At 47.2% G+C, this 144,179-nt stretch overlaps 1 protein-coding gene and 1 long non-coding RNA gene across 2 annotated transcripts; both read right to left on the bottom strand.

The window, feature by feature from the left end:
* Positions 1–77,332: 77,332 nt before the first annotated feature.
* LOC144797969 (G2/M phase-specific E3 ubiquitin-protein ligase-like) lies at positions 77,333–101,871 on the bottom strand. Its single transcript, XM_078668776.1, has 7 exons — positions 101,813–101,871; positions 100,351–100,452; positions 99,951–100,264; positions 84,168–84,349; positions 83,042–83,214; positions 78,807–79,021; positions 77,333–77,936 (listed from the first exon to the last, which is right to left on the bottom strand). The coding sequence occupies exons 1-7, from the start codon at positions 101,869–101,871 to the stop codon at positions 77,731–77,733; spliced, it is 1,251 nt and encodes a 416-aa protein (XP_078524902.1). The 3' UTR covers positions 77,333–77,730.
* A 157-nt stretch (positions 101,872–102,028) lies between these two features.
* LOC144799289 (uncharacterized) lies at positions 102,029–128,780 on the bottom strand. The gene is made up of 4 exons (XR_013603784.1): positions 128,599–128,780; positions 107,780–107,986; positions 103,415–103,574; positions 102,029–102,210 (listed from the first exon to the last, which is right to left on the bottom strand). It is a non-coding gene; the product is annotated as an uncharacterized LOC144799289 (long non-coding RNA).
* Between the last annotated feature and the right edge of the window lie 15,399 nt (positions 128,781–144,179).

The raw sequence follows: 144,179 nt of genomic DNA, 5'->3' as shown, positions 1-144,179 counted from the left end.
TCAAGCTTTATTACAAATGTAACAAAAAGATGTTAATATTTCACTTCTGTTCTTGGATTTTCGTCACAATAAAATACACTGAACATAATCTTCACAAAAGTTATTTACAAAACTTTAAGCTATTCCATTATAAATTACAATAACTTTCATTTAAGTATTAATTATTGAAAAAAAATTAAAAGCCGTTGTTATTTGTAATATCAATACATGTAAGTCACGTAAATACAACACATATTGCATTACAAATGCTATAGGTGTCACATTTGCGAAAGTTATAACTATTGGCATTGTAAATGACAAAGCTATTGATTTCGCTATTTTCAAAAACAAAACATAAATAAAAAATGTGTTATTTAAAATACCAATAGCTCAAACTTTCCTAATGCGAGACCTATTGCATTGCAAATGCTTGTTTTTTTGTTGCCTCACTCACCGGGCAAGCTCCACTTATGCCAAGGAGCCGCCTGAGTTTCACGCTGCCTCTCCACGCCAGATGAAGTGGCTGTGGGGCGACTGATTAACATACTGAACTAAATCCAGCTGCTCGCCTCACCTCACGCACAACACCAATATACCCGGCATCACACTGGCTAAGAGGCATAAAGCAGGGGGTGCTGCCCAAGGGCACTGCTGCCAACGAACACCAGCTACAGAGTAGGCCACAACGCGTTGTCACTTAGTATGGACGTGAAGTGCAGGGCACAAGAAACAAGCAGAGAATTACTGCCTCCAAACCCAATAAACTCCACCCGTGTCCTGTACACAAGAGCTGTTGAATCACATGCGCAGCTGATAAACAGCCTCACACTATAACAGCTGCTCTGTCTTCGCTTTTATTTATCAGCACCCAGCTTTGACCGGAATGTACACTTACCTTACCTGGACCCTGTCCGTTTGGCGACTGGGGATGAGAGAATGAGACTCACTCGGTTGATAAATGCAGCCAGCCCCCATGTCGCGGCGCGGTGGGTGCCTGCCAACTCAGACTCTCAAAAGATAAATTAGTTTGCAATTCTTCACTAGGTGTGCTGCAGGCAGAGGTCAGATAGCTCACAATTTGTCCACTGCATGCTGCCAGCAGCGCATTAGGCTCATGCTGCTTCTCCTAATGGAGCACAGCTTCTACTACCGTGGTAGCACTTCACAGTCAGAGTGCAGAGGCCCCACGCATATGCGTGACAATGCATTTCAGTGCGGTAATGCGGATTATCACACTGAAATGTGCTAGTGTCACGCCTGATATGTGACACTTGGCAGGCAAGAGCCCCATGGAGCTCAAACGGAGCACTGTGTTTGCCTGCCCCAGCTAAGCCTAGCACTGCTCTAATGCTCTTTACTATTATAAACAGAATGAGAGCAGTGCTTGGATTGGCTGGAAAAGCGTAGAGCTTAGTTTCCACGGGCCTGGCATGCACATCATGACAACTAAGAAAAGCAGACTGCTGAAACTGGCATTCTATAACCATATAGATGTTATGTATTGTGAAAAATGAGAGTGGTCGCTTTTTTGGATACAAAAACTTCATTTGAAAGCTTTCACATATTGTTTCACAAACGTTATTTCTATGTTTTTGGTTCATAATTTCACTTGGGACACATTACACAACTGTAAATAACCGTTGATATCTAGTGTGAATATTGCCTTCACTGTATACTCATATCTAAATACAACTTTTGAAAAACGCAGTCTGTGTTTTTGGCAAGTTTGTTCTATTTGACATCTCACCTAAACCCTGCCTAATTTTCGCCTCCTCTCCATTCTATTATTGAGTATTTTCTCCACAGGAGCCATTGTTTTTCTTATAATACTTACCTACCCAGGCTCCGTTGTGAGTAGGGTTCCCTTGTTCTTTCGTTTACGATTACCTACAAGAGAGCAGTCAATAATTATAGCCAATGATGAGACTAAATGACATAATATAGCGTTCATTGCATTTAAGTTTTTGTTTCATTAGTGCCTGGTGTTATGAATAGGTTCGAGGCACTAACACAATCAAAAAACACAATTATCTTTCTTTTGTTGTAATTAAGATTGTGACCAGGTAGCACTGCTTTGTATTCGCCCATAGAGCCGTTTATCTGTTTATCAGTCGCAGATACTTCAAATAAGCCCCCCAAGTTTTTAACAAGTGGGCGATGATTGGGAAGGCCTGGTAGCCCAATGTGCTTTACGCGCCTGTGCATGTCTAGTTTTGTGTAAAACACAAAGGGACTGAGGTTAGCGATAACAAGCTGTAGAGTTTCTTGGCATCACAGCCAGCAGTGCCCGGACAGGAGGACCTCTGCACCTGGCAGCGTCAGCCGTCCTGTGAAGGGATGGGGGAAGCACCCGCTGAATACACACTGAAATACAGGTTTTAAGGTTACATCATCGTCTTGCTTTCGTTTTCGAGCAGCTGCTGGGCAGTGGGCACGTTCGAATGCCTTGATTTTATAGCCACTCCTTCCTGTAAGCCACTCTACTGAGGAGGCGCGTACATTTTCCCGCTTATTCCTGTGCTTCCCGGTTTCAAGACGGATGCAATGCGCGTACGCTCTCACCGATCTACTAAACCCAGGTGGAGTTAGTGCATCACTTCCGCGAGCTCTCTATCGTGTTAATTTTTGGAACTTTATATTGCGCCCTCGGAGCGGCCATGAGCACCAGAGCTTATCTGTTAGACACCCTGCAGGCCCTGACGCGCGATCAGCGGCACACCTTTACGGTGAAGCTGAAGTCTACGGAGTACCGAGGCTACGGCCCCGTGCGCCAGTCCGAGCTGGAGGAGGCCAACCTGCCCTGCGACGTGGTGGAGCTGCTGGTCGCCCACTACACGGAGAAGCACGCGCACTTTGTGGCCCTCCGCGTCCTGCGCAGCATGGATCTGAAGCAGCTGGAGAAGGAGCTGCGAGAAAAGGGTAAGAAAGCGCACGGGGGTGGAAGAGAGGAAGGGTTCCGGCTCTGTCATGAATGTCTCTGACGGGTGTCGCCTCTGCGTCGATCTTTGTAGCGGGGGCGCTGCTGGACAGGGTTGAGGTGGAGTGATAGAGGTGTGTGGGAGCATTAAATGAAACAGCACCGAGAGTGTCAGAGCAGGAATGAAGTTCATCAGCAGAGCTCTTTGCGGTCTGATGCAGAGACGTATTGCAGCATGGGCGAAGTGGGCAACCGCCCACGGCCCCCACCTATCAAGACCCCCTCCAAAGAAAACTTTCTCTTTACTAGCGCAGATCTATTTCCATATTTCAGCGCCTCTCTCTGCCTTCCTCTACCTCTTAGTCTCTCTCGCTTTGCTCAGTTGCAAGGATTTATGGGTGCCTGAAAAGGCATATTTTAACTGGTTATGTGGAGAAAATGGGTAGTAAAATTACGAATGAATTCCGCAAACTATGTCTTGCCTGGTGTAGTGTTGTGTGATCACGTGCAGTTGGGCCCTTATGGTCCTAGTCAGACTCCTTACAAAGTTACGTTTTCAGTTGGGAGGTATTTGGGGTGTGTCTGGATGTGGTCAATAAAGTCTATGACACAGTGTGTTCAGTTTAATGGTTGGATGCCACAGAATAAAGATGTGTATTAAGTACTGAGCTCTCTGTGTGGCATAGTGATTTGCATGCTCCAGGGCTGGGGTGGATGCACCAACTGGTGACGAGTAGGGGATACGTACCCCCGAAGGAACAAGACTGCTGTCCCTAAGAGTTTGCAGAGTTAAAGCAAACTGTTTGTTTGTACCTCGTGCACACCTAGAATCAAGCTACGGTTGGTGTATGTGGAGTCAAAGTGCTGCTCTGGCTCATACAAGGTCCTCGAAGAAGGTGAAGGCCTTACAGGGGAGCACAGTCAGAAAGCCCACCAGAAACCTACTAGTAAGGCCAAACGAAGAGATACTGTGTTGCAGGGATTCTGCTCAGACACAGAACTGTGCACCGAGACCCAGGACCTCAGTGAATTGTGGTGGACCAAAAAACTCACCTCAGTACCTAGAAACCCTAACCGACTAGCATTAGTGTCACATTAGCTCTTCGTCCTATAGCAAAGTAACCAATGATTAGACAACCCATAACATGCGACTTGGGTTACTCTCAGGAATGGTGGGAATCAAGAACACTCTTTCGTTTGTTATTCTCATACCAGTCCACAACATGGGTAAAAAGAGACACAGTAAAGTTTAAAATGTTTATTTTTAACGACTTGCTCTAAGATGCAGTATTTTTGCAAGCATAAGCAGGCAAATGAGTAAAAATAATACAAGCATCATTGTTACAATTCTATAAAACACAAAAGGGGAAATCATATTATAATGATGGTGGGAACAGGCCCCATAGTTCCTTGTATGCCACCCTCCCTAGCTCGGACCTATGTTTTATAAAATATAGGTCTCTTAGGCTTGTGTGGGGGACCCCATATCTCTAAGTTCAGCAGGAGAGTATCACATCAGGATCTGCAAAAGCTCTCTGTCTCTCTGGAAACGGAATTCTTCCAAGTGTATCAAATCATGTATGCAGTGCCATATTAAAGGCGCCAAAATTCCAGTTTACTGCAGCTGCATGTATGTTATGTCTAAGTGTGAGCTGATCAGCCCGAACAACAGCTAAACATTGTTATGATAACCTTGGAGGCTTCAGAACTCACTGTGCAGACTAATGTCGCAAGTAAGTCTAGGGATGTTGAAAAAAAGCCCTTCTCATGTGAAGATATTCACAAATTCTAAACTTGCAATACCAGCTACCTGCAGTGTCGTGTGCAAAAGAGCCAAAAAGGCAAAATGGCGTTTAACCCCTTCCATGCTCATGACGGAACGGTTCCGTCATGAGCTACGGTTGAGCTGTGCTCATGACGGAACCATTCCGTCATGACCACGCCCGTTTCTATTAGGGCCCAGCACCGGAGGGGGAAACGCGGTCGCACTGAAAAGGTTAAACGTCTAATAAGCTTATGATAACATAACAATGTGCGCAAGCAGAGGTCTGCCCTCACTACAACTGCACCACCAGGGCCGGACTGGGAACCAAAACCGGCCCTGGCAAAGTGCTCGGCCGGCCCCCCCTGGGGGGGGCCGAGCGCTTTGCCAGGGCCGCTTTTCGGCCGATTTTGTTACAGGGCCGATTTTGCAGCTATGCTGCAAAAACGGCTCTGTAACAAAAACGGACCCCAGGGCCCAAAACCAGCCCCCACCCTTGCGGCCGACCGGGGGATTGCCCGGTGCCCGCAACGGCCAGTCCGGGCCTGTGCACCACAGAGTAACACAGAGCCATTGTCCATTCAAACCAGAAACTGTAAAGGCAGCGACAACCAGGTATGAAGAAACGCTAAAGGCAACGACAGCCAGGTGTAAGAAAGCACTAAAGGCAGAGATGAACAGGCGCAAAGAAACATTAAAGGAAATGACAACCAGGTACGATGCACAAAGTTAAGAGCAGTGACGAACATGTGCAATAGACAAAGCCGTTGTTCACTGAAAAGAAAGAAGATGACGCCCTACTACATCAAACTAGGTGCGACGACCTTGAAGTAGTCACACAGCTGATGTAGGTCTGAGTGAGTAGCAACCGTTGTCAGGACAGCATATATTCTCAATGTCAGTAAGTCACAACACAAGTTATGATGCTGCTGTGTTCCTGAAGCCACCACTGCCATCAACACTGCCAAAAAGCAGAATATTGGCGCTAGTTGGACTTCATTGATCGAAACGTTTGATGACTTCATGGATGCTCTAGATGAAGTCGATGACAAAGAGACCATTGAATGCTTAAAGAACCTTGCAGGTGATGGAGTGAAAGAAGTACTAAAGAAAATATCACAAGCTGATGAAGTATCGTATCATCAAATCAAAGAAAAGTTTGAAACCAAGTTCAATCCAATACCGAATGTCTTCTATGAAAGGTACGTTTTCAACCTGGCAAGACAGCAAGCTGGTGAAACAATATATGAGTTTGTTGAAGAATTGACACCTTCATCAAACACCGCAACTTCAGTGAATTCATTGAAATAAGAAGCCATCTGTCTTCATGTTATCAATGGGTGCCTCACCGATTTGTTCAGATGATGCATGTTGAGAGAAGCACTCATTCTAGGAAAGGTCCTCATGGCTGTGAGAGCTGATGAATGTGCAGATCGACAGGCTGCTGATATGTAAGCTGGAACGACCCAACTTGAATCAGCGTTAATCATGAAGAGTAAAGCAGAAACACAAAGTGGAGGCCCAAAAGACGATGTCTCAGAAGACAAGCATTGGCATAGCCAATAGGTCATGCCTTTGGGACCTTATAAGTGTTTAGTTATCCAGAACAAATCCTTGGTGCAACAACATCAACTGTTGCATGGCTAAACACTTATAAGGTCCCAAAGGCGAGACCTATTGGCTATGCCAGTGCTTGTTTTAAATAATCTGCCTGCATAGCGCTATTTATTTGTATTTATTAGTTCAGAAAAGACCACTAAAGGATTTCAAGGTGGATGTGCCCCAACTTCTTGCCGTCACATCTCCTTACCTGAAATGTTAAAAGTACGTTTTGCAGCCGTTTGTTAATTTAGATACAGCTCACAATATCACAGACGGTATAACATTGCCCATGTTAAAAGCATAACACCTAAGAAGAGTGGAGCTACGATTTATAATCACGTTAATGTATGTATTATAAGGCACTGTAAAAGTGTTTCAGGATTAGTTAGGCCACAACAATTGTTGACAGCAAATAACATTAAAATTCCACCCTGAGATTCTAATTTTGAAGGCAGAACAAAAGCGGGTTGGAGGCACAAAGATTTCAACTGACCATGCGTAAAAAGGCACTCAAATGGATTCCTTTAAAAAAAAAAAATTTTTTTATTTATTGCAAGAAAAAGAGAAAACACAAGAAAGAAATAAATAAAATAAAAAAACAAAGAAAAATCATGTCTTGTTATACATATATCATTTCATAAGTATCTGGACATAAATTGACCATTAAAAAAAAAAGAAAACAAGCAGAGGATTACAATACAAAAATATCTAAATCATAACAGTGGTGGCAATGTGCAGGACTCACTAAGCAATTACATGTATATCAAATGAACGTTCCCCATATTTTTTCCCTCCCTTTCAATGCCTTAGGACCCATACACTTAGCCAATGAGAGCTCCATTGTATGTATTTCGTGAATAAGATTCCACCATTCCATAAGACTAGGAGGTTCCTTTGAGATCCAAGTTCGCGCTATAACCAACCTGGCGCAGGCAAAAACAATGGATATCAGGTCTTTATGGTTACTATTAGTATCTTGTATATCTAACAATACCAAATGTGCAGAGTGAGTTGGTGGTGTTATTTGCCTACTATTAAGAGCCGCTATTATTCCTTTCCAAAATGATGTAAGTTCAGGACACTGATAGAGCATATGTTCTATACCAGCAGCTTCCATGTTGCATTTTGGACATTTAGTACGCTCACTAGAAACATTTCCAGAGGTCCAGCTAGCAATTCTTTGAGGCGTATAGTAGATTTGAGTGACCGTCCTGTAAAATTGTAGCCTTAAATTTGAAAATTGGACCACTCGATTTATTTGTCTTAGCGACCCTGCAATCTGGTTGGAGTTGATATTGGTTCCTAATCTGTTGGTCCATTTGTCCGCCATTTTCGCGCAGTCGCCTGCTCGGCCACTATTTAAACAAGAATAGCTTTTGCTAATAAGTGATTTAGTATACCTAGCATAAATACATTTCAAAGTATCTGAATGTTCTATTCTCTCAATTTTGGCACTCAAATGGATTCCAATTACGTTTCCTAAACTGACAACTAAGGTGACAAAGTGCGTGTGCTCTTTGAAAATGGGCATGTTCCGATATACTACATAGATTATTGGGACTGTTGTGCCATTCTGAGGACCCAATCCCATACACAATGCATGGATAATGTAAAGAAACTATCACTCAATGCCAAATGTTAAAACATTCCAGAGAAAAGAAGAATAATCTTAGTCATAAATAAGAAAAGAAGAGGAATCTTAGTCATAAATTGAAAGGTGATATTATGTTCTTCCGGGAAACAAAGTTGGGAATGGAGAAGCAAACTGTTTGACAAAACAGTGGCTACATTATATAACCTGCTCACCATAACTCAGAGGGAAAAAAATGGTGCAATAACCGCTTTCTAATCCCTTCATACTTGAGGTAATAAAGTCTGGGAGACTCAAAAAGTATGCAGCTCATTACAAGGCTACTCAAACATTAGGTGAATTTGAACGTAATCATATCTATGCCCTGACTTCTGATGTCAGGGACTTGAGTGACACTGAATGAATAAATAGTGGATATTCCTAGTGATGCAGGTATCCTTCTTGTGGAAGATTTTAATATTCTTATGAATGAACAATGGGCAAATATTACTCCTGCGCATTCCGATCCTCTTAATCACACAAGAAAATGTACTGTGCAAATTATGTGCCCTGATAGATGTATTAAGGCTGACAATTCTTAGACGAGAATGCACTTTCTTTACCCCCTACATCCAAGTTATTCCAGAATCGATTACGTCATGGTCGATAGGACCACAACTGAAGTACTATACATTATATTCTGAGGGAGGCACAACCCATAGTAAAATGGAGGGATTTTTTTTATCAGATATCTTTATGCCAAACTTGGGGGACTGAAGCTCTTTGTGTGTGTGTGAACGTAAACTCGTGTCTCCCTAAGCTACTCCAAAACAAATTTAAGATAAACAAAATGGCTAGAAAGAACAAACAAAATTATACCAAATTAGGCACAGGGGAAAAAGAACTACAAACAAGTTAAGGATGTACATGCTCATTCCAAAAGAACACCCCTGTTAACGGCGGTTAGAAGAAAGAAATATGAAGATAATAAAATTCTCAGCAAGACTGTCAATCATCTATTTCACCATTTTGCAGACTCAGATAAGGTTCTTCAGATTGTCCGAAGTAGGATGACTTTATACAAAGGTATTTTGTTCCTTTTGTAGAGGCAATACTATTGTATTCATTTATAAAAAATCTCCAAACATAGTATGTGCAAAAAGAATGGAAAGACTTATCAGTGCGCCTTCAAATCCACACTTAATTTTTGCTCAGAATCACAATTGCTGGTCGTAGTATACCTACGAAGTACGGTGTGCACAGCAAATTGGTGATTGATAGGAATTTAGGTCAATTTTGTGCAACAAGGAAAAGCGCACTGTGCGAAAAGCTTATATTTAAAACGACTTATGCAAAGGGAAGTTGCAGATTTTTGTATATTAATAAGTGGTACACATATATACATTTTAAAACATCTGTAAAATATTAACTGTTCTTGCATGTGCCAAAATTATATTCCTACACCACACAGCGACACAGCCTGTCCTCATCAGTGACAAAGATGGACACAAAGCACTATAGGTGGCAACACGTAAGATCAGCACCCCAGAAGCAGGGAAAGTAGGGCCATGGGCCAAGCCCTGCAAGTCCATCCAGTGGCACTTACAGCTGACTTCCATTCTACCTCTCTCTCGCACCCTCTGCAGATGAAGCTGAATGCAACCTAGGACAGTGGCTTCAGACCCTGACCAAGCTCACCCTGGTGGTTGAAGAGCCTCCATATCTTGGTGAACAGGATGCCCATGCTGGAGGAGTGCGCTTGTCCATTGCACATATCCGATGCCTGGTTTGTCTGCCTCTGTAGCTGCGGTCACTGCCTCGGCATGCGCTGGACAGCCTGACACGGAGCGCCGTGCTCGGCTGGTCTGTGGCCGCAGCACAGACATGGCTCCTTTCTGCCCTGGGCCCTGCTCACAGCCCCCACTGCCCCATCCCTCACTAGCTGTGGCAAACTACCAAACCCGGCACACAAGACCCCAAATCTGAGGTCTCTGTGACGCAACCCCAAGACATATGAACCCGGAAGCGCTAGGCCACCTAAGGATAGACATAGAAAAAATAAATTTCATGGGTAGCGACAGTATTTTTGCACGATAACAGGTATGGTTAATTAAATATACGCTGATAATTACAGAAGCAGAAGCATCTTACCGCTTATAAAAATATTTTTTAAAAGTGGTATTAGTTGAACTGCGACTGTTGTGAAGTAAATATGCATTGTAGACCTCACTGCTTAAAGCATTACCATGAAAAAACAAGCGCTGAAACACAAAAACGGCCCAGTGGCCGCGAAAGTGAAAAAGTACTGGGCTAACACGTGGTATGGGTGGAGGGAGTGCGAGAGAACACACAGCGATTCTCTTGCGGGAGCGAGCAAACATATGTTGCCAAAGCTCACTCCCGCAAGGGAATCGCCAAACGTGCAAGCATTGCCATTGAAAGGAATGCAATGCATGCACGTTTTTGGATGAAAAGCCAAACCGATTTTTATAGGTCTTTGTCCTATGCAGTGCATGCGCACTGCGTAGGCGAGACCTAAAAAAGAAACCATGTTTCCTATGTGGATTCTCGTTTCCACATGAAGGTAAATCTTTCGCCATTGGGCAGAAATGTAAGGTTGTTGGAGGAACTACCATTTCAGAACGGTCTGCAAAGCAAAAAAGAAACTAAGTGCATCACGACGAGAAGAGAAAATGGGCGCCAAAAAGTTCCAGAAGCACTCTAGCCACACCCACAAGGCCAAACGGCAACATCAGTCGAGGCAAATAGGGACTGTTAGATCTGGGGGTCTCTAGTTGGCAGAGGTAGGTACCACTGTCCAAATAGGGACCCTTGCTTCTAGTCAGGACAAGGAGATAACTCTCTAAGATAACCCCTGCTCGCCCTCTAGGTAGCTTGGCCTGAGCAGTCTAGGCTAATCAGAGGCAATGCGTAAAGTATTTGTACCAACACTCACAGTAACACAGTGAAAACACCACAAACTGATTCCACAACAGTTTAGAAAAATAAAGGTATTTATTCTAAAACTACACAAGACCAAAACGATAAAAATCCAACATACACGGTTCAAGAATATGGTTTCAAAGAGTTCTTAAGGTTGCGTTAAAGTTCTTCAAGTTGCGGTAAAAACAAACCACAGTTGCGTGAAAAGTTCACAGTTGCGTCACGTTTACTCACAGTACCTTTAGTTGCAACAAAGTTCCAAAAGCAGAAGCTGGTGCGGTGGAAAACAAGCGATGCGTCGCTCCTGAGACCCTGGGGAGGCGATGCGACAGCCCCGCTGCAGCAGCGGGCGTGTTGCGACGAATCCGGTCTGTATGGGGAGGAAGGCCACTTGTATGGATTCCGGTGCGTAGGTTCCGTAGGAAGTCTGTTCTCGCAAAGGCACGATGCGACGATCTCGTAGGTGCTGCGACGATCTCCGGGGCGACGATGCGCGGTCCAGCGGTGATCCTTTCTCTCGCAGCTCCTCGATGCGATGATTCTGCGACGACACTCGCAGCGACGTGATGCGGTCCGCAAGCAAGCGGTGCGGCGTTCTCACCCAGCGACGACAGGCTCTGCGACGATACTCGCAGCGATGTTCGATTCTCCCGCACCGGTCTGGTGCGTCCCGCAAACGGAGGATGCGACGTCTCTGGCAGCGGCGTCAGGCGCTGCGACGATCTCGACCTCCGTAGCGGCGGGAAACTTCTCGCACTGTCGGGGATGCGCTCCGCAAGCGAGCGATGCGACACTTTTCAATTTCGAAAGTCTCTCAAGCTTTTGTCTCAAGCTTCCCAGCACAGGTCCAACCTCCAGAGGCCCCACAACTGGATCAAGCACTCTAGGAGGGACAGAACTCACTCAGCAGAGTTCAGGGAAGCTGGGGGTGAAGTCCTTTTGTTCCTGGGACTTCAAAACAGGGAGCCAGCTCTTCTCAGGCCCTTGGAGATTCCTTTCAAGACAGGGGACACAGCTCACAGCAAAGTCCTTCCCCTCTCCTTGGCAGCAAAGCAACAGCAGGTCAGTCCAGCAGAGCAACAGCAAGACAATCTTCCTTCTTCAGAGTCAGCTTTCTCCTTGGCAGAGGTTCCTTCTTGATTTCCAGGATGATCTAATTTTCTGTTGTCAGGGGTCCTGTACTTATACCCCTAAAGTCTTTGTTCTCTTGGTGCATGTGGGCCCTGTGCCCGGTCTGAACCAGTTCTGGGTGGATCCTGAGCACTTTGTTTTGGTGGCTGCATCTTTCCTTTCAGAGTGAGGGGCAGGGTCCTCAGCCGCCCAGCAGGGGGGTGGAGCCAGCATTGTGGAAGGCAGGCACAGCCCTATTCAGCCCAGGTGCTAACTCCTCCCACCACTCAAGTCATTCAGCCTAGTGCTGACTCATCCATCCTGCCGGGGAGTTCCCCAGCCCCTGTCACTCACAAACCAGACAGTCAATACACAAACAGGCCCAGGCACACAGAAGGTTCAGACAAGAGAACAGCAACTTTCTAAAAGTGCTGTTCTCAAACACAGGATTTAAAAACAACCTTTCCTAAAAGATGTGTTATTAAATTCTGAGTTCAGGGATACTAGATACTTATGTCCTATCTTGTTCCTATGGGAAGAAATGCTGTTAACCACTGTAGCCAGCGTCCCCCATGTTAATCTATGGAGCAAGATAGCCTTACAATAGTGAAAAACGAAAATGGCTGTAATTCACTACCAGAACATGTTACCTGCACCAGTACATGCTCTACCTTTTACATACACTGCACCCTGCCCAGGGGGGTACCTTGGGCCTTCCATAGGGGTGACTGATGTGCACAAAAAGGGAAGGGTTAGGCCTGGTCAGTGGGGACACTGACCAGGAGGACATGGCAGTTCTAAACTGCCCATAGGCACTGCAGTGGCAGGCCTGAGACACCATTTTAGAGCTACTCATGTAGGTGGCACAATCAGTGCTGCAGGCCCACTAGTAGCATTTGTCATCACCAGCCCTGGCACACCCAGTGCACTTTACTAGGGACTTCATGGTGATACAAATATGCCAAACATGTATATTCAATCAGAATAACAATTTACCCAGGGAGCACTTACACTCTGGCACTGGTCAGCAGTGGCAGAGTGTCCAAAGCATCTAAACCAGCAAAAACGAAATCCAGCACAGCATCAAAAATACAGGAGGTAGAGGCAAAAAGATAGGGGAAACCACGCCAAAGATGCCAGGTCTAACACGTGTCCCCTCCAGCTGAAAATGGGGAGAACTACCCACCCTCTTGGGAGTTCTCTTCACTAAGGCGGAAAAACCTGGACAGACCATCAGCGTTGGCGTGTTCCGTACCAGGGCGGTGTTCCACCGTAAAGTCCATTCCCTGTAGGGAGATGGACCACCTCAACAGCTTTGGGTTCTCACCCCTCATATGCATTAACCATCTGAGGGGCCTGTGGTCGGTCTGAACACGGAAGTGAGTCCCAAACAGGTAGGGCCTCAACTTTTTCAGAGCCCAGACCACAGCAAATGCTTCTCTCTCAATCGCACTCCACCTCTGTTCCCTGGGGAGTAGTCTCCTGCTAATGAAGGCTACCGGCTGGTCTCCTCCCTCCTCAGTGATCTGTGAGAGTACTGCTCCCACACCATGCTCTGAAGCGTCTGTCTGAACTATGAACTCACGAGAAAAGTCAGGTGCCTTGAGCACCGGCGCTGTGCACATAGCAGTTTTCAGGGTTTCAAAAGCAGTTTGGCAAGCGTCAGTCCAGTCAACTCTTTTGGGCAACTTCTTGGAAGTGAGTTCTGTCAAAGGGGCGACAATGGTGCCATAGCCCTTGACAAAACGCCTGTAATACCCGGTGAGTCCTAAAAAGGCTCTCACCTCTGTCTGGGTCTTGGGGGGCTCCCAAGCCAGAATGGTATCAATCTTGGCCTGTAGGGGCGCCACCTGGCCGCTCCCCACCTGGTGTCCCAAATACACCACAGATCCCTGCCCTATCTGGCACTTGCTGGCCTTGATAGTGAGGCCTGCCCTTTGCAGAGCCTTCAACACTTCGCAGAGGTGTTGCAGATGTTCCTCCCACGTGGAGCTGAACACAGCAATGTCATCCAGGTATGCGGCGCTGAATTCCTCCAGCCCGGTCAGTACCTGGTTAACCAGCCTCTGGAATGTGGCAGGGGCATTCTTCAACCCAAAGGGCATGACACGGAACTGGAAGTGCCCCTCTGGCGTTGAAAATGCAGACCTCTCTTTGGCCCCATCAGTTAAGGCAATCTGCCAGTACCCCGAAGTCAAATCAAATGTACTGAGGTAGCGGGCAGCTCCTAACCGATCCACGAGCTCATCAGCTCTGGGGATGGGGTGTGCGTCAGTCTTCGTGACCGCATTGAGCCCACGGTAGTCCACGCAAAACCGGAGTTCTGTGGGGCCACCGGGGGTAGCAGCTTTCTTGGGGACCAAGACCACTGGGCTAGCCCAGGGGCTGCTGGAGGGCTCAATCACCCCTAGCGCCAACATCTTGGAAACCTCTTCCTTGATGCTGGCCCTGACCTTGTCAGCTACCCTGTAAAATTTCTGTTTCACAGGCAGACTGTCTCCAGTGTCCACATCATGGACGCACCAGTTGGTGACTCCTGGGGTCAGGGAGAACAGGGAGGAGAACTGACCCAACACTTGGCGACAGTCACTCTGCTGTTCTGGGGTCAGGGTGGGCGAGAGGACCACACCATCCACTGACCCATCTTGCTCCTTAACTGCCAGGAGGTCAGGGAGAGGATCACTATCCTCTTCCATTCCTGCATCGGTAGCCAGGAGCATGGTTACTTCAGACCTCTTAAAGTGGGGTTTGAGGCGGTTCACGTGCAAGACTCTCAGGGGCTGCCTGGGAGTCTTCATGTCAACCAGGTAGGTTACCTCGCTCTTCCTTTCCACCACCTCATATGGCCCAGTCCACTTGTCTTGGAGCGCACAAGGCTCCACTGGTGCCATCACCCACACTTCCTGCCCAGGTTGAAATTCGACCAGAGTGGTATTCTGGTCATACCATCTCTTCATTTCTTCCTGGCTTGCTTCCAGGTTCGCCTGAGCGAGCTTCCTGAAGCGTTGTGTCTGGTTGCGGATGGCCAGCACATAGCTGAACACATCCTGGGGGGTTTTCCCACGGGACTTTTCCCAACCCTCCTTCACCAGTGAGAGAGGTCCTCTAACAGGGTGGCCATACAGGAGTTCGAAGGGACTGAACCCTAAGGACTTCTGAGGCACCTCCCTGTAGGCAAACAACAGGCATGGTAACAAGACGTCCCACTTACGTCTCATGGGCTCCGCTAGGCCCATAATCATACCTTTCAGGGTCCGGTTGAACCTTTCAACCAACCCATTTCCTTGCGGGTGGTAAGGAGTGGTGAACTTATAAGTTACCCCACACTCCTCCCACAGAGACTTCATATACCTAGAGATGAAGTTGGTACCCCGGTCGGAGACCACCTCTCTGGGGAACCCCACACGGGAAAAGATCCCCATCAATGCACGGCCCACCACGGGTGCTGTGATTGTCCGGAGAGGGACTGCTTCCGGGTACCGAGTGGCATGGTCCACCAAGACCAGGATGAACCTGTTGCCTAAGGCTGTCTTGGGATCCAGGGGCCCTACGATGTCTATGCCCACCCGCTCGAAAGGGGTGCTCACCACTGGGAAGGGCTGAAGGGGGGCCTTCAGCTTCATTCCAGTCTTACCACTGGCTTGACAGGTTTGGCAAGATCTGCAAAAGGAACCAACGTGCTTTCTCATCTGGGGCCAGTGAAAGTGGGTGACAAGCCGGTTTAGGGTCTTGTCTTGCCCCAGATGTCCTGCAAGAGGCACGTCATGAGCCAGACCCATTAGGAAGTTTCTGAAGCGCTCGGGTACCACCAGCACACGGGCTGCACCGGGCTCAGCAAACTTAGGCTCACTATACAACAAGTCATCTTCCCAGTAGATAAAGTGATCTCTGGCTGCTCCACCTGCTGCCTGGTCTACAGCCTGTTGCCGCAGACCCTCGAGGGAAGGGCATTCTTTCTGCGCCTGGCAGAATTCCTCCCTGGAGGGACCACCTTCTTGCTGCCAATGGGTCAGCTCAGGCAATTCTCCCAGTTCGGCTACCTGTTCCCCTGTAGGTTCCAGGGCATCCCCCTCAGATTCTGCTCCTTCCTGGACCGTGGGAACGGCTGGGGCTGGTTTCCCGCGCCCTCGGCCTCTTCCTCTCCTGGCAGGTCTCTGGGCCACTGTTTCAGGCTCCAGTTCTGCTGAATCACCCTTACTGGCTGCCATAGCACGCGTGGTCACACAGATCCACGCAGGCAGACCCAACATCTCCAAGTGAGTTCTGTGTTCTACATCCTTCCATGGAGAACTCTCCAGGTCGTTACCTAACAGACAGTCTACAGGCAAGGCATCACTGACAACTACCTCCAAAAGACCAGAGACTCCTCCCCATGCAAATGGAACTTTCGCCAGCTTGCAGAGGCGCACTGAACTGTCAGCTGCCACTACAGGGCGGAGTACACCAGGGATGATTTGCTCTTCAGACACCCACTGACACCTCACGGATGTCACGCTGGCTCCTGTGTCTCTCAAAGCCTCAACCTCCCTCCCATTGATGGTCACCTTCTGCCCATATTTCTTAGTGTTAGAGGGCAGTAAGGTTTCCTGGACCATCTCTTGGTCTCCTAGAGAGACAAGGGTCATAACCGCTAACTCCCCCCAATCACTAGAAACCAAATCCCCTCCCAAAGCTACACTAGCTAACGCTGGGGTGGGGGCACCAGTGGGTGCTTGCTTCTTCTTGGGACATTTTGGAGCTATGTGGCCCACCTCATTGCAGTGATAGCAGGTAGGTGGGCCCCTGTTGTCTTTATTGTCCCGCCTGCCCTTAGAGGGCCATGGCTGCTTAGGTTTGGGGGTTTGGGATTCCCTCCCCTGGGAACTATTTTGGGGCCCTTCTGAGAACTCCTTTTGGTTACCCTTGTCCCCCCCACTCTTCTGCTGGGGACCCTGCCCACCTTTGGCTGTGGTACCCACAATTCCTCTGTGGACCCTGGTACTGGTCCAGCGGTCCGCCTCCTTAGCAAGCTCAATGGGGTCTGTCAGCTTGCTGTCTAAAAGATGCTGGCGCAGCTCTGGAACACAAAGACTACTCAAGTGCTCCCAACTGATTAAATGCAACAACCCCTTAAAATCAGTTACTTTACTGCCCTTCATCCAACCTTCCAGTGCACGCGAGTACAAATTCACACACTCCATCCAAGTCTCAGACTCTTTCTTCTTGGAGTTCCTAAACTGCAGTCTGTACTGCTCTGGGGTAAGGCCATACCTGAGACATAAGGCCTCTTTCATATTGGGGTAGGTCATGGCACCTGCTAATTCTAAGGGCTCTAGAGCACTCCTCCCAGATGCCTCAAAATGTTTCCACAGGCCCGCCCCCCAATGCTGATCAGGCACACCATTCATCTTCAATGCAATTTCATACGAAGTGAACCAGGCATAAATATCCTCACCCCTATGGTAATTCTGTACCAGGTCCTTGGGAATATATACTTTACCCCCATGCACTGGCTGCGCGCTGCCACCATTAGAACTGGCATCCACCTCCTTGGCTTTAAGATCCAGTTCTCTCATGCTCAACTCATGAGCCAAAAGCAATTTCTTCTCTTCTAAGGCGCGGGCACTTTTGCTCTCCTCCGCCGCCTTTTCTCTCTCTTTATCCATTTCAAATTGCTTCATTTGCATTCTCATTTTCATGACTTCCAATTCATATTCTCTTACTCTCTGGTTTTCTTGTAACTCTTCTGGGGTGAGGCCCCTACCGGAGTGGTTGCTGCCAGCTCCTGAGCCTACTCTGCCCACTGGCAGATCTTTGATTTGAAAACCATTTTCTACATCCACATCATCTTCTCCCTCTTGTGCCTCCCAATGGGCCATCAAGATTTTCTGCAGCTCCTCCTTTCTGTAGGCGCTTTTTATGGGGCACTCAAACTCAAGGCAGAATTTCCTAAGTTGCTCAACTTTGTATGAATACAAATCTCCAATGGCAAACTCCATCTCTACTTCTGCCTCTTTACTGGGTGCCTTCCCATGCACAGACATGATGTGTTGAAGAGTTACTCAAAAATAGAAAAATCAAAACCAAAAACCAGTAGTATGCGGTGGCGTAGTGGTCTGCACTCACTAGTGATGTACACCAATTACTGTGGGTCAAGTACAAATACAAGTTCAAATCCCACCGCCTGACCACCAATGTTAGATCTGGGGGTCTCTAGTTGGCAGAGGTAGGTACCACTGTCCAAATAGGGACCCTTGCTTCTAGTCAGGACAAGGAGATAACTCTCTAAGATAACCCCTGCTCGCCCTCTAGGTAGCTTGGCCTGAGCAGTCTAGGCTAATCAGAGGCAATGCGTAAAGTATTTGTACCAACACTCACAGTAACACAGTGAAAACACCACAAACTGATTCCACAACAGTTTAGAAAAATAAAGGTATTTATTCTAAAACTACACAAGACCAAAACGATAAAAATCCAACATACACGGTTCAAGAATATGGTTTCAAAGAGTTCTTAAGGTTGCGTTAAAGTTCTTCAAGTTGCGGTAAAAACAAACCACAGTTGCGTGAAAAGTTCACAGTTGCGTCACGTTTACTCACAGTACCTTTAGTTGCAACAAAGTTCCAAAAGCAGAAGCTGGTGCGGTGGAAAACAAGCGATGCGTCGCTCCTGAGACCCTGGGGAGGCGATGCGACAGCCCCGCTGCAGCAGCGGGCGTGTTGCGACGAATCCGGTCTGTATGGGGAGGAAGGCCACTTGTATGGATTCCGGTGCGTAGGTTCCGTAGGAAGTCTGTTCTCGCAAAGGCACGATGCGACGATCTCGTAGGTGCTGCGACGATCTCCGGGGCGACGATGCGCGGTCCAGCGGTGATCCTTTCTCTCGCAGCTCCTCGATGCGATGATTCTGCGACGACACTCGCAGCGACGTGATGCGGTCCGCAAGCAAGCGGTGCGGCGTTCTCACCCAGCGACGACAGGCTCTGCGACGATACTCGCAGCGATGTTCGATTCTCCCGCACCGGTCTGGTGCGTCCCGCAAACGGAGGATGCGACGTCTCTGGCAGCGGCGTCAGGCGCTGCGACGATCTCGACCTCCGTAGCGGCGGGAAACTTCTCGCACTGTCGGGGATGCGCTCCGCAAGCGAGCGATGCGACACTTTTCAATTTCGAAAGTCTCTCAAGCTTTTGTCTCAAGCTTCCCAGCACAGGTCCAACCTCCAGAGGCCCCACAACTGGATCAAGCACTCTAGGAGGGACAGAACTCACTCAGCAGAGTTCAGGGAAGCTGGGGGTGAAGTCCTTTTGTTCCTGGGACTTCAAAACAGGGAGCCAGCTCTTCTCAGGCCCTTGGAGATTCCTTTCAAGACAGGGGACACAGCTCACAGCAAAGTCCTTCCCCTCTCCTTGGCAGCAAAGCAACAGCAGGTCAGTCCAGCAGAGCAACAGCAAGACAATCTTCCTTCTTCAGAGTCAGCTTTCTCCTTGGCAGAGGTTCCTTCTTGATTTCCAGGATGATCTAATTTTCTGTTGTCAGGGGTCCTGTACTTATACCCCTAAAGTCTTTGTTCTCTTGGTGCATGTGGGCCCTGTGCCCGGTCTGAACCAGTTCTGGGTGGATCCTGAGCACTTTGTTTTGGTGGCTGCATCTTTCCTTTCAGAGTGAGGGGCAGGGTCCTCAGCCGCCCAGCAGGGGGGTGGAGCCAGCATTGTGGAAGGCAGGCACAGCCCTATTCAGCCCAGGTGCTAACTCCTCCCACCACTCAAGTCATTCAGCCTAGTGCTGACTCATCCATCCTGCCGGGGAGTTCCCCAGCCCCTGTCACTCACAAACCAGACAGTCAATACACAAACAGGCCCAGGCACACAGAAGGTTCAGACAAGAGAACAGCAACTTTCTAAAAGTGCTGTTCTCAAACACAGGATTTAAAAACAACCTTTCCTAAAAGATGTGTTATTAAATTCTGAGTTCAGGGATACTAGATACTTATGTCCTATCTTGTTCCTATGGGAAGAAATGCTGTTAACCACTGTAGCCAGCGTCCCCCATGTTAATCTATGGAGCAAGATAGCCTTACAATAGTGAAAAACGAAAATGGCTGTAATTCACTACCAGAACATGTTACCTGCACCAGTACATGCTCTACCTTTTACATACACTGCACCCTGCCCAGGGGGGTACCTTGGGCCTTCCATAGGGGTGACTGATGTGCACAAAAAGGGAAGGGTTAGGCCTGGTCAGTGGGGACACTGACCAGGAGGACATGGCAGTTCTAAACTGCCCATAGGCACTGCAGTGGCAGGCCTGAGACACCATTTTAGAGCTACTCATGTAGGTGGCACAATCAGTGCTGCAGGCCCACTAGTAGCATTTGTCATCACCAGCCCTGGCACACCCAGTGCACTTTACTAGGGACTTCATGGTGATACAAATATGCCAAACATGTATATTCAATCAGAATAACAATTTACCCAGGGAGCACTTACACTCTGGCACTGGTCAGCAGTGGCAGAGTGTCCAAAGCATCTAAACCAGCAAAAACGAAATCCAGCACAGCATCAAAAATACAGGAGGTAGAGGCAAAAAGATAGGGGAAACCACGCCAAAGATGCCAGGTCTAACAGGGACTAAATGAAGTTGATCGTCATCAAATTCATCTTAGAAAGGCTCTTCAGTGTCATCATCGAGCGACAGTGAAGATGGATGTGCAATGATGATGTCAACCTCAGAAAGACATGCACATGTAGGAATGGCTGCTTGCAAAGAAGAACACAAGTCAATGAGAGATCGCCACGTGAAGCAACCAAACTTATTTGGCCATTGCCCCCAGATCACGCTAAAGGTAAATGGCTGCCTTATAACTTTCATTATAGACAGTGGTGTATCAATCAATATCATGCTGGCAGAATAATACAACAAACTGTCTCCAGTCCCATGTCTAACACCCTTGAAAACAAAAGTGTACACTTGGGCTGCTTCTGTGCCTTTGCAAAGTCAATGGTCATTTGTAGCGTCCATCTATAGTAAGAAAACGACAGTACAAGCACAGAGCGAGTGCATGTTTACTCAGTTTTAGCACTGCTGCTGACATGGGACTGTTCCATCAACTAGAACCTCAATGCACATTCTGAAATAGTGAGTCAATTCTAACCCTGGGCGTAGTGAGCGTAGTGGGGCTTCGCGAAGCTACGCAAAGTGGGCGAGAAACTACGCCCACCTGCGCACTTCGCGTAGCCCCACTACGCACCACCCGCCTCCCTCCCGCCCTCAGTAAATACCCCCTTCAATGTTTAAATAAGTTTAAAACCACTTACCTGGTCCGCGCGCGTCCCGGGGCTCCCTCGTCTCTTTCAGTGCCCGCGTCTTGAACCCTAATGCGCATGCGTGGCCGCCCGCGCATGCGCATTTCTAGCGAGAAATGCGCATGCGGCACGCATGCGCATTAGTGTTCAAGACGCGCACTGAAAAAGACGAGGGAGCCCCGGGACGCGCGCGGACCAGGTAAGTGGTTTTAAACTTATTTAAACATTGAAGGGGGTATTTACTGAGGGCGGGAGGGAGGCGGGTGGCGGGCCAGCTACGCTCGTCCACGGAGCATGCGTAGTGCCGGCTACTACGCCCGCACCGCAAAATGCGTAGCAGACGGCACTACGCATGCTCCGTGGACGGAGCGTAGCTGCCCGCCCACCCCTAGTCAATTCCCGTCATTGTTTCATGGACTCTGGAAACTCAAGACAATGAGGGTGCAACTTTACATTAATGAGGATATTCGCCCTGTTGCTCAGCAACACCTTCCAATTGCTTTTCATTAACAGGAAGCTGTTGAGAAAGAACTGGAAGCATTATTAAAGCATGACATAATCGAGCGTCCTATTGGTCCGACGCCATAGGTTTTGCCCATATTGGTAGTGCCAAAAATGGACAGTGGAGGTGCAGTGCGCATTTGTGTCAATATTCGCCAGGCCTTCAAAGCAATCAAGAGAGAAAGACCTCCAGGTCCACACATAGAGGACATGATTACACAGCTGAATGGCTCCAAAGTGTTCTCCCATCTTGATTTTAACAAAGGTTACCATCAACTTGAGCTGGAAGAGAACTGTAGGTACATTACTATATTTTCAACTCATGTTGGTTTGCTCAGATACAAAAGACTCAGGTTTGGTCTGTTGTCATCTGCAGAAATCTTTCGATATCTTTTGCTGAGTTATTTAACATGTCACACATGCTTTTAACTACAGTGATGATATATTAGTGTTTGAGGCCACACAAAAGGAACCTGACAAAGCTCTTAGACAAGTATACCATTTGCTCGGTGATTCAGGAAAAGGAGATTGACCTCTTTCAACTAGGGACCCTGTTCAATCCAGAGAACGATATTACTGTAAATTATCGCTCACTATCTGATCATGTAACCAGGAAACTTGATCATATGGCTCCGCTGAAAGTAATCAGGAAAAGAGGTAACCCTTCCGCACCCTGGTATACCGAAACACTGAAAGACCTGAAAAACGTCTGTAAAATGGCGGAAAGGCAATGGAGAAAAAATTACACAGAACAGAATAGACTACTCTGGAGGCTGACAATAACTAAGTACAGGAAGGAGATTGCCATAGCCAAAGCAGAACACTTTGCAGCCATTATCCTAAAAAGCTCTAATAAGTCACGCGACATCTTTAAGATAGTAAAAAATCTGTCCCACCCTGAGTGCGCCAATAGCAATATCAAACCCTCAGAGGAATTATGCGATGGTTTGGCCTCCTTCTTTCAAGAAAAAATTACCAAGCTAATAGAGAGTATGAAGGATGCCCCCACTTCCCTAGCACAGCACAAGAGTAGTATGGAGAACGGGAAGAAGAGAGAAGGAATGGATGGACACCTAATGTCGAAGGCTATTCTGGACAAATTCGAGACTCCCGTAGAACAAGAGTTTGCACAAATAGCCCTTAACATAACATCTGGATCCCCATTGGATCCTCTACCCCACAAAGTAGTAAAGGAGTTTGGGGCTGAATTCTTTCCTGTATTCCATCAATTATGCATTCAATCCCTCGGTACAGGTATTGTACCGAGAGAATGGAAACAGGCAGTTGTCACACCTCTGCTGAAAAAAATCGAATTTGGACCCCAGTTGCCACAAGAATTACCGACCCATCTCGCTCCTGCCGTATCCAATTAAGGTCATGGAATGGCTGGTCAGTAGGTCGTTGTCCCTCTTCCTGGAAACTAACAATATCCTTGAAGAGGAGCAATTTGGGTTTAGACCAGCCCATGGGACCGAGTCAGCTTTGCTGATGGTCCTAGACAACCTGCGAATGAGGGCGGACAGGGGAGAATCAGCAATTCTAATCTTGCTGGACCTGTCCGCCGCGTTCGACACGGTGAGTCACGACATCCTGCCGACTAGGCTGAAAACTTTTGGAGTAGAGGGAGCGGCGCTTGACTGGCTTCGCTCTTACTTGACCGATAGATGGCAGGCAGTGGCACTCCCTTCCCTCCATACCAGTCTGAGTTTGCTACATTTCCACATGGGGTCCCACAGGGGTCTGCGATCAGTCCGATCCCTTTTAATGTGGAGTGGTGTGGCTCACTGGTTAGAGGCAGCAGACCCGGAAGCAGAGGACGGCCCGGGACCAGGGTTCAATTCCTGACGCGGCAGGGTCGTGGACCAGGGTAAGCAGACTCGATAATTCTCGCCTCGGTGCCTACTCTAACCAGGGATCACACTCGGCAACTCAGGGCATTAGCTTGCCTCATCTCCACAACGGCCCCCCACATACGCCGGGGATGCCTGGTTTCACCTTGGAGATACCCAGTAGGGACCATCTCACAGGGAAAGCCAGGACGGATTCCTCAGCGGTCTACAGCGCAGAGATACTCCTTCGGGAGTCGATTCTAGCGCTTTAGAAACCCACAATTAATGTCTACATGCAACCCCTGATGGGCATCATCAAGGCTCACGGCATCAGCGTGATCAACTATGCGGATGACACGCAGCTGATGATTTCTCTTGATGGTGCCCATGCAGAATCACTTGAGACATTCCACACCTGCATGTTGGAAATGACAACTTGGCTAAAAAGTAATTCACTACAGTTCAACAGTGGCAAAACTGAGATAATGCATTGTAAAGTGGGAAGAATCGCCAGAAACCTGCCTGTTGACTTTTGGCCTCTAGATTCAGGTGAGCCACTGATACCAGTAAAAACAGTGTGGAATTTGGGGGTCAGCTTTAATGACAACCTGAGTCTGGAGACTAACGTCAACAAACAGGTGAGCAGCTGCTTCACTCTAATGCGGAGCCTTCGAAAGCTGCTGCCTTTACTTCCAGCACAGACCAGAGCTACCGTAGTCAGGAGCACTATTCTTAGCTGCCTGGATTACTGTAACGCTCTACTACTGGAATCTCCGGCATATTTGATCTCCAGACTCCAGAGCATCCAGGCGGCGGCAGCAAAAATGGCACTTTCTCGAGGACGACGATCCTCCACCACCATAGCACTGGCTGAGCTACACTGGCTGCCCGTGCATCAGAGGATCCTTTTCAAATCTCTTTGTACTGTCTTTAAGGCAGCACATGGGATGGGTCCTAAACCTCTACAAAACAAATTTAAATGGTATGAGCCCACACGGACCCTCCGCTCCTCATCCACTAATCTCATTAGCATTCCTAGGATCAGGAAAGCTACTCACGGTGGCAGAGCCTTTAGTATAGCGGCAGCCCATCTTTAGAACAGCCTCCCTATTGCAATAAGGAAAACAAGTGAACTGATGCCTTTCCGTAAAAAGGTAAAGACATGGCTCTTTCCCAAAGTCTAACTGCCCCAAGAGTAAATTGCTCACTTCCTCCATCCTGCCCCATGATGCTCATTTAGTTGCACTTTCATAGCGCCAGGATGCCCGTAGGGTTGCAGCGCGCTTTAGAAATGGCTTAAATAAATAAATAAATAAATAAGGTCTCAGGTTAAATGCACAAAAGTGTGAGTTCCACAAAACCAAACTCAAATACTTTGGGCATATTTTCTTTGAAATGGGAATGACTCCGGACCCTGAAAAAGTACAAGAATTGCCATCCACCTATCCCCCGCAAGAGGTAGTCATACTGTGAACTTTCTTAGCCAAGGGCAGATTTTGCCCAAATACATTTGTGGTTTTACCACAGTGAGTGCCTCATTAAGACAGTTGACAAAGAAGAATGTCTCCTTCCTTCCAATGGTCCTCTGAATGTGATGCCCCTCTCGCATAGAGAGGTAGGGGTTGAGATTGCAGGAGTATGATTACAATATTGTGCCTATACCAGGGAAGGATCAAAACCCTTCACATTACTTCTCACAAATGCTGTTACAGTGTCACAGTGCAACATCTAAACTGTCTGAAGCATATATCAATTTAATAGTAAGGTCTAGCACCCCTGCAGCCCTGTCCATTGAGCAAAACATTGCTATTGCCAAAGCAGGCAGAGACATGCTCACACTCAAGGATATCATTGCAACACAAGCATTGAGAAAGCATACTCGACCTCTCACAGATGATTTTGAATATCAAAAATTCAGAAATGTGCAGGAAGAACTTTGTCACTCAAGAAGGTATTATACTAATAGGTTTGAAGATTGTCATATCTGAGAGCTTGAGACAAAAAGTCTTTGAACTGGCACACAAAGAACATTGTGGCATTGTAGCCACCAAGAGAGCCCTGAGAGACAGAGTGTGGTTTCCTTGTCTTGAAGAACAACATGGGAAGAAACTGAAAGCATGGCACCTGTGTAAATACTTATGTCCGAGGACCACACATCATCTGCTAAATATTTCTGACCTTCCTAAATTAGCGTGGGAGAAACTCACTGTTGATTTCTTTGAACTCTTAAACAATGGCCATCATCTGATGGGCGTTATTGATGATTACTCACGTTTTGCCTTAGTGGAAGATTCATCATCGACCACCTGTGTCAAAGTCATTGAGAGGCTGGATGATATTTTTGCAGTGTGTGTTGTTCCCTCCATCTTCAATCTGGCAAAGCTCCACCCTTCAATAACAGAGAATTTAAGGACTTTCTCAGTCGTTTAAATGTCAAGGACAAGAAAATCAAGATTCTCTGGCCACTGCCAAATGGTGTTGAATAATTTATGGGCTCTCTGAAGAAAGTGGTTCAGAGCAGTGCGCTCTAAGGAATTGATCTCAAGTCAGCCTTATGTCCAGTCTTTCGTGCTTATTGGTCAACTCCCCATTCTACAACAGGTGAAAGCCCTGCCACCTTTGTGTTTGGGAGAGCAATTGGGACAAAGCTACCACAATGGCTCATAAGCCGAGTAATAGACACTGATGAGATTTGTCTTATAGATTCTTTGTGCAAAAGTAAGATGAAGGTCTATGCAGATAAGCGCTGATGCACTGGGGACACAGTTTTCAAGAACGGTGACCAAGTCCTAGTCAAACAAAAATGGAAATGTAAAATGGACACTCTGTTTGATGCTAGACTATTGAGAGTAGTGACAAGTAAAAGACCTATGTTGACTGCTCAACATCCTGTAAAGTCCATTACGAGAGACTCATGTAATTTGAAGCATCTTCCTCGATGTTCATCAGCTCCAGACATTACGAGTGAAACAAATCCACCTGAGTGCCCAGGTCAAGCATCTGAGTCTACATCTATGATGTCAGATGACATTGTAACACTTACACCTCATACGACTCAATCTGGAAGATTGGTGCAAGCACCTTGATGACTCATTGATAAACTCTAATGTATATATGTTGTCCGTATATCTATTTAATAAAGGGGAGATGTAGTGATGTGTGATCATGTGCAATAGGACTCTTGTGGTCCTAGGTGGACTCCTTACAAAGTTGTGTAATCAGTTGGGTGGTATTTTGGTGTATCTGGATGTGGTTAATAAAGTCTATGACGCAGTGTGTTAAGTTAACGGTTGCATGCTGAAGAATAAAGACATGTATTACAGAGCTCCGTGTGTGGCGTAGTCATTTGTGTGCTCCAGATCTGGGGTGGATACTACACCCAGGGCCCCCAAAAATTCTCAAGACAATCTGTTCCGATGCTTGGAGTGGTCTTGGGCGCAGTCATGAACTCAATGGCAGGGCCTGTCAGGGGCAAGCGCCTGCGTGCAAGATGGCTAGAATGATGGACCTGTAGCGCAAAGGCGCCCGGAGCAATATATGTATAAACACATCTACATTTAGAGATGCTAACAAGGTGCATCGGCGCACCTGTGTGTCCGCGACGTGACTTGAACAGCAGAGTGAGGTGCAGGTCAGAATGATGGGGCAGGGGGGCAAAGACAGAATGGTATGCTTATGGAATAATGGAGTGCCAAAGGTTATAGGTGACGTGCTGGCACAGCTCTGTGTTGTTACTGTACTTGTTTACTTTCCATTTTTGATATAGCGCCGCATAGCATTAGTGGATTTAACAAATTACAGCTATTTATAATGGAATAGTGACAGCGCTGCCGATCACCAGTGGAGGAATGAATCAAAGGGACGCTGTTACACAGAAGTGAGGTGCATTGTCTGCCGCGTGAGGGGTCTGATGCGGAAATGGGATGAGGCGCTACATTTCTGGATTTCGATGGTTTGCCTGGCTTTATGTAGGCAATATAAAACCACTGAAGTCTAAAGATCAAGGATAGGCCTCGCTTCTCAAACAGCTGGTAGCTGTGAGGTCCGGATTCAGGTGCACCGACAGAACTGTGATTGGATCTCATAGCAGGGGTGCTGCTGGGCAGATTTGTATTCTTTAGGAGGGCTGTGCCTGGGTCCCAATAATGGATTGTAAGGGGTCCTGCAGGGGAGGATTGAGGTACACTGGTAGAGCTGCATGCAGGCCTCAGTACTGGAGTAGATTGTTACAGGGGTGTCCTCGGCGAGCTGTGTGCGGATCCGTCCCACTAATGGAACAGAAGGGGTGCTGGCTGTCTGTGTGGGTCTCACCACTGGAACCGCAGGGGCGCTGCACATAAGGACTGGGGTGCTGTGGCAGAGCAGGGTGTGATATCTGGGGTGATTGGTGGTTCTTGCACACCAATGTCTGCACGGATGTATGGGCACATTCCTCTCTCTCCTGTGATCTGCTGGTTTCGTTTCTGGTATAGTTTCTTCGTTTTCAGTGAGTTATATTTTCTTTTCAGGCTCAGACCTGCCCGGAGCTCTGGCACTGTCATAGTTCTCACACACCAGGCAACAGACATGAAGAGTTGCAGGGCAAACACTACAGGCACGCTTGGGCACGGACAACAAACGTTAAACTGTGATATCCCAAAAGGCAACTCGCAAGTACGCACACAGGTACAACACACACATTGACACATCTGTATCCTCCATAAAAGTGCACAAAACGGTTAAACAGCACACTGCCAACAATGCAGCTGGGCACGCACACCAGGCCGATCCCACAAAACAACATATACACGGGGACAAATAATACGCATTCAGATGTGCACCGATATGCAAGTCCCTTTCACTAAATCATAACAAGTGCTGTTGCACCTTCAGTTCTATTCCTTGCGCTCTGTGCTTGGGAACAAACAGGGCTGCATGTGTTACCGTGTATTTAAGCTAGAGGGGGGCATAAGCAGGAGAGTTGTAGTGCTGATGCTAGTTCTAGGCGGCACCAAAGGCACATGTGATGGAAATATAAGGGTAGGTAGCCTCTCTTTCACTAGCCGTACAGGGCGAGCGGCCCCCCAACATCAACTTTGCCTTGCATAGAGACTGTACTATCACTGACATTTTAAAACAAACGAGCTGGAGTCTGTCAATCTGCCTAGAATCACAAGGTGCGCCAGGGAACATGAAGCTGGCAGTTGTGTCAGTAAGGCCAGGGATTACCTATAGCCCCTTCTCCCTTATCAAGTCCCAGTTAATGACATGAGAAGAGTTGTTTGGAAGTGGGGGTCGTACAAACCCCAGCCGTATTTATTAAACATAAAAATAAACAAAATTTCAATATAAACAAATTTTACATGAATTACGCAGAAAACTTTGCATTACATTGATTACAATTGATAAGTACAGATGTCGGATGGCTAACCTTGACATAACTCTAGTACAACGGTATTTCCTATCCGAATCTAACATATCATTCCATAATCATACAGCATTTACTTTTCTGTGTATCGTATTTGGGCCTATGGCAAGGTCACTAACAGGTGTCAGATCCTTATCATTTAACCACGCTCTCCAGCCGGAGGGCGCATGTGCAGAGGGCCTGTTTACCGTGAGGGTACTCCCCCCCCCCGGTTACCCCCGTACGCTCTATTATCTCCAAAAGGGGGCCCTTGCAGTTCTGCGCCGTTTACTGGCACCATTGTGCACGTGCGGGGTGGCCAACCAGCCTACAAAAAGCATGACTCCCCCCTCCCCCACACCCATCCAGCCAACAGGCTGTAACTGCCCCAGGAGTTCTAGGAGAGACAACTTGTCCCTACCCCTTGCGCGACACCATTCAAGAATGGCACCGCCCTCTAAGGACCTTAAAATTACTGCTCACCAATCATGACCTGTTGGACAGGCCCCACGAAGGGCTCGCTCCCTCCCCGCATGACAGGGCCCAGACATCGGCTCTCCGGGTGCTACCCGCAGAAGCAACCCGCAACCCGTCCCCCTCCGGGACGCCGGCTCCCGGAGATCTCTGTGCCACGGGCCCAGGCCCCCGTCAACCCCATTGCCCGGCCCAGCCGCCATCTTGGACACTGCACCACGCGGCCGCGTGGCCTCGGCTCGACCCCAACCCTGGGCCTGGCCGGGCCCAGACATCCCGGCACCACCATCCATCCAGGAGGTGAACGGACCACTTGGCAGGTTAATGGGAGAAAGAAGTGTCGATGGCTCTCCCCCGCCAGGTGCTGATCGCCCCCAGCCTCCCCGGGTGCTGGCTCCACCCCCCTGCTGGGTGTCTGGACTCCCTCATCCCGGACCTCCCGACCTCCCAGTGCGAGGGTCCGGACATCAAAGGGCGCCAGACCTATAACCGAGGCAGCCCCAGAGCAGGAAGGCAGTTGTATCCTGGAGTCGAGAGACACCGAGAAGAACTCATCCTTGACGGACTGCTGGCGCTGCCGCAGCCCTGCCTTGTGAACTATCGTCCTGCCTGCTGGCGCTGCCGCGGCCCTGCCTTGTGAACTATTGTCCTGCCTGCTGGCGCTGCCGCGGCCTTCTGCACCGTTCATCCTCGTGGGACCTGCTGGCGCTGCCGCGGCCCGTTGTAACAGTCATCCTCGTTGGGACCTGCTGGCGCTGCCGCGGCCCGTTGCCACCTACGTCCTCTTCGGGACCTGCTGGCGCAGCCGCGGTCTGACCCGTCCGAACGCCGAGCTCGAGGATTGTGAGCTACCACCGTTTCACCTCAGTACCTGTAGGTACCAAGACTGTCCCGCTACCCCCTTCCCCTAATAGAGACTAGAATTGAGAGGATCATCGTGTCCTGATCTCCTTGTATCGTACCACCTTACTCAAAGAATTGCCTATAAAAGGTGTTAAGCTGACCTTCGTGTGGTGTCCATCTGTGGGGGGGAAGTTACTTGTCTGTACGATCGCTGGAGACGGCCCTCACCGGAGGCCTCTCCCCTTGTGCTCGGCCGACCCTCCAGGTCCCCGTCTAACATGACCGTACCGCCATAGGCCAGCATAGTTGCCCGGCTATCTGGCCCCCCACCAAATTGCTAACTGGAAGGTCATCCCCTGCTTCTGAAACCCCCCAACCATTTCATTACCCACCTTAGACTAGTGGACACCGTCTTTTAAGAAGCACAGCTCCCCCCTGATACACCATGGGCGACCTAAACAACCTCTCTATCTTATTGTTGATCCTCCTCACTGAGTGATTCAACACCCTCACAGACTCTCCCCCCTCCATTGAAATCTGGGTACCATTTGTGACCATACTATGGTGCACACCTGGCATGTCTTAGCTAACCAACCCACCTCTGTGATTATAGCTTCCACTAGGCCCCCTCTACCCAGACTTTCCAGATCATTCTCTCCCAGGTATAAGATAATGATACTGGGAAGAGCTCCACCCTTATGTTATGTTATGTTATGTTATGTTATGTTATGCGTTTTTATTAGGCGCGCAGATGCTCCAGCCAAGGAGCGTCCTGGCGCCCGACAAGGCAGCTGCACAGCACAACGAAACAATAAGTCAGACAAATTTAAACTAAGGGAATAAAAAAGTTTTCACCGCACGGCGAAAGGAAAGCAGATCCCTAAGGGCACGAATCGCCGGGGGAAGGGAGTTCCAGAGCACCGCCGCACGAACTTGAAAGGAGCACCCGCCAGCTCTGCTTCGCTTGAAGCGCGGGACAACAGCCAGTTCTAAATCAGCAGATCTTAAAGCTCGGGCTGGAATGTAATGGGCCAAAAGTGTAGCCAGAATCATAGCTGGGGACCCCTTCAGAATCTTATAGGCGACACAGAGGACCTTGAACTGGACCCGCTGGGCCACCGGGAGCCAGTGCAATGAACGCAGAGTACTAGAGGTGGGGCACGATCTAGGTAATCCTACCACTGATCTTGCTGCGGCATTCTGGACCCGTTGCAAACGTCCGATCTCTGCCTGGTTCAGGCCTACCAAAAGGGAGCTCGCATAATCCAGCCTAGAGATGACAGTAGCTTGGATCATGAGCTGCCTAGTGGCTTACTCAACAGGTCCCTTAAGAAACCCCTGAACTGACTAAAGCGGAGACCCCCTTTCCAATGAAATGACACCCTAAAATCGGCCTGTTCTGCTCTGTGTTTGTAATTTCCTGAAAAAAAATGCATTCAAACGTCTCACATATGAATGGCCAATAATCCAAATGACGTGGTCCTTGTTCTTGTGGATGTGCCCGTCCTTGTATTGAGTGTACCTGCTGATGCATAAATGTAAGCTGAGATGGAACATGCATCAGTACTTGCGCAAAATGCCCCACTCCAGCACATAGCGCTTATAACAATTCAATCAATCAATCAGTACATTTGTAGAGCGCACTACTCACCCGTGAGGGTCTCAAGGCGCTGAAGGAAAAAAAAAAGGGGGGGAGGTGCTGCTACTGCTCGAATAACCAGGTCTTGAGGTGTTTCCTGAAGGTGAGATGGTCCTGGGTCAGTCGTAGGTGTGCGGGGAGGGAGTTCCATGTCTTCGCTGCTAGGTAGGAGAACGGGGGCGAGGCTGGAGGAACGGAGCCGGCGTGTGGGGGTGTGGGGGTGTGGAACGAGATGCGGTTGTTGAGGTATTCAGGGCCCATGTTGTGGAGCGCTTTGTGTGCGTGGGTGAGCAGCCTGAACGTGATCCTCTTGCTGACGGGGAGCCTGTGCAGGTTTCTCAGGTGGGCGGATATGTGGCTGTGGCGGGGGATGTCGAGGATGAGTCGTGCGGAGGCGTTCTGTATGCGCTGGAGGCGTTTCTGAAGTTTGGCTGTGGGCCCTGCATATAGGGCGTTCCCGTAGTCCAGTCGGCTGGTGACGAGGGCCTGGGTGACCGTCTTTCTGGTTTCGGTGGGGATCCACCGGAAGATCTTTCGGAGCATGCGCATGGTGTTGAAACACTAGGACGAGACTGCGTTGACTTGCTTGGTCATCGTGAGAGAGGAGTCAAGGATGAATCCCAGGTTGCGTGCGTGGTCAGTGGGTGTTGGTGCGGTGCCCAGCGACGTGGGCCACCAGGAGTCGTCCCAGGCAGAAGGGGATTGTTCGAGGATGAGGACCTCCGTCTTTTACGAGTTGAGCTTCAGGCGGCTGTGCCTCATCCATTCTGCGACCTCTTTCATTCCGTCCTTGAACTTGGTTTTGGCGGTGAGAGGGTCTTTGGTGAGGGAGAGTATAAGTTGGGTGTCGTCGGCGTAGGAGATGATGTTGATGTTGTGTTTGCGGGCGATGGTGGCGAGGGGGCTCATGTAGATATTGAAGAGAGTTGGGCTGAGTGAGGAGCCTTGGGGTACGCCGCAGATGATCTTAGTGGCCTCGGAGCTGAAGGGAGGGAGGCGGACTCTCTGGGTTCTGTCGGAGAGGAACGATGTGATCCAGTCGAGGGCCTTTCCTTGGATCCCAGTGTTGTAGAGGCGTGTTGTTAGGGTGCGGTGGCAGACGGTGTCGAAGGCTGCCAAGAGGTCCAGGAGGATGAGAGCGGCTGTCTCTCCGATGTCCATCAGGGTCCTGATGTCATCGGTGGCTGCGATGAGGGCGGTCTCGGTGCTGTGGTTGACTCGAACTCTGGACTGGGATGGGTCGAGCGAGCTGTTTTCTTCGAGGAATGCAGTCAGCTGTTTGTTGACGGTCTTCTCGATGACTTTGGCCGGGAAGGGGAGCAGAGAGATGGCGCAGAAGTTCTTGAGGTCTTTGGGGTCCGCTGTTGTTTTTTTCAGAAGAGCGTTGATTTCTGCGTGTTTCCAGCTTCCAGGGAAGGTGGCTGACGTGAAGGAGCTGTTAATGACGTTCCGGAGGTGGGGTGCGATGATGGTGTCGGCTTTGTTGAAGATGTGATGAGGGCATGGGTCAGAGGGGGAGCCGGAGTGGATGGTGTTCATGACGCAGGTGGTGTCTTCAGTGCTGATGTGGGTGCATGCGCTGAGGGTGGTGGTGGGGGTCGTTGGTTTGGTGGCTGGGGGCAGGGGGTTGGAGGACCACCTCCCAATCCTTCTAACATTGCTGCTGTGAAAACCTCTCGCTGTTGCTTCAGTGGCAGCCCCTATTCTGAAAGAATGAGTTCCAAAACACCTAGGATCCAAACCTGCCTTCTGTACTGCCATCTCCATGACTCTCTTAAACTGAAACCTGGTGAGCGGGGTACCATATGCATGAATTAACAACGCCCCTCCTTGTACTAATTCTCTGCTGTAGGAATGCCTCTAACTGAGTCACAGGGCAGCAAGGGTTACCATGTGCACGGTGCAGTACTACCCCTTTGCCACGGGCTTCTTGATCCGTCTTGGATTTCCTAATAGATATCAATAAGGCGTTGCCTTGCACCTTTGCATGTTCAAAGTGCAGACCCCTTGCACATCCTGTTTATTCTGAGCCACCAACTCCCCTATCCTAAAAGCCTCATAAAAAGCAAGTGAAAAAGCAGCTCTGAATATCAAAGCTTCCCCTGTAGTGCTGCATATGACGTCAAGAGCCGCCAGTAGAGATGTTAGCAGCTCTACCCCTATTGGACGTCTAGTGTCTGGTGCTGACCCCTGGAGGCGTTGCCACCCTTTCAAGGCTTTCCTAGCAATGAAACTGTTGGTGGGATCTCCCCTGCCCCTAGTTTGCGTGAAGAAAGAGATTGCTGCCACATGTCGCCTGGCTGCCTCCGCTGAGCGCCCCATCTCATTTAAAGCACCTAAGTAAAGCAGGAGTGCCCCTGTGTCATGCCATTTTTCTGCCCAATCTTTTCCCAAAAATGCACAATATGCCCAAAACGCCTCTTCATAAGCTTTCCTGGTCCTGGGAGCTAGGCTAGCTGCCACAAGGTTCTGTAGTTGGGGGCACCAATCTGCCAAAGTACTTCTGGGAAGGATGTTGGGGATGCTTCTGCAGAGGGTAGGTGTTCCCTGAAAACCTGCAACTTGAATCGAGAGAGTGCGTCAGCAGCATTATTCAAGACCCCCGACACATGTTGAGCTTTAAACTGCATGTTCAATTTCATACATAACAACACAATCTCCTTCAACAGGCGGAGGATAATTTTACACGTGCTGCCTGTTGGTTGAAGCATTCAACTACAGTCATATTGTCCAACCAGAACACCACTGATTGATTACGCAGACGTTCAGGCCAAACTGTTAATGCAACCCAGATGGGAAATAGTTCCAGTAAACCAATGTTGGCTGTCACACCATTCTCCACCCACCAGACTGGCCAATGTTGAGCCACCCGCTTATTACCGAGTGTGGCACCTAATCCCACACCACTGGCAGCGTCAGTCCATAAACCTAACTCCGCAGAAGTATTGGGTGGACCGGGCCACACTACCCTGCCGTTGAAGTCCTGCAGGAATTCCATCTATATCCGCATGTCCTGCCTAACCTCAGCCGACAGTCAGTGGTGGTGTTTTTCTTGGAGACCTGCCATGGCCTGTGCGATGGAGAGGGAAAAGGGTTGTGCCATTGGTATGACTCTCAGAGCAAAATTCAACTGTCCTACAGTCTGTTGTAGCTGATGCAAGGTCACCTTATCTTTTGCCAGACATTGCTGCAATGCTGTCCTGAATTTCTTAATCTTCTCAGCTGGTAACCGCAAACACCCTTGTACTGGGTTTAACTCGATGCCTAGGAATTCTATCATAGTTGTTGGACCTACTGTCTTTTCTGGTGACAGGGGAACCCCAAAAGCCCACATGAGCACGCAAAATTCCTGCAGTGCCCACGCACACTCCCGGGACCCCCGCTGACCCCAAGATTAGAAAATCATCCAGATAATGCATGACAAACTGATGCCCTGTCACCCGTCTAAAAACCCATTCCAAAAATGAACTGAATTTTTCAAAGTATGCACAGGAGACAGAACACCCCATGGGCATGCACATATCCATGTAGAATTTGTCTTAACATTTAAAACCCAGGAGGTGAAAATCCAATGGGTTAACCGGCAGCAAACGAAAAGCAGACTCAATATCAGATTTTGCCAGCAGAGCCCCGGGGCCGAAACCCCTTAGTATATCCACCGCCTGGTCAAAGCAAGCATATTTCACACTACAGATCTCCTCACTGATGGCGTCATTCAATTAATTGCCTTTGAGGGCCTATAGATTATGAATCAAACTGAACTCCCCTTCCTCTTTCTTGGGGACCACTCCCAACGGGGAGCAGACAAAATTTGGTACAGGGATGCAATCAAAAGGCCCAGCTATTCTGCCCAAACGCAATTCTTTTCCAATTTATGTTGCTGCCACACCTGGATTGGTCCTAACAGAAAGCTGATTTTTTCAATCCGGTGTCCCTACGTAGTCAAGTGCAGGTATTCTAAAATCAAACATTAAACATTCTCGCAATGTCCTAGCCGTGGAATGATAGGGGTACTTGTTCTACCAAGGGGTCATAGCAGTTACATTAATGGGTTAGTGTGCCATATGTTGTGTCCTCACTTCATTCCTATTTCTTCCTTCCTTTATATCCTGATTTCTTGAGGCATCTGGACTCTGGGTGAGATGGGTTAGCGCAGATAGAGCATGCATGCCTGAACTTGCACGTGCCTGGGGTCCTGGTGCATGTCCGCCGCTACCTGGACTTGGGGCAGGGCCCGTGGTTTGGGGTGGCCGAAAGGGCTGAAAGGATTGGAATGCCTGACCCCTGTTGAAGGACTGCGCTGGGTTAGCAGATTGCCCTGGCCCAAACTGATCCAACCATGAGATTGTCTCAACGCGGTCCAAGGAAAGGGATGGGTCAGATGCCCTAGCCTTCCTGAAGTTTCTATCATTCTCCTTCCACCCTATACCCCCATATTTGTCATGAGCAATAGTAATCCTCATCTGATAACATGCCATCTCTGCTTGTATGTTAGGAAAACGTTCAGCTGTCACTGCCATGAATACTGAGAAACCTCTAATCCAGTTATTAAAATTCTCTTCAATCCTAAATTTCAACATTTCACTATGCCATTCCCTAGGAAGCATCCAATCCTTCTGTTTTCTTGCTTCCTCCCTTTCTCTTTCATCCAGAAGCAAAGAGAACATGTTAACATAATTACCTGACCATATCATTTCTTTCACCTCTCGTGTTACATGCCTAGCCAGATACTCCCTCCCAGTGTGTGATTCACCCATGCCCAACAATAGCAATGTCACCTCCTTACCTACTGAAGCCGCTCCAGCTGGCCCTGTCAACTTCTCCTTCGACAGGCGGCTCACTGGCACTTCTTTGTTGACTTCAAGTGGGGGAACCCCACCGGTTGGTTTGGGAAGAGAAGGAGTACCCGGCCCTTCGCCTGGCGCACCCCCAGGTGTTGAAACAAACTGCGCCACCATCTTTTTTGCCTCAGCCACAGGGTCTTCCGATATTTCTTTTGCCCCAACTGATGTTGACAACATCCCCGCCCTCCCTCACCAAGGGAGAATTGCCACTAACTGTGAAACCAGTCCTGTGGAACCAGTTTGGAGCCCGCAGTAATGCCGTTTAGATCCCCACCCCCCATAGCCGCTGGATCTTGCACGCTGCTACCTGCCAGAACCACCCCTGTAGGGGCACCTGATGGAACCCCCCCAGAGGAACCCCCTATAGGAACCACCGGGACTGGGGCACCCGAAGGTCCCCCCCAGAGGAACCACACCCGATGGACCAGGCATTCCCCATCCCCCCCAAGATGGGGGACTGGCATGGGTGCTTTTGGTAAATTCATCCCTTTTAATATCCCTTTCTTGGGCCTAATCTGCCTGGGAAGTGGGGCTAATTCCCCCCTAGCCTTGGGGGGCACTATGGTTCGCTTAGGCCTCTCAACAGCCTCGCCCTGACCCTCAACCCTCTCTCTGAGATCTGCAAGGCTCTGCCCTATTTTATCAACTTTCTTCCATCTGCTATCCATAGTCACCATCTTGCGCATCATTGTCTCCATCATGTGTTCCATGCAGGAGCGCTTCTCGCCACGCTTTGCCTTACTGGCCATAGCTTCTAACCAACTTGCAGAGTTACTTATAAAATGCTGGTCATTAACACTGCGTACACAATGCTACCTGCATTAAGTATTTACTCTTCCACTGAGAGAAACCCCACCATATTTCCCAGTCCTGGTACCCTGTCCAGGCCCTTACCTTAGTACTGTTGGAGGTACACAAACCGGCCGTAAGCACCCACTCAACTGGAGCCGCGCCACACCAGCTAACTTGGGGGTTAAGCGAGTTATCTCAAGCCCGTGCGGCTCACAGAAGCGGTGGAGTGCAGGCCTGCCGGTGTCCTCTTGAGCGATGCCCTGGTGTTGCCCCGGTTACGCCAACATGGATGATTCTCTTTGTGCTTGGACTCTACAGGCGTGACAAGGAGAAGATTAGATCAAATGCAATCATACACAATTCAACAAACCCTCACTCCCCTGAGATCACAGCCCCTACTTGCGGTATTCGCTGCACTGCGATGTAAACCGCCCTCAAATGCACTTGTTAATTAACTAAAACCGGGGCCAATGCGGTTAGCACAATCACCGGGTTAATTATTACACATGTTTGCCCCCACATGCGGTGCTAGCTGAGTAAAAAAAGACCGCTATTCTAATGTGCTTGAAAGTGGTCAACAACTTGTCCCATACACAGGACTACTGCACCTGCCTCCCTTTCCGGGCCTGGTGACCGTGTTTTTGCACCTCAGTGCTTGAAACTTTAAGTATTAATAACCCAGGCTAACATGAATGCTGATGAGAACTGCCAGTCAAAGCACCAGCACATTGTGTTTAGAACCATGACTGTGCCCGGTATCAGACCCCCCACACGCAGTACCGTAATCACAGCTCTCACCCCCCCGCGATACCTTACAGAAACGCTGCACAAGCGCTCTGACCCAGCACACTGCTGATCGCGAAAAACAGCTGAAAGGGGTTTTGAGGAATTTCAGAAAAATGGCGCTCTGCCTAGAGTGTACGTTAAATTCTGTGAGGAGATAAGTTCTGGTGGGTGGCGCGTATAGGGCGAACGGAATAACCCTAAAACCGTTCCATGACAATCAAAGATTATCAAAAACTGTAAAACAGCAATGCTCTCGCAGCCACAAAAACAGTGTGAAACAGGAAAAAAGAAAAACAGTAACAATAAAAGATGAAAGAAAGCAGCGGATCTCTATGTTCAAGTTCTTTTTTCAAATGATGTTTTAATTGGATCCAAGCTCAGCCGACACGTGTTTCATCGCGTTAAAGTGGAGTCAACACGACTCTTCAGGGCTGATGAAAATAAATAAACATGTGTATAGTACATTTCAGTATGTCACATCTTGTACATAGATCCATGACAAGGACGTGCACGGAAGTGAAAGTGACGGATTATTACGTGCCTAGTGGCCGTATTCGTGATTTGTGAACCATGCGCAACCACACGCACATCCTGGTGACGATGGTGATAGTGCGTGGATAACGGCTATATCATCCTTATCTATATTGACCATTTGGTATACTTATTGATAGTACACATAGACTACTATAAAGTCCCATCAGTTGGTGTCTCATGCTCACGAAGAACCCGCGTCTGTGAGGGGTCAGGGTGTAGGAGTGTTCAACGCTCAATGCAATAGGCATGCCAGTGAGTATCTCATGCTATTTAATACAGTGGGTCCATGTGCCTAAGAAAAAGTTCATGCTATTCTCAGGCCCTACTAGTAGCAGTTATGGCATACCTAGTAAATCGCTTCAGGCATCCAAGGTTAGATGCGAGAATTGAGCGAGGTTGATGGCGTATCTACGTTTAAAAGAAAAAGAAAAAATATATACAAGAATATGTATATATAACAAGCGGGAGAAAAATAAGAGAGGGCAAGTGGTGCGTTTCGCAGGGTGCACTAAAGAAATATTGCAATAGCTTACCCTGTGGAGATATTGGCGGGTCTGCCAATATGTCTAATAGACCAAGACCCTGGTTCCGGGTTGGCAAGTGCGTGTCACACCGCTAAGGTGAAACGAAAACACAACATTGTTGCGCGTCTGATTTCAAAAGGAGACTGCACGAGAAGGGAAAAAAAGAGGCTGTGTAAAAACCTAAAGCAAAACCACCTATCTAGAAACTGACAGAGTGAGATATACGCAGTCCGAACCATAAAAAATCCGCATAGTACATACCTAAGCACGTGTACGTGTCTAGCCGTACCGGGAGGGGACCCGACTGCTGAGTTTACAGGGTGGACTCTTAGTATAGGAATCTTCGTGGGTAACTTTAGGCTGAGTATAAAAACACAAAGGCGGAGGTTATAGTGAGTGATGCCTTCGTGCAGTAACATATGTCTCAAACAAAAGCGCAAGTACGCAAGTCATTATCTCCTTACCTGACAGCCGGTATCCCTCCTCCGTAAGTTCCCGGTCGCCGTGTTCCAAGGACGGACACGTGACCGGAAACCGGAAGGCCTGAAATAGTATAGGCAGGTCGTTGCATAGACCACGCAGAAGAAATTACCACGTTGCGCCGTGACCGCCATCTTGGGTGTACAGATGTCGGTTGTCAGAAGCCTGACAGGCGAGCAAAAAACCAAACAGGTTAATGTAAAAAACCCGAAGACATTGTAGAAATTGGGGCATTATTTTTTTGTAGGGGTGTATCTTTCTGAGCAAAAAGGCTTAATATGGAAGCTCAAGCCGGATAGCTGATCAGAATGTCCTGAACACAAACCAGTACACACGCAAGAGTACTAGCGTGAGAAATATACGAATAATCACATGTATCCTTGTTGACTAAGTTAGAATAAGCGGCAAAAGGAATAGTAAATCTGCAATAGTGGGCTAAGTCGAGTCGCCGGTTTGGAAACCCGAGAATTCATGTCTCGTTCAGACTAAAAAAGGAAAAAATTATATTCAGTACTCCAGTGCCCTGGAGGATCTACTCCATGGTAGCAAACCACTTATAACTAGATAACAACCTAGACTAAAAAGGGGGAGTGAGTAATTCCGTGAAATGATAAAAAATTTTAAAATAAAAATTCTCCGTAAACGTGGTCATGATAAAGTGGTGACCCACGACTTGAGCACCCCTGAGTGAAATTAGAGTTCATACCGTGACTGGTGACATAACAATATTCATGGGTACAGTCACATCATTACGAATATAAAATAGTAGGATTACAAATTGTAATGGTTGATGAGGCTACAGTTTAGCATTACCTATTGAATTAATACAATTACTAAAACCTTCACATCGTGGTAATCAAGCACAAGAAAAAAGAGAAAACAAAATATAAACATTAGCTGGTCATATGGCCATATTCACAATGAGGTCGTTCATGCAGTTCTCATTTCAGTCAGACGATTCCATATCATTGTTACAGTTGTGTCTTCATATAGCAAATGTGCCAATCATGTGCAACATTTTGTAGAGACAGAGGGACAGATTAGTTCCCTAAAAAGAACTGAAGCTCTGGGTCATAGTTTAGCCCGTGTTCCACGCATTGCAAACGCATGATCCACGCGGCCTCCCTACGCCTCAAAGTCAGTTCTCTGTTGCCACCCCTAATATTTGGGGGGATGACGTCAATACCGAAGAAGCGTACCTTTACTTCATCCTCCAGTGGTTGACAAGCTGCCACATGCAGCGCAACCGGGTATTTGGGATCCCTTTTCTGGATAGCCCGCATGTGTTCCGCTAGCCTCTCTTTAAGGGGTCTGATAGTGCTGCCTACGTATATCAAGCTACATTGGCATTCAATGATATATACTACGTATCTGGTTAGGCAAGTGATATTGTGTCTAATTGAATATATGACCCCGTCGTGGCCTTTGAATGTCTTGGTACCATGTTTACCCCAAACACATAAAGAGCAGAAACCACATTTGAAGAAACCCAGGCTACGTGTAGTAAGCCAATCTAAGGCCAAAGTGTTGTGTGGGACGGTAGGGCTAAGCTTGTTCCTCAGTGTGCATCCCTTCTTGTACGTAATGGCTGGTCTATCCGGTAGCCACTCTCTTAGTGTTGTGTCTTCCGTTAACATTTTCCAATGTCTGTTGAAACTCTTGGAGATTGTTTGGTGTAATGCATTAAACTCAGTAATGAGTCTAATTTTTTGGGTAGAGGAATCATTATCGGTAACCTTCTTTAAACAATCTGGTCTCAAGGCGCGACGAACCCTTTTCTCTGCTGCATTTAGAGTCCGGAGGGGATAGCCTCTATTTAAAAATCTGTTTTTCATGTTGGTTAAACAATCGTCAAATTCTCTAGGCTCGCTGCAATTGCGTTTGGCTCTCAGGTACTCCCCATAAGGTATAGCCTGTATTTGGTGTGTAGGGTGAGAGCTGCAGGCATGGAGAACAGAGTTACAGGAGGTGGGTTTCCTGTATAGTCTGCTATGGAGTTTACTGTCTTTAATGTAAAATTCCAAATCTAGGAATTCCATCTTGTCTTTACTGCATTGCATGGTAAATTGTATACCCCATGTGTTATCATTGAGATATCTGAAGAAAGTGTTCAAAGAGTCTATTGTACCAGACCAAAGAAGAAAGCAATCGTCAATGTAACGTCCCCAAAACAAAATGGAGTCGATATATGCAGAACCTTTTGGGCCCCAAATGAGATCGGATTCAAGGGCCCCCATGAATAAATTGGCAAAGGAGGGGGAAAATTTCGAACCCATGGCTACCCCCTTTGTCTGTCTAAACTATTTGCGGTCAAAGATAAAGTAGTTGTTGTCAAGAATGATTTCCATCATCCGTAGTAACATCTTCGTGTGAGCCCACAACGAAGCTGAACGGTTGGAAAGTAATTTCTCCATTGCCTGCATCCCTAATTCAGGATTAATGCTGGTGTATAAGGACACCACATCCATTGTAACTATTAAGGTTTCAGGTTGCCAATCAATATCTGACATCATTCCTAAGATGTGTTTAGAATCCTGGATGTAGGATGGTAAGTTTTTCACTAACGGACCTATAAAAAGGTCCACATATTCCGCTATTCTCTCTGTAGGACCCCCAATGCCTGAGACAATAGGTCTACCAGGCGGGAACGGTAAGTTTTTGTGTATTTTCGGAAGAGTATACAGCCAAGGATAGGTAGGTCTAAAAACTTTCAGATACAAGTATTCGTCATCGTCCAAGAGGCCAGATTGTTTCCATTCAAGCAATAGTTGATTGATTTGAATAGTTAGAGGACCCATAGGGTTTTGAGAAAGTGGTTCATAGCAAGAAGTGTCACTCAGTTGTGTACAAATCTCATTATTGTAATCCGTGAGATTCATCACAACCACATTGCCCCCCTTGTCAGCCTCCCTAATGATAATGTTCGAGTTATCACTAAGAATAGAGAGTGCAAGACGTTCGCCTCTTGTTAAGTTGTCCTTATATTTGAATTTGTCATTTAAGTTCTTCATATTTAGTTTATCGATGTCCTCCAAAACACGTTTATGAAAGTTGTCTATAACATTACCCCCAGATAGAGTAGGGGTCCACCTGGATTTGTTTTTCAGGCCACTGGTCTGACCATAGTCTGTTTCGATATCTAGCTCCTCTAGAAGCCTCTCCATATCATACGGATTATCTTCTCTATCTGTTAAGGAAAGAAGCAGATGGGTTGCTTGAATATCTTTAATAGTCAACATTTCTTTGTCACAAACAGTAGGAGAGGGTCTAGAATCACCAGTAACCTTAGTTTTGCAGGAAAAATACTTTTTCAGTTTCAGTTTTCGTATAAACTTGAAAATGTCAATTTTGCTCGACAGACATCACCAGTACTGTATGGATTAAAGTTTAAACCTTTGCCAAGTAAAGAGACCATGTCAGGGGTCAAAGGAAAGGAAGAGAGGTTGATGACTTGAACCGTGTCCTCAGGGTCAACTAATTCCTTTGTGTGCCTGATCTGAGTTTTCTTCGATACTCCTCGTTTGAGGCTGCGCCTGCCCCTGTGGGTTTTGGGTCTGTGGCGCCCCTGGTTAGTGTTGATCTGTTGCCTTTTCTGATGCGTTCCATCTCTAAAAAAAAGGGCATATTAATGAGATCGGTGTTCTCTGTTCTTTCGTTCTCTGATTCTACAAGTGAGTTAAGTGAGGAAGTGCTCGAAGTTACTGAGCTGGCTGCAGTGGATCTACCCATTTGGGAGCCTTGTCTGGATTTGGGAATCAGTGAATCATATTTTTGGTCATAAGTATAAACCCTCCCATTTTTGTAGTCTGTCTCATCCCTTTTGATTTGTCGTGCCTTCCTGGTTTTGATGTCTGCCTGATGTTTAAGAAGAATTTCATCCAAAGTGGTGTAATTCTTGACAGTGGATTCCGGTTTATTAAGATCCTTGATCTCTTGTTCCAGGGTGGATATCTCTAATAAAAGTTTAGCAGACTTTCGTTCCGCACTCTCTATTAAAATATCCATTAAGTTCATAGAATTCTGGTTAAGAGACTCTTCCCACTTGACCATTAGGTCAATATCAAGATTGTCATATGTGGGAAAGGTCTGGGAACGTAAACCTCTGGGAATTTGTTTGATACGTCTGTAATACTTCAGGGTGGTTCCATCCCACCACCGAGAGTTTTCTTGTTTTTTTAGCCTTTCTAGTTTGAAAAACTTTTCCCTGAGACCCTCCACAGGTGCAGGGCCTGTAGTGGCAGAAGCCTGGTGTGTAGGCATTCCTTTAGCAAGGTTGTCGAAGAGGTCTGCTGCTACCTTATCCCTATCCATAATAGGGAAAATGAAGTGAACTACTGTAATGAAGGTAACGTGGAGGCAACCAATCTGAGTACAATACAGAAAAACAGCTGAAAGGGGTTTTGAGGAATTTCAGAAAAATGGCGCTCTGCCTAGAGTGTACGTTAAATTCTGTGAGGAGATAAGTTCTGGTGGGTGGCGCGTATAGGGCGAACGGAATAACCCTAAAACCGTTCCATGACAATCAAAGATTATCAAAAACTGTAAAACAGCAATGCTCTCGCAGCCACAAAAACAGTGTGAAACAGGAAAAAAGAAAAACAGTAACAATAAAAGATGAAAGAAAGCAGCGGATCTCTATGTTCAAGTTCTTTTTTCAAATGATGTTTTAATTGGATCCAAGCTCAGCCGACACGTGTTTCATCGCGTTAAAGTGGAGTCAACACGACTCTTCAGGGCTGATGAAAATAAATAAACATGTGTATAGTACATTTCAGTATGTCACATCTTGTACATAGATCCATGACAAGGACGTGCACGGAAGTGAAAGTGACGGATTATTACGTGCCTAGTGGCCGTATTCGTGATTTGTGAACCATGCGCAACCACACGCACATCCTGGTGACGATGGTGATAGTGCGTGGATAACGGCTATATCATCCTTATCTATATTGACCATTTGGTATACTTATTGATAGTACACATAGACTACTATAAAGTCCCATCAGTTGGTGTCTCATGCTCACGAAGAACCCGCGTCTGTGAGGGGTCAGGGTGTAGTGTTCAACGCTCAATGCAATAGGCATGCCAGTGAGTATCTCATGCTATTTAATACAGTGGGTCCATGTGCCTAAGAAAAAGTTCATGCTGATCGCGGGTTGGGCAGCGCTCGGCTCGCATTCGAAATCCCCCGCGTCGATCTCTCAATCCAGGCAGGAGTCTTCAGCCTGCAACAACAAAAAGGGAGAAAAAGAAGCCGCTGTGCTCACGTTGCCGCTACCTTCTTCCGTCCATCCCAATCAAAAGTCCGGTACAGTGCGGCCGACCGCGCCTCCCGCGTCGATCCCTCAGTTCAGGCGAAAAACCCTCAGCCTGCAACAACAAACAGGGGGGAAAAGAAGCTACTGTCCCCACGACACCGCTACCTTCTCCCGTTCGTCCAAGGTCCAGTAGAAGAAGGCCAACTGCGCAAACCTCCCATTCTTGCCGTGTCGGATCCGCTTGGAACCTATAAAACGATTACAGCCTCCTAGCGAGGCTGGTGCGGCAGTCTGGGCAGCGAGGAGTCAAAAGACAGACTCCCACGCTCCCCAGCCTTTTAAACTCCTACCCTGCCAGGCTGGTTCTAGCCGGCCTAGCGTTAGCCCGTCGCGGGACCCGGAAGTGATTCCATCACTTCCGGGTCACACCCAGGACCAAGGACCAATTATGTTTGAGGCGCGCCTGTCGCATAATGACCATGTGTGATAGGCTTGCCTCTGTGGTCGCAAGGGGGCCTGCATGCCCGCCATACTTTTGTCATGGCCGATGTCGGCCCCGCCTTTCTCAGTAACAAAGATACATGCAAAGAACAGTGATGTGCTGGTATATGTGAAACTCCAACACAGGTGTGAGAGTTTAAACTAGAGGACAAAGTGGGCGGGATCTGAGGGGAACAACGACGTGCCCATACCTTTTTAGTTTGACAAAAACAGATCCCCTACTTCATGTTGAAGACATCCGTCCTGGGACAGTAGATTTCAACATTTGGAGATGGCTTGCTGAAGTGGAGGGAGTCTGTGCTGTGAAGCTGAGGAAGGGGCATACAGCTGAACAAGTAACAAACCTTTTACCAGGGTATCAGCCACCTAAAAGAAATTTAAATGTGTGCATTTGGTTAATCTGCAACAGTAAAGGCTGCTTGGAAGCCACTTTTGGATATAATTGATGGAATAATTTGAAGATACATGATAACAAAGCTGTTTTCTTTTGAGAGGTATTGTAATGTGACCAATTGAATGAATGCTTTTAAAGTACAATTATGAAAAACATTTGCACTAAGTACAGTCTGCATATAACACTCAGATATATATATTTTGCAAACACTTTTTTTAAATCTTAAACCTAAATATTTTTGCAGACTTTGTGTCAGCCTAGCTTATCCTGTGTGTAATTCAAGTTTAAAATAATGATGTACATATTCACAGTGCTTTCTTTCTCAGACTTAGACTTCATGACACTAAAAACACACAAGTCACTATTCCCCACTGCACCAATCACAATTCAACTTTGTGGCTCTCTGGGTACAGACACAGATGTCTGCAGTGATCACAATAATCAATAGAGGTTTGTGCTGGGAGTTGCAGTGGGGTTCTTTTAGGCTTGGGCTGCTGGCTACAAGAGCTGAAGAAAGACGAATTGCAACACACAGCGAAAGTGGCTCAAAAGGTGGAAGTTTACTCAAAAGTATAGTAGGAAGAGGTACAGGGTGCAGTATGGTCAGCTTAAAACCTGAGTAAATAGATATGTGCTGCATATGATTTATGATTTTAAATAGTATTTTCCCTGCTCTGAGTCGGAACCCACTTGTGCATCACAAGCGAATTTTTGGTGGGTCGCTAAACTCCTGGTATATATGTGAGTAATATTTAAAATGATTAGCCCTGTTTGTGCACCGGTGTAAAAGTGGCCAACTATGTCCCTAAGTCTAGTTTTGAAACAAACACTTGCAATTATTTCCAAGCAAGACTCTGGGTGAGGCGAACCTTCCATTATTTGGTGCTTCTTTTTACTTCACAAAGCCATGTGCACACTAAACATAATCATACACAACCATACCACTTGTGTATGACTTTCACTCATAAATGTTAAAGTATGGATGTAGATTAATAGCCAGAGGTGCCAACTCTGAATCTGGGGAACAAGGTTCAAGTCACTGCATTAACTCAACATCCTTTGACTCTGGGCAAGCCCCTTAATCTTCTGTGCTTAAAATAAAGTGAATCTGACCAGTGCAGTGTAATCTGCTACCTGAGCATAGTGCTCCAATGCCCTTTGGCCATGTTTGTGCTGTACAAAACTGAAATAAATAAAAAATGTAGATATATTTCATGTGCATATTCCAAAAGGCACCACTGGGTCTTGTTTTAATACAAAAATGGATGTGAGGCCTTGCCTTATATTCTGCTGCAAAATGGGGTTTCTCAAATTTACTAAACTCACTGGCTTCAACACCAAGGTATTTCACTATCTTTGTGATGTAGTGAGTGGTGACACAGACCAGCATTTCACTCTGAAAAGTGCTCCAGCTCCAGAGCTGTTCCCCTGCTGCAACTTTTATTGGCAGAGCTAAATCATGGCCACTTTCCATATCGAAGGTTGTGGTTAAGCCTATGATGTTTACAACTATTGCTGTTATTACATGGAAAAAATAGCCACGCCTTGTGTCCATTACAGTCAGACGCATTGCAAAAGTTTGTTGCTCTAAAATTGGGTTGTGGTTTTAAAAACTTTGAGAAGCACTGATTTACAATATAAAAGATGGATTAATATGTCCTTTTTAATAGTTTGGCACTCAAAAGAGTTCTGGTTTATTTTACACTAACAAATTTGTTGATTTTTTTTTACCGACAGTGACTGAGTTTATTTTTAAGGGTGGGGAATATTTCTGGCTAAACCATTTGCTACTGGTTGTCTGCTCATTAGGTCAAGCCTAGGCAGCGCATGCGCTATCTCCACGAGACATGCTTTATCTTCTGTGGGCTTACATCACGCTCATGGGCATGCTATTTGCCAGTGTCATTGTCACTTTTCTATTCTGTCTTTCTATCTGTTCACAACATGTATTTGTCAAGCCTTTGGTAGTGTTTATCCCTCCGTGAGAGCAGCAGCCAAGTACAATCGCACTCTGCCAGTTCTTACTATCCCATGTGTTACCTGAACTATTTTTTTCTTTGTTTGCAAAGCAATTTATACAATCGCTCCTCTTTTCTTTTGAGATCGTGTTATTTTTCTTTGGAGGAAGTGCCTTTTAGAAATGTATTGTTTCAAGCAACCTTTTTAGTGTGTTTATCTCGGAACCGGGGCATGTTGGCACATTGTTTTGAGAATTATTTTCCCGATTTCTACAATTTACTAGTGTTTTTGTTTGAGGTTCTATCTGAAAAGTAGTGTGGATTTTGTTTCCTGTTTTTTACGTCGGTTTGAAGGTTTTGAATGTGCTTAACTGTAATGTGAAAGGTAATGTGGATTTTCATTCAATGTATCTATTTCCTCCGCGAAGGGTTTATGTACAGAGTGTGTGGTAAAATTGGTTTACTATTTAATTTAAATGCTCTACAGTGTAGTAGTGCTTTTTTTCTGTTTTTCGTTTGGCATTGTAATGATGAATTATGTAATTGGTATTTCATTATTTATGGGCGTTTGTGTGCGATGGAAGGTAGTCTTCAGTTGTATTTATATATTCACATTTAAAAAAATGTTTCACTGGTATCTAAATGCCAGCATGTTTCACCGGTTTATTTATTTGTTTAGATCTGAAAGGATTTATTGGGAACATAGCGTGTAGGCACATACATTATAGAACACAACAAATATATAGGTAATTAATTTTATCACAGTAAAAATAAAAAAAAATAAAAAACTTTGGTATTTTCTACAAGCAAACATTGTCCACCACATTATTTGCCTTCAATCAGATCGGCATATTTTAGAACGTGAGCTGTTAGAAATAGCGTTCCTAAACCACATCACAATAAAAATAATTAGAAGGAATTTCGCTTTACATTCCAACCTTTAGAAGTGATTTATGTTTAGATAATGTAATATTGATTTTATTAAGCTTTCATTCACAAAATGTCTAATTTATTTTTTTAGAATGTAAAAGTAAGCATGTCTTTTAGCATATTTTTAAAGTTAAGAAAAATACAAACCTAGGTAAAAACCAGCAGATGGGCTTTGATAGCGGCAACCCATGGCTTGTCAGTCTAAGAAATACGTGTTAGTCTCTGTGGGAAGCTTCCCTTCATGTTGTTTATGGTAAATCACTAGGGGCCAGATGTAGGAGCCCAAATACCGGTCGGTAACGGCCGATTTCGGCCGTTACCTACCGGTATTTAAAAATTGGCATGTAGGGGGCCCATTTTACCGATTCGGTAAATTTACCGAATCGGTAAATTTACCGAATCGGTAAAATACAGAATCGGTATTTTTACCGATTCGGTAACTTGCAGATGTAGGTGGGACTCTTCTGAGTCCCAAAGGCCTTTCAGATTCGGTATTTTACCACCCAATCCAATTGGGTGGTAAAATACCGAATCCAGGTGTGCATGCACATGTGTGCATGCACACCTATGCCACGTGACAGACAGACATGCCCTTAGGGCATGTCTGTGTGCCACATGGCACACATGCCTGTATTCGGGGTGCTAGAGGGTGTCAAAGTGACACCCCCTGCACCCTTGCTGGAATCGGTATTTACCGAATCGGTAAATACCGATTCTGTATTGTCCATTGATTCCTACGGGCTTCAAGGCCCATAGGAATCAATGGGCAATACAGAATCGGTATTTACCGATTCGGTAATTTTTACAGATTCGGTAATTCAATTACCGAATCTACTTAAATCTCCCTCCTTCATATTTACCGATTCATAAATACCGAATCGGTAAAATTCGGTATTTATGAATCGGTAAATACGATTTTCCTACATCTGGCCCTTAGGCCCTGATTAAGATTTCGACCGACGGGTTACTCCGTAAAAACAGTGACTTACATCACGTCCACCTTTCCGCCTTTCCTAAATCAGTCAGAAAGTTTTGAAAGTGCTTTACTGGCATCAGAAAGGCAGTGTGTTATTTTTATTTAATGTCTTTTTCATTCTCCAATAGGTTATCTATATGTAAAATGGAGCGGGTTGACAAATTGTTTTACTGGTTATTTTATGTGCGCTACAATGTAGCAGTCCTTTGTTTTCAGGTTGTCTTTCGGCGTTTCAATGATTTCTTAAATCATTTATATTGCATTGTTTCTGTGCGTTTCTATGTATTAAAAAGCCGGCGGTTTTATTATGTATTCACGTTTTAAAGTGCTTATCTGGTAGCAGCGTGGCTATCCTTTCCTTTTTTTAGGTCTCGGCCTGCGAAAGACTGCGCACATGCGCATTCGAGCTGGCGAGATTTAATGATAAAGGGTATTTTTCACTAGCGAGGTCAAGCCCCGCCCCTCTTTTCCATTGGCTGGCGTCACCGTTCATGCTAAACGGTGGCCAGCCATTGGAGAAGAGGTCCTAGTGACGTTCTTCTTTCTCTTTTAGTCCGTCCCTTTCAGACTGGGCTCCTTGACTTACTGGTGGCGTAAAAGGTTTCTTATCTTCTTTATGGGGCCATCTGTTTCGCCCCATAAAGAAGATAAGGAACCTTTTACCGCAACAGTAAGTCATGCCGAGCCCGTCTGAAAAGGACGGGGCTACAAGAGAAATTTCTTTTATTTTAGAATGATCGCGGCACCCGCGCATTACTTTTAAAATGTTATTAAATAAAGCGTGGGTGCCACGATTATACTAAAATGAAAGAAATAGAAAAGAAATCTATTTCTTTTATTTTGGTATAATCGCGGCACCCACGCTTTACTTGTAACATTTTAAAAATAAAGCGAGGGTGCAGCGATTATACCAAAATGAAAGAAATAGATGTTTTTTCTATTTCTTTAATTTTGGTATAATCGCGGAACCCGCGCTTTACTTTTAAAATGTTATTAAGTAAAGCACAGGTGCCACAATTATACTAAAATTAAAGAAATAGATGTTTTTTCTATTTCTGTCATTTTGGTATAATCGCGGCACCCACGCTTTACTTTTAAAATGTTACAAGTACAGCGAAGGTGCCGCAATTATACCAAAATGAAAGAAATAGAAAAAAGATCGATTTCTTTTATTTTGGTATAATCGTGGGTGCCGTGGGTGATGTGGGTACAGGACAGGCGGACGGGTGCTCTTAGGGCAGAAACAGGACTGCGAGTCAGAGGCTATAGAGAGCAGAGGGTGTTTAAAGAGCTCGCATAAATTCTGATGGAAGTTGTGAACAATGGCCTAATAAGCCAGAACAATTCAGCAGATTCCTGAATTTTTCATCCCTTGTGACCCATGCACAGCCTTTCAGAAGAAGAGTTCATTGCTGGAATCAAATGTTACAGTGGTCTCGTGAATGTGATTTTTGAAAATATTGGGTGATGAAACCTCTACTTGGTGCCATTCCCTGCAGCAACTTCAGCCCGTGTGGATGTGAAAGGAGTGTGACAGTGCATGCATGTCATGCGGGGCATGCTTGACAGCCACTATGTTCGAACCGAAGAGACTAACTAGAGCCAGTACTTGTGCTTTTTTTGGTGCTGGTCGTCGTTACATTGCAGCTAGGTTAGGGAAAAACTGCAGAAAATGCGGTCTGGCCAAAGTAGTCTATTCATAACTTCCAGCTGTATGCTGAATCTCCTTCATTCTCTGCTTTACTCTACAGCCAACAGCGACCTCTACTGGACTGTTTTGTTAGAAGATTTAAAATACTTCTCAATGTATTTGTCTGGACAAGAGGATTAATGTGTTGCGGTCGCTTCGTTTGACTCAGAGACATTTTCTAGCAAGCACCAGGGTAGGACGGCGATTTAGCTGTCAAAGCTGTGTTGGAAAAACAAGAGAGCACATAGGAGTACACATTTTTAAGAGGAGAAACTGAGAAGAAAAGATCAGGAGTGAGCTAGACGGCCAAAGGAGTAAGTAGCACACATATAAGGGAAAGGGGCGGGAAGAACAATAAAAATACCAATTTAAAAAACAACAACAAAGGAATCCAAAATATGTAGAGAAGAGAGTGAAAGGGTCAAAGTGATGAAAAATAAGAGAAATTGAAGAGCTAAAGAAAATTACACGGAAGAGGACACAGGTCTAAAAGGAACAGGTCCATCCCCACCAGGGAAAGGTGAACCCCATCATCGTCGAAGCAGCCTGTGGATTTGGCGTGTAACTCCCAATGTCTTATGAAGCCAAAACCCCGTTGGTCAGTGAATTTGCGCATAGCGTAGTTAACTCTCCTGCGCGCAACCTCCAATGCTAGCCCTGATCGTGCCCCATGCCAAACTTGGCGTGGTGCGATTTCCGACCACCATAGTTCACAGGGCCCTAAAATGTTGCTTATCTTGCACATGGTATCCTTCATGTCCCTCAGCAAAATTCTTTTGCCTAAAGCCGGTAAGTCGTTTCCTCCAAGATGAATAACTAGCACGTCTGGAGGAAGGGAGGTCCTATCCAATTCCCGCTGCAGGGTGCCCAACAACCCATTCCAACGCATGCTTGGGACTCCCAGCCAAGAGATTTCGGTGTTGCAAAACCCATGTTTCCATTTCCTGCTTTCGGCCCACTGTGCTCTTCTGGCGACACCCGAGTGGCCCATCACCCAGACTCTCTTTCCTGGTAAATAAAGAGATGTGTTTGTATCAAACTTGTTTATTAAACACAACAACACACAACACTGCGCTTCACTTAACACAATACTGCAAAATAAAATTGGGCAAATGTCACCAATAAACTTTACATTAACACACGGTGACAGTTCACCCACTGCGTGGTCGGCAGTCATGCCTGCGCCTCCCCTCTGTTTCATGGTCTAATGTATCTTTTGAAACAGTTGGATTGCCACCTCCCAACCTGCTTGATGCCTTCTGCTGGCAAGCCTTCAGTGAATGCAGTGGTGGCTGCGCCTATGCGGAAGGAATGCATACAAAATCTCTTACCAGGGGCATTTCCGCCTGACAGTGCCAGACATGCGTGCATCACATGCTCCACCTGGTATTTGGTGAGGGGGGTGCTATCTGCATGGATCAAAAGATAGCCCTCCACCGCTGGGCATGCTGCTAAGTAGGCAGTGAAAAGGTAAACTGGGCAATACTTGTCAGCTCCTAGGCTGTTCAACAAAAACACTTTGCCACCCCCCGCTGATCAGTCTTAGATTTTCGCAAGGTGATTTTGAGTGTTTCGCCAACCAGAGATACATGCTGCAGCCTCAGAGCCCACCCTGCCGTGTCATTCTTTGATCTAGCCACCAGCTCAGAGATACGGAAAGCACCGAAGAAAGCCATGCTAAACTTCGCTGCGAAGAGCGCAGCCTCAAAATCTTAGCAAGTTGCCTGCGGCAGCCAATTGATCATCCCCTGTAAAGTCTGAAAATCTATGGGTGATCTGCTGTCTGGAGCCTTAGGTTCGCTCCTGGCCCAACCTTTCAATGCTGCCCTGATCACAAATGCCTTAGTAGGATCGTCTTGCCCCCTAAGCTTGGCGTTGTGGCTGATGGCCGCAAGGTGGCTAGAAATCCAGGAGTGGCTCTTATTGTTATCCTTAGCCCACAGGATAAATGACTGCACTCTCGCTTCCAAAATAGCCCCGTAGTCCTCCCATGTTCCCATTATAGCACAAAACTTTGCAATGCATGTCCTGTATCTGCTGACGGTCTTAGGTGCTAAAGACAGTTCTCCAAGTCCCCTCATTCGCTTTACCACTTCAAGAGGTACCAGAGATGTGCTGCGAAAGGCGTTGCCACCTCTCTCGCTCTCAACAATGCTTCTCTGAAACGGCACCACTGAAAATGAGAGAGAGCGTCAACCGCAATGTTTTGAGTACCTTGAATGTGTCAGGCCCTGCATTCTATATTGTTGAAAAGACACACTCGCACCAACTCACGAAGGAGGCACAAAACCAGGGGGCAGTTGGCTGAATGGGATGTGATGGCTTGCACTACCGCCAAGTTATCTGACCATAAAAGGACCCTCTTGGCTGCCAGTGCTGCCGGCCATAAGTGAAAAGCGTCAACAATGGGGAATAATTCGAGAACTGTAATCTTAGCAGTGACCCTTTTCTTATGCCAGGAGTTGGGCCATCTCTCTGCACACCAGTCCCTGTCCAGGATGGCACCAAATCCCTGCCTGCCTGAGGCATCGGTGAAGAGAGCTACGTCAGGGCTGCTGGCCCAGGGGGCCCTCCAGATCACCGCCCCATTGAAGTTAGCCAAAAACTCGGCCCACATGGCCAGATCATGCTGCATTCCTTTACTCAGCTTCACCATGTGGTGTTTCTTGTTAACATTGGCGGTGGCTCTAGCGAGTCTTCTGGCGAACACCCTCCCTGCTGGGATGACTCTAGCTGCAAAGTTTAGTTTCCCTAGTATTCCCTGAATGCATTCCAGAGGAGCCCTGTCTGCGCCTGCTAGTGAATTAATCAGACTCGCCAGATCTCTCACTTTGTCAGCCGGAAGCCTGGACTCTCCTGCAATGGTGTCGATTTCAATGCCCAGGAAGGTTAGCACTTGTGCTGGTCCAACAGTTTTGCCTTGCCCAGGGCGAGGGGAACCCCCAGGTGTCTGGAAACTGTTACAAAGTCTGCCAAGCCTGTGAACATTGCTGTGTCCCATCTCTCCCGATGAACAGGAAGTCGTCTAAGTAATGAGTAACCCCTTCCACTCCATACGTGTCTTTGAGGGCCCATTGCAAGAAACAGCTGAACACTTCGAAGTATGCGCAGGACACAGCGCAGCCCATGGGCATGCACTTGTCATAATAGTACAGTCCGTCTAGCTTGAAGCCCAGTAGGTGAAAGCTGCTCGGGTGGACTGGCAGCAAGTGGAAAGCTGATTCAATGTCAGCCTTCGCCAGCCAGGCCCCTTTGCCCGCCCGCCTGACTAGGTCCAAGGCCACGTCCAACGTACAATATGACACAGAGCATGAACCCTCCTCCAAACCGTGATTAACAGAAGCCCCCTCTGGGTATGACAGGTGGTGTATTAATCTGAAAGCCCCCAGTGCTTTCTTGGGTACCACTCCCAGGGGCGAGACAATGAAATTACCCAAAGGGGGGAGTGGGAATGGACCCCCCACCCGACCCAATGATCTCTCCTTCTCTACTTTTGCACGAACTACCTCTGCCTGATCTCGGGCAGATCTCAAGTTATCCACTTCCCTGTTGTCACCAGGACCAACATATGGGATCCTGAAACCTTGGTGGAAACCAAACAACAGCAGGCGGCCATCATTCCCCAGTGGGTAGCGCCTGAGTAACGGGGTGATGTTGTCCAGTATATTGGGAGAAGTCCCTAAGGCTTCGTGGCTCGTGGCCGTAGTAGATGGAGCGAAAGGCAAGGATTCAAGAAAGGGAGAGCAGAAGCCCCCTCCCAAAGGTAGATCATGATCAGGGACGAGTAGCAGAGGGGGGGGACAAGGGTCAGATGCGAGGAGGAGGAATTAGCTGCGCTGCCCCCCTCTGCCAGCCATATTAGGGGTGTGTTTGGTTTGGCAGGAGACGGCAGGGTGAGGTCCCCCACAGGAGTGACATGCATAAAAGAATTTGCAAGTCTTACCCCAGAAGCAGGCCCTGTTGTTAAACAGGCAGCAGGTTCCTGGGGGAGGATCTCTTGGAGCCCCCTCTATGTCCACCCCATCTGCGGCCCCCTCGAAAGCTGTGTTTGCCCCTGTTCCCTGACTGAAAGGACCATCCCTGAGATTGCTGCCCTGCGTGGGAAGCGCCCTGAGACCCGCTAGACATGGGTGCCCGGCCCCCCATGTGCTCCATCCAGAGCTGAACCTCTTTTTGATCCCATCTCATATCAGGGCACTGTGACATCTTCCTCCTGTATTCCCTGTCATAGTTGATCTAACCATTACCTCCCCATTTCATGGCCTAATTATGAATAATTCTGGAGTACTGCACCAGCTCAGGGCCCTGCTCTGGAAATTTTTTCATCGTAACTGAGGCTAAGATGGAGAAGGCTTCAAGCCAGTTGGCAATATTCTTTTCCGGCCAGGGTTGATACTTCACCTTCTTCTCATCCTCCTTGGCACCAAACTTCCTGACGTCCATACCCTCCTGCCCTAGCATGAGCAAAGTAAAGATATCCAGGAACTCCCGCCTCCAGATGGCCTCTTTTGCAGCTTGCGGGACTTGCCAGGCCAAGGAGCAACGACCTGACAGGAGCGGGGCGGAGGTGACAGGAGGAACTACCGTGCTGGGATGGATGGGCACCAGGCTAACTGCCAGAGGTAACCCTGTGGTACTGGGTGCAACGGGCAAGACTGAGCCGGGGGCCAGGGGAGGGATGACCTGAGTAGGTGCTGCACTTGGCCCCCCCAAGCTGCTGGGAACCTGACTTATCGTTGCTGGTGCTACCCCACCCAGGCTGTCCTGTTGACCTGTGGACCAAACATTCGACGCTACAGGCACGGCGTTAGGGTTGACAGCAACAACGGGGGTCACCACTGACGGGCTGGAAGCAACTGCCCCTGCTTGGAAACGTACTATAAAAGAATTCAATGAGTCCAACATTTTAGCCATATCGTCCCTAGTCGCGTAATTACCTTGACCGGCAAGGCTATCCGACATGGTAGCCGGGGAGCAGCCATCGTGGCCACCTGCTCCCGTGGGACCGGCACGGATATGCTCCTGGGAGGTGGAACAGGTTCCTGAGGGAAATCCCTGACCGTGGGCTTGCGGATGCGCTTAGGTCTGGATGGGGCCACATCAGCGCTGGGCTGGCTGCCCGACGGGGGCAAGTCACCCACAACTCCAGAATCTTCTGTCTCGGGGGCATGCATGACGCTGTGTGCCCATGCCAGGCCTTTAAGCTTGGTCATCTCGAAAAAGTCTGCCCACTGTGCGTCTTGAGAGGTACCCGGCAGCGAGTCCTCCACCTGTGAAGGGTCCGGGAAAAGGGGGGAGCCCTGCCTGTCCATGCCCGCTTCCGCTGTCACACTGCACGGCAATCTGGGGATAAAAGCTGGGTCAGACAAGGAAGCGGTGTAACTTAAGGACCGGATAGCCATCCCCCAGCTCCCATGATGCTGCGTGCCCCCAATCCCCTCCATACTTACGTATCGTAAAGCTTGTATGTGCCAGAAAGAGAGAAATGAGCAATGATGCGGGCCATCCTCAGCGAGCGAGGATAAGGGTGGGCTGGGGGAGAAAATTGACACTATTAATGGGCGCAAAGCTTGAGACTTTCTTCGTGGCGTAACTCTGCCAGTTCAGATGACCCAAGCGGGCCAATTCCCCCCTTACTCCCCCTGTGACCCTGACCTTATACCTGTTGTAAAACCTTTAAGCTTTGTCTGACTGACAATGTCGGCCGTCCGTTCACGTTAGTGTCGCTGTGTCTCACACCTGTAAAATCAAAGAAAATTATTACATTGTTTCTTCTCTTATGCTGTGTCCTCCGTCTCCAGGCCTTTTTCCTTATGTCTGGGTGTCGTAAGCCCCCTGTCCTTATTCGCCCTGGCCCGTCCTCCCTAAATGGAAGGGACACCTCCTGTAAAGACACACATGTTAGCACATAAGATACTCAACAGCATGAAAGCATTGCACTTCATTTTTCCCGTGACCTAATTCAATGGGAGTGGGGGGGGAGCCGTTCTTCACCATGATGCTTAATAATTGCAGCTTTAAGTAACCCAAGCCGCAGCCCAATGCCCGCATGGCCAGCAGACCGTGAGCTCAGGTCCTCAAGAGCAGCTCGTGATTGTCGACCGCTACCGCTGCAGAATCTAATCTCCCCGGCCCTTAACACGTCCTAATGACAGAGTGTGCACACCCGAGCGGCCGGGGAGCGGACAGAACCATGGGAGAGGGCCTCCCAGCCTGAGCGCGTCTTGCGAGGTGTGCAAAGACCGGCTCGCCCTCCCGCATGGGGAACTGCGCGAGCCAGGCCTGCCACACGAGAAGGAAAGCAAACTCCAGGAAAGGAGCACAAGGACACCGCGCCACAAGCACCCCATCTGTAAGGGAAGCAGCAGAGAAAAACGCTTCACCCAAAGCGGGCACGGCTGCGATTCCGCGCGTGCCTGGCCCCCGCTGAACAGTAGAACGCATGTAGGTGGAGGATGGTGGGGCGGCCCCGCAGCAACCGAGGCGGCCCTGAACTACAAGCCGGCAATGCAACAAAAGTAACCAAAGTGAACAATAGACCACAAGCTAGTGGCATCAGGGACAAACGCACAACATAAATCCACGTGACACCAATGGTAGCAGCTGGCATTGAAAGTTAATAGCAGAAATGCAGAAGTAAAAGGGAAAGTAAACGGGGGCTAGGATTTAGATCCTCGTGCACAAGATGGCCGCTGACCAAAAGACTGTGTGCACCAAGGCCTTGTGCACGCAAGATAACCGAGTGCCCCCAAGTCAGCGCGTAAAGATGGCCGTTGTCCACTGGGGCCGAAAGTACCTTGGGCATGCCCTGTGCCAGGCCTCACGAGGCGGGCGCAAGAAAACGACTGGCCTTCCACCCCGCAAAAGATTCTCCCAGATTCCATGCTTTATGGCCTAATCAGACCCTCCAGCATTTTGCGATTTCGCGATTTGCCAAAAAAATCGCAAAATCCGCAGTTATGTAAAAATGCCGCGATTTTTACAAAACTGCCCGCGAAATTTGGAATATGTGATCCAGATGTATGGCACAGATATTTTAAATGTGAGGAAATATTTTGATTGTTAATCCGTAGATCTTCTTTCCATAATAGATTGTTTCCTTAGTAAAAATACATTTGCATGGCTATCAATCTTCTACACAAATGTTAAATGCGTCTTCTTCTTTTTTCCACCGAGCCTTCGAACAAACTAAAATGCATTACACAGTATATCTATGGGAAGCCGTTCATTTCAAAATTACAGATCCCCATATAAGACACCTCCTGAAATGCACGGAGTGCTGCAAAATAAATTTGAGACACACCAGAATGAATAGAACATATGTCTAAATAAAAACTAAACATGGCAGAGTGAATATACTACCTAGTGGACAACAGGAATAACACACACTCTGAATTGGATAAAAGGTATGTTGAGATGTATAGCAACTACACTGAAAGGAATATGACTGTTGCTGAAAAGAATACAACAAGAAATCAAGTGAATATAAACCTTATTGAAATGATATAGACTGGTGCTGAAATGAATATAACCCACATTGGAATGAATATGGCACATATTAAATTGAATTTGACACTCTTTAAAATGAATACAAGCCATGTTCAAATGAATATGACACATGTTCAAATGAATATAAGATAAGTTGAAATAAATATGAAGTGTCAAAATGAATATAACTAATACTGAACTGAATATGACACGTGTTCAAATGAATACAAGATACGTTGAAATAATTATGACTAGTGTCAAAATGAATAAAACTAACACTCAACTGAATATGACACATGTTCAAATGAATATAAGATAATTTGAAATAAATATGACTAGTGTCAAAATGAATATAACTAACACTGAACTGAACATGAGACGTGTTCAAATGAATACAAGATACGTTAAAATAATTATGACTAGTGTCAAAATGAATAAAACTTACACTGAACTGATTATGACACATGTTCAAATGAATATAAGATAAGTTGAAAAAAATATGACTAGTGTCAAAACGAATATAACTAACACTGAACTGAATATGACACGTGTTCAAATGAATACAAGATACGTTGAAATAATTATGACTAGTGTCAAAATGAATAAAACTAACACTGAACTGAATATGACATGTTCAAATGAATATAAGATAAGTTGAAATAAATATGACTAGTGTCAAAATGAATAAAACTAACACTGAACTGAATATGACACATGTTGATATAAATATGATTACAGTTGAAATGTATTTGGTGCACATTAAAATGAATATGGCCCACAATGAAATGAATATGAGAAGCTTTAAACTGAATACAACATCCATTGGAACCGATGAAACATGGCAGAATAAATATTCTACCTATTGGACAATGTGAACAACACACTTTGAATTGGATAAAAAATAAACCGAGATGTATAACAACTACGCTGAAAGGAATATGACTGTTGCTGAAAAGAATACAACAAGAACTCAAATGATATAGACTGGTGCTGAAATGAATGTAACCCACACTGGAACGAATATGGCACATATTAAATTGAATTCGACACTGAGCGCCCCCTAAGCGCGGCGGACTCGGGGCTGGCACTGACTGGCCTGGGTGCTAGCGGAGCACGGGAGGCTGTCATCGAGAGCGGCGGAGGTGGGCAGCAGCTCTGGGACGGAGACAACAGTGGAGGTGAGAGGTGGGGGTGGTGCCCCCGGACGGGACGTGCATAGACCCCGGGGGCGCGAAAATCGAGGCCTGGGATTCGGGACCTACCCCTGGAGAGAAGGTTGGCCCAAGGGATACCAGCGCCCCGGGGGCTGAGGAGGAGGTGCCAGGGGACCCCCCGAGGAGTGATAGCCGGTGGAGGACGGGAAGATGTATACGGCTGAGGCAGCGGGAGGAGGCACGGCCCACCTGCAGACTGGCGGCGTGGGTGGAAATTGAGGCCCGGGCTTCGGGGCCTGGACCTGGACGATTGCTTGAAAGCAGCGGGGGTGAATTGGAGACCAGCGCCTACTGGGGCCAGGGCTCGGAGGCTTGGGAAATTACTCCGCTGCCCCCACTGTCTAGGAGTCCACCACGGAGCAGCGAGGGAGCGCCATCGGGTTGGCAGGACCACATGGCAGTGCATAGAGGATTCCTGCAGCGACCATTGAGGTGTGAAAGTCCCCACCGGGACTCTGTGGTCCGCCCATGGTGCGAGGCCCGAGATAAGGGTCTGGTCGAGAGGGGGCCCCTCTCTGAGGATTTAGCCAGCTGGTGAACAGCAGGATCGGGGAAGGAACACAAAACCGAGTGCAACGACTGGAGGGGCGCAAGCGACTACCACCACTGAGGACTGGGCAGTGACTGGGACCCGGAACACAGAGGTCACTGCAGACCACGTGGACGGCATTCTCGGTCTGCAGCAGCGCAGGGTGGGTGCCCCTGTTGGAAGCGGCGGGCCCAGGTGACGGCGGTGGGCTCAGAGTGGCTGGAAGCTAACGCAGTAGTTGCGATCTTTCGTGGAGCAGGTCAGTGGTGCGCCTCAAGATGTCGGGTGGGTTGTGCAAGGGCGGCCGCACCATACCGGATATGTTAGCGAAGGGATATGCTAAGGGAGAGAAGAGCCCTGTGGGTCCGGCGGTGGTCAAGGACTCTACGGGGCGGGAGGATGGAGGAGCCCCAATTACTAAGACATTCCTGGAGTCCCTGTTTAACTCATGGCGGGATGACTTTCAGACTTTGAAACAAGAATACAGAGAGCTTCGCCGGGACTTGGACGACATGGGAGAGAGGGTGGCCGCAGTCGAAGGTGCTGATCAAACGCGGAGCGAGGAAGTTGAGCAGCTCCAGCAGGAAGTACTACGCCTGCAGGAGCAGCAACTGGAGTTACAGGCTCATGCGGAGGACCTCGAAAATCGTTCCCGGAGGAACAACATACGCGTCCGTGGGGTTCCATCCAAGGCGGAAGGGGCTGATATCACGTTGTTCCTACTGGGCCTCTTCAGAGACATTCTGGGGGAAAGTGAGGACTTTTTGATCCTCATTGATAGAGCTCATCGAGTGGGCTTAACACGCAAAGCGCCCGCTCCTCCCCCGGATATATTAGCATTTTTGCCTGACTTTCCATTAAAGGAGAGGATAATGCAAGCAGCTCGTCGAAAACAGCCTCTAAGTTATCAGGGACAGCAAGTAGCTCTCTATCAGGACCTATCCGCTATTACCCTGCAAAAGAGAAGAGCCTTTCAAAATCGCCACCGCGTTTCTGACTGATAAGGGGATCCCGTACTCATGGGGTCACCCCTTTCGCCTAGTTTTCAAGTGGAATGGTGTGCTGCAGCAGCTTAGGTCTTTGAAGGACACGTGCGCCCTGTTGGGGATAGATATGGCGGAGGACTCGGTAGGCAGCGAAGATGCAAGCGGGCCCTCACAGGGAAGGCCCTCCCGCTCCACAGGGGAGGGCTGGCAGCGAGTGCGACGCAGGCGGTCATCTAGGGCGTCACACAGGCCAGATCTGACAATGGTGGCGCAGGAGCAGGCGGCTGCCATCAAGGAAGTGTCCAGAGACACTACGTCACAAGACTAAGTCTCTTCCTCATGCTCGTGGGGGGGGGGGATTTTCTACATTTAGCTTCGTCATGAAGCGGGTCTGATTGGGGCTGGGTGGGGGACCGCTGGGGTTGCCAGTGCCACGTTTCCCTTTACTGCTTCCTTCCATGGGCCTGCCACGAGACTTGACGGGTCCAGGACTATTTTGACTGATGGGGAGTTGGAGGTTGGGGTTAGGGTGGGCACTGGGAGGGGGGTGCGGGAGCAGGGGTTATTTCTGGTTCTCTGGGGGGTACTGCTGGGTGGAGGGGGTTCCAGGTCCGAGTGTGGATGAAGATGAGTGCGAAGGTGTGATCCCTGGGAGAATGAGTTGGGGCATGGGAGGACACGGGGGTAGGGGTGCAGATGGGGGGGAGGGGATCGGTTCTTGAAAGGAGCGCTGGCTAAGGTTGCAGGGCTCGGAGGGTGGCAGCTTACTGATGCCGCCGACTGATTTGCGACTCCTTACCTTGAATGTCCGAGGGCTTAACAACCCTGTGAAGCGGAGAGCAATCTTGTCGCTTCTGGAAAACTCGTGTGCAGACCTATGCCTCCTACAAGAGACACATCTACTTTCCAAAGATTGCCACAGGTTAAAATCTCGCCATTTCCCGACGCAGTTTTTCTCCTCAGCCACCACCAAAACTGCGGGTGTCGCCATTTTAGTGTCCCATAGGTTTCGGGGCAAGGTCCTCCAGAAAAACGCTGAAATCAAGGGGAGATTGCTCTCCTATAGGTTTTCATTGGGAGATGCTACTTTCACTGCCTGATCTGTCTACGCGCCTAACGAGGGACAAGAGAAGTTTTTCCACAGGGTACTCAACGAGGTGGCCGCGTTCTCTGATAGGCACATCGTGGTTGGGGGCGACCTTAATGTGGTTTTTGATAACTTGCTGGATAGGTCAGGACAGCGCTCCACGCAGTCGGGCACTCTGTCTGAGGGAGGGCTGTGCAGGATGAGGGCGGTGGGGTTGACTGACTTATGGCAGACCTGGCACCCAGGGGACAGGGATTACACGTACTATTCTAATGCTCACAAAACATACGCACGACTGGATTATGTATTGACGTCCACCTCACTCACAGCGCTGGCGTCCCAGATAGACATAGGGGCAATGGCACTCTCTGATCATGCGCCGGTGACGGCTACGTTTGCATTCCCACCCCTTCCCCGCGCCCCGCGCTGCTGGCGATTGCGAGACACATTACTCCATAGGAGGGAGGTGGTAGACAAAATCAGGGGGGCCATCACAGAGTACCTAGCCCGCAACCAGCCCACTGACACCTCATTGGCCAAGCGTTGGGCGGCGCTCAAGGCAGGTCTACGGGGCGAGTTCATAGCGCTGTCTGAGGCGGAGAATGTGGAACGGGCGCGTAAACGAGAGGAGTTGACAGCACGCACACACAAACTCAAAGCGATGCATCAGCGCACTGGCGCGCCGAGAATTTGGTGACAGCTGCGCCTAGCGTGCCAGCAATTGGCAGCTCTCGATCAGGATCGAGCTGAATATGCGGCCCTGCAGGTGCGTCAGATGTATTACACAGGCGGGGACCGCTGCAGGCTCCTGCTGGGGCGTGCGCTACGAGAGTGGCAACAACGATGCATGGTGCAGGATATCCGTACGCAGGAGGGACGAAGGGTGACTGGAGACAGGGAGATCGCGGATGCCTTTAGCGATTTTTACTCCTCTTTATATGCTGGAGCCCGCCTGGACCCGGCGGACAGTGCAGCTTTCTTGCAATCTGTCACGTTGCCAACCCTGTCGGCAGACCAGGCGGAACTCCTCGAGAGGGCGATTCGCCCAGAGGAGGTGATATCTGCGATAGCGAGACTCAAACTGGCGAAGGCACCGGGCCCGAACGGGTACACAGCGATCTTTTATAAAACTTTTTGTCCCCAATTGGCGCCGCTACTAACTGCTCTCTTTAACTCGTTCTCAGACGCCGGTACCATTCCGAGCGACCTGCTGGACGCCACGATCTCGGTCATCCCCAAACCTGGGAAGGATCGCACAAATTGCGGGGCATATAGGCCCATATCCCTCCTAAATGTAGACCTTAAGCTCTATACCAGTATTTTGGCGGCACAGCTAGCGCCGCTTATGCAGGGGTTGGTCGACCCGGACCAGACAGGATTTATTCCTGAGCGGCAGACAGCCGACAATACCAAACGGGCGCTCCACTTGATTGAACGGGCTACGAGACTGCCCGGCGAATTCATGATGCTGGCGATCGACGCCAAGAAGGCGTTCGATCGGGTCCATTGGCCGTATTTGGAACAGGTGCTGCTGCGAGCAGGTCTGGGCCCCAAGTTCCGCACTTGGGTACTGAATTATTACACCTTCCCCACGGCCACGGTGCGGGTTAATGGATGCTCGTCGTCCCGTTTCCCCATAGAACGCGGGACTCGGTAGGGATGCCCCCTCTCCCCCTTGCTTTTTGCGTTATACATGGAACCGCTAGCGCAGGTCTTTCGGGAGGACACTAGAGTCAAGGGGATCAAAATGGGTGCATGCACACACAAGATCAGTTTGTATGCTGATGATGTACTCCTCTCTTTGGCTACACCGAGGGAATCCTTGCCGGCCAGTGTCGAGATTTTAAACGCGTTTGCAGACGCCTCCGGCTTCAAGGTCAATATGACGAAATCCCTAGCTCTGGACCTTTCCCTGGACCATCGAACCCGCTCCTCTCTCGAGGTGGGTTTCCCCTTTAGCTGGGCGACGGAGGCGGTCCCCTATTTGGGGATTCAACTGGCAGCGACTTTACAAGGTACGGTGCGTATTACCTATGCCAACCTCCGCCACACCATTCGCACTGAGTTGGGGCGCTGGCGGCATCTGCCGCTCTCCTGGGTGGGGCGGGTGGCGGCAGTGAAGATGACGATCCTGCCACAGGCCTTGTATATTTTCCGAGCCATACCACTTCGCCCCCCAGAGGGTTGGATCCGCCAAACCCAGTCAGAACTCGCACAGTTTATTTGGAACGGGAGGTGCCCCCGAATGAAGCTAAGGCTGGCGATGCTCCCTCCTGAGAAAGGGGGTTTGTGGCTGCCTGATTTGCTACTGTATTATCAAGAGACACAGCTGCGGACCCTGGTAGAGTGGAGTAGGTGGGAATCGGAGCGGCATTGGCTTTTTCAGGATCAGGCGGTGGCGGGACGACCGTTACAGGAAGTCCCGTTCCTGCGCAGCCGACATCGCCCCCCCAACCTTTATGCATCTTACATCACTAGAGTGCCTCTGGAGGTATGGGACCAGACTAGCGTCAGGCACAAATTGACAACCTTCCCGTCACCCATGACGCCTCAGCTGGAAAATCCGGACTTCGGGCCCGGCAGGGATATACGGGCATTTGCTCGGTGCCGTCCGGCAGGTTGTCGGTGCTTATTCCATATGTACTCTGCTGAGGGTGTGTCATCTTTTGAGCGCTTACATCAGGAGCAGGGTCTACCAGAGTCAGAGCGCCTACGATATCTTCAGGTGTGTCATTGGGTGCTTAGTCCCCAGGTTCGGGAGAGGGTCGACCGGAAGATTAGCCGGTACGAATATTGGCTCATTACGCGGACGACGGACAAGCGGCTCATTTCGGATCTTTATCGCATGCTCTTAGAGAGATACTCTCGGGTATATAACGTGGGGAGGGCACGCTGGGAGAGGGAACTGGGGAGGGCTCTGAGCAATAAGGATTGGGAAGATATTTATTATCGAGCTCGTCATTCTGCCTACCACATGGGACTAACGGATACTTTCACTAAAGTGGTGTCCTACTGGTACTACACGCCGGAACGGCTACACGAGATGGATCGTACCAGAGATGCATCCTGCTGGCGGGGCTGCGGCGAGATAGGCACACTGACTCACCATCTGTGGGACTGCACACACATACAGGGGTACTGGAAGTTGGTCCTTGATGAGATTGATATGATACCCACTTCGAAACAGAACTTCCGAGATATATTCTTCTGGGGCTCCCCAATGCTATCACTTTCCCTTTGAGAGCGAGAAGAGGCCGTCTGATCACAATTGCACTGGGCTCCGCCATCCAAAACATTTTGGCCCTTTGGCGCACATCGCAGGTCCCATCTTTTCAGGGATGGCTAGGCCGCTTTTGGTCAGTTTTGGGGATGGAAAAACTTTCCTTGGTCCAAGCAGGTGAAGGGGCCAGGTATGCGGAGCTATGGAAACCGTTCTTGTCTCTGTTGGCCACGGAATTCAGAGAAGTGACATGCCCCCTGTCGTCGCCTGATGTCTGATTTGTTGTTGGGAGAATGAGTGAGTGCTGGGTATGGAGTGTTGGACCTGGAACAGGGGAGGAGGGTGGGTAGGTCAAGGGGTAGTTGGGGTTCCGGGGGGTGGGGGGTGTTCCCTTATATGGCTCTCTCGCTTTTGACTCTGGAGCAGATGCTGCTGCGCTTTGTTCAGGGGTCTGGCTGGGTGTATACACCCTTTGGGACAATTCGATTCAATGTTACCACCCTGAATCTGAGTCCAATTGCTTACGTTGTATATGCTGCTTGTCTTTTGCATTGTCTGAGAGTCTTTTGTTCAATAAAAACATTTAATACTAAAATGACTGTGACACACATGAAATGAATGTTAAATACAGCAATGAATACAAGCCATGTTCAAATGAATATGACACATGTTCAAATGAATATAAGATAAATTGAAATAAATATGACTAGGGTCAAAATGAATATAACTAACACTGAACTTAATATGACATATGTTCACATGAATACAAGATACATTGAAATAATTATGACTAGTGTCAAAATGAATATAACTAACACTGACTGAATATGACACATGTTAATATAAATATGATTGCAGTTGAAATGAATTTGGTGCACATTAAAATGAATATGGCCCACACTGAAATGAATATGAGAAGCTTTAAACTGAATACAACATCCATTGGAATCGATATGGCACATATTAAATTAAATGTGACACTTTTTCAAATGATTGTGATGCATATGAAATGAATGCCAGACAATCAGCAATGGATACAAGCCATGTTCAAATGAATATGGCACATGCTTCAATAAATGTAAGATAAGTTGAAATAAATATGACTAGTGTCACAATGAACATGACCTACACTGAACTAAATATGACATATGGTCATATGAAGATGATTGCAGTTGAAATTAATTTGACACACCTTAAAATGAATATGGCCCACACGTAAATAAACATAAGAAGCTTTGAATTAAATACAACATCCGTTAAAATGAATATTGCACATTTTGAAATAATTCTGACACATGTTACAACATACATGACATATGTTGACACAAGTAACATATTCATTGGATTTGAATGTACATACGTTCAAAGGAATATGGCAACTGAGATATTAAGGACCTGATTACAAGTTTGGCAGTCTCGTAGCTCGTCGCCACACTGCGAGACTGCCAAACCTGTAGTCAGATCATCCGCTGGATTTCGAGTTAATACAGGTTGGGCGGTCCCACAGGAGTGCGTGTCCAAGGCACTTAGGTGTGCCTAAGACATGCACCGCTGTGAGACCAGTGCAGCACGGTCCTGCATGGGGAAAAATGCACAATGGACAGAATGCTGCACAATGTGAAACATTCACCCCAGTACAGAGATCTGGGCCTAAATCCATCGTGTGTTTGCTCCCCATGCCAATCCAGTTCAGACCCAGCCATATGCAAATCAGTCTTAACCCTGTTCTCCATGGGAACAGTCCAGCCCGAAACGCCAGCCACGTCTTCCCTTTACTGGAAACAAGCATCGTGGGGTATCACTTCTCATCAGCCAGGTTAGCTTGACTCCAGTGGCATGAAGAGCATGGGTGACAAATGCAAAGAGAACAATTGATGGACAGAATGATATACAATGTCAAACATTCACCCCAGTACAGAGATCTGGGCCTAAATCCATCGTTTTTTTGCTCCCCATGCCATTCCAGTTCAGACCCAGCCATATGCAAATCAGTCTTGACCATGTTCCCCATGGTACAGGAACAGGGTCAACACTGATTTGCATATGGCTGGGTCTAAACTGGGGTGGCATGGTGAGCAAAAGATTGATGGATTTAACCCAGATGTCTTGACTGGGGGTAAATGTATAGCGCCTTTCTCAGAAAAATGCCAGACTTGCGAAAGGATGCCAGGCAGTCTGAATCTGCTGCTCTTGCCTTTTGCGACCTGTTAGAGGGACCGTAGGAGTTTGGACCCCCTTCCTCTTGAAACCCAAGGACTGAAAGGTCTCCAAAGATCATGAGGCTGATTTCCTGGGCAGGTCCAGGAACCTAAAAAAGCTGAAAAGTGCGTTCCAATGAAGAATGCCAGTTGACCATTGGCAACTGGACAAAGATTGAACTTTGCTGTTTCCCTCTGCCAGACACCCTGAAGGGCAGAATTATCATTATTTCATGCCGCACAGTGCAGCAAGCCACCTTGCTGAGCTATGCTGCGTGAAAGAGAAAGGTCAGAATTGCACCTTATTTAACACGAAGTGGCGCATTCCTGTCTGTTGTTTGCGCTGGCGCACTATGTGCTGCCCAGCTCTAACGCAGACACCCTTGCACCGTGGTGCAAGGGTGCTTTCCTTACAGACAGGACTGTTTTTGTGCATGAAACCTTACTGCACTAAAACAATCCCCTGAGGCATTTTCCTCTTTCTATGTGTGCTGCAGAACATATAGAAAAAGGAACAAAAAAGGAGAAATAGAGGTATTTTTCCTCCTTACGCTTTACCCAGGGAGGCTTAGCATTTTGAGTAATTCCCAGGTCTGACAGTAATTTTGGAATGAGCCAAAATCCATGGGTGAATGCGTGGGAACACCCACCCTTCACCCATTAAATGCCTCCTTGGGGCAGTGTAACGCACCACAGCAATTTACTCTAGACTTATCAAGCCATGCAGGGCTACGTAAGGTGATCTTGCGTGACTTGATAAATCTGACTTAGTGGTTGTGTCGCAAAGGCGATGCAACTCATTGGTAAATCTGTCTCAGAGAGTCTAAAACTACTTCATCTGACATCCTATGGACATTATTAGTGTCCTCCTGTGGTTGTTCTGACACCACAAGAACTTTGGGACCTTTGCTCCACAGTTTAAAGAGACCAATGGCAAAAAGTATTTGATTGCCAGTTACCAGAGTCAGATTGAAATTCCTCAGAAAAACGATAACTTTTGATTTGGACATTATTTCAAACTTCCCTACTTCCTGTCCCTAGTGGGGCCAATCTGCTTGGTGTATACAACTTGGTGAGGCGGCACTGATGTCAAAATGTACAACTCTTTTATCTGATGAAATCCCACTCACTTTTGAAGCAATGCCCTCATGTGAGGGCCTTTGGTTGTCAATAATTGGTATATCTCTCTCGCTCTCTGTGGGTATAATGTTTTGTGCATCAGGTAGGATCAGGACGGAAAAGACTACTTTAGTATTCATAGTTCTGAATATTTCCCTTTTGCATTTAGACATTAACACAGTCACAATGAATCAGAAGTACTTCCATATTTCTTCCATTTCCCATATTACGTATGCAGTGAGTCTGTAGCTAGCATGGCTAGGTTCTTCAGTTTCCACTTGGTAGTCACCATCACCACATAGGCTAGCTATGCCAGTGATTGGAATGATGTTGTTCTGAATTTGGGGCACTGTAATTCTTGTATGGTCATAAGGTCATGGTTTTTACTGATGCCGGCATTGTAAGAAGGACCAGACTTTTATTCCATAGATGATTAAGCCAAAAGAGGACAAAGGGATAAGGGAATATAATCTTTTTCTTATGCTTCAATGAGAACAGAAACAGAAATTAGACCAAATTCTTCCCACATGTTCACATATAGAAAAAGAAAAATGCCTTTGTGATGTGTATTATTTGTAGAATATTGCACATAAACATTCCTGCCTGTAATGCAGGTACCCTGTTAGCTGATGCAAGGGTGCCTGCATTGTTGCTAAGCAGCAACAAGTGTGAAAGCGCTGGAAGACAGCTGAAGAGTGCCATATATGTGAAATATGGCCCTTCTGAGCTCTATCCCATTCACGTAATGCACCACAGAAACTTGCCTTGCTGCACTGCGTCACATGAATTCATACTAAATTTCCCCCTAGACCTGATGCTGCTGATCTTGTAGCACAGCTGTGTCTTCTCCTTTTCAACCCTGGATTGTGGGGTTTGATGATGTCTGGAAGGTGCACCCTTGCACCTAGATCCACGTTGGGCCCCATTACATTTTTGTTATCAATCTACTTGCAAGGGTACTGTTGCCAAGTCATTCTGTGCCCTGGGCACCCACCAACTTTTTGCTGTATGGTACTGGTGGTAACTGACTCTGACTGACCCTGGGATCTGCCTAACCAGGCCCAGGGCCAAGGCTACGCTGAAAGAGACACATTAGAATACAGTTAAAACACCTGCATACACTAGGGTACACAGTGGTATGATGGGGTACCCATGTGATTTGCATGACCCACACTATAAGCCGCTAGTATATAACAGGGCAGGGGATTTAAACTACCTAGAAGCCCACAGTATCCTGGGGCATGGCAGTTTGGATGCCAGCTGATTTTTCTGCACTTGAATATGTGCATTGCTGAAGCATGAGGGCAGTTTAAAAACAGCCCTAGGTGCCAGGACTGCTGTTAAAACGTAAATTGTGCCCAGACTCGACTTTTGGGTTTGAGGCACTTAAAAATGGTTTACCTACAATGTTTGGGCATATTAGGTACCCCCAGGGTCTCCCCTAGGTGTCCCAGGAGTGGGGGGTCCGGTATTTATAAGGTACGCCCTTATAAAATGTTTCATATGCCCTGTGTTAATTGAAATTTCACATTTCACTCCCCACATTGTGGGAAAGTGCTGCTCAAATTTTGACTTTAATGCTAGGAGCACTGTGGATGGAGAATCTGCAATATTTCTACAGATTCAGAACCCCTAAAGTCTCCCCTAGTTGCACATGGGGTGGGGTTCCTGTAGAAATTAGGGAAATACGTATATTCAATGTTTTTTGTAAGCCCTTGTGTTAGGAAACTGGCCCAGGTAATTTTCTCCATTGCAAATCCCCTGGCCCATAGATTAACATTGCAAGACGTTATTAAAGAATAACTCCTTATAGGAAGGGAATAAAACTACCATTCAAAGACTTCCCAGAATGGTATTAATAAATCCAACAATATAATATTGTTGAATTCCTCCTAAAATGTACATCCAAGAAGTTAGAAGACGTTCTTGTTTGTAGGTCCAAATTCAGCCTTCCAGTGGTCTGCCATGATTGGTCAGAGTTAAGTGGATTAGCCAGGCTGCCTTGAAGAGGTGATAAAGAGCCCCTGCGGTTAACCAGCTCTGCTGGCAGGTCAGTGTGCTGTTCCATAGGAATGCCAGGCCAGGGGGTGGAGTCATAAACTAAGTTCTTCAAAGAAGAGAGCAGAGACCATGGTCCTTTAAAGCTCTGAACGTACTACTTCAGGCAGATGGTAGGATTAAGGAAGGTATGAGATGCAGTGGGGAGAGTCTAAGTAAATTAGCCATCCTCGGGATGTGTTTAGCCAGCTCTTACCTCCTTGCTGGAAAATCAGCCATTATGGATTTGGAAGAATGATGCACTCTGGGACAAAATAATGCCACTCTACAGGATGTGGTCATAACTTTAAGGAGTTACCCTGCTCCCAATGGTCAGAAGTGACTTCCTGCCTGATCCAGAGAACTTGGAATAAGTATCTGAGAGGGGCAGAGCCTCTCAGATTTGCTGCTTGAAACTTACTGAAGCAAGAAGTTGCCTAGCTGAAAAAGATTGTTGTGCAAAGACTTCTAAGGCCTGACCTATGAGGACTGCACCATGTGAAACTACAGCCCTGTGGATTACCTTGCTGAAAAAGGACTAAAGAGTTGACTCCCTGAAGGCTACAGGTTAAAAGAGCTCATCTGGAACATCACCAACTAAATCTGCATCGTGGAGAAACACCAGTGGATGTGTAAGGGTTTTGTACCAGTGGATTGTGGGAGCTGAAGTCCTCAACTTTCAAGGACCATCTTGGAGCTTCCAGACTCTTGGAGTGAGTTTGAGACACTTTGGGACCCCTCAAGGAACTTCAGGAAGAAGTTCAAAAGTTTGGAGAACTTTGGAGCAACTTTGAAAAAAAGCTCCATAGAGGGACCGACTCAAACTGACCAGCCAGGCCGCCTGCCTTAAACCGCGAGACGGCCAAGCCAACCAGGTTCGTCCCGCTAAAAGCTCCATCGCACCAACTTGCAGAGATTGACCGGAACTAGAAGAAATATGAAGCCGGCAAACCCTCACCAGATCTGGCTACATGAGGAGCATCGAGAGACCCCACGAGAAAGTCCACTTGTAGAAAACGTGACCCGGAGCAACCGCGAACGGCAAGCCACCCAGGGCTCCATCGCAGTCAGCCTGGATTCCTAGGTTGACCCGCTGAAGCGATCTTGAAAAATGTTCTACGTCCGCTCCAGAGAAGTTGACCGGGACCTCATCTCAAGTCAATCTGGCGAACCCTCACTTTATCCAGACTAGCTGGGAGCTTTGAGGGACCTCGCGAGAAAAAGCTCCCTAAAAGTTTCTAACTCCGAAGGTAGAAACTGAAACCGGGACCTGGCGCAAGCTGTAGCCGCCCAGGGCTCCATCGTGGTCAGCCTGAAACTTTGACTTTGCCGCGATCTATCGTCAGCAGGTATCACAATATGATGCTATAAACTTCTAAGTGCTATATTTTATTAAATCTTTGAAAATTCATATCTCCGGTTCCCTACATTTAATTTTTGTGTTTTTGTGTCATTTTAAAGATACAAGTATTAACTATTTTAATAAATTGGTGTTGGATTTTTATTATGTGTTGTTTCGAAATTGTGTTTTAAATGCTTTACATACCTGTCTTTGAAGTTAAGCCTGTCTGCTCGCAGCCACGTTACCCAGGGTTGAGCATAGGAATAATTTTGTAAGACCTATGCTGAGTCCTACCATGTGTTAGCGGTCTTATTGCAACTGGCAGACCTACATTTTCCCTACCAATAATCCACTTTCCAACAGGCACACAGCCTACAGCTTAGCTGAAGGCAATTTATTTGTTAGGTTTTTCAGACAATTTCGAGGGGAGCCCTTAGGATAATCCTGTTCCTTTAGCATCCAGCACTGAATTTAACATGTAGTATCTTTGTGCCAGCTTCCATGGTGGTGTTGTTTGTATTATGTATGCTTAGGCTACCTCCTCCATTCAGTCCTGTGCCTTACAGAGCCTTGACCCCTTTGATGTGTCTACTTCCCGCCCTTCTTGCGTACTTTCATGTACCATTTCTCCTTAGATCCCATTCCAACCTGGATCTATTCCCTGCATATAGTCCTTTAGCTTCCCATGTGTACTCCTTCCTGGTGTTGTCGCCTCATCCCACCTCAACAGGGTTTGAACTGTAGTGTACTTCTCTTTCTGGCTTACTCTTAATATTGTGTAATTTCTTTCTTCTACTCCCCTGTACATATTTGGAGTATCCCATGCAATCAGTTGTATTCCTTTCCTTCTTCATACTTTGGTGGTGCCATTTTCTGCCCTGTATCTCCTTGTGCTTTGTTCTTACTTTGCTTTTTGTGACTGGACTCCTAGACACACTCATGCTTCCTACCTTTTTTTGCACAGTAATGCATTTTTCCTCACTTGGTCCCATTGAGATCTTACCTCCATATCTATCTCCCCCGTGCCACACTCCTCTTCCTGTACAATTTGTCTACCTGGTCCCTCTAACCATTGCAGTCTGTTTCTCACAAGAAGTTACTTACATTTGGTAATACCTTATCTGGTATAGACTCTACTTAGCTGAAGATTCCTAACCATAGAATATTACCTGGGAGTCAGACTAGATCCAGAAGATTTCAAGCAGTACCCTTGCACACTGGTAGGTGGCCTCATGGGGTTGCTTCTTGCCCAATACATAGCTGTTATTTGTGCAGAGCACTATCCCTCTTGAGATGGTCCATTTCTGCACAACCTTCCCTTTCTTAGCACCTTTGTACCCCACAAAGAGTTTATCGTCCACCTGGAAATCTTTTGTGCGATAAAGTTAGAAACAACAACTTTCTTTTTGGGTCCAGACAATGGAGTCACTCCTCCTCCTTTGAAGTGTGAGGCGGAGAAAAAAAGTTAGGCCGTGTGACGCTCTGGCCTAAATGAAAGGAGTCACAACTTTCGGGAGTAAGGAGGCATGTGTCCGGAGTACGAGATTGTCCAGATAAAAGATGGTGTAGGGAGAGTTTACATAGAGTGGCTGCAATTCGCTGACCATTCTGGCCGATGTAATGGGCACTAAAAAAGCAGTCTTGATGGTTCATCAATGGCCAGAGCCATTATGCAAAGGCTCAAAGTATGCACGCAATAAGACACAATGAAGCAAGCTGAATGGCCTGGGAGGAAATGTATGTTGCAAACCTTTGAGGAACCTAGCCACAAAAGGTGTCTTGAACAAAGAAGATTGTCTGCCAACCACAACATGGCTGAAATGGCCTGAAAGTAACTGTGCCAAGAGCAGGGCCCGGCAGGGCCAAGAATAGACCAAACAGGAGAACCTGAGAAAGGGGAGCACTTAGAGGACTAATGTTCCTAGATAAACACCATGCAACAAATTTATCCCAGTGGGCTGGCGTATACCCACTTGGTGGAGGTACGCCTGGCTGCCAGAATAACATCACATACTTTGTGAGGAAGTTTGAAAACTGTCAGCTGTTAAAGCTCAATCTTCAAACCTAAAGGTGAAGGGTGTGCAGGTTCGAGTGTAGGACCCTCCCGTTGCTGCAACAGAAGATTTTCTCGATGATGCAGCCTGATCAGGGGACCGATAATTCAAGTCCAGAAGCAGGTTCATAGAAAGCCGAAGGCCTGTGTCTTCAATGGAGTCCGTACTCCTCCAAGTACAGTGGCGGAGGCCTCGGCTGCTACCTGCTGTGTCCTCAGCCCAAATGTTGGAACCCCCTATCTGCATTTCAGCTCTCGGAAGAGAGAGCAGCATGTCATAGGAACTGACATGTGTGGCAGGGCTTTCTTTTCTGATGACGCATGCATGTTACTCAGTAGAGTGTGGACCTGCTCGGCTTACGATCTAGAAAAACTAATGCTTTGAATGGTGATAATACTCAACAGAGTGTGCAAGATGGTTATATTATTTTCCAGGCAGTTAGACTTTACGTAGACCAACAAACAGCAACGCAGCATATGAAACTTCCATTCAGCTGTTCAAAGAGCAACGTGTTAGAAGCAGCATTACAAGGTCATTCAACCCATGAAAGAGCATCTTAACCCCTTCGACGCTGATGACAAGCTGGCCTCGTCATGAGGTAGCCTCCTCGCACGCTCATGACGAGCCCAGCTCGTCACGTAACATGCGTTTTAAAAAAACTCAGCGTACGGGCGGAATTCCGCCCGCACGCATGCGGTTAAGAGGCATTTTTCGATACATTTCCTTACCGTTCATATATGCTTCTAACTGAGGCATTGTTTGTTCTGTGATACAGATACGTCAGACTTATAAACTTCCACAAACATTTCCAAAGAGAATTATTGATGAGAAAGTTGTAAACAGACCTACAAGTGCAAGCTTCAAATGTATTCAGTGGTACGATATGAATTGGCGTAAAATATTTAGGGACACTACTACTCACACACCAATATAATAATTGTAAAGCTGCTAATATTTTCCATTTAGGCTGTAGGTATGGTTTAAGCAAATTCATTACCAATAGTATGAAAGTGCAATAAAAAATATGTTTTTAGTTTTTCTAATGTTCTTTTTATTTGATAGTTTGAGTGCTGGGATTCTTATTATATATTTGCCATATTCTGATGAACAAGGTTTTCATGTGCAGATTGTCCATATTGTCTATTCTGTTAAAAAAACAGCAATAGTTGTGATGTTGACTGCTTTCAGGTTCCAGGTTGAGGCTCCACACATCTACAAAGACTCCTTTCAGATAAGAGCTTCTCTGAAAGCACTCTAGGACTCATAAAAGTCAGGATCAAGATGAACATAACTAATTGCAGAGAAGAGTGAGATACGCCTGCCTTTTTTCCTATTCTCTGAAGGTAGTGTAGGAACCAAGTTTCCCTTGGAGTTATGTGAATCTTTGTGGATGTGCCCTGCAATTTGGGGGTTCACAACACAGTGCAGTCAGTCCCTGCTGACCACTCGTGGTCCAAAAGACACACAATTGATGGGCGGAATGCAGAACAAATCAAAACAGTCACCCCCAGTCAGGGGATCTAGGTTAAATCCATCATCCCTTTGCTCACCATGCAACCCCAGTTTAGACCTGGCCATATGCAAATCAGTATTAACCCTGTGCCTCATGGGAACAGTCCATCCCGAACTCCCAAGCCAGGTCCTCCCTGGACCGGAAACAAGCATCCTAGGACCTGTATCGGGGTTACATGGGTCCAGTGCTCTCCATGCCACTGGAGTCAAGCTATCCTGACTGATGAGGGTTGAATGCCCGAAATCAGTCCTAGGATGCTTGTTTCCAGTCCAGGGAGCACCTGGCCTGGCAGTTTGGGCTGTACTCTTCCCATTGGGCGCAGGGTCAAGACTGATTTGCATATGGCTATGTCCAAACTGGAATGGCATGGTGAGCACAAAAAAAAGATGGAGTTAGGCTCAGAGCTCTGTACTGAGGTGAATGGATGACATTGTTCTGCATTCTGTCCATCAATTGTTCTTTATGCATCTGCCCACTTGTGGTGAGCTGAACCAATTTAACTCGGGTGGGAATTGTCACACGGGTCTGCTTGAGACAGTTCATAATGATAATCAGTACCTGACCCCTGTTACTGACACTAGAGAGCTCGAACCCAGAAGGATGGAAACACCTGGGAGAGGAGGACTAGGGCACAAGGCACAGTAGCTCAGTAAAGTAATTGTAGCTATAACCTGTTCTGTGAAGCATTACATTTTACATTTGTATAAAGTTATTTTTCATAAGCAAAGTAAAGCTATGGGTTAGATGATCAGTTACTGCTTTGAAGGCCAATAGATGACTTTCGAGTTTACATACCCTCACACTACCTCACTGAGAAGCCTGGAACTGCTTGCCATTGCTACAACTAAGAGTGGAGTGTTAAAGAGATTGTACATAGCCTAGTTTGCACAACCAAAGGTTCACTGTAGCCTTTTACATCAGAGGTAAATTACCACAGGCCTCAGGCCCAGTAGCCCCTGCTTGCCCAGTAGCCACCCAAACAGGGTCTAACACAAGACACACTAAAAACATGAAATCGAGAACTCCATCAATCTGAAGAACTTCTATTTATTGACAACCAATGTAGTTTTATTGGTGAAGATAGTTTAGAAAAAAACTTTATTAATCAAAGCAAAAACAAACATTGACAAAGTTTCAGGAAAAATATTTTTTTCAATAAATTTTCTAATTTGCCATGATGAAGACAGGAAGGGAAAGAAATGTGCTATTATCAAGGCACAGAGACCTGCCCTGTGGCTATGAGGTGATTTCACAGAAGTCCAATGCCCTTGCATTTCGTATGCTGCCACAAGACTCTCACCTTCCCCGAAAACAGCATGATCAATCCTTTGTATCCATAACTACTTTGTCATATATGTATACCTTATACCCCTCATTTCAATGTGATCATTAGGCTCGTCCAAATCCTGGAGAATTCAGTATCCCAAAGTTCATGTTTTTTTAAAATTCTTCATAGGATATTGAAAGGGGGAGGTGCAACACATTTCCACAGGTGTTTACCTCTGGAAACATAGACATTTCGACTTGGCCATCGCATGCATGCATAAAGTCTATTGATGGCTGAGGGTTAGAGCCAAGTGGTTGAACTGTGTTAGCGCCAGTCACAAAACACAGAATGTCCTTTAATTTGGCTTCACATGCAAGCTCTAAAAGAAAAAAGAAATATGAGTCAAACTAGTAAAATTGTGATTACTGCAACGATTGTGATTTTTTTTATTTCATCTGCTAAATGAATACTTCAGTAATGGTTGATATGTGAATAATAAAACCCCTGCTGATTTGCTGTGCTTCATTTAAAAAAAAACTCCTCAAATCAAGATGATCTGTTGTTAACAACAGATAACACTTTGAGATCTGGTGTGAGAATATGTTACCATTTCCACAATCCTGCTCGCCTCACTCTCCCTTTAATAGAAGTCTTCCCATTGTTCAACATGGAGTAAGCATAGGTATTCCATGCTGCTAGACCTGCATCTGACACTCTCTGAGTCTTCACACACACAAACCAATGTTTATATAAACAACTGCGACAAGCCAATAACCTTATCTTAAAGGCTTTGGGCTGGAGGTAGCTGCAATCTCCCCTGTGAAAAGGCTTTACTCTGTCAGAGACCCACACAGCAGACCCAACCATGCTCTATATTGATTTGTATTACTTTTCCTTGATGCAGTACATGAAGCATCATTCTAATGGGGTAGCTAACATTTTACTGCCAGGACACTACAATTAAGCTTGAACAACATTAATAATAGACATATTATACAAAATGAAGATTGAAATAAAGCAGGTATAGACTTTACAATTTTGGATGCATTATCCTTTTGTTCTTATTATAGATTTTACTCTGTACCAATAAAACGGGTTGGTCTGTTCCTCCTTAACTCTCTTTCTCTACAATATCTTTCGGAAGTCTTTGACACGCATGTTTGCCATAATAGGCTGGTTTAAATTATAGTTTCAACAGATGTGTCTCATCAATAGTTGAGCTGTAACATAATGAAAGAATTTCACTTGCCTTCACTATCTTGGAGGTAATCTCTCCAGTAACCAATGATATGTTCTTCCTGTAACCGGTGGTTACTGCCAGATGAACTGAATTGAATGTTAAACATTCCATTTATGATATCAGTGGTGATTGCGTGTTCCACCCAAATGAATGCCTCTTCAAAAAGTTGTTTATGAATTTCCATGGCCTGAAGTACTCCCAGAGTTTTTAACCCCTCCTTTAATCTGCAATAAAGAATACCTAATCATAAATAGTCAAACTATTGGTCAAATTATAATGTAAAAGTTATTATAAAATTAAGGTATGTCTATGACACATCTAAAAATCCTTCAGTGCCCTATGTTCGAGCTTCAGTCTAAATGGAAATATTTGAAGCTAGCTGTTGGAGACCACTGACAAAGGCAAATTCTCTTTCTCCTGTGGTCTTGTGATGATTTCCTAGCAGCAAAGTAGCACATGACCTGCAACTTTAAAAAAAAAAAAAGTAACCAAACCCAGCATGCACATTAGTAGAGGACAAACTGTTGATTTTCAGATCTTTTTGGCAGCAATTTTCGACTTCAAACTGTGGACCCTTTGGAGTGTGTGAATAGGACCTTAGAAACTGTGCTTGGACTTTTAGCAAGGCCTGGCCAACCCTGCATAATACATTGTTATTTTATGCATTAGATGAAAAGACCACCTGGTTTTCAGTCGTAAAATGTTGAATCATCTTATATTGATTCAGTATTTTTGAAGTGACGCCTACAATACACTCCTTCCAAATATCAAATAATTTGTATGTAGGCACAAACCCATTTTTGAAATTTTTATAGACTGTTTTAATGCCTGGCCTTCGTTCTGCTGACAAGTGATAGTTAGTCACCCTGTCTACTGCTGGAAGGAGGACAAGTAGAAAATACCTCAGATGCAGGCTGCCTATGTCCGACCCTGGTAAGATGGCGCCCTGTGGCTGAGTAATGTAGAGGGCTCTCTGAGGCAGTCTGCAGGGGAGAGCCTGTTGATCATTAAAGGCGCTTGGTGGATTGAGGGGACAGATATTTAGCATGGCTGGGATCAGCAGTGACCCGAATTGGCTGAGCAAAGATATTGTGATGAGGCAAGGCAGCATGGCACAGTGATTGCCCTGAATTAAATCTACAAATGTGTGCCTGCCTGATTCTCCCCTGTAAACAGAACGTACACATTTTAATGAGGATATCAGCTTCTGGTGCTGGAGCAAGAGTTTCCCCGTAAACACAAGTGCAGACTGGGGTCCGTTTTGTACACTGAACTCCCTGAGATTGCCGGACCGACAGGGGATAGCTAATCAGTGGAGAGTTAACACAGCGGTATTCGAATATAGAACCTCTTGCAAATAAGGAGCTTAAATTGCACAAGGCCCCTGGGCCAACTGCATTACAAGTGATTTCTTTAAGACACACCCACCGGTGTTGGTACCAGACTTCACAACCTTATTTAATAGTAACCCGCAAAATAGCAAACTTTCAATAACGAGTGAAGCCCTACTTACAGTAACACCTAAACCAAAGAAATCTCACCAGCTCTGCTTCCTACAGACCGACACCCTTGTTAAATCTTGATGTTAAATTTTGCTCTGGAATTCCAGCAGTAAAGCTGAATAGATCTGTTTCACAGCACAGTCAGGATTTGTCTAATTAAGAGACATATGATAACAGCTGGTGGAAAAGGTCAACATAAATAAGATCCTGGTCATATAGTGGCCTTGGACACGAGAAAGCTTTCGACTGGGTGGGCTGGGTCTTCCTCATGAGGACTATAGAGAGGTTTGATCACAGATTTATAGCATTGGTTTGGCTGAATTGCAATAATCCTATGTCCCAAATCCTAGTGAATTGCAGAAGAAAGAGAGGGTACCAATGGGTCGAGACAAGGAAGGGCTACCCACTCTCACTGCTTCTTTATGCTCCAAGCATAGAACCCTGTGAAGCACATTAGGGCCGACAAGGAGGTCGGAAGCATAACCTTTGGGCAGGAGATTCATAAAGCATTCTTGTTCGCTGATGATGTCCTCTAATCATTTACTGATCCCTCAAGATTTTCCCCTTGAATTCAACACCTTCTTACTCGCTTTGAGGGAGTATAAGGCCTCATTGTAAACACAGCAAAGTCAAGCATTTTCAGGCTTACAGTATCTTGGGGCAAGGTTGAGTAACTAGCACTAAACACCCAGTACCAATGGACAAATAAGGCAGGCACATACCTGGGTGTTATATTAACTCCTAAGATTGAGGACCTTTACAAAGCTAACTTTCCACCACTTCTTCAGGTTATATGAGAGGACTGTCGGAGGTGGTCCTCTCTGTACCTATCTTCATTGTGGAGGCTCAATTCCATTAAGATAAACTTAGTTCCTCTAGTTCTCTATCTTTTCGAGGCACATGCTATAATGGTCTACAGGAAACTGTTGGCATCCCTTAATCAGTTGAACAGTTGTTTTATTGGGCAGGCAGAGAGGGCTACACTCTCTGATAAACAGGCATAAATATACATGACTACCAAACCATGGGGGGCGACTTGCCCTACCCGGACTTGCCCTTATACCACAGAGTAGCCCAAATGAGTCCGATAGTAAAGTGGTTGCTCTGACAAACACAGATGCAGAGAAGCATTGGCCACATATGGAAAGGGTGGTGATAGGATGCTACATTTGGGACCTATTCCGGAAGTCAAAATCTGAATGCATACTTAAGCAACCCCCACAAAGGCAACTTTCATAGTCTAGACATGGTTATTAAGAAATCTGCATTGACATCATTCCCCTCTCCACCCACGCCATTGATTTGAATACATCATTTAAACCTGCAATAGATCCAGGTCCCATTATTAACCTGTAGGAGGAAGGAGCTGCCATACTATCTGTTAGGTTTCAGGGAAAATAGATACTTTTACTGTTGGAGCCTGCAATAGTAAATTTCTTGTAAATGTATAAGATGCACTCAATGATCTAATTGGTCTCTCCAACCCTGAACAAATAAGCAGCTTCCAGAGATTTAAAGATCTCCTTTCAGTTGAGATGTTTGTGCAGGAGGGCCTAGGGTTAGGTTCACCTTTCTAAATAATATGCTACTCACCTCGGTCCCAACTCATACTCTGCAAGAATTTTAAGATAACATTGAGGGCCTTAGTTAGATGGTACTGCACCGGTCTACGCAATGGTGCAATTCCCAAAAAATCTTGCACACGCTAGCAGGAAGGAAAGCTCATTATCAGGTGATATTTGATTGAGATCTTTATCCTACTCAGTTTGAAAAATAGGGCAACACTCTTTGTTGGCAGTTTGCGGATTATTATGAGGCTTTAAACACATATGGTGGTAAAGTACTCATGTCCCCCTTTTCTGGAAATCATTACAGAATTTAAAGTGATACTTGGATATACCAGATCTTGCTTTGTTGGGACTATGCTGTAACTTGTTAAAATATCAAACAATTGCTTATCAATTGAATATGTGGAATAGTTTGGGGTCAGATAAAACAAGGCGACGGATCGGAATGAAGTTGACCCTCCACCAGTGTTAATGTGATATCTCAGACTATTCGGACAACTGTGAGACTGTTCAATGTCCTGGTGGATACATTTAGAAACGTTTAGGAAATGTGTGGCCTGCTAATCAAGTTTTTATTCACAGGGCTGCCATTACTTTTCTATCCCATACACATGCAAGCCCTGAATCTGTTAAATTTTTAGAACTCCTTTTGGGATGCCAAGACTTGAATATGAGAAGTCGAATACCTCTGATGCTCTGCTTTGTATGCTGATGCCCATTGTGACTATGAAAAGAACGTAGTTGTTGCATAATTTTTTTTGTAATTTCTATTAGGGGAAGTTGGGGAGGTGGGAAGGCCTTTCTTTTTTTATTTCTTACTGTTTGTTTTCTTTATTTTGATTTGTGCTGCGTGGGCTGAACATATGGGATTGTTCGGATTCCTGTAATTTTGGTTAGCCTCCTATTTGTGCCCTCTGGAGGAAGGACTGCACAAGTTGTATTGTAAAATGCCAATAAAAAACTGAAACAAAGTAAATGTAAAATATATTTGAAACCCATGATGTGCTTGATTTCACAATCTGTGTTTGGGACATTTCTGACAGTGTGAATATGTATAATGCCATTAGGATGGACAGTGATTTATGGTAATTACTTTTTAAAAATGGACATGCATGTATTGCAAAGTCAAAATGATATTGTTTTATAATGCAAATACATATAAATATCACAGTACCTAACTAGTGAAGGAACAGTCCTCCCCACAATGTACCAATTGATGATATCTTCCAATAGTTCTTTTTTGTCATTCAGAGATTTTAATGGACGGAAGCAACCTGCCACACTTAGAATTGTGCTGTGTTTTTGAATCAATCCTTGAAGAGTTTCAAGAGACGAAGCATCCTCAATCTATGGAAAAATTAAGATTGTTATATTTTGATTAAATAGTAACAAAAAATATGGCCATCTGCTAAATAAACATATTTGTTCAGTAAGTTGAATGTTTACAAAAGTTTAACAGTCAATGGACTAAAACAGTATCAACTGCTACTGTAGTTAATGCTACTGTAGTTTTACACTAGCTACACTCTCTCGCTGAATGGAACACCAACTGGGAAAGAGTGCATGAGAATTACACAAAGATAACTAGCACAATGGCCTAATGTACCTGAATGTGTTTGGCAGTAGGTTTTCTTTTAGTTCAATTGCAAAATTCCACACTGAGTGTATTAATCCAGAATACAGATATATAGGTCCTCTCCTATATCACATTGTTTGCAGAAACATGGTCAGGAAGGCCCCTTCTATTATGTTATTAGTCAGTGTTGAAAACTGTAGCAATTCCAGGGAAGTCTCATGGGGCAACTGCAAGTGATAGATGGTATGACTCTAGTTATGTGCCTGAAACTTTGTCTTCTTGTAATGTGAAGACTCTGACATATCAAGAACATATCACATACTTTTCATTTGGTGGTATCACCAAGAAATATAGATCAACATCGGGTTAACAGTAGGACGTTCTTGATTGATCACTAATGCAAGAATGTGGATTTGTGTATGGCAGTTGAGAGAGTAGCAAATATGTAGAGATTGCTCTGGAAACTTTAAAAAAGTGTGGAGGACCGGGAATAGACATTCAGGATTGACCCAATTCCAAATAGATGAGTGTCATTTCTTTCCATATTCGTTTATAGTACATATGGCAATTATACATGAATCTAAGGTACATGAATAACTATTACCACAAAATTAAACGCACATGATTTGCATGATTTTGACTAATAGACCCACAACTATGTGAAAACAAAATAATAAAATTGATAAAGATTCATCAGCACAAATGTTTACTATCTATTGCTTACCTCTTGCAACATGTCTCGTGTATCCGGATCTACCACATCTACCAAACTGCAATTCGCATTTTTTGCATCAGAAACTAAACATTGATACAAAACAGGCGACACAAAATTTGGAGCAGTCCCCCCGTGAACTAGGGAAACGTCCAGGGCTTGCCCAGCATGGTAATAGTCATCATTTCGCATACCTTAAACAAGAAGAAATAAATTAAATGTATTGCGTTCTGCAAATCCATAAAACATTTATTATATATCTCTGAAACTAAATTTATTGCATAAAATCTAGAAAACATTATCCAAGAATCCACAGCCTGATTCACGAAGGTACACGTGCAGTAAAGTCAAGCATTCAGAGTTTCAGCATTTGGGGTGGAGCATTCACACACGGGGCTTAATCATTGTACTTGGGACATAGTCTCCGTACTCGGTGCAGAATCTCCACACTGCAGTTCAAGACACTCGACTCACAACAGTAACTTTATAAATCAGGACCCCAGTTCAAGACTCCGCACTCTTAACAGTAACTTTATAAATCAGGACCCTAATAAATTTTTGAGAGAACAAGAGTTTTAGACGGATGGCCTGATTACAAGTTTACCTGTTACTTTAGGCACCTGATAAATAATTTTACCATAGGGTACATTAAATATTGGTTGTGATAAATAACACTTAATACTAGTTTGTGGAGAATAGCATGCAGATCTTGGTATTTAAAACACCAAAATATGCATGATACAGTAAATACCCTGTTTTTCTCTCCCATTATCTTTCGACAGGTTTTGCATGCTAAAATTTTACGACGATTGAGTTATTTTTTATATCCAGTAATGATCAAATGCAAGATCCTGAAGAAAGACCGCTCCACCCGCCCCACTCGCCAGCATCCACAAAAGCTCCCTCTGCATGACAACCACTGACTCGGACGATGCCTCGCCCACATGGAACACATCCACTTCCAGACCAACCCCAAAATGACCCTCAGCGGAACCGTCACCTACAGACTGCCTGGCCCCATGTTCCATTCACCAATGTCATTGCTAACCCCATCACATCACACGCACTCGCCTCCACAGACTACATACTACTTGGAGAACTAAACTTCCACCTGAATAACCACCACAACCCCAACACCACCGCCCTCCTAGAGAACCTCAGCAACATAGGACTGCAGCAACTTATCTCTGCCCCCACTCACACAACAGGACACACACTTGACCCTGTTTTCGCAGGAGGAAATAGCATCTTCCTCTGTCACATCATGGAACTGCTCTGGGCTGACCACCATTGCATCCACTTCTCCTTTAGAAAACGCACCACACACAAGCACACACGTCGCCTCCCATGCACAATCTGGAACAAAATCTCAGAAGAACACATCACCAACGCCTTCACCTGCACTCCAGCCCTAACTACGAACAGATGCCAACACTGTGGCAAGCAACCTCCACCAATTGATCGTCAACTGGACCAACACACTCGCGGCACAACAAGAAAGCACTCCAAGAATCCAAGCATGCCTGCTGTCGACTGGAAAAGGCATGGAGAAACAGCAAAACTCCGGAAACACGCATCCCCTACAAAACAGCCACCACGGCATACCACCAACTCATCAAATCCACAAATAAGAATTTCCTCAAAGACAGAATACTCTCCAACACCCACAACTCCAAGGACCTCTTCTCCATCATACAGGAATTTGACAAACCCAACAGCGAAACAGACGCCCTTCACTCCCAAGACCTCTGCAAAAGACTCAGCTCCTTCTTTCATCTCAAGATCAAGACGTTCTATTACAACTTGGATGACCAAGACCTCTGCACTGCCTCAACCCCCACCCCAGCAATGTCACCCAACAGACCCCTGCCCGCCACACATCTTACACAGGACTGCCACAGCCATCGAATACGAGCTACGTTGAACCATCAACTGCTCCATTGTGACCGTCACATTCCCCGACAACTGGAAGCGCACCTAAGTCAACCCCCTCCAAATTAAATCCTCGCAGACCCGGGGGACCACAAGAACTTCAGGCCCATCTTGCTGCTTCCTTTCGCAGCCAAGGTCATCGGAAAGGCCATCAGCACCCAGCTAACATACTTCATTTAAGCCAACAACATCCTAGACATCTCCCATTCCGGATTCTGCAGCAACCACAGCACCAAGACCACCCTCCTCGCCGCCACAGATGATATCCGCGCACTCCTTGACCAAGGCCAAACAGAAGCCCTCATCCTCCTGGACCTATCAGCAGCCTTCGACTCTGTCTCCCACTGCACACTAACCACCAGACTCCACGACGCCAGCATCCAAGGAAAAGCCTTAGACTGGATCCGCTCATTCCTCATGGACAGAACACAGAGAATAAGACTTCTCTCTTTCCTATCACCACCAACAGAGACCAGATGCGGAGTACCTCAAGGATCCGGCCTCAGCCCCACCATGTTCAAAGTCTACATGGCGCCCCTCGCAGGCATCATCCGGAACCATGGGTTCAACATCGTCCCTCTACGCATTCGACACCCAACCCATTCTCTCCCTCACCAATGAACCCGACATCACCAGGCACAACTTCCAATAAGGGATGAAAGCTGGCAAAGTTAAATTCCTTGGAGGATGATTGTTGGGGACATGAATTATTAACCCAGATTAAGGGGCCGATTAGGATGGCGGACGGAAATGGGTACTGTCCGCCATGGTGGGGGAAATTTTACTCCCGGCAGCGCCGCGGAGAAACCGCGGTTGGGATTAGGATATTCATGTCACGAAACTCCGACCGCGGCGGACGGAACACAACCAACACCGTCCGCGGTGGACGGAACACAACCAAGTCCGTCCGCGGCGGACGGAGTCCAATGAACAACCACTGCCGCGGACGGAAATGACCGCGGAAAATAAAACATGTACCGCCATCCCTGAGAATACTCCGTGGCCGCAATTAGGATAAATCCGCCCGTACAACGGAACTCACAGCCATCCACGTCCGCGGCGGAAACAATGCAACGAGAACCACAGCATCAGGGCGGAAGGCCAACACGCACAACATCCCTAGCGCCTAACAAATGTATGAAAGTGCACCGCAAGTCCTAAGCAAACATACGAACATTGACAAGGCCCCCCCCCCCAGCACAAGCCACCATGACACGTCCCAATTATCCAATAATGCACACAAGTCAACACGCCCACCTACCACCTGACTGCCAACAACCATCGAGACACGACTATAAAAAGACACCCCCACACAACCACAATCCCTTGCACCACAGCATTGCTGCCAGCAAGAGGGCCATTCGAGACACTGCTAACTCACATAAAATCACATAGAAGACACCCACCCACCACCCTACCACACAAACACCCACCACACAAATCCTACACATCACACACCACACACCTGCACCTCCCAACTCACTCAACTCACACACTGAGCACCACACACCATGGCACCCAAAAAAAACCCCAAATTCACGGAGACAGAGTTGCGGGTAATGGTAGATGAAATTATCCGTGTGGAGCCCAACATCTTCGGGGCCCAAGTCCAGCAGACGACCGTGGCGCAAAAGAACCACATGTGGGACAGGATCGTCACTCGTGTGAATGCGTCGGGGACTGTGCCGAGGACCAAGCACGACATTCAGAGGCGGTGGCATGACCTTAAGACCAGGGTCAAGGGCATCCGAGCGAAAAACCACGCCAGAGCCAATCTTACTGGCGGTGGCACACCCCCGGAGCCCATACCCTACACCGATTGGGAGGAGAAGGTGCTGGTGATACTACACCCAGAGAGCCTAGACGGCCTTGACGAAGGAGAAGAGACTGGTGAGTACAAACCAAGCACCACGATCAGCACGACATGGTCAGGCTCACACAACTGAGAAGAAACATCCCCCACGCCCCAACCCATGCACGTCGGACACCAACACACTAACATGTCCATGGCTCCCAACAGGCCCCCATGTTCACGGGGAGGGTGGCGGTGGTGGTGGAGGGTGGGGTGTGTGAGAGGCCCAAACTACAACTCCCAACAGGCCCCCATGTGCACGGGGAGGGTGGCGGTGGTGGTGGAGGGTGGGGTGTGTGAGAGGCCCAAACTACAACTCCCAACAGGCCCCCATGTGCACGGGGAGGGTGGCGGTGGTGGTGGAGGGTGGGGTGTGTGAGAGGCCCAAACTACAACTCCCAACAGGCCCCCATGTGCACGGGGAGGGTGGCGGTGGTGGAGGGTGGGGTGTGTGAGAGGCCCAAACTACAACTCCCAACAGGCCCCCATGTGCACGGGGAGGGTGGCGGTGGTGGAGGGTGGGGTGTGTGAGAGGCCCAAACTACAACTCCCAACAGGCCCCCATGTGCACGGGGAGGGTGGCGGTGGTGGAGGGTGGGGTGTGTGAGAGGCCCAAACTACAACTCCCAACAGGCCCCCATGTGCACGGGGAGGGTGGCGGTGGTGGAGGGTGGGGTGTGTGAGAGGCCCAAACTACAACTCCCAACAGGCCCCCATGTGCACGGGGAGGGTGGCGGTGGTGGTGGAGGGTGGGGTGTGTGAGAGGCCCAAACTACAACTCCCAACAGGCCCCCATGTGCACGGGGAGGGTGGCGGTGGTGGAGGGTGGGGTGTGTGAGAGGCCCAAACTACAACTCCCAACAGGCCCCCATGTGCACGGGGAGGGTGGCGGTGGTGGTGGAGGGTGGGGTGTGTGCGACAGGAAACAGAAATGTCTACAAATCAATGTAACCATGTACTGTCCACATTACTGACCTGCTCGATCTTGTCCCTCAGGTGATCGTCAACTGACTGGGGAAAGCAGTACCCGGCCGCCAGCCTCGCCTCCCACACCTACAGGACTCTCTGCCGACGACGACACAGGCAGCTCCGGGGCGGAGGATGGAGCGGGACCAAGCACGCAGCCAGGGCCATCTGGCTCACAGGGACTCCCGGGACCGACCAACGTCGCATGTGTGACTCCCGCGGCACCCGTCTCTGTGATCTGCACAGTCCCCACCACCACCAGTACCACCAGTACCACCAGTACCACCACTACCACCACTACCACGAGCACCACGACTCCTGCCGGTGCCACCCAGCATGACCCAGCGCGCAACGCTGGTCCAACGGCCCCACACACAAGCAGGGTGAGTGGGCCACAAACACAGGCAACGGGACAACTGCCAATCAGGCGACCCACACACCGCCGGTCAGAGGAGGGACAGCTACCCGAGCCAGTGGCACAGTCCCTACAAGCTCTTGCCAGGTGCCAGGCCTCATACGACCGGTCCCAGGCAAACGCTGATCGTGTTCACGAGGACTCAGTGGACAACACCAACAGCCTGCGCGAGATCTCTGGCATCCTTGGCCAGATGTTGGTGATCATGGGCCAGCAGGCAACGATGTGGAGGGAATGGGTTGCCCGGAACAACCCCCCCCCTCCTCCACCATGTGTGTCAGCGCCACCGCCACCGTCACCTCCGCCTCCCCCGTCGCCTCCGCCTCCGCCTCCACCGCCGCCACCACCACCTGAGCCCCTGGCGACGGATGTGGCCCATCACCAACCTGCCCTCCCAGCTGCCTCTGTACCACCTCCGAGACGGAGGGGGCGTCCGAGGCAGGAAGTTGCTGAGAGCAGTGTTGGAGCGCCAGGCACACGCTCCAAGAGGGGACGACCTTGACAATGCCACTGCCTGTGCCAGACATTCACCCTGCAAACCATCCTGTCCCACATAGACAATCATTGCCACTGGTCTGCTGGACTAGCCTGACACCCCCCAATGTGGTGTCAGCACGGACATTTCATCTGCCATTACCTACAACTCCAACTCCCTCCCTCCCACTTACTTGTATATATTCACCAGCACAAAAGCACAACCTGTCAATAAATTGCATTTACTCACACAATGATGTTTTGCCTCCATGTTTATTCACATGATTGCCATCAGATACAGACGTAAACAGGTACAGGGATCATAGTCGCACATGATCATGGCGCTGCGGGAGTGACCTAGAGAAAACCAGACACAGCAAACACACGTCAGTAAAGAGATTCACACACATCACAACACAATGCACAGCAACATTACACAAACGACAACCATCACACAAGCATGGGATGGGAGCACACACATCATGGACACTCCTATGTCCAAAGACATGAAGACACACATGTGCAACCATCACAAACCACACCCAGCTGAATAACCCCATATCCACACAACACCAGATAACATACATGAGGCATTGTCAACCGCCACTAGAGGTAGATACTCACATTCAAGGGAAGTAGCGATCAATGAGCTGGCGCCTCTGGTCCACACCTTCCTCCTCACCACTATCCTCATCAGTCGACATGGGTGGGATGGGAGGCCGAGGAACTCCTTCGTCTTCAGGGTCCAACAGCAGTTCAATGTCATTGCGTACTGCCAGGTTGTGGAGCATGCAGCAGGCAATCACGATCTTGCATACTTTTCCTGGTGAGTAAGGCAGTGCCCCTCCGGTCTTATCGAGGCACCGAAACCTAGACTTCAGCAGTCCAAAGGTACGTTCGATGACTCTCCGTGTCCTTCCATGTGCCTCATTGTACCGCATTTCACCCGCCGTCCTCGGATTACGTAGGGGACTGAGGAGCCAGGGCCGGTTTGGGTAAGCCGAGTCGCCTATGTAGGGGGATGACAGAGACAAACATCAGAACAAGATATGGTGGGTACCCCATGCAACACAGAGATCACAAGAGTCCCCACTGCACACTCACCAACAAGCCACGCTTGACCGGGTGGCAGATTTGCCATGAGTCGTGGGACATTGCTGGTTCGCATGATGTGGGCGTCATGTGCGGATCCAGGAAATCTTGCACACACATGGGAGATGATGTTGCTCGCCAGGCACACCACCTGCACGTTCAGCGAATGAAAGTGTTTCCGATTCCTGAACACTTGTTCGCGTGCCCGTGGTGGAATGAGCGCGATGTGCGTGCCATCAATTGAGCCCACAACGTGAGGTATGTGGCCCAGTGCATAGAAACCAGCTTTGACAGCTGGCAACTCTTCCGGACGTGGGAAATGTATGTACTCATCCTTGTACAGCATCATAGCTGTTAACACATCCCGAAGAACCGTGCTGAACATTGCCTGTGACATACCCCCGGCACCTCCAACTGTATACTGAAATGTGCCAGTAGCGAAGAAATGTAGTACCGCCATGACCTTTGCAGTGGGTGTAAACGAGCCAGGATACGTTCTACGTGGCTGCAGATGAGGAGCCAATTGAGCCACAAGCTCCAGCAACCGACGTCGATCCAGCCTGAATTTCCGAATCACCTCCTCGTCTACCATATCCTCCAGCTGAGTGTATGGGCGATGCACATTTGGAGCCCTCCTGTGTGGGAGAGAGATGTAACTTAGGTCAACGTACAAACGACGCATACGTGTACAACTCCATCACATGTGTACCTTACTGACATAACTCCAGTCGTCACCCTAATGTATCGTAGACACATCACAGACACTCATGCAACTGCATGCACACAAACGATAAGTTTACACACGCCATGTCATCAAGCACAAATGCCACCACCAATGATGATGTGCATACGGTAATGACATGCATGGTGACAGAACGTATAAATCACATACACGGAATGCATGTGTACCACCACCACTGTAGTCACCTCGACACAACAATAAACCGACAACAGATGCATGAATTGGCCACACAGCCGTGATGTACTGTGTAGTTGTGAAGATGTAACAACGTCTGTAGGGTCAAACCCGACGTCAACACGTACGAATGCACATCTGTTGGCCATTGTGTGCCGACCGATGTCCATTGTATGGACACACATGCTATATTGTATGACATATGACCTTTCACAATCACGCTCACATCCCTCATGACGCAACTGCACACAACACATCACGGTGCAGCGTCTGACAAGATCACATATTTGGCGCCGCCATGGCGGTGCTCAACTTCCGCTACTTCCCAAAGGCAGAATGCGGCCTGCGTCCCTCTTCCCATTGGCTGCATGTGCAGGGACCGTGACGGGCACACATCGGCAACCGCACGTGCAAGCTTCAGGCACGGATGCTTCAGTTGCAACAATGTACTATCACTGGCGCCTCCATGGCGGGGCACGTACACAGCGGGGGAGGTGCAGGCCTATACACCCTGCAGATGTACTCAATGGACATGCCAGTTCATGACCCCCCTTACAGTCACCTTGCATCATCCACCGTACACCGGCCGGAGCGGCCGGCCCATGAACAACCGCCGTGCCCGGCCATGAACACAACCGCCATGGCCGTGCCCGGCCATGAACAACCGCCGTGCCCGGCCATGAACACAACCGCCATGGCCGTGCCCGGCCATGAACAACCGCCGTGCCCGGCCATGAACACAACCGCCATGGCCGTGCCCGGCCATGAACATCCGCCGTGCCCGGCCATGAACACAACCGCCATGGCCGTGCCCGGCCATGAACAACCGCCGGTCCCGGCCATGGCGGTTGTGTTCATGGCCGGGCACGGCGGATGTTCATGGGCCGGCCGCTCCGGCCGGTGTACGGTGGATGATGCAAGGTGACTGTAAGGGGGGTCATGAACTGGCATGTCCATTGAGTACATCTGCAGGGTGTATAGGCCTGCACCTCCCCCGCTGTGTACGTGCCCCGCCATGGAGGCGCCAGTGATAGTACATTGTTGCAACTGAAGCATCCGTGCCTGAAGCTTGCACGTGCGGTTGCCGATGTGTGCCCGTCACGGTCCCTGCACATGCAGCCAATGGGAAGAGGGACGCTGGCCGCATACGGCCAATCGCAAGTAGCGGAAGCTGTGCACCGCAACAACAGGGCCAGTCATTGGCCCATTTCACGATCACGCTCCCAGGGCTGACCAATTGCTGGCGACGTATGCCACTGACACGTGCTGAGGGCCCTATATATGTGTCTTGGCCAACATGAAACTTCCTACCCTGGGGACCAGTGCTGCCTGTGACCATCACCTCGACCTGCTGCTGCTGCTGAGCTGACCACCGACTGCTGCCTGTGACCATCACCTCGACCTGCTGCTGCTGCTGAGCTGACCACCGACTGCTGCTCTAGTGCCATACTCCGTGATCTTGCCATGTCGAGAGGCAAAGAGATCCGGTCTCGACCCTTCACCGCCGCGGAGCTTGATGTCCTCGTGGACGGTGTACTCCGCAACTATGGACGCCTCTACGGCGCACCGGGACGGGTGGTAAGTGCAGTGTGGGACATGTTGGTGTGCATGAGGGGGCCAAATGATCAGGCCTATTTATATCTTAGCTGTGTAGTGTGGGCTAGACATATGTTCCTGATTGTGCATGGCTGCTGACAGTAACGTCTTGCCCCTATGTGTGTGACAGGCCACCTGTCCACTGACTTAAACCCTTTTGTCTCCCATCATGGTAGGTCAAGCTGCACCTTCGCAAGGACCTGTGGAGGACCATAGCACGGGAAGTACGGGCATTGGGGGTGTGCAACAGACGACATACACACTGCCACAAACGCTGGGACGACATTTCCAGGCTGAGCAAGAATGTAGCGGAAGTAACACTGGGCCTGATTCCAAGGACGCCCCGTCTGGCCCGACGCTCCATGACCCCTCTCATGCACCGTATCATTGCAGTGACGCATCCTGAACTGGCCGAACGTCTGAGTGCCGATCAACAGCAAACTAGCGGTGAGCATACTGTCTGTGTAGGAAACTTGTGAGTGCTATGCATGTATTGGTGCACAGACACACCATTGAGTTCCGTGTTGCGTATGTATGCCTGTGATGGCATTTTGGTCCCATTGGGTGGTACTCATTTGACATCCAGGTCCGCCATGTTGACACGCCACTTGCTTAGTAGTTGAGTGTTAAAGCACATCCCCTAGTGGTCCATGTCCCCATGGCAGAAAATGTGAGGATGACTGGTAGGGGTGGGCCATGTGCAGGCTGAGGGCTCATGAACCTTTGTCTGCTATGTGATTTGGCTATCCTGTTCCTTCTGTACGTGAGTGTGCCCATGACTCACACATCTTTTCTGTGCATTTCAGCTTTGACAGAGGACACTCAGCCACAGACGGTGGAGAGTAGCCGAGGAAATGAGTCCGGCTCAGACTTCGCACACACGCAGACTGACACGGAGGAGGCCAGCGCCGGAGAGGGGGACAGGACCGTCCCTGAGGACTCGCATGTGGAGACACCATCGTCCTCCTCGTCGGACACTCTTGGTGAGCCTGCACTGTTGTCACAGACTGGGAGTGGGCACTCATCACCTTCTGTCGGAAGACAGCACACAGGGCCCACACTTCCGCCAACTGCACCATGTATTGTTCGTGGCCGAAGGAGTAGGGGGAGCAGAGTGGCGTTCGGTGCAGGCACCGCTGCCCCTGCCACGGTGAGCCAAAATGCACTGTGTGCTGAGGCCGTTGATCTGCTGCGACAGCTGTGTGTGGGTCAGACCAATATGACAAATGCTTTCCAGGATCATGATAGGAAGTTGGGGCAGGTGGTGGCATTCATGGAAGGGATGCATGGCGATCTTGCAGGTCTACACAGGACAGTGCAGTCATTGGCAAGCAGTGTGTCGTCTGCAATAGTACAGTCGAATGAACAGGGTGCTACTTCTGTTTCCCCATCTACACCGCTGGATGTCTCAGGGGGTAGTGATTATTCAGAGCAGGACTCAAATACAGGTTATTGCACTAGAAGCAGCGTCAGACAGCACGTCAGGGCACGCAGGGCACAGACCCCATCCCCTAGATCAGCTAAATCTGTTCACGTAGACGACGTCAGATGCACTGGAGTACACACACAGGATCCACAAGTGTTGTTGGGGGACATGCCTTCCGGAGCTACACAGGCATTCAACACGAAAGGTACTCCGAAGGCAAGGGATACTCACATGTCCATGGACTGTTCCTTGGACAAGGCCAGTCAGAAGACAAAGGCACCTACTGAGAGCAGGGAGACTCCCAAGAGCAGGCCCACAGCAGTGGATAGGAACACTCCCAAGGACAGTGAGAAGACTAAGGCACCTACTAAGAGCAGGGAGACTCCCAAGAGCAGGCCCACATCAGTGGATAGGAACACTCCCAAGGACAGTGAGAAGACTAAGGCACCTACTAAGAGCAGGGAGACTCCCAAGAGCAGGCCCACATCAGTGGATAGGAACACTCCCAAGGACAGTGAGAAGACTAAGGCACCTACTGAGAGCAGGGAGACCCCCAAGAGCAGGCCCACAGCAGTGGATAGGAACACTCCCAAGGACAGTGAGAAGACTAAGGCACCTACTGAGAGCAGGGAGACCCCCAAGAGCAGGCCCACAGCAGTGGATAGGAACACTCCCAAGGACAGTGAGAAGACTAAGGCACCTACTGAGAGCAGGGAGACCCCCAAGAGCAGGCCCACAGCAGTGGATAGGAACACTCCCAAGGACAGTGAGAAGACTAAGGCACCTACTAAGAGCAGGGAGACTCCCAAGAGCAGGCCCACAGCAGTGGATAGGAACACTCCCAAGGGCAGCGACACACACAGGGAGCAGGTGTCTGCTGGAGGCAGGTGCACCACAGACGACAAGTCTGCTGGCAGGAACAGGGCGGCGAGCAGGGCACAGGCTACATCCAGAGACAACACTCCACCTAAGGATAAGGCACATCCTACGGACAAGGCATCTAGCATGGACAATGGCGCAATCAAGGACAGGCATACTTCACCCCTGGCTGCACTGAGGCTGATGTTTTCTACTAAACGCCAAACTGATGTCTCCGCGGCGGAGTCCCCCCATACCTCCACTCCCATCCAGGCCAGTCAGAAGCAGAGGAGGGTGTCCCCTGTTGTTGCATCCCCCATTACACATCATTCCGAGTCCAGGCGGCAGGCACAGAGCAAACGACAAGCAGGCTCCAGCACGTCCCCCGAAACCAGATCCCCGGCAGCAGTTGCTCCACCTATACTGGGTGGTGATTCTTTGGAGTCCCCACCACTTGGCAGTCCTGTCCTGTCCAGGGTGCACTCACACCTCCCTAAGAAACGCAGACACACACCATTGACACCTGCAAACCCCGATTTGGCTCTAGGTGAGCTATCCCCAGCTCCCAGGCCCACCCTGCCTCCTGGCCCATACAGCCCTGTGGCTCATCATTTCAGTTGTCCCAGTGGCGCCGGTGCAGTTGACTCTCATGTATCAGATGGTGGCACAGTGTCAGTTGTGCCCTCTCCTGTTGCAGGTCCTGGCAGTGTATCTGGGTCTATGGCTCACGTGTCAGTTAGAAGATCTGTGGCTGTGTTGCACACTCCTGTTTCTGGTGCTGGCAGTCTGTCTGGGTCAGTGGCTCACGTGTCAGTGACTACATCTGTGGCTGTGTCTCACACTCCTGTTGCTGGTGCTGCCAGTGTGTCTGGGTCCGTGGCCCATGTGTGTGTCACTCGGGCTGTGGCTGTGTCTCACACTCCTGTTGCTGGTGCTGCCAGTGTGTCTGGGTCCGTGGCCCATGTGTGTGTCACTCGGGCTGTGGCTGTGTCTCACACTCCTGTTGCTGGTGCTGCCAGTGTGTCTGGGTCCGTGGCCCATGTGTGTGTCACTCGGGCTGTGGCTGTGTCTCACACTCCTGTTGCTGGTGCTGCCAGTGTGTCTGGGTCCGTGGCCCATGTGTGTGTCACTCGGGCTGTGGCTGTGTCTCACACTCCTGTTGCTGGTGCTGCCAGTGTGTCCGAGGCAGGTAGTTCACGCAGTCCCCCCTGATTCTGTGATGTGACGTGCTGTACACTTCACTCAAATGTTAATTCACATGGTGTGTCCATTGAGAACTGCGTGGCACTCTTGTGGTCCCTGTGACGGGTTGGTAGGGACACGTAGTTGTGCTGCCTCTGATGTACCTGCTCTGTAATGCACAATGCCCTGTTGATGCTCTGATACTGCATACTGGCCTCTCGTTACCTGCCTCTGATGTACCTGCTCTGTAATGCACAATGCCCTGTTGATGCTCTGATACTGGCCTCTCGTTACCTGCCTCTGATGTACCTGCTCTGTTGGCCACACTGCCCTGTTGCTGTTCTGATACTGCATTCTGCCCTCTCATGTGCTGCCAGTGATGTGACTGTTCTGTGCAATGGACTGTTGATGCACTTGGCCCCTCTCACGTGCTGCCTCTGATGGAGCTGTTCTGTGCAATGGACTGTTGATGCACTTGGCCCCTCTCACGTGCTGCCTCTGATGGAGCTGTTCTGTGCAATGGACTGTTGATGCACTTGGCCCCTCTCACGTGCTGCCTCTGATGGAGCTGTTCTGTGCAATGGACTGTTGATGCACTTGGCCCCTCTCACGTGCTGCCTCTGATGGAGCTGTTCTGTGCAATGGACTGTTGATGCACTTGGCCCCTCTCACGTGCTGCCTCTGATGGAGCTGTTCTGTGCAATGGACTGTTGATGCACTTAGCCCCTCTCACGTGCTGCCTCTGATGTACCTGCTCTGTTGGCCACACTGCCCTGTTGCTGTTCTGATACTGCATTCTGCCCTCTCATGTGCTGCCAGTGATGTGACTGTTCTGTGCAATGGACTGTTGATGCACTTGGCCCCTCTCACGTGCTGCCTCTGATGGAGCTGTTCTGTGCAATGGACTGTTGATGCACTTGGCCCCTCTCACGTGCTGCCTCTGATGTACCTGCTCTGTACTCTACAATGCCCTGTTGATGCTCTGATACTGCATACTGGCCTCTCGTTACCTGCCTATGATGTACCTGCTCTGTAATGCACAATGCCCTGTTGATGCTCTGATACTGCATACTGCCCTCTCGTTACCTGCCTCTGATGTACCTGCTCTGTAATGCACAATGCCCTGTTGATGCTCTGATACTGCATACTGCCCTCTCGTTACCTGCCTATGATGTACCTGCTCTGTACTCTACAATGCCCTGTTGATGCTCTGATACTGCATACTGGCCTCTCGTTACCTGCCTATGATGTACCTGCTCTGTAATGCACAATGCCCTGTTGATGCTCTGATACTGCATACTGCCCTCTCGTTACCTGCCTCTGATGTACCTGCTCTGTAATGCACAATGCCCTGTTGATGCTCTGATACTGCATACTGCCCTCTCGTTACCTGCCTATGATGTACCTGCTCTGTACTCTACAATGCCCTGTTGATGCTCTGATACTGCATGCTGCCCTCTCGTTACCTGCTATGTTGTACCTGCTCTGGTGCCCACTTTGCCCATGTTCACGCATACACTGTGATTTGACCCCTATTATTTGACAATAAAGGTAGTCTATCAAGTCTCGTGGTCTGTCGTTGTCATTCCTGCTTGCGTCCTGCTAATGTGTATTCGTATATGCTTCTCATCAGTGGTTTCGGTAACATGACACTCCCCCTCCCTACGTCACGTCCCTTGCTGGTATTCCCCTCCAGACAGCCAATGGTTTGTACCTTACCTGCGTCGTCGTCCATAGTAGGCCATGACTAGGACGTGGTGGATCGCGAAGAGCATCGGGAAAGCGTGTAGCGCCGGGTCCATGGTGGTGGTCAGCTTGCGGTGGGTATCTCGGCTGTGTCACCTATGTTCGCTGTGGGGATTCCGCCGTGTTAAGACAGGTTGTTTTTCCGCAGCGGTTTTATGTGTGTTTTCCGCCATCTTGATTTGGGGGACGGTCTTCGACGTCAGTGCGTACGGCGGAGCGTTTGGATGTGTTCCGTCCGCCGCGTGGTCGTGTGTAGTTGGCCGGCGGAGCGTGTTTTTCCGTCGCGGACGGAAATTTGACACGTTTTCCTATCCTGATATGGCGGACGGAGTATCCGCGGCAGGCGGACACGGAAAAGGCTTTTTCCGCCTACTCCAGGGCCGCGGTGGCTCTTCCGTCCGCCATCCTGATCGACCCCTAGATGTCTCCACCTCGTGCTTATATATGTAGTACCTGTTTAAAAGGTAAAACTCATTCCTGCCCAAAGAGATTCACAACAGGGTGTTTAACCAGGAATATAATATTACATACCATTTTTGGACCTTCCAGATGTTTCTTTCTTTTAGCTGCAACATATTCCGAACTTTACCATAAGTAAGGTGCTGTACCCAAAAAGTTCTGCTTTCTCAAACCTCCTAGAAGATATCTTGATGGGCTCCAGTGGAGGAAAGTGTCTATCCTGAGAACTTGTTTTTTAAGATCTGCATCTACAATGGACTGGAATTTCTATGCACAACAAAAACTCCTACCTTTATGACCCGACCAGTGTCTCAAGTCCCATGTATCAAACTAATTCACGCAGTGGGTTATTGCCTTTGATATATGGGCCTATGTTTCCAAATATGCAGGATGCATCTGTACAGTTTGGGTGATTAACTCATACACACTGCTGCACCAGAGCATCAACTAAGATTACCTAATGCAGAATCTCTAAAGTTAGCCATTATTTGAAGTACTTGTCAGAGGAATTTTCTCTCAATTGATAACAGTAACTACTGCAGGAAAACCTTAGCCCCTCATTTAATACAAAGCAAACATAAAATATATAATGGAGTACATGCTAGCAAGGTTGTTTTACAGGCTGCAAGGGATATATTCAGTGGGTGGAATTGAAATCAGTCTGCTCTTGCTGCATAAATGAATAGTATAGTTCAGTATTCCTTTCACTATTCCCCTTTTAGTAAAAATTCTTTGAGAATGCCTGATCAGTGGTATCAAACAAACTTTGAAGTCAGTAAGTAATATATTATAAACATTATTTCCACTTTAATTAATTATTCTTTCCCTCCTCTAGAATTTGCGCAGTTTAGAAAGGTTGGAATATAATAAATGTAAGGTACCTTGGGCATCACAACTGAGTGTCTTCCTGTTTTCGGGTCCCTCAAAGAGTTTGGTGTGCTGTAAATGATGCATTAACAATCGCAAAAATTCCCGTGTTGGGCCGCCAAAATCAACAGCTCCTTCAGAGTTACCGGAGGAATCAGTAAACATAACAGATATACGGTTGGTTGCTTTATAGGTTTTGCGAAGGAAGGCACGACGTGCTCCATCCCAAATGTTTCGACGATTTATGTTGAACTTGCATGTCTTTGCAGAGTCAATTTGTAAAGCAAGGTTTGATAGTAGATCCTTCAACGTTATATCATCGCTCTCACTGAAATACAGGAAATAAAGCTAAGCTATCAAATGTATTAGTTAAAAATTAAACTTCTAAATCCGAATTAAAACTTATAAAATTACCTTTCGTGCGCCTCATTTTGTTCAGCAATATCGATATTTGAGGTATCAAACTCTTCATCGTCAGGAATGTGCACATTATCAACCAACAGTTCAGTGTAACATCTAAAACAGTAAGAATATTGTCAACTATTACTATGTTAAAAAAACAATCAAAGTATCATCCTATGCCTTCCTGTTACAAGTCAACTTTATACATGACTTATAGGGCTACATGTATGAAAGTTAGAAATAGCCATTTCCTAATTGCGATTCCCTGTGAATCACAATTAGGAAATCGCTATTCATAATGTATGGACGTCTTTTGAGTTTAATTACTGATTTGTAGTGGGTTGAGGTAGGTCAGAATTTGCAACCCATTAGGAATCATAGCCATCACAGGGATGGTGGCCTGCTGGGGTCAGCAGACAACCATGTCTGTGATTGCATTTAAATAAGGAAACTATTGTTTTTTTCTAAATGCAGACCATTTTCCTTAAAGGAAACCATGATGAGTCTAAAAAAGAAATAAATTAAACTTGATAGTTTCAGTTTTTAAGAGCAGGCCAGTGGCCCCTTGAATATTTGTCAACCATTCTCAGAGGTGAAGTCGTCTCTTGGGGACCTCTTCCCATTTGTGAATGGGTTAGCAATTGGTGGTAAATTGATAATGTTTTTGCCACTGTATTTCAGTCGCAAAACATTGGTACATACCATTCCAATTTTGTGTTAGGAAGGGATGCCCTCCTCGTGCCCTTCCTAATACAGAATCACAGAACCCAAATTGAGATTCCATAAAAGCGTTTTTGCGGACGCAAATGGCCTGATGCTGTGAATAGGGACGTTTGCGACTACATGTACATGTTCCTAGGTTTGGATTACTAACGTTTTACCAAATTAAGCAACAATCATCACTAGAGAACTCATCATGTAACCAACCTGAATATGTTTAATGATTAATTATGCTTAATTGTGTAAGCCAATTACTTTAAACTTGTAGAAATCGCCAGTCTTGTTTTTGCCCTACACATTTATTTAGCATAGAAGTGCAGATTACAATTTCACCATCAATGCTTTTTAATAGACAGAAGATGGGTTAGTGGTAGCATATAGTTAAGATCCATACAATATGTAAAACAAGAACAAACTACTAGCGCCATGCCACACACCAAGGGTGTTATAGTTCGGAAGTACATGCCTGTGGTACTCCATATTGACTACTAGGCCCCTAGACATTTGGATTTACATCTTTTAAATTAAGAATGTTGTCATTCTGTCGGCATGCTAAGATGCCATGGCCACCATACTACATTATGCCACACAACTACTGCTTGGGATTGTACATTTTACATTGTTGTATTCCTGCATCATTTAAGTGACTGCTGACATACCATTACCTGCCTTGATATACTGACTATTTTTTCTTTAAAAGTATTTGACCACTTCAGATGCATTGTACATTAACTGCATGATCCAATAGCCTTACATCACGGGAAAGAGCTGGGAAAAAAGTTCTTCATGGTCCTGCATTACTGGGCTGGTCATGACAAAACTTGCAAGAGAATAGCTTTTTTATGATAGCCAAATACTTTCGAAATGATATAACAATATTGAAAAACCAAGTAAATCTCAAATTGAGTATCTGGGTTGAGAAAAGCAGTACCGATAATGGTCAGCAAATCCTTCGCTAATGAGAGTGGGAGAGGGCGATATCTGAAATGTATGTTCTTCTGTCGTGTTAGCAGAAATTGGATTTGCTGTAATGTTGCCGATTTTCAATGGATCTGAACTACTCAGGTATTCTGTTTCAGCAAAATTATTGCTTAAAGGTTCTTCACTTTCCAGCCACATCACCATGTCCATTTTTTCCTCTATGCCTTTATCCTATAAAAACATAAATGGCACATCACATGAATCTTGGTGAAGATATACAAGAAATGTTAGTAATCAAACAATTTACAAATAGCCAGTGTGTAGTAACCAGGCATGAACAACTCCTTCAGGGCAGCACCTCACAACCATTTCCATTGTTTACCGGCAGCTGACCATACACAAATCCTACTCATATAAGGTGGTTTAAACTGTCTACCAGATCATCCACAGCACAACTCTATAATTTTCAAATGTAAATTCCGACATTACATATGTAATAGAACACTCAGCTCAAGGCACTTTCCATTTACTGACCATCTTGTACTTACTGGAGACTTGAAAAAATGAGACCACTTCTTTTCTTCACACATAATATATGAAACATAGTCAAATGTAATTTAGGAAGGCAATAATAACCAGACTATTCTGAAACAGATCCCATCCTTTCATTTAAAGTAAAGCCAGCATACCTGCATTCCAAGTAGAATCTGACCCACTCACAAGATATTAGGCATGAACACAGGCAAATGTATTTCTCACTATTCTTTTCTGACCTCCCTGTAAGAGCAACTTCAGAATCAGCATAAGATGGTAAGAATACTTCTCTACAAAGCTCTTGCCATACAGGCTACTAACCTAACCCTTTTGTAGATTTCTGTATTTTACTAAATAACCATACTTGTGTCTATGCGCATTTGTATTTCATTCAACCCTAACTCCATGACTTTGGTCAAATTCCTCTCTGCATCTTATACACACACACACATAAATTAACTCAATCACACACTCTGTATAAGCAATCAATTGTTCACATTTGTTGGCAGTCTCTCCATATAGAGTAAGAGAGAACCGCATAGGATGGTGATCATAGCTATATGAATATAGTTAAATATTGGACTGTGCTGTTTAATGCCCAAATTAAAACAAAGTGGATCATATTGAATTATGTTATAAAGTAAAGTTGTATACTCCGTCCTAAATAAGTGATGTTCCTCTTTTTTGTTTACGGTAACAACATAGTACAGTATTTTACTTCCTGATTTAGATAGATATTGCTACGCTATAAAAATATTTTTCTAACTAACTGCACTAGAAAGAACATACAACATAACATTTTTTATGGGAATATGGAAATGCATTCACATTTATTAATAGATATGTTTCCTATACCTTTCAATAGAAACCATAGAGCATACTTTATGCAAGTATTACTTACAGACACCTGTGAATCAGGATGTTGAAGAATTTGCCTTGATGGTTGTAAATAGACTGATTTCTGTTTGAAGAGTTTTGAAATTATAAGACCTGACAGACTCTGTTTGTCCATTAGCAATGGCTGCACTAATTTGTTATGGCATGGCATCAGAAGTTTTATGCTATAAAACAAAAAGTGGAGTGTTAGTTTACCTACACATGAACATTAAAATTATACATTTAAACATATCTCAAAATATCAAAAATGCTAGATCTGTATTACTCAGAATATCATCCATGAAGGGAGAAGTAAACCTGTTCGTCAACAAGCTGACCAACTTTTAGCAATGCTGACAATCTGTTATACCTGTCAGCCTTTGAGTGGTCTTCCCCCATACATTTTGCTTCTTAACATCCACTTTTTAATGATTGTTTGTGTTGGACTTAGGACTCTGACCACTGCTAAAGTGTGCCTGTGCTTCTGCCATAAACCTGGTTTATCCACAATTGGTATATTTAATTTACTTGTAGGTGCATTATAAAATGGTATTCTATATACCCAGGGCCTGTACATTTAATGCTACTAGTGGGCCTATAGCACTGATTGTGCAACCCACTCAAGTAGCCTATGAGACCTGTCTTAGGCCTGCCACTGCAGGGCTTGTGTGTGCAGTTTACTGCCACTCTGACTTGGCATTTAAAATCCAAGCCTTAAATAACCCTTTTATTACAAATTTGTCACCCCTAAGATAGGCCCTAGGTAGCCCATAGACCTGTAACAAAACTCTGTCAGAATCACTGCCGTGAGGCTTCAAGGACTGTCACTGTTCTGGACTGCTGATCTTGAAAACCTGCTTTTTTGCTGTGCTGCCCTTCTGCCTGCTGCTCACTGGCCCTGCTGAGTGACAGCTGGACGCTGCCTTGCGATCAAAGTGTTCTCCAAGGGCTTATTTGATTTCCTCCTGTAAGAAATGGGGTGGCCACTTCTCCAGGGGGTAGCACGGAACCGAGCGGCAGGCCAAACTTCGGAGGACATGTGAAGCATCCACGCAGTACCCACATACGACTCACCAGGCACACCACAAAAGAGGCACGACACCAGCTTGAGTTGGAAAAATAACAAGTTCTCTATTGTCTCCAACCTGCAAGGGTAAACATAACATAGGCCGTAATCACAACAAGGCGCTAGCGAGCGCCAGGGTAGTATATACCCAGGGGGGATTATTTACAAGGTAATTGGGAACAAGGCTGAAACGGTAAATAAGTCCAACTTGTCCAGCTGAAATATAAAAAGGTTAGCACTTGGCATGTGACGTCAGCGACATCCATATGGGGGAAGAACACACTAGGCGTGGAAGCCCATTATACATAAAATCAAACATTAGGGGAGAGAACTCAGTAGGACCTGCATTGGCGTCTCCTGTTAAAAGAATATGAGTCACCCTGCATTAACATCCGGCAAGAACACCTGTAATAAAACAGCAAGGCTTGCTCATCAGCATGGGGTTTAACAAGGGGCCTGGAATAACACGTCAGGCCGGCATAGGGGCCCAGCAGGCCCAAACCTGTAAGAAAAGGCACAAGCACCTGCACGGTGGGCACGAAAGCATACAATCAACCATCAGGTATAAAACATCAGTATACCTTGGCTTCAGTAACATTAGCCACAGGACACCCAATCATGGGCAGGGGGCGCAGGCCTTAATCCTTGGTAGTAGGCTGTAATTGCAAAATACAACATCAAGCATAAACCCCCATCAGGCATTATAACTTCAGCATAACCCCTGTAAGGAAAAACATCATGGCATCCCAGCATCTAATAACAGGCGGGTATAACCTTAGGACCATTCGAACGCCTTCGTAAGAGCCACAGGTCATGCAGAACCCCAGCGCTGTAGCCTTAGGGAAAAGACCTGGGGGGCGGAACTCATTAGCCCCCAACCTGCAATAAAAACATCAGGCAGGACATTGGCATCAATAACATTAGCAACAGGGGGTACCCCTAAGATAGACCCGGCCCACATTTAACCTGGGGCATGAATCCTTAGCATGAGCAGGTAACTTTCAGTAGGCAACCATATGCACCCCTATTCTTCTAGGCTCCCTTAGACATTTCCTTCACCAGGCTTCTGTAATAACTGGGGACCTCAGGGCAACCCATACAGCAGGGACTCTTCGCTCATGCATAGCGTCAGTCTAAGAGGGGCGACTCTCTTATCACGGGGCTAGCTCTACTTAGGTAAATCAGGCCTCCAATTCTCACTGGGGGGGTGTGGCCCAGTCTAGGGGTCTCCTGTGCACAAACAGGGCCTACCGGGCCCAGTCCCGGTTTCCAAAAAACAAGGGGGGGCGAGCACCGATAGTGTGCCCCGTTGCCCTCTCCAGCCCCCCACACAGTCTGATTAAGCCCCCACTCACCGGGCTCCTCTCGATGGCTCCTGCGGGGCTCAGTAGGTGCGGCAGGCGTCTTCAAGGGCTCTGGCTTCCCCTCTGAAGAGGCTCTCCTCGGGCACAGACCGGCGGAGCACACTTGCTGCCGGCTTGGGCGCGCGGGGCTCTCCACTGCTCAGGAGAGCCCCGCCAACAGCAGCAGCCCCGCCGGTCTGTGCCCGAGGAGTGCCTCTTCAGAGGGGAAGAAAGAGCGCCTGAATATGCCTGCAGCACCTACTGAGCCCCGCAGGAGCCATCGAGAGGAGCCCCGTGAGATGCTTCACATGTCCTCCGAGGTTTGGCCTGCCGCTCGGTACCGTGCTACCCCCTGGAGAAGTGGCCACCCCATTTCTTACATTGGTGGCAGCGGTGGGATCGGCAACAATGAGGGGTAGACTCCCTTTTATTAATTATTTCAATTGCCGAAAGAGCGCCAAAACGCAGGGTAGGCTCCTGCAGCGCTATTCCCGGCCCTCAGCTCCTCTCCTCGGGCCACACAACTTCCAGGGCTCTGGGACTCAAAGGGCCAGCAGCACCTCAGGGCCACCACAGTCACAGGCCACAGCGCTCCAACATGTACCAGTTTCTCGGGGGAACAATCTTCCCCATACAGCACTTCACAGGCAGCCCCTCACAGCCCAGCGCTTCACAAGGGTAGTGCTGGGTAGGCACACATCGCAAGGGGGCGAACAGCTCCACAGCCAGCCCCAGGGGCACACTCCTCACCTCCTGGGGGGGGGGGTTCCAGACTACAGCACTCCTCCCCTTCTGGGCGCTTCTTTAGCGCAGCGCTGGTGTGGTTCAAGGTCCCACACAGTGTCAGGGACCTAGGGGGGGCCTCCTTCGTCAGGGGCCCGGGGGACAGCAGAGGGGGGGTTTGGGGGTGCAGGGCCCGCCCAGCTCACAGGCCCCAGTGGCGGTGACACCTCGCAGCAGGTCCCCTCACGTTCCTGTCCCAGCTCTGTGTGTCTCTGGTGGCGCGTCCCCTTCCTTATACCCTCCTTCCAGTCAGTGCCAGAACCTTCTAGAATGTTAGGGGCAAACTGGTCTAAACTGGCTCAAGGGAAGGGGTTGAGCACCCTGGGTGCCAGGCTTCCCTCCAAAAGCTAGGGGTGGCTGGGTAATATCTAGACCGCTGACCTACGGCAGTAAGGTGGCCAAACCCATGGCCATGGCATCCATTTTAAATACAGAACATTTCAGTCAGGTGCATTTCTAAAATGGGGGCTATTTCCTGCACACCATTTCGTGACATTACATTTTAAAACAGGGCGACTCTCACCTCTCATGGCCTATACAGTAATCGTTACCATGGGGAAGACATCCTAGACAAGGGGGTCAAAAGCAAAAATATTTTGGGGGAAACGGCCAAGTCCAACACCTCCTGTTGCTTATGACTCAGCGATATCAAAGTATATAAACTTGCTCCTGTGCCTGGTCCATTGCAAGTGGACCCAGATACTTGCTCCAGAGAAACAAACCATCCTTAGCTTGTATGAAGCTGAACCCAATGCATCGTACTTGTGACAGGAGTAGAAACGGCAGATCACATCAGAACCAATGCAACGCCTGTGCAAACTGATGTTCGGAACATCACACTAAAAAACAAAGCATCTTGTTGTACTCCTCCTTTTAAGAATATCACTCCATTAACTATTGTGATACGTGTAAAAAAACAATTTTTATTAATTGACACCTGCAGTTAGTTTCCTTGCCCTGTCTATCTGACTATTGACACTCATTATTTCTTACATTTGTATGTATTCATAAGTTATTTTCCACACACATAACCAAAAATGTCTTAATACATTGAAAGTATATGGCTTTGATTTACAAAATAGATTAAATGCAAGACTGTTACCTAATTAAGTGGAAATAGATAACAATTCCATATACAACTTGCTGATATTTTAAAAATAGTATTGCATATAAATATGCGAAATAAAAATTGTCTTACTCAATATTGTCAATTTTGGGGCTAAAAGCCACATGGAGTTAGTCCTGCACCTCATGGTAAGTCCATAATTTGTTAAATTCAAATGTTGTGATGATATGTCCACTCTCATAAAGAAATTGCTTTGTTCCTTGCTTCACAACAATCTCATCGTGAGGACCAGATAAAAGAATTACTTCCTTAGTGAATGTAGGAGGCCCACGAAAATGCCTGAAATGCAAAGTCATGTCCAGATGTTAATTATATATTTAGAAATTGAATATAATTCTACACTTTGTACTATGTCACATTTCAAGAACCAGATGATGTGAAGTACCAAGAAAAAACTCTCATTAGATCAGAAAAAAAAGAACATTTGATTGGCACAATGGTCCTGATAGATCAAAGCGTTCATAAAGCATAAAATAACAAGTTTAAGATCTTATTTTTAGAACTGTTACACCACCTCTAGCCCAATCAGGGTGCGTGTTTATTGAGTAAACCATTTTTAGGGAGTTCTTGGACTGTGCTCATCATTTCTTTCTCTCTCTATCTCTCTGTCTATCTATCTATCTATCGTGAGCATGGAATCTGGGCATTCCGAAACGCGTTGATCGTACTTTGCCTACTAGCCGCATGTTGAAGGAATAAAAAGTGTAAAAAGTAAGAGACACAAGAATTTGTCCAGTCTTTATCTCTCCGGTGCAAGGGATTTTGAATTGATATATATATATTATATATACACTATCTGTGTGTGTGTACATATACATATATGTATATATATATATATATATATTATATATACACTATCTGTGTGTGTGTACATATAAAATATATGTATGTATTAGTAAAAATAGGAAACCACAAATGCAAGTGTTTCTTTCAAATAAAGCAAAAAAATGCTGTACATTAACTATTGCATAGCACTCTATTGCATTTTTGGCAAATGTGCTCCTCTCCAGTAAGCTCTTTTGGTAAATCATCACTGACACAACAGGAAACTCTACATTTGGCAAGTGAGACATTCTGGGTCTGCGGAAGGAGAGCATCCACCACTCCAGTGGTTTGTAGGCCACACACCCAATTTAAAATGAAACTCATAGTGAAATTTATTAGAACAAAATTATTTTGGAGACAATGAAAGCAATGAAATAGTATATCATATGTAATCTAACCTACGAGTATATTTTGGCTGTTGCATCCTTTCACCATTCTGTCTTCCAAAGTTGCGTGTAAAGTGAAATATTGGCGATTGTGTCATAGAACTTTGCACACGTGTTTCTGACTGTTCTTGGGCTGACTTAGAAGATTCCATTGGGTTTGAAGAACACCTTCCTCTCGAAAAAACATGTCTTACTTCTTGGTCCACCTCTTGTGCTCTGTATCGTGTATTGTAGTTTGATCTAGATATGCTTAGACTGTTAGTATTGACATTACTACTTCCCGAAAAGGTTTGATCGGACCTAACATGGGTCTGAGGATTCCTTGGTACATCTAGAGTGTGGCTTATTGCCTCCAAAATTGATGGCTGAGCTAAAAGGCTATCAACAAGGTCACACACTACCTTTGACTCTGCAGCCATCTTTTTAGTTTGATCTGGAAAAAAGAACATATCAGTATGTAATAACACTGTAAAAAAAGTCATATCATCTGACAAATAGCAAGCTAGATAAGGTATGGAAATTACCCAACCCAAAAGGATTTTCCCTGCACGATTTTCACAAAGTAAAATACATTTGTGTAAGAGAAAAGTACAATTATTCTGAGGTTTCAACAAGTAGTCGGGGAAAAGTAATGGTATTGCCCTCCTTGATTCACCATTCAGAGGTGTGGCACTTCAAAAGATGCAGTTATACTGCACCCTTCATAGAACACCACATTCTCCAGAATTCCATGTGTAGTCGAAATGTATACATTTAATTCAAGAATTAAATTGTGGCCTCCATTTGTCAAAATATACTGCAGGGGCACCTTTAGGGAATCCCTTTTTTTCACATCTTGTTTCCTAGCAAAGCAATTCCGAATGGCTGTAAATAAACCTGAAATACATATTGAACCTCTGATGTCTGCTAATAATACTATTTAGAGAACTATGCTGTACTGCACATTTTAAATTACCAATCCACTTTTAATGTTATTTGAAAAAAAGTCTAAATAAGCGGTTGCTTCCATTTATTTTTTTCTGTTATATTATTGTGACTTAGACGCACTGCGTATTACTGGAACTGTAGGTAGTACACAATCAATTGCTTTGAAAAATAAGAAAGAGAGGCTACAATGTGAAGAATTGTAACTGCTGGCTTTTTAATTGGCTGTGTCATAGGTGTCATGGTTCAGAAATAGAGGATATTTACCCTCTCCGCCATATTCTTTAAATGTCATCAGCTTTTTTAATTGGTTTGGGCCTGGCCGAAAGAAAGAATTGCCATTGGTAATGATTTTGTTTACATTTGGTCTAAAATGTAATCTACACAGATTTAAATGTGCTTACATAATGATAAAGTAACATATCAGGTTAGCACCTATTACATTAAAGCCTGTAGTGGGGTTGCTTGGGAACTACCCAGAGTTTTATGACCCTTAAGTGTATGTACAATTAGCTGTTCCCTGATTTGCACCTATAACTTACCTATAAGACCCTAGTATATGGTACAAAGTGTAGCCAGGGCTAGTAAGATAAAATGTTACTAGTGGCCTACAGCACTTATTATGCCACCACTGCAGTGACAAAGTTAAAACACAGCTCCATCCAACCATGAACACTCAATATACCCCAGCCCCTTTGCCTCTGCACACCCCTGAACCCTAAAATGACCTTTTTTTAAATACCAAAAAATGTTAGTTATATTAAAAAGTACTTACCTGCATGGTAGGCTACTGCATAGCAAATCTACTTCATGGTAAAAGTTGTTTCCCATCGGGCAGGACACAATCCCGCCTCTTCGTTAAACACTCATGCCTTCACCCTAGCGCCCCCTGATGTTTTGGGTGGCACTGTTGGTTGTTTTATGCCATTCAGTATGTTTGGTGGGCACCTTTGCCTCTTTGACAGTTTGCCCCCACAACGTACTTTAGATCTCGCCTCAGACAGCAGATGCACTGTAGCTTTGGAGACATTTTGTTTCATTACCGGGGGAATAACGCTTGCCCATTGCTCATCATTGGTGGGCTTCATTGTCACTAATTCCCTTGCTTGTTTGATCAGTGAGTGCTGGCTTTACCTCCTCTTTGTGTGTTGGTCCCGACCCCGGAACAATGGCCCAAGCACTGCTTTCCTTGCCCAGTATCTTTCCACTGTTTGCCACTTTCAGAGGTAATCTTTTCCCTATTACTTGCACCCGCTTCCTCCCTCCCGCATTATTTCTTGACCGGCCCCACCCCCCCCCTGCATTGTTGCATGTCTGGTTTGCCCCTACCTCTGTTACTTGCCCCTCCACCCTCCCCTTAATTGTTTGCCCCATCTCGTCCCACTAGGAAAAAAAGCATCCAAGAATTTCATGAATGGTCTTCAAGGTCCTACAAAGATGCAGACTGCGCTGAGCTCCTGCTCTGCATGGTCTTTCTCACGCAGTGTTCCTGCGGGGTCAACACGCCCAACTTTAGCCTGGATCTTAGGTAATTAAATGTTTTTTTATGAAGACAGAGAATTATCCCATACTAAGAAATTGGATCTCTGTCCTTTGCGGTCAGCACTGGCTACGTCATAGCGTTCTTTTTGTTTTTTCCTAACGTTTAACATACAGCACAATATGACTAAAAGAAATTGACTAAGCCAATCGCTCTCCTATAGACTAAACCTATTGGCTTTGCCAATGCTTGTTTTGTGGGTTAACCGTCCAGAACACATCAGGAACAGTCTTTAGAGGAGCAGGTCTACTAGGTATGCTGATACAGATGGAAGCAATTTTTTTAAACAGGAAGTGGAAGATTGAAATGGTTTCCCATAACACAATAAAGCTCACCCAGCATGCAAGTGCATTTTCAGCCTTTAGCTAGGATCTGTGGCTACCAGCGATCTTTTTTTGATTAGTATGAGGATTAATATAGTTTACATAAACCTCTACACAGGAGTGCACAAGGTGGAACCTAAGGCTCAACACGCCATACAAGAGCAATGCTTTCAAACCAAACTTAATTATGCCAGGCTTTGTTTCAAAACAAAGTTCATCAGTGTTTTCTCTTATTTCAAAATCAATCCTGAAAGTAGTGGAAATTCCCCTCCACCATGATTCTAGCCCCAGGTCACTCTAAAACACATGCACTGGGTTGGGGTTTGCCAGAACCTATCAAAGTACACAGAGAGACATATGACTGAGACTTTCGCCATGCTCCGCATTTCTAGATTGGTAATACGGTCTTTTCAAAACGAGTGTCTGTGTTCAGGGAGTGGATGGCTGTTCATGACCGGGTACCACTGAAAGTTCCAGAGTTGAGACATACGACAGTGTGTGTTTGTGCCGGTAGCTGCGACTAAGTCATAAAATTGTTCATACCACTTCTGCATCCAGACCTTGGCCTCTGTGCATTTCATTTATTTGGGGAGACTGGACTGGAGCATAATTTTTAAACTAAGTCCCAGCATGGATGCCGCTGTAAATTACTGAATTGTGCGCTGAGGGGGCCCCCTGGAGCTCGGGTCCGGCACCTCCTATGGGCATCGGTGCATCTATTGTATTGTATTGTAATTGCATTTATATAGCGCTTACTATCCCTGACGAGGCATCAAAGCGCTTTTTCGGCGAGTAGCACGCTACCTCGGGACCCATAGAGGATTAGTGTTGAATTAGTATAGTGAAACATGCAAGTACATTTTAAGTGGTGGATAGGTTAGTCAGTTATTTGGATTTGGAATGATAGCAGGATAGTGGCGGAAAAAAGGTTTGTATTTATATAGCGCTTGTTACCCCTCATGGGGTGTTGAAGCACGCTACTCCGGAAGTCTATAAAGTATTAGTGGTGAATTAGTATGGTGAAATATGAATGTAATATCAGTGGTGAATATTAGTCAGTAATTTGGAGTGAGAAGGATAGCGGAGGGATAAAAGGGGAAGAAAGGTTTGCATTCATATAGCACTTGTTACACCTGATGGGGTGTTGAAGCACGCCACTCCGAAACCCATAAAGGATTAGGGGTGAATTAGGATAGTTGAATATGGAATTTGAGAAATGAACATGATAGTCTGTTAATTTTGGTTGAAAAGGATAGTGGATATCACAAACTGATTGACATATTATTTATTTGGAGAGAAGTATCACGGAGGTGTGCAGACACAAACAACCTATCTCTACTAAACAGGCAGCCACAGTGGCACCGGTACCCAAAAGTTGTCAGAACCCCTCTAAACACCTAATTTTGCTACATTTGACTACCAAACAAGCAGTCAAAATTGCAGTTATCTTGCAGTTAACAGGGACTTAATTTGAATGGAGGTGCAGTGGCACCGGGCCAAAAGCTGTAGGACCCTACCAAACCCAGATCACTGCTAAATTTTACTACTAGACAATACAGTCACAAAAGCATTAGTCTAGCAGGCAAGGGGGTCATGATTTGAATGGTGCAGTAGCACCAGAACCAAAAGCTCTATGGACCACACTAAACACCTAAAATTGCTATATTTTACTTATACTACTAAACAGCCAGCCACAAGTGCAGTTACCTTGCAGACAACAGGGTCATGATTTGAGTGGCTCAACAGATGCGGTAGCACCGGGTCCAAAAGTTAGCAGAACTCCTCTAAACACCTAATACTCCACATGTTACTACTATAAAGCAGGTACATTGCAGTTAAAATGGCCTTGATTTGAATGGTGCAGTAGGTGCAGTGGCACTGGGGACAAAAGCTCTAGGGACTCCACTAAACACAGAATACTGCTAAATATTACTACTAAACAGTCACAAGTGCATTATCTAGCAAGCACAATGGCCATGATTTCAATGATGCTGCAGGTACAGTGGCACAGGGGCCAAACATAGTCAGAACTCCCCTAAACACATAATATTGCTATTACATCAATTAATTCTATTTCACTCTTTCATTTTTCAAATTTGTGCAACTGCTTACCCCCACTATACAACATGTAAGAGCACAATATATTGCCTTTTGTACATAAACAAGGTATAACACTAACAGACTCTCTGTAACTTATATGTTTGTCAACTACCCAGCAAGCTAAACCATGCCAACTCCAATATGCACGAAAAAATACATGCCCTGAACCCTAAACTCCAGGAACCCTAGGATACACCAACCTAATGCTTAGTACATCTGGCCCTCGATATAAAAAATAAAAAAAACTTGCAGCAACTCTTTTGCAGTAACATGTTGTAGTAGATCATTCAGAACTCGAAACAATTCGACATTTATACACACTTTGATTTCCACAAGTGTATTTATTTTATTTTCAATTGGTTTGTACCTCCGAGCAGGGCATCTTTTTGCAAACAAGTCATACACCCAGTCTGTAATATTGCGAAGGGCCCTAGGCCCGCATGTTAGAGAGCAGCAATGATGGACGACACTACACAGTCCTGCCTACTTTCTACATTTGTTAAATATAATTTGCTGTGAGTTCCCTTTTTGTTATGATGAGTTGTTTGCTGAGCAGCCGATTGTTTCCTTTCCTAAAATGAACATACTTAGGTGTACATAGATCACTGCCCATGCATGGCTTTTAAAACCTCCATAATCCAGTGTACAAAATACAATCTTGTATTCCCTCAGCAAACACAGAAATCAAAATAAAAAACAGATATGACATTTATCTTAATTCTTAGAGGTCAGGAGTTATCGTGTTTAGGAAACAATTACGATGTTTATTCTTCTAATGGTTAAAACAAAAATACGTTATTCCAGTGTTTTTCGGTGTGTATAATATTATATTTAGTTGTAGAAAAATGTGAGCCATCGAGGTTTGGAGATGGGGGAATTATTATGACCAATAAAATTTGAAGCCTTCTGAGTTCAAGATGTTCTAGTGTGCGTGCTGTAATTATTATTAATTTTTAAATCCTCAGTTAAACGATATTTGTTGAGAAGAACATCTGAATGCTACCCTAGGTGAACTAGGTATGACTTGCCAGAACTAAAGCACAAATAAATCACAATGTTAGTGTTCACCCGCTATGCAAGCATAGTGTATAATAGGATTGAGTTTATATAATCGTACAGTACAAATAAGCACCGCTCGAGTCTGTGCATTTGGATTCCGCGTTTAAATCCCCGATTCCTAGAGGAGGATCTGCAAACTGTTCACACCTACAATAGACCCAATGAACTTGGAGCTGCTGCATTTTAAATATTCAGCTTCAGTGGCGTGAGTTGAGACCTACTGTATTGTACCTTTTATAAAGCACTTACTTCACTTGTATGGGGCGCTGAAGCGCCTGTTTACTTGGATACAATGCTACACCATAAGGGATGGGTGGTTAGAGTATTCTTTCTTTTGAGCTTATGTGGGAAACATGTTTGTAGTGCCTGAGAGGTCCTTTAAAATGTGTTTCACTTAACACTGTGATGGTGGAAAAACGTGTGAGAGATAAAACATGCACAGTGTACAATGACACGATCCTTATAGGAACTTTGAATGCACCTATGCGCACCATACATATCACATCCAGAAGCAAAGCAAGCACCTGGGCTCCGTTAATTAATCAGGCATAGATTAGTCTGAGGGATGAAGGGAGCTCTACGTGGACTATACATGAAACTGCATCACACCATCCTGCAGGGCAGTTGTCTCTAATGCACGTCAAGTAGTTCATCCAAGGGGTGCGCCTTACTGTAATCATTATCCAGCTAGTCATTAGAGCAGCCTAAGCTCCTCGTGACTCCAATCCATGCAAATGCCTTTGTGTACCACCCCATGGTGTATGCCTCTTCAGTAGAGTCACTGCTTGATGTGCAGTTACGCCTCCAATTTGCCGCCTCCAGGCATAGCTGTGTGGCACTCTCCTGGTCCAGGCCAGCCCGCGGCCCTGGCTCCAAATCAGCAGAGCGCAAGGGTTGCGGCCACCATCTTGCTGCAGTTGCCATGCTGATTCTTGAGCGCTGCGGTAGCAGCACGGCCCCCTTTCCAACAGCTGGCTAGCATCTGCATGGCCACTAACGTCGGTGGGCCCAGTCGGAGACAAATGCCTGCTCAAAAGAACATATTCACTCGTTCCCACACTTTTCAATACTTAGTAACCAGATTTTGGTCACTAAGTGTTGATGTATAGACTACCTATGTGGGGACAAATATGAGAGAGAAAAAACGTCAGAGAAAGCACATGAATAATCCCGAATCAAAATTGCTCGAAACCGGTCCAGCGTGCCCTTACTTAACTGAGATGCCAGAATCAATAGTTTTCCTGCTTGGTACGTGCGCAGAGTTTGTTAATTAAAGATCGAAGCCGCGCCATATTCCCCCTTGTAAAATACAATTGCACTCTCGTGCATCTCATTATTACACACTCTCTGCTCACCCTCGTTCCGCCCTGGGAAAGACTTGGGTGCATTTACACCGGTCTTCAGCACAGTTTGAGGCAAATCTGAGATGCTTGTCCATCCTTTCCGTCCACAGTCCTACCCACTGAGCTGATGCCCCCAGAATGGTACAACGGCTCTGCCTGTGACGGAGAGAAGCCTCTGGGCTCTCCCACGACACACGATTGTTGTAGCCCACACCAGAGGCGCAACTAGAGCCAAATTTCGGGGTGGGGGGGCTGAAGAATCATTTCGTGGGGGGCTGAACTTTTAATCAATAGGCAGAGTGGAGCAGAAGGGGCTCTTAGAAGGGGTGAAACAACAGCAAGGCGTCATTAACATGTAAATGGTCTTAAAGACCTGTGAAGTGCTCGGTGCGGCTGTGAGCGGGCCCGGGACGTGTCTCATCCCAGGCTGCCACACACTGGGGGGTAGGGGGGGCAGGGGGGTTGTGGGGAGAGGAAGCCCTTTCAGTCCAATGGGTGATGCGCACCTGCCCCAAGGTACTCCTTCTAGGGTGTCCAACTGGCATAGGTGCAAATTCAGGACAGGGAGTGTAAAAATTCATAGTCACATCAGGGCCACAGGACCCCCCGCCCCCGTGATGCCCCAAACCCGCAAATAACACACAGACACAAGTGTTAAGTTTGGGAAAATTTGCTGCAGGTTTATTACATACAACATATGTAATGATGGTGGGTTATCTTACGGGCGATCAAAGGGCAGGCCGCATTCTCGCCACCTGCCCACCTGTTGAGCCAATCAGCATAGTGGCGAACCACCCAACTGCTGCACAATTATTATAATTATACTACACACGCCCCTTGCAGGGCGTGACTAGGCAAACCCCCGGCTGCACAGGCCCACAACCGCCCGAAGGACTACTGGGGCGCCGACACGAGTTCCTGCACCTCCCATGAGGTTACAGGTTAGGCTCTGGCACCCCTATGTGCCCGATGAAGTACAGTGTTTGCACCTCTCTTCTTCCGGATCGCCCAGTAACTCCGCCTGCAACGAAAATAGGAACACATTAAAGCTCCCCCTGGAGCCCCCCTCAAGCAGACACTCTGGGTTCGAGGAAGGGCGGGGGAAAAGAGTGTCCCGACGCTGTCGCGCGACGTCTGGAGCGGCCAAGAGGCCTACACAAAGGTGCCCTGGGGTCATATACCCTCCGAGGCTCCTCCTCGCCGCCCCGGACGTGCGTCAGCGGCCTACCTCCTACTGGGCGATACCTGCCCAGGCGAGGAGTGGCTGGTCACAAGGTGGGCGGGGGCAGCCCTCTGTGACTAGGAGCCCGCCCTCCTGATGGCCACTGCGTGGCCTCGGGCAAGCGCATAGTCACATCAGGGCCACAGGACCCCCCGCCCCCGTGATGCCCCAAACCCGCAAATAACACACAGACACAAGTGTTAAGTTTGGGAAAATTTGCTGCAGGTTTATTACATACAACATATGTAATGATGGTGGGTTATCTTACGGGCGATCAAAGGGCAGGCCGCATTCTCGCCACCTGCCCGCCTGTTGAGCCAATCAGCATAGTGGCGAACCACCCAACTGCTGCACAATTATTATAATTATACTACACACGCCCCTTGCAGGGCGTGACTAGGCAAACCCCCGGCTGCACAGGCCCACAACCGCCCGAAGGACTACTGGGGCGGCGACACGAGTTCCTGCACCTCCCATGAGGTTACAGGTTAGGCTCTGGCACCCCTATGTGCCCGATGAAGTACAGTGTTTGCACCTCTCTTCTTCCGGATCGCCCAGTAACTCCGCCACAGCCCGTGCGGTGGTACCCGCTGCCGCACGGGCCCCCCACCACTGCTACTACTCATTACCTGCAACCTTTGCTCAAAAGTGCTTCTTTAAGGTCTAGGAGGAACAGGTCTAAGCCCACAACATGAGATGAACACCATCCTCCTCAAAGTAACCCTTGACCTTGTCCTGAATCATCTCGTGGTTGATGGAACCCAGGCCCCTCCGCTGAGTGAATCTTTTCACGGCCCCCCACCACTTTGCTTTATTGGGGAACCTGAAACTCTTGCTCTGCAGAGCATTTTGACTGTCCAAGGAACAAGGCAAAATGACAGGTGAGCGGTGGACCATTTCCACCTCGAGCAACCTGATCCAGACCTGAAAATTACATGCCTGAAGTAACCCAGGCCCCTCAGCCCCTAATCTGCAGATACTCCGGGTCTTTTTACTGCTTTGAAACCAAAGAGTAACCATACCCGGTTACCTGAAGTCATACTTCCAGGTGAATGACAAAGTGATGAGCAGGGGGCCCTACTACTGAAGGTGTTTCGAATTGAATAGGCGTTCCAGCACATGCCTTGCAACTCAACCACACCCTTCACAACAAGCGTCAGCAGGCTATACCCAGCAAGTACAAATCCTGCTATACGCCGTTCTCCGCATAACATGGAGAAAGTGTGCTTACACTGACGCTTGTGCAGCTATACCCAAAGAGCACAGGGGCATTGACGGGATAAATATATATTAACTATATACTTGGGCGATGACTTTGCATATGCCAAAGCAGGATTGAACAGGTATTAACAGCAGGCATCACCTGCCCGCTCGGGTTTAGTCTGGAAGCAGCTTAGGCTACTCTACCTGTAGTTAGCTTGTCTGTAGGATGACTTAAGACCACCACCCAGGGATTGCCGGGACAGAAACCAAGTACCCCCGTAGGATCCCGACGTGCAACATGACACGCCCGCTGACACCACAAGCCCCTGAAGCTAGTCAGCAAATACCCAAAGGGAATGAATCCCTCTACATCAATAGTGTATACTTTTCCAGGTGCTAGAGGTAATACCCCTGAAAAGAGCCCCAAGAGAAGAGGAGGACCTCCCCTGCTGATATCGCTCCCTGATCAGAACCATAGTAGAACCAGCGCATGACACTGAAGCCCACCACACACCTTCGCACGAAGCATCAGCAGACGACACCCAGTACTGTACAACTTCTGCTGAAATGCCTAGCACAAAATACAACTGTGAACTGTGTTTAGTGTACGCTTGAGCAACTATCCTCGAGCAAAGTACAGCGGGCTAATTAAATGCTCGGTGCAAAATAGTATAGCTTGAGTGATGGGCTCGCATTTAGGTACACAACCGATAACACATGCCCCCTGGAAGCCGGAGACCGCTTCGACCCTGACTGCTTAGACCCGGAGACTGCTTAGACCCTGCTGCAAACAAAATTGCTTGTCTAAAAAGTTGACTGACAACCCCCGCCAAGGGATGAGTAAGCTGAACCAAGGAGTTCCACCTCGTCTTACAATCTATCACAGGATTGCATAGGTACAGCTAGTAACACATGCCCCCTAGAAGGCAGGGGCCGCTTAGACCATGCCACTTTCCAGAATAGCCCATCTATAAAGGTTGCCTCACGACCCTCGCCAAAAGGGATAATAAGCTGGAACAGGAGCTCCCGATGTTGGCGAAAGGAACCTCCGGTCAACTCCTCACCATAGGAGGTGCACAAGGAATCTAAAGGTTACTCGGGTTCATCACGAAGCTGTTCAAACGCAAACCAGGGGAGAAGTGTTAAACTCATATCACATACAATTAGAGGAACTGTTACACCTCAGCCTGAGCCTGGACTGCCAATAACATTATCTGAAGGAGTAGGTCCCTAGAAGACTCACGATGTTAAATCGCTCAAGGAGTGAATAACTGCCGGTGAGCGAACCATAACTAATTCTCTTGGTGAGGCTGAAACACAGGCACGTTTACTGATGGTCACAAAAGCATATTACATTAAGGAGCGCTGGGCCTTGTATACCTAACGGCGACCTCAAGCACACTATGCAATGATGAATTACTAGAATACAGGTAAAAGATGAGGATACCATCCAGAAATATATTAACCACTTCTAAATAGACACTATGCTACCACAGAGAAGTACTTGCCGAAAGGCTATGACGACATTGACAAACCTATATGTCGTGAGATTGGAAGACTATTATCAATGGTATGCAAATGAGCCGGGCTAGTGCGCTCATTAGCTCGAGGGCGCGTTAAGAGGATCAAACAAATACTCTGAAACTGGATGGTATACAACATATACAGGGTACAGGATAGGTCATTGCGACTTACAGATAAGTTTAATAGAACTAGACGCAAGGCTCGAAGAAAGTATAGTTTCCAATGTGTCTGTCTATAATGAGCCACCTGCACCCTCAAACGCTGACAGGTAACTGTTCTGTTAAATAATCTGATGGTGCTGGAAAATATTCGATATTTATCCAGGATATTTGATCGTACGCATGTCATTAGCTACCCGAATGGTAGTAGAATAACATGGCCTGGAGGGAATACATTATGCCAGGACTCCCCCAGTGCCTCTGCTCCCATTAACAACGCGAGATGCCTGCCACAGTGACGGCTTCTACTTTGCCTTACATACATTAACCTATACTTCTCTGCGACTGGACTACTGCGGGTTAATACCCAGCCCACCGTCACATTAATTATAATAAGCAGAGCTTGGGTGCGCAACTAGCTCAAGATCCGCCCTTGCTATGTAACATTAGCTCTACTGTTGAACTCCCACCAGTATAGTTGTATAAACCTCCTACTAGTGTAGGTAGCGTACATTACACCATTAACCTTGTAATGCACCGTGTGCGAAATCCCTTACTGCTAGAACGCAATTATCACTTGGAATTGGTACACAAAAGTAATATGCACACTTCACTTTTCTCTTGTAACACGCTGCTTGCTACCTATTACGCAGTGATTGCACAGGTAACAAGAACGGTCTTTTAGTAGGGAGGACGATGGGCGCACTGTAAAGGTACCGGGCTAACACTCTCCGTAGGAGAATAGCTCCAGGAGGATGTACTTAAAACATCTGAAGCACTGAAAATTGTGCATAAATGGCATGGAGAAATAGTGTGAGCCCTCACAGGAGCAATACCATGGAAGTTCCTCTCTCTGTGGCTACCGATAACCGTAGTCCTCGAAGGGACTAACCCAGACGTGACCAACGCTGACTGGAGAAGTGAACGCTGCATCGAGCGATGCTTGACACGTCTGCAACCACAAGGGGGGCCGAATGACAAGCACTAACTTCCCGACTCGTAGAGCCAGCGGTGCACGAAGGACACCACCCAATGGTCCCCGTTCGGTGTTCCTGGGTGCCAACCGGAGCCCTGCCTGAACACTGTTAGACAGAACGCATCGACGCGCAGCTTGCCAGCAGGAATGCACTCCCCACACACCAAACAAAGTGCAAGGGGGGGGGACGGGAAAACATCTAGACACGCCGCTCACCCACCCTTGTAACAAAACCGTCCTCGCCCCCGCGATGCCCAATTCCGACCTCCCAGAGTCGGTGCATTGCTGAAGTGAGTAGTCTGACAGAGGGGCGCGGGCCACAAGTGACTAGACCCCAACGACAGCTGAACCGAGGAGGCCAGCCGGGGGGAAACCTCGCAGACCGTGCAATCGAAGGAACGAAACACTACCGCTGGCCACGTGCAACCTCCAACAGTGCGGTGCAGCCCCTTGTCGCACCCTAGACCTGGCACGAACTCAAACTAAGCGTGTTGAAAGACAATATCAACCAGTCCTCAGTTCGAATTGGAGGGTATAAAATATGACCGAAACCAAAACCCCAACCAATCCAAACCCGGTAGTGGATGAACAAGCAGATCAGTGGACCGCCATGTACCCAGTCATAGCCTCACAGCAGTGGAAAATCGATCTCGCACCAACAAAAGCCTGCTGCTTGCCATGTGCAGGGCGCCGGTCAGGGACGCTTAAATATGCAGGCTCCCCCCCACTACTCTGAAGTTGCGCCCATTGATTTTGAGGGAGCCGGCAGGCTGCAAGAGCCACCCAGGCATAGTGTGTGCATGAGAGCCAAAGGGGGGAGGTGCAACGCTAGGGGTGAGCTGGGGGGGGGGGGCTGCCTTTGAACGGATTAGGACTCACACGCGAGCACAAGAGGACAGCCCGAGGCCACCCAATGGCCCCACCCCCGGATGGCCAAACGGCTCGGCCACAGGAAACACCCCCATAGAACGAAGAACCCAAAACCGAGAAAGCTGTGTCAATAAAATCACGCAGCCCGTGCGAGACGCTGGGGAACCAGTGGGTCGAGGCCAGGGCGCGCCAGCCAGTGCAAAGGAACGTCAAAAACTCCCGGTGTGAATGCAAGCCAAAAAGTGGCCACCTGACGCCCATACCACCAGTGGCCCCTCCGCCGAGAGCAGCGCGAGAAGGCTCATGCGGATAGCAGGCCAAAGCGGAGTCTGTGAAACCGACAATTGCGCACAAAGGCATGCAAAAGCACCCGCACCAGTCCGCACTCCAGCAAAATCAAACAAAACAGTCCACAATGATGACCCCGAAAAACACACCCATGATGTCCATAAATTCCCGAAACAACGCGCAACAAACGTAGCCTTCCCAGCCCCCTGAGGCCAGCCATTCAACCATACAAACCGCGAAATTCCTGTGCACGGTCGCCAGGCCGAAAATCTCCAAGTCCTCCAGACGCCCCACCGCCAGCCAAAGCAGGAGACCGCGCACAACTGGCCCCACATCAAAGAAATCAAATCAATGCATGCGTCCTATACCAAAGTCAATCTTACTCCTAACCGCGGCTATCTGCAAGCAGTAAGTTATATATGATAGAAATCACTTATAAGAGATGTATATAATCGCATGCAAAATGGCAATTAAAGACAGTCCAGTGGAGTGCGGATAATCCCCCGCAAGATCTAAATTCTGAGGTAATAGCTCTTTCTGTAACTAAATTATTTATAGGGGGGGGCCCGTACTATCAGACTATTGATGAAATAACATTATAGAAAATTCAAGCAGCCTCTGGGCAACACGTTAAGTTACATGTCGGTGCCTGGGGCAACCCATGAGGGGCACAGCGGCTTACGTCACTCTGAAATACCAGACCCCCTAGCCCAGGATGGCAAACACAGGAAACCCTTCTTTACTGCTTTGAACCTCGTGTTTCGATCAGCGGACAGAGCCATTTCGGAAGTGTCGAACTGCATAATGAAAAGGAACATTTATTCTAACCATTGTAGAGACCTGACTAAATAAAATTGGACGTCTGAATCAGTGTGCACCGGAGTATCGCGGCACCCTGAGATCAGTCTAAAGACGGTCGCTTTTTGCATAATCTGGGAGGCAGCTAACTTAACATCTCAAGTATGAATCAAAGACACTATGGCGACTAGCCAAAGGAGGTCGCTTAAGAACATGAAAGCATGAAGGAGACGATTCCCGTGCGCACATTCCAATACTGCTAGCCCTACATCACCTCTGCACTAAAGAATAGGAATGCCGACCCTGAGGAGGAGAGGCTCATTCCCCACAGCCCTACCGACAGCCTCGAGCACCCGACTGATAATTTAGAGACCTGGCAGAACAGGGGAGAGACCCTTCGCGCTGACATGTATTATATACCTTTCTATGACAACCCTAGGCTCCGAGGACAGTTGCCCTGGCAGCTGCCCCACGTCTATCCACAGACAGTAGTGACGCCCTGCGCACACGGGAAGCTCACGAAGAAGCTTGACTACGGGCTAGTCACGTACGATGTAGGATTTCCACCGCTTGGTGGCGCAATACCGATGCTAACCACGAAGCTAGGAAATGAACCGATCTGCCCTTTACAAAAATATTTTCGCTCTCCACGGAAAGTTCACGACAAAATTCTGAATACTACCGCCGAGGGCATATTATGAGCGTGGAGGCCGAAATCAGTGCCAGGAAACGCTGTGTTAGGTGGAATCCCAAGCATGTCACTAACAACGTCCTAACTGGAGCCAAACACAAGCATCACAATATTGGGCCGACCACCGCGGCGGGATCTCGGAGCAGTGGTGGGGCAAAGAAAACCCCCACGAGGCCCCCCTTGCGGATACTGTCCGCCGCCCAATGAATTAAATTCAGCCCTACATCATTTCTGCCTGCTAATAATCTTTTAGTTCGGGCATCAACTGTGTAACATTAGACAGATCCCCCTAAATACAGCCTGAACAGTATGAACGTTATAATGAATGCTAAGCTGACGCAACTGTGTAACATAAGACAAATACCCCCAAATCCAGCATGAACAAGTATGACCTTCTATGAGTGCTAAGCGGACTCAACTGTGTAACATTCGACAAATCCCCCGGAATGATGTATGAATTTATCGGAGTGCTAAGCTGACTCAACTGTGTAACATTTAGACAAATCCCCTTAAATACCACCTTTTATCGAAAATCAACATTGGCCAGCACTATTCGCACACAGTGTGCACGGCGATACTCCGCGCGTGCAAGGATATCCAGTCTGAAATAGAAGCTACCGACCACCGTACTGAAGGCTTAGGTAGCCGCGGCCCTAGACGGAAACGGCCACCGGGCCCTAGAAGAAGTTGTATCGGCATACTAAACATTTACACCGCATACTAACTAACCCTAACTCAGGCCATGACCACCGGAGACGCACCACAGTCACAGATACTCGGCCCAGAGAAACGTCCCACACGCCTGCCCTCTAGGGCAGTAGGCCCGCCGCGAGGCACGTGGACGCCGCACCGGGGATGGGGGGGCAAGCGGGTGGGCCAGGGTAAGAATCATGGCTGGGCGCACCCCACCCTATGGTGATTGCCGAGCAAGCACGCTGCGAAACTCACATGGCACAATGCAGCTTGGACATCCTGGCGGCCCCCATTCCAGAACCTCAGGGCGGCCGCGCACCGGAAATTAGGGTGCAGGACAAGGGCGTCGAGAGGGAGCACTCACCGGCCTATTAGACGAACCCGGCGACCACGGGAAACATAACCCCGACGCCAGACCGAGCTCCAAACGACAACAAGCAGGGGGACAAAGAAAATGTGTGTCACCCCAAAAGAGTGTCCCGACGCTGTCGCGCGACGTCCGGAGCGGCCAAGAGGCCTACACAAAGGTGCCCTGGGGTCATATACCCTCCGAGGCTCCTCCTCGCCGCCCCGGACGTGCGTCAGCGGCCTACCTCCTACTGGGTGATACCTGCCCAGGCGAGGAGTGGCTGGTCACAAGGTGGGCGGGGGCAGCCCTCTGTGACTAGGAGCCCGCCCTCCTGATGGCCACTGCGTGGCCTCGGGCAAGCGCAGGACAAAGGGACAAAATTCAGGACAAAACTGCAGAACAAAAGGTAAGTTTTACAGACACGTCAGAGGTGGTCGCGCAATAGTATATAAGTAAGTAAATAGACAACCATCTAAGTACAAGTCAAAATAGGTTTATATAGGTTGAGACAATCGTGCACTTCACGATTTTCAGTATGCCCACAGCTTGCTACCTTAGACGATTCAAAACTCGCATATCGCTCCAGCAGGTATGTGACACCAGACAATGGTGCACCACACCTGAATATAAGTGAGGCTGCATTTATTGTTGATTGAAAACTACTGGATATACAAGGAACTTTGCAGTGCCAGCCCCCAGTAACAAAACTGCCACCACCCTTTCCAGCCTCCCAAAGAAACACCCGATGCCCGGTCCGGCCAGTCCTGCCTTGCTTCCACCCTTCAATGGTGCCCATCATCTTCACTTAGACCGTCTCTCATGTGTATTTAATTTCTCCTATAGTGTTACTCATCCCAATTATGTAGGGCAGGGTGGGGTGTTCGAGTGTGTTACATCACACACATTATATAGAGACAATGACTCATATTAACGTGAAAGTCAATGTATAGGAATTGTCACTTAAGGTAATGGGTGCTACAAGGTGTAATCATTCTTTTATCTATCATTCAGTATTTCAACATTCATTCTGTGCTTCCATCTGTGTGCCCATTTATATCCAAACATATTCAACCATTTGTAAAAATATCCACCATATATCCTTCCATCCACCCTTTCACTCATCCATCCCTTCATCCACCCTTTCACTCATCCATCCTTCATCTACCCACCCTTTCACCCCATCCATCTGTACAGTCATCCATCCACTCTTCCACCCATCCATCTATTCACTCATCCATTCAGCCATTTACCCTTTCACCCATCCAGCCATCCATTCACTTACTCATCCATCCACCCAGTCACTTATCCTTCCACCCATTCACCCTTCAAGTCATTCATCCTCCCTTTCTCTTTCCATTCCCCTTTCACTTATCCATCCATCAATCCATCCATCCACCCACCCATCCATCTACTCATCCATTCATTAATTCCATCCATTGATCCTATTACTCACCCGTCCTTTCACTCATCCATCCATCCGTTTTCTCATCCATGTACCCTTTCACTTCTTAACTCATCTATCCATCCTTTTTTCCATCTACCCCCTTTCACTCATCCATCCATTCACCCTTTCACTTATCAATTATATCCATTCATCCTTTCACTCATTCATCCACCCATTTACTCGCCCATCATCTAAGCTTTCACTCATCCATCCTTTCACACACCCATCCACCCTTTTACCCATCCATCTACCCTTCCACCCATACATCCATCGAGTAACCTTTTCTCTCATCAATAGTTCCACTCATTCATCCATCCATCCTTTCTTTTATTATCTATCCATTCACCCTTCCATTCATCCTTTCATTAATCCATCCAGCCATTCACACATTCATTCACTTATTTACTCACCTACCTTTTGACATTATGAGCTGAGCCGTTGTCTGCAGAGTTGCTGACAGAAGAGGCCCATCAAGAACTTCACCTCGCTGTAGTTCCTAAAGCAAGGGGTGAGGGAGGGTTCACTATGCCCCTGCACATAGGAAATCTGAAAACATAGCAGTGCCAGGATGTGAGGGGACTGTGACATGATGTTGTTTCCAGGGCTTTAAGTGGTGTAAAAAAATTGGGGGGTATCTTCAAAGGGGGTGTTCGATGTAATTAAGGGCATGGTTTAAAACACCTAGTCTAAAAATCAGCGCTTAGCATAGTGTTTCGCCCGACTGGTATTATGTTGCTGTTGTCATTGCATCCACATATATAATACAGCAAGTATCATTACACTAACAACAAGCCAGGACTATTGGCTTTGTCAATGGTTGTTTGTGGCTTAAAATAAAAAAGCAGCAACATGGCTTTGTTGAATATAATATTAAGAATACTTCAGTTCAAAAATGATGAGACAGTGAAAGAACGATAACCCTTTTTTTTAAACTTCTTTTACAGGCTTCCTTATATGAACTGTTAACGTTGCAGCATGGGCGGTTTACCTTTTATCACAGATTGCCCTGCTGTACACGGAGGCAGGAGGAGGCCACCAGATGCTGTCACACCCCAGACTGGCCCATTTACATTCTGTATGTGGCAATCAGCTACATACAGAATGACAGTGGGTGGTTGGAGCTGCTCTTGTGCTCCAGGAGGAGTGCAAGGCGGCCTCATCAGGGGGTGAGGCCTCTCACAGGGGAGCAGCGCTGCTCCCTGTGATGTCAAGAATTACGGACAAAAGGCGTCCGTAAAGAGGAAATTTACGGACGGTTGGTCACCCTAGTGCACGGGATGTGTGATCTGCAAGGTGCACTAAGCGCGCTTCACTTTGTGAGCACAGGCGATAGGATCACATTGTATTCCCTCGTGCCCATTGTTCATGATGCACAATGCACAGGCAGTGTGCGTTCAAGTCATTAACCCACAGGGTATTCCCTTGTGCCCTGGGAGCATGGTGGGCAAAGTGCACTCACCATGCGTACACACGTCATCATATCATTACACCAAAGATTACTCCCTCGTGTCCGGGGTGTATCTTGTGCAAGGTGCATTTCACCGTGTAAGCACAAGTAATTGTGTAACAGGATATTCCCTCGTGCCCGGTCCATAATCTGCAAGGTGTACGTCATTATCCGTGGACAAGTTACACCATAGGATAATCACTCGTGGCAAGAGGGTATCCCAAGTCACCGTCCGTGCACAGGTGACTACACCACAGACAATAGAGTAGCCAGTGTGACGTGGACCGAAGTGCCATAAAAGATTCAGGCCTCTGGCTGATGTTTGAATTAATAATCAAGTTTAAATTGGCTTGTCAGGCCTCTGGACTACGGTGCCACTGCACCAGCTGCACCAACATAAGCTACGCCTTTGACCGCAGGATATTTATTCCCTTTTGTCACACTGCACGTTCGGCAGCGTGCATTGCACCGTTCCTTTAGAGGTCATTATTACATCACAAGATTTCCCCTCATGCTCTGAGTGCAACGTGCACGTCACCAGGCCTCCTTAATACGTCACATGATATTTCCCCCGTGCCAGCCTGCCTGATCTGCTAGGTATACGCCCTCACCGTGAGGGCACACGTGACACACCGTTACATCACAGGGTATTCCTGCTATGTATGCCCTCCTCCCTCACTCACTTTACACTGCGGCCTCTGGGAAAGGGCTGCATCTCGTCTACGTACCGTGGCTTCCAGTCCTAATTTCTGTCCTTTTTTGCTGCAACACAGCACCGGGGCTGCAGGGCTCAGCTAGGCTGGGGCTGACAGGCTGTGTGCGTCTTTTGGGCACTGGCAGGCAGTTGATCAGTGCCACTGCCACCAAAGGCTTCTGCTTCTCTTAGCTGAGGCCTATGGCTGAAAGCTTCACCAAGGGAGCTCGTGCGTAGTACCAACGAAGAAGGCCTGAATAGAATTATGGGTTGGAGCGTGGGGGCAGGACCACCACATGCAGGGGCCTCATTGGTAGAGCTTTGACTCCAGGAGATTGACAGCCATGTGATCCAATGAGCGCAGCAGAAAAGGGTGCGACTGTACTGTGTTCTCCTTGCTTCTGCACGTGTTTTTCAATGTGCTCCTGTCCACAACCCCTCCTTTTGCGGAGCTTGCCTTGAACTCCTCTGTAATTGGCTGTTAGTGTCATGTGCTTTTCAGTGCATGTTATACACACAATTCACCGTATCCAATTCACTCACACTCTTATACAGTTCATGAAACCATGCTATGCATCTCAATGTGATTCGTTTCCTATTTCAGTGATTCCCATATTCATTTTGAGAGCAGAATTATTTGCTTCACTATTATTCACATCAATTTCAAAATTGGACATATTTAAACCAATCTGTAATGGTATTTTTTTTTATTTATTTGCAAAACAGTACACTTGCCTGCAGTAAATGACAGCACCTTAACACATCAAGCTGTATAACCCTTTTTTCCCACATCTTTTTCACACCCCAGGATAGCACCTCCAAAGCACAAAGGCATTAATCAAAGATGAGATGTGGCCGAGGTGGCACTATAGGTACTAATACATTCAGCGTTTTTGTCCAGCAATAAGTGTGTATAGACATTTCCTTCAAGCCTTCATTCCTCTTCCATTTTTCAAGATTGGCAACATTTTTAATCGGTTCCGATGCTATTGATTGGACCTGCCAAGTGGCGCACATCTCACATTAGAATAACGCATTTTCAGTAATGTCCCCGCATTATCGCAATGCCTGAGTTTGTCACCCAAAATTGTTACTCCTTGCAGAGCTTGCACAGCTGTTCAGATTAAGGTTTGCATGGAACCATGTTCCGAGGTGTCTTACCGCAGTACACAGTCCTCTCTCTTCCTCTGTTTAGAAAGAGCTTAAGGCTTTTCTATACAGCCAGTTTGAGTTGATGGGCGGCCATTATTCTATGTTTCACTGGAGAGACTGGTCCCTCCCCTCCAGTGGCAGTGAGTCAATTGGGGGCGCTGGGGCGTTGCCCCACTAGCCATATCGCCCTAAATTCATGCAAGCAAATCAAATTAAGCAATTCTGAATTCTCTCAACTCCTGGACCTCCACTCTCGCGCTGGTGGGTCTTGAGCGCGCGGCAATCGGCCTCTGAACGGGGTGGGGATGGGGCTGCAGCAGCACTCAATGCAGTCTGAGTAACAGTCAGACTGTCACTGACAGCGGCGCGTAGTGCGCATGTTCAGGTTTGAGCCCGTACATGCGCACTGTCAGCCACTACTATATCTTCAGTAGAAGAGTGAGGGAAGGGCGAACCCGAGAGGCTGTTGCAGGCCTAGTGGGCAGGCTGTATCCGTGCCCTAGCCAATCCTGGCGCTGCTAATGCAGTGTCTGGATTGGCTGAGAGTCAGACACCGGCCGCGCAGTCTAAAGTTGTTCCTGCTCTGGACCAGCCCAGACCTGTTCCTGCTCCAGAGTTCGGACCGGCCCATGAACTGGACGCAGAGGCAGCGCGGACCGGGATCGGGCTCAGGTAAGTTTTTTATTTTAACCCCCCTCCCCCACCCCCTGAGAATTGCGAGCTGCAACTGGAGTAAAAGGGATTTGTGCAAGCCAACAAGATAAAAGTGAAAAGCTCTTCTTCTGAATATGCCGTCAGAGGCTGTGTCTCGAGACTTCTACAGTCTTCCCTAGTCCCTACGAGTGAATGGACCTTTGTTTAAGTTCACAATTCAGTTTGTCCTTTAATCAGTGCATAATGTTTTGACATGGCATAGATATGCTCATTTATTGTTGTCACGTCTTTTGTAATTATACGTATGAAGTATGTCTTCCTCCATCTTACCTCTTGTGTTTAGAAGATCACTGTAAGCACGATCTGCGTTTCGCATCTGTTTAACCAGATGCCGGATATGCGGCATTGTCAAGAAGTAATTAGGTTATGTGCCACGCGCAATACAAACAATTAACCTGGAAAATATGATATTTTTGTGCACACTTTAATAATACTGGGACGTGCAGTAAAGACTGTGGATAGGCTCTGTATAGCCATTGAGGCTGAAGGTCTGACAATGTTGGCGATCTGCAGTGTGTGTATCTACCTTTTCATAAAGAACATTTCCGACGGTTGAATTAATGTGTAGTCTGTAATCCTGCTCGATGTGTGATATGTACATTAGCACGTGTTGCCATGTGGTGTGTCGTGCGTTACTTCAACGTGATACAATGTCGTATGGCGTCCTTTGATGCCACATGGGGCACCCTGGCATGCCGAGCTCTCACAGGATTTGTTGACATGTGCTCTGACGTCACGGGGTGTTTGTGGTTCACTGGAGTGCGGTTCTGTGCTTTGCCATGATGTCACGTGCCCGGTGTAACCTGTTGTACACGGGGTCCTCTCGCCTGGTGTACTGTGCTGTCCTGCTCTGGTTTAGGGCTCCATTGTAATGAGATGTCTTTTGAGATCCCGTTGTGGGTTGTCATTTGTATAAAGCAGACAACCAACTGGCACATAGCATGAGACAGATGTCATGTGTGGCTAGGTTCCTAGGCAATATGATTTAAGTAGGTGTAGCGATAGAGCATTTACTCATTTTTCAGGTGACGAGGGTTACAAAACAACCTATGCTTCTTCCCTTCCACTCTGTTAAATGAAAACATACGTCTTATGCCTGTACCTAGTGTCGGTACATGTACGCCTCAGATGACGTGTATAGTTTGTTGTTTTACATAGTGCCCTGTTTTGGGTATGGGTGTCTTACTGTGACCACCTTGTCGAATTAAAACCTGCCCCAAACACTTATCAGTGCTGCATGCCTAGGCAAAAGAGCACAGCTTCTGTGGGGAGATGGGAGGCTTTGGTTTATGGGCTGGACAGTGCTACAAAACGCCATCTCTTTCCCTGTCACAGTGTAAAAAGGAAAGCACACATCTACTCAGGTATCAGGCTGGCGTGCGTGGCTTTAGGCACTATGTGCATTGTTGGTGCAGTGGAAAGTGCTCAGTCTGCCTCCTTCATGGCAGCTCATACAGGCTTCATCGTCATCCATGTGTGCTGCTTGAGTGAACAGATTTCTTGTTATTTTACTAGAACGGTGTTTTGAGCTGGTGAGCAAGAGCCCCAAATCTGTCGGTAATGATCTTAAGTAGGGCTCTCCTGTCTCCCACCTGCTGCCTAGTCGGAATAACATGTGCAAACTCATTTTAACCCATTTACCGCTGCAGCGATTTTGCGGCAGTGCGGCACTTCCGCAAAATGGGCGGGGCCGCATTGGCCGACGGCAGCACTGGGGAGGTAGTGCTGCCGTCGGCCAATGGCCGACAGCAGCACGGAAGGGGTTAACACAGGGCTGTTGGTGGTGTTTGTAGGACATTCATGACTGCACACATCAGTAATGAAAGGAGAACATATTCCTGTCTGCATCATAAAACAGAATTAATGGCACTTTCTGCTACGTGCTTCACTGGTTTAAGTTCTCAAGTTAAAGGGCGGTTGCAGCAGAAGGAATTGTCACTGCTTCAACTGATAATCCTCCCTGTGCGCTATGAACAGGTCCACAAATTGTGTCATCCTGCAGCGTGTTGCTGCATAATTATGCCAGCATTGGCGGTTTCTTTAATCTTCTAGCCAATTCATCCACCCCTTCCTTACTGCATCCCTCTATTCGCGCCACAACCTCATCCATTGACCCATAGCCTACACATCCATTCATTCACCCATCAGCATATTTGCCCATTCATCCATCCATCTATCTCAAACACATTTATTCACTCCCCCACCCATCCACCCACATCACCAATTATCTATCCTTACATACATACATACCTGCATGCATGCATCCACCACCAATCCACCCATCCACAACTCTGATTTCTGAGCAATGAATGCATAAAACATTAAGGCTTTCACTTGGTGCACAATAAATCATTATGCCGTCTCCTGGTGTGCCGCCTCTTGTGTCATCGCCGATTGGGGCGCTACTCAGTAAATCCTAAAAAAAAGAATATATATATATATACACACACACACAATCCCTCCAGGGCAGCTTCACAGAAACGGGCATGGAGTATCCTGTGATTTTGCACACCAAAGAAAAAAGAGAAGTGAAGCACAACTTGATAAATCACTGGCTATATTGTGTCTCAAGGGTGGCAGAGCTTCAATCCTTACGTGTTTCAGCCATTAGTCATGGCCTTGCTCACAGGTGAGGAAAGTCTCATTGAATAAACTCGCACTGTTTAAATTACAATGATCACGTGACCTGGTGCAATCCTACAATTCCCAAAATGCAACCGGGTGTAGTTGCAAACTGTGGTAGATGTACAATAATGCTGTATAGCGTCTTGATGCCAAAGTCTGATTAAAATCATTGCGCAGTGCTTAGACTGTGACGTGATGTAGATCCTGCTGGATAGCATCTCAAATCACAGTTTAAAAGTCTGTGTGCACTGTAATGTTAAAAAAATTAAATGTGACATATACATTGTGCAGCGTTTACCTGTCATGTTTAAAGTCCTCATAATGTGCTGCCCATGGTATCACCATATCTTTGAACACAATGCCAGAGAGTCCAAGTTGGCAAGAGGAGACGTAACACCTCTTTTACTCCCTTTCGCACTGCCGTGCAAAAATACCTGGGAAATCCTTTTTTTCTGCACGTGGAACATATATGTATTTATCTATGCATATATGTAAATATAAATGTGTGTGTTTATTTTTTAATGGAGAACCACCTTTTTTCATTCCTTACCTCCCTTTCCCTATACCCACTTCCTACAACCAAAAATCATCCTCACCTCCCTTTACCTCTAACTACCTTTAAACCATAAAATCATCTTTACCTCCCTTTATCTCTATGTGCACATAAAAAATTATCTTATTTACAAAAATATTTACCTGCCTGATAAAGTACTGTGTGAAAAATGTAGACATACTTAACTGTGTGGCAAATAGATGCATGTAATGGATGCTTGGTAAAGGCTGGTTCCTGTGTGTTATATTAATTTTAGTTACTTTGTTTTAGTCCTTATCATATGCTTTCAGAATATGTAATATTATTTCAACATGTAATATTAATTTTAAAGTTGATCAACATAAGTTCAATGCAAACCATATTTATTTAAACAGGGGTCACATTAATTTAAACATAGCATAAGTTCATTTTGATATGTGGTTTATTCATTTCAAATGATGCTACATTTATCTCACATAGTTTCTTATTTATTTCAAAATATGCCATATTAATTTTAAGAAATGTCTTATTAATTTTGATATGGGCCATATTAATTTCACCAGGTGTCATATTCATTTCAAAGTGGTTCATATTCATCTTAACATGTGTCCGATTCCGTGCAATGAATGTCATATTTATTTCAATGGATGTCATATTCACCTTAACACTCGCTATGATAATTTTAACATGGGTCATATCCATTTCAACATAGGTCATATTCATTTTAGTACATGCAATATATATTTTGATGTGTATCAGGTTAATTTCCAAGCATAATATATTCATTTTGATAAGTTTCAATTTAATTTCAGCATTGGTCATACTTATTTTAAGACATGTTGAATATATTTAAATGGGCCTCATATTAATTTCAGTCCATGTCATAGTCATCTTAGCACGTGTCTTACTTCTTTCAATGGATGTCTCATTCATATTAACACATCCTATATTAATTCTAACATAAAACATATCCATTTCAACACGTATCATAATCATGTTAATGTGTATCATATTACTTTCAATGTAACTCGTATTCATTTTGATACATATCATGTTCATTTTAACGTTACTTGTATTCATTTTAAAACATGTCAAATTAATCTCAATGAAGCTCATATTCATTTCAACACATTTAGTATTCATTTTAACATATGGTATATTCCGTTTAATCAATGGTAAATTTATTTCAATGCATGCCGTATTCATATTAACGCTTGTCATATTAATTTTAAGATGCAACTTTTTTATTTTAGCACATATAATATTCACTTGAAAATGTGTCATATTAATTTCTATGCATGCCATATTCATTGTGACAAATGCCATGACAATTTCAGCGTTGGTCATTCTCATTTTAAGGCATGTCAGCTTCAATTCAATGGGGCTTATAATCAATTTAACACAAGCCATATTCATTTTAAATAATCTTCTTTTATTTCTGTATATCTCATATTCATTGCAATCTGGGTGACATTCATTTCACCACAATTCTCATTCATTGCAACATGTGTAATCCTTATTTCAGTTTATGTTATATTGTTTTCAATGTGCATTATATTCTTTTCAGGATATAATATATTAATTTCAGAAACTTACATTCATTTCAATCTTTCATATTCATTACAATGCATGCCGTATACCTCTTAGCATATGCAAGTCATTTCAAGGAATGTCCCATTCTGTCTGATGCACATTATATTTGTTTCAGTGATAGCTATAATATTTACAGTAAGGGCCATATTTATTTTAGTATAATTGATATATATTTCAGTACTGCCCTTATTCAGTTTGGAGTGTGTTTTATTCATATTAATCACTAAGTAGCATATTCAATCTGCCAGGTTTCATATTTATTTTCAATTCAGGTCAGATTCACTCTGCCAGGTATCATATTAATTTTGACACATATTAAATTCATTCTGGTGTGTGTCATTTTCATTTTGCAGCAGGCTATGGATTTCAGAAGGTGTCTTATATGGGGATCTGTAATTTTGACATGAACGGCTTCCCATATATATCGCCATCAAGTGGTTATTTAAAGAATTACGCTTCAGATCCTTCTGCAGAGAAACTCGAGTCTGTTAAGCCATGTTTGAAATAACATTTACAGCTATGGATTAGGAATGAAACCACAGCCACGGACTACATGAGCAAAGGCATATATACGTATACCCACATTTTAAAAATGCATGTTATCAAATTAAATAATAGGTGTTATTGCCCACATAACTGGCACTCATTTTGAAAACATGAGCAGGATGAAAAGCTGGTTTATCCTCAATGAGATATGAATCTTTGAACTTGACACTGCCTACAGATTTCTAGGGTCCGATTGCAATAAAAATTGGTCCTGGCTTCGCTCCTGCCAAGCGTAGCACCATTCATCTCTAGACACGTCCCTGCCCCATATTCTACATAACGTGAACTGTATTTAAAGACCACTTCAAATACATTAGGTAATGTCATGAGCAGGAGCAGCTACACAAGTGTTTACAACACATATTGGGCAGTTTTCAGTAACATGCACACTCCACAAAACACTTCAGAAATAGGCCATAATCCACTCACACTTCTGTGCATTTATAAATTAAAATCTGTTTACAACAAAATGACACACTGCGACGCCACAAACCATGTTGCTGTGCCAAGTTGCGTGATTTTAAAAGCACAGGAATGCATCACATATGCAACAATATGACGCATCCCTATACTTCCCCAGCGTTGGCGCACAATATGCTGCCAAAGCAGGCCCCCTTGCACCATGGTGCAAAGCTGCCAGTGCTGCGGGATCAGTCCATCCTAAAGCTACAAGCCTATTTCAAAGTGGAACACTCTGCTAAAAGAGTTTCCTTTGATTTCATGCTGAAAATGAATGATTATGAGTAAAATAAAGTGCCGCAATATGCCGCTAAATTTCCACATTTGTGCCGCTAAATTTCCATATTTGTGCCGCTAAATTCCCTAATCCATGCCGCAATATCCTGGGGGGTCTGCCTAATGCCGGAGTTGATGATAGAACCCAGGTACTAAGTCGGGTCTTCTTACCGAAGACGAACAAGTAGGCCACTGTACCAAGTTCCCGTCCGGCGAGGCGAGACGCCGTCGCCAGGCAACCACACCAGGCGCCCCTCCGAGTGCCCTGATTGCCCCGGTGGAGGAGAAAGAGAGTGGGGCTGGAGCTAAAGGGGGGCCAGAACGAACACGAGCAGAGTGGCCGGGAAACTCGGGCGCAGTGCAGATGCCTGCTTCGAGTCCCACGGACAGCCCGCCCCCCCTGGGCACCGAGGACATGCCCAAACAGCCGCCCAGCCGGGGAGCCCGGGCCCGCGTCTGCAAGTCGTCCCGCTAGCCGGACGACCGGAGTCTACTGGGGCGTGAGGGGCACCCTAGTGGAGGACAGGCCCCCCCGTGCCCGCATGCTGGGCATGCCCCGCCTCATCGCCCTACAAGGGTTCCGCATGACCAGCCGCCCCCACTACCCCGCTGGGACCCGTGGGCAGCGGGGAGGCCAGAGTTCGAGGGGGGGCACACCAGAGGAACTGAAACCCTTGCCCAAACTTGCGATAACCTCCCTCAGCGGCCTGCTGCTAAGCGGGCCGCAGGGCCCTGCTGCGACCCCCCCCTAGTGGGGGGAGCGAGCACGAGGGGGGCGACACAATATCAAACATTCACCCATGAAGCTAGTCCCCCCTCCTCGTGGCCCGCGCTAAGCAGGCCGCCAGACCCTGCTGCGACCCCCCTAGGGGGGGAGCGAGCATGAGACGGGGGTAGGCGAATGAGACTCACCGCAGGACGCTGCTGTAGAGAGGCTCTCGGGCACAACCAAACATCTCGGGAGAAGCGGCCAAAGAGACCGCAAAAAGGGGGGAGGAAGCCTTTATACTTTCGCCCTCCCCTCCCCGGCCGGCAGTGACACGCCCCCCGGAAGGGGTGGCGACCCTGGGCTGGCATGTGTGCCATCTTGGGGGCACTAAGGGGCCGCCCTCTTATGAGGGTCCCCTGCGGGGACGAGTCGGTCCACCCACAAGAATTACATACAGCAATGGCAAGTTTAAAAGGTGTGGGTGAAAAAATAAACTATATTAAGTGATTGGTGTTTGTTAAAAAAGTGTCGCACTCGCTAAGGTGCTATACGTGTTAGAGGGGGATTCCCTCTGCTTTACTGTACATATAACATAAAGACACAAACAGACGTACAAGATAGAGTCAATGAGAATGGTATTCTTTTAACACAACATGTTGCCGGCTTCTAAGGTGCGTGAACGACCTAGAGCGGCAGGTAGAACGTGGCCATGAGGGTTTACATGGCGGTGTGATTTATAGCGTTTTTAAAAACGGAGTGGCGGTGGTGGGCTAAACAGCGAAGCGAGCATAGCGTGAGGTGCAGGTAAGTATTGTACATTTTCCTCACACTTGTTAATTGCTGTTAAAGCCTCCTGGGTCACCTGGCAGGGGGAGAAGACCCTAGGTATTGTAAAAAGGCATAGGATAGAGCTGAGCCTGTGGGGAGAAAGATACTGCTGCTTACCTAGATCGTAGTGGTGAATCAGCATGGTTACTCACGGAATTGCCGATCTGCGTGCTCCTGCAACCTATCGTCCTGCTCCGGTGTCCCGAGTGAAGGATTGAGCTCCTAGGTCGGGTTTGAGTAGCCCGTATCATTCACAGCACCTGGGGTAGGAGTGAAAGCAGTGGGTGTGGTCGCGCAGAACGCGTCAAGTCATCTACCGTACTGCGCATGTGTGCGCAATCAGTGCTAGTTTGAGCGCATGCGCGGAATGGGAACTCTGTACTGGACAGCGCTTGCGCAGTGAGTGCTAATGAAGTACCAATAGTAGTGGCAGCGCTGGAGGGTAACAGACCATGTTGCAGTCAGGTTACGGTTAGAGATGGGACTATTTAAAAATCGGACTACAAACTACAAAATAAAAGCAAATAAGGGTAAAAAGAGATACAGACTGGGGGCAGACCACGAGTCAGAACGTGTCTAGGACGTTGAACAGGGGGTTAGAGTTAATGGGGGCTGATTAGTTAGCCAGCGCATTTCACGGAATGGAGTCATTGAGCCCCTCTATGTGTGTGGAGAGACGGTATATCCAGCGCTGTTCTTTGGAAAGGAGAGTTTTCTCATTGCAGTCAGATACTTCAAATTGTTCAATCACTGTCCATGTAAAATCATTTGGGGTGTGATTATGAGTGAGAAAGTGTTGTGTCAGTTTACTGATGTTTTTACCACAGCGCATGGTGCTTCTGTGCTCAGTCATCCTTGTCCTGACTTTTCGGGTGGTCATGCCAATGTATCTGAGGCCACACCGGCTTGTGATGAGGTACACGAGGTTGGATGAATTACAATTAGTAAACTGGCGTTGTATCCAGGTTTTGCCGTTTTCTAGAGCAAGTGTCTTGGAGGGGGTGGTCAGGTGAAAGACACTGCAATTGTTACAAAGTTGGTGGCCAGTTACTTTAGGTAGGCCCCAGGCGTTTAGGATCGTGTTGCCTGTCGGCCGGGGATTTTTCCTTGGTCTTGTGGATACCAATTGATCTTTAAGATTCTTTGCTCTTTTGTAAGCGAACCGTGGTGGCTCCCACTCCCTGGTACCAGAATTAATGATTTTCCAGTTTTTGCGGATTATGTTGGATACTTCGTTTGAGGCAGTGTTGTAGGTGGTAACACAGGTCAAGATGGGTGTCTCCGGTGGTTTGATGATGGTTTCCAAGAGTGCTTCCCTGTTCTGATTGCGTGCTCTTTTGCAGGTTTTGGAGATGATTCTAGTAGGGTAGCCTCGATCCCAGAGTTTGTGGACTAGTGCTTTGGACTGTGATTTGTAATCTTGAATATTACTGCAATTGCGTCGTATGCGCAAAAATTGACCGAATGGTAAGTTTTCCCTAAGCGGTCTGGGGTGGAAACTGTCAAATCTCAGTAATTAATTCCGCGATGTTGGTTTGTAATGTGTGGTGGTTGTCAGGCCATTCTGTTCAGCTCTGATGTTAAGGTGCAGAAAAGCGAGTTCAATGGGACTGCTAGTGCAGGTGAACTGAAGGTAGGTGTCGCGGTTGTTGATCCATGTCAGGAATTCTTTCAAAGTGTCCTCATTGCCTTCCCAGATAATGAAAATGTCGTCGATGTAGCGACGCCAGGTTATGATGTTTGCTGAGTAGGGGTTGGTAGGGGCATCGATGTGCGTTCGTTCAAAATGATGAACGTAGAGCCCCGCCACGCTGGGGCAAAAACACTCCCCATAGAGGTTCCGTTGGTCTGGAGAAAGAACTTCCCCTCATATTCGAAATAGTTCTCTTTCAACGCCAAAGCAGCGCAGTCCAGGATGAAGTGACGTGGAGTCCGGTGTTGCCAAGTGTTCTCCATCAGGACATCATGGAGTACTTCTAAGGTGGCATCTTGTGGCAGGCTTGTATACAAGCTCTCTATGTCCAATCCAACAAGGAGTTGTGTTTCTGGGTTGAAGCCAATGTCTTTGATGATGTTTAGGAGATGTTTTGTGTCCTGGATGTAGGACGGTGTCTTTTGGACCAGCGGATTGAGATAGAAGTCACAGAAGCGTGATAATGGTTCTAAAAGGGACTGGATGCCTGACACGATGGGTCTGCCTGGTGGCGGGGTGACCCCTTTGTGCACCTTGGGCACTGTATAAAAATAGGGTACTCTGACATTTTGTGTACAGAGGTAATCCGCCTCCTGTTTGGATATGTAGTCTGCATCGCTGGCATCTTTAATAAGCCCGTTGATTTTCTTCTGTAGTTCTTCAGTGGGATCTTTTTTTAGACATTTGTAGTTTCGTGTGTCGCTTAAGAGTCTGCGACATTCAGTGTCATAGTCGCGCTTGTTCATGACCACAATGCCGCCCCCTTTATCCGCTGGTTTGATAATGCGGGTGGGATCATTTTGTAGACGTTTGACGATCTCCCTGTCCTGGTGGGAGAGATTGTTAAAGTTATTTTTTTTGTTGGTTTTTTTTTACGTGTTTGTATACAGCACTTCACTAACGATCTACAACCTGACTCTGGCTTACACAAAGTTAAATTAATTTTTTATGAATATATATATGTTTGTAATATATAGGCACGGGGACATTAAGTGATTTACCCAGAAACAGCGTTTGGTGAGCCGTGGCGGGCCTGGGGCCCGACTCCCCTGTGCCAAAGTCGGCAGCTCTGGCTGTTAGGCCACAGTTTGATTTGATTTGATTTGATTTGATTTGATTTGGACTTATAGAGCGCATGGCTGCCCTGGAGCGTCCCAGCGCTGATCCTAATCTGAACCTGATGAACTTAAGCGAGAGGCAGAGTTAGGGGATGGTAGGGAACAGAAAGGTTTTGAGCGCTCTTCTAAATTTCAGATGACCCGGTTCCATTCGGAGTTCTCTAGGAAGGGCATTCCATTTATTTGACACATTCAGTGAGAACCGGCGGCCTCCTGTTCGTGCCTTCCTCACTCTTGGAACAATGGCCAGATTTTCTCTATCTGAGCGAAGGGCCCTGGTCGACTTGTACGGTCGGATCAGTCCTCTTAAGGCTGGAGGGCCTTTGCCCTGCAGAGTCTTATGTGCGATGCAGAGAGACTTAAAAGTGATCCGCTCTTGGATGGGAAGCCAGTGCAGGGCTTTCAGCAGTGGTTTGGCTGAGGCCCGTCTCGGCGCCCCCATCAGCAGCCGGGCTGCGGCGTTCTGAGCTCACTGAAGAGTATTAATAGTGGCATGAGGGGCTGCGAGGAAAAGGGAGTTGCCATAATCCAGTTTGGACAGGATCAGACCCTGGATTAGCAGCTTTCTGGATTGAAACGGAAGGAGAGGGAGAACCTTCCGGGCTGCTCGTAGCAGGCCGAAGCAGCCTCCAACCACCTTCTGCGCATGGGTCTTGAAGGTCAGTTGGGGTTCGAACCAGATCCCTAGGCTTTTGATTTGCTGCTTGGGGGGTGGAAGATCTCCCATACAGGCGGGCCACATCTCAGGGGGCAGAGAGGTGAATTGATTGCCTAAGAACATGATCTCCGTCTTAGATCCATTTAGCTTCAGTTTCGAGCTAGACATCCAGGAAGAAATGGCTGTAAGACAGTCCGGGAGATCGTCCGGGCGGCCCCCGTGTTGAGACAACGAGACGACAAGCTGGGTGTCGTCTGCGTAGCTTATGGATTTAATCCCGAATTGGGCTACTACCTTCTCTAACGGGGCCATGTAGACATTAAACAGTGTGGGGCTGAGGGAGGAGCCCTGCGGCACCCCACACTGAAGAGGGAAGGCCTTCGACATGGACCCATTTTCCCAGATCCTGAAGGATCTCTCCTCCAGGTAAGACTGCAACCATTTAAGGGCTGATCCTGTAATGCCCAGCAGGGCCAAGCGTTGGGCCAGGACTGCATGATCTACAGTATCGAATGCAGCACTTAGATCCAGGAGGATCAGAGCTACTGATCCCCCTGAATCCAAGATGCATCTTACCTCTTCAGTCACCGCCAGAAGGGCGGTGTCTGTGCCCTGACCCGGGCGAAAGCCAGTCTGAGAGTCGCTGAGAAGGTGGTTAGACTCTAGGTATTCTGAAATCTGCCTATTCACCACTTTTTCGGCCACTTTGCTCAATCCAGGTAGGAGCGAGATTGGGCGAAAGTTGGCCAAATCGGAGGTGTCTAAACCTGGTTTCTTTAAAAGCGTTTTGACTCTGGCCTGTTTCCAGCTCGGGGGCACTATGCCCGAGGATAGTGATGAATTAAGTAGCTCGGTGGCTACAGGGGCAATGGTGTTTAGGGTTTGCTTAAGAATGTGCATCGGGACTGGGTCTGAGGGAGAGCCACTTTTAATAGTGGAAAAGATGTTACAAAAGTCTTCCTTGGATATAAGACTGAAGGCCTCAAATTGAGGACAGGTAGGGTCAGGAGAAGGGGTCTCGATGGGACCAGTGGCAGAGGATTGAGGAAGGCTGTCTAAAATTTTCAGAATTTTGGTGTCGAAAAATTCTGCTAACTGATTGCATTTCAGTACCGGGTCGTTATGGACCAGGGTGGGGGCTGGGACTTTAAGGAGCTGGTTCACAATTTTGAAAGTTTCTCTGGAAGAGTTAGAAGAGAGACAAATTTTTTCTTCAAAAAAGGCAGCTTTAGATTTTTGCCGTCCTAGTTTGTAGAGTTTTAGGGCCGCTTTATATGCCGCTTTGTTAATAGGTGCCCAGTCTTTGCGCCATGCGCGCTCTGCTTTTTTACAATCTTTCCTGAGTTCTCTTAGTTCAGGCGAGAACCAGGGAGATTTGAAAATATTGCTCTTTTTAGTGCAGAGTTTAAGAGGCAGAACCGAATCCAGGGCCTTAGTAAGCCAGTCTTGAAAATTTGTATCTGCCTGTAGAACGTCGGATTCTGCAGGGGGTGTGGATTGTTCGAGAGCAGTTGTCAGATTCTCTACTGACAGCCTTGGCCATGGCCTTTGAAGTGTACGGGGGCAGGAGACCTTGGTTTTTTCATGGTAAAATTCCCATGAAAAGGGTACTAGGAAGTGGTCTGACCATAATAGGGGCAGCGGGGGTTTAGCTGCGAGCTGGGGGATGTTGGAGAAGATCGGATCCAACAAATGACCTTTATTGTGGGTGGCTTCCTTATTTGCCAGTTCCAGGTCAAAGGAGTTGAGGTTGGTGATCAGTTCAGCAGCAGAGTTATCCTTGGGGTTCATACGTTTGCAACAAGAATTTCCCTCAACATTCTGCTTGCGAGGAGGCACCTGCCTACAACCACGTAGCCATTCGGTTACAAATGTTGACAAAGGGGTTTCATTTCAGGCGCAGGTGGCTTGCCTGTTGCTGGGTGCTCAGATATTCTGTGTGATTTGTGTGTAAGTATGTGGCCAATCACTTCAGTTGTCACTAAACACCGCACTGAAAAGTGCCCAGCGAGATACAATAGCCGGAGCAGTCAAAGCTCCTCACAGCTCCCCACATGACAGTAGGCACGCAGCATTGTAGCAGGGAGGGAGTGCAGATGACGTGCGAGCAGCCCATAATCCGCCAAAAAGAGCGCCAAATGTGAGGTGTTTTTAGGGCTTGGCCTACATCCCACGAAGTGGGTGTGGCTTCAGGGTCCTGTAGAGAGCGGTCCGACAAGCTAACCTAGACATTCCAGAGAAGCGTGTGAATTCTGTTCGTTATTTATGGCAGCTGCATGTTAATTGGCCATCGCATGGCTGTGTTTTTACAAGGCAGCACGCAATAGGCCATAGTCTGTAGAGTTTCTCCTCTTCCTGCATATTCCGTGCGGACACGCGCAGCAGAAGGCTATAATTCATCAATTACCAGCTGTCAGGGGCCGCGGTAATTGAATTTAGATGCTGGGCGCGCGTGCACCATTCTTTGCTGTCTGCTCTCGGAAGGCTTGGAACTGTATTTGGCATTCCTGGAGCGTGTGCATTTAGTGTCAGGACTGGATGATGCTGGGCGCGCGCGTGCACTCCAGCCTCTCCTCCTGGGCCTCGGCTCGGGAGAGGTGCGTTTCTCGAAGGCTGCTGGGGTGTCTGCCGGGTCAGGCACAATATCTTTTTTGTTGAAATCTGCAAGTTATGCAACAGGTTGCGGTTTGCGTGCAAGTACATTAACGGAAA

The sequence above is a fragment of the Lissotriton helveticus genome, chromosome 12 (genome assembly GCF_964261635.1).
Source record: "Lissotriton helveticus chromosome 12, aLisHel1.1, whole genome shotgun sequence".
Lineage (NCBI taxonomy): Eukaryota > Metazoa > Chordata > Amphibia > Caudata > Salamandridae > Lissotriton > Lissotriton helveticus.
This window is presented reverse-complemented; position numbering and strand designations above follow the sequence as displayed.

Coding starts and splice junctions, on each gene's coding strand:
- LOC144797969 (XM_078668776.1), bottom strand. CDS start 101,871: ATGACCAGCCCAGTAATGCAGGACCATGAAGAACTTTTTTCCCAGCTC. Junction 79,022..83,041: donor ACTGTTCCTTCACTAGTTAG/GTACTGTGATAT, acceptor TCTTTATTGCAG/ATTAAAGGAGGGGTTAAAAA. Junction 77,937..78,806: donor TTACCTCCAAGATAGTGAAG/GCAAGTGAAATT, acceptor TTTTTCTTTTAG/AGCTTGCATGTGAAGCCAAA.